At 39.4% G+C, this 119174-nt stretch overlaps 13 protein-coding genes, 1 non-coding gene and 2 pseudogenes across 35 annotated transcripts; 8 read left to right on the top strand and 8 right to left on the bottom strand.

Moving 5' to 3' along the window:
- Positions 1 to 18035: 18035 nt before the first annotated feature.
- On the top strand, positions 18036 to 19558 carry LOC121743331 (WRKY transcription factor 23-like). Its single transcript, XM_042136614.1, has 3 exons — positions 18036 to 18627; positions 18725 to 18868; positions 18973 to 19558. The coding sequence occupies exons 1-3, from the start codon at positions 18308 to 18310 to the stop codon at positions 19325 to 19327; spliced, it is 819 nt and encodes a 272-aa protein (XP_041992548.1). The 5' UTR covers positions 18036 to 18307; the 3' UTR covers positions 19328 to 19558.
- A 5228-nt stretch (positions 19559 to 24786) lies between these two features.
- Positions 24787 to 28009, bottom strand: LOC121745445 (WW domain-containing adapter protein with coiled-coil-like). 6 transcript variants are annotated; one of them, XM_042139360.1, is made up of 4 exons: positions 27743 to 28009; positions 26221 to 26318; positions 25262 to 25435; positions 24787 to 25164 (listed from the first exon to the last, which is right to left on the bottom strand). In XM_042139360.1, the coding sequence occupies exons 2-4, from the start codon at positions 26308 to 26310 to the stop codon at positions 25108 to 25110; spliced, it is 321 nt and encodes a 106-aa protein (XP_041995294.1). In that variant the 5' UTR covers positions 26311 to 26318; positions 27743 to 28009; the 3' UTR covers positions 24787 to 25107. The 6 variants fall into 6 exon arrangements, 2 of the variants coding, with proteins under 2 accessions (XP_041995294.1, XP_041995293.1); XR_006038830.1 differs by having other exon boundaries at positions 24787 to 25422; XM_042139359.1 differs by having other exon boundaries at positions 26221 to 28009.
- A 1735-nt stretch (positions 28010 to 29744) lies between these two features.
- On the top strand, positions 29745 to 31945 carry LOC121744968. Of its 2 annotated transcripts, XM_042138681.1 has the most exons (4): positions 29745 to 29979; positions 30059 to 30860; positions 31410 to 31557; positions 31665 to 31945. In XM_042138681.1, the coding sequence occupies exons 2-4, from the start codon at positions 30260 to 30262 to the stop codon at positions 31672 to 31674; spliced, it is 759 nt and encodes a 252-aa protein (XP_041994615.1). In that variant the 5' UTR covers positions 29745 to 29979; positions 30059 to 30259; the 3' UTR covers positions 31675 to 31945. The 2 variants fall into 2 exon arrangements, with proteins under 2 accessions (XP_041994615.1, XP_041994616.1); XM_042138682.1 differs by having other exon boundaries at positions 29745 to 30860.
- A 9069-nt stretch (positions 31946 to 41014) lies between these two features.
- LOC121745663 lies at positions 41015 to 42433 on the bottom strand. The gene has a single exon (XM_042139644.1). It carries the CDS (start codon positions 42431 to 42433, stop codon positions 41015 to 41017), a length of 1419 nt encoding a protein of 472 aa, XP_041995578.1.
- A 2765-nt stretch (positions 42434 to 45198) lies between these two features.
- LOC121744861 (probable pre-mRNA-splicing factor ATP-dependent RNA helicase DEAH2) lies at positions 45199 to 49203 on the top strand. The gene is made up of 7 exons (XM_042138536.1): positions 45199 to 45601; positions 45880 to 46082; positions 46168 to 47252; positions 47655 to 47780; positions 47871 to 48109; positions 48198 to 48316; positions 48886 to 49203. Exons 1-7 carry the CDS (start codon positions 45314 to 45316, stop codon positions 49010 to 49012), a joined length of 2187 nt encoding a protein of 728 aa, XP_041994470.1. The 5' UTR covers positions 45199 to 45313; the 3' UTR covers positions 49013 to 49203.
- A 1582-nt stretch (positions 49204 to 50785) lies between these two features.
- On the top strand, positions 50786 to 54275 carry LOC121744997 (argininosuccinate synthase, chloroplastic-like). Of its 7 annotated transcripts, none has more exons than XM_042138732.1 (11): positions 50786 to 50835; positions 51151 to 51203; positions 51339 to 51397; positions 51490 to 51571; positions 51674 to 51815; positions 51991 to 52039; positions 52180 to 52362; positions 52680 to 52754; positions 52847 to 53032; positions 53398 to 53486; positions 53594 to 54275. In XM_042138732.1, the coding sequence occupies exons 3-11, from the start codon at positions 51380 to 51382 to the stop codon at positions 54144 to 54146; spliced, it is 1377 nt and encodes a 458-aa protein (XP_041994666.1). In that variant the 5' UTR covers positions 50786 to 50835; positions 51151 to 51203; positions 51339 to 51379; the 3' UTR covers positions 54147 to 54275. The 7 variants fall into 7 exon arrangements, with proteins under 7 accessions (XP_041994666.1, XP_041994664.1, XP_041994660.1 ...); XM_042138730.1 differs by having other exon boundaries at positions 50791 to 50835; positions 51151 to 51249; XM_042138726.1 differs by having other exon boundaries at positions 50801 to 50835; positions 51069 to 51203.
- A 282-nt stretch (positions 54276 to 54557) lies between these two features.
- On the bottom strand, positions 54558 to 56329 carry LOC121743683 (annotated as a pseudogene).
- Positions 56330 to 57314: 985 nt separating this feature from the next.
- On the bottom strand, positions 57315 to 58949 carry LOC121745664 (annotated as a pseudogene).
- A 2074-nt stretch (positions 58950 to 61023) lies between these two features.
- Positions 61024 to 67983, bottom strand: LOC121744425 (DUF724 domain-containing protein 3-like). Of its 8 annotated transcripts, none has more exons than XM_042137951.1 (9): positions 67360 to 67983; positions 66345 to 66758; positions 65222 to 65596; positions 64397 to 64520; positions 64086 to 64312; positions 63233 to 63329; positions 62794 to 63114; positions 62460 to 62615; positions 61024 to 62389 (listed from the first exon to the last, which is right to left on the bottom strand). In XM_042137951.1, the coding sequence occupies exons 1-9, from the start codon at positions 67885 to 67887 to the stop codon at positions 61263 to 61265; spliced, it is 3369 nt and encodes a 1122-aa protein (XP_041993885.1). In that variant the 5' UTR covers positions 67888 to 67983; the 3' UTR covers positions 61024 to 61262. The 8 variants fall into 8 exon arrangements, with proteins under 8 accessions (XP_041993885.1, XP_041993883.1, XP_041993884.1 ...); XM_042137949.1 differs by having other exon boundaries at positions 64086 to 64321; XM_042137950.1 differs by having other exon boundaries at positions 64397 to 64523.
- A 9034-nt stretch (positions 67984 to 77017) lies between these two features.
- On the top strand, positions 77018 to 79888 carry LOC121745527 (nitrogen regulatory protein P-II homolog). The gene is made up of 8 exons (XM_042139473.1): positions 77018 to 77305; positions 77434 to 77485; positions 77579 to 77606; positions 78398 to 78485; positions 78741 to 78808; positions 78908 to 78977; positions 79468 to 79503; positions 79583 to 79888. The coding sequence occupies exons 1-8, from the start codon at positions 77107 to 77109 to the stop codon at positions 79657 to 79659; spliced, it is 618 nt and encodes a 205-aa protein (XP_041995407.1). The 5' UTR covers positions 77018 to 77106; the 3' UTR covers positions 79660 to 79888.
- A 3409-nt stretch (positions 79889 to 83297) lies between these two features.
- Positions 83298 to 86064, top strand: LOC121744473 (ADP-ribosylation factor 1). 3 transcript variants are annotated; one of them, XM_042138017.1, is made up of 7 exons: positions 83298 to 83427; positions 84121 to 84282; positions 84523 to 84593; positions 85154 to 85273; positions 85383 to 85501; positions 85589 to 85670; positions 85768 to 86064. In XM_042138017.1, exons 2-7 carry the CDS (start codon positions 84135 to 84137, stop codon positions 85771 to 85773), a joined length of 546 nt encoding a protein of 181 aa, XP_041993951.1. In that variant the 5' UTR covers positions 83298 to 83427; positions 84121 to 84134; the 3' UTR covers positions 85774 to 86064. The 3 variants fall into 3 exon arrangements, with proteins under 3 accessions (XP_041993951.1, XP_041993950.1, XP_041993952.1); XM_042138016.1 differs by having other exon boundaries at positions 84128 to 84282; XM_042138018.1 differs by having other exon boundaries at positions 83308 to 83427; positions 84106 to 84282.
- Positions 86065 to 86549: 485 nt separating this feature from the next.
- On the bottom strand, positions 86550 to 88908 carry LOC121744472 (galactinol synthase 2-like). Its single transcript, XM_042138015.1, has 3 exons — positions 88482 to 88908; positions 87618 to 87938; positions 86550 to 87162 (listed from the first exon to the last, which is right to left on the bottom strand). The coding sequence occupies exons 1-3, from the start codon at positions 88806 to 88808 to the stop codon at positions 86794 to 86796; spliced, it is 1017 nt and encodes a 338-aa protein (XP_041993949.1). The 5' UTR covers positions 88809 to 88908; the 3' UTR covers positions 86550 to 86793.
- A 6839-nt stretch (positions 88909 to 95747) lies between these two features.
- LOC121745665 lies at positions 95748 to 96230 on the top strand. The gene has a single exon (XM_042139645.1). The coding sequence runs from the start codon at positions 95748 to 95750 to the stop codon at positions 96228 to 96230; it is 483 nt and encodes a 160-aa protein (XP_041995579.1).
- A 4587-nt stretch (positions 96231 to 100817) lies between these two features.
- On the bottom strand, positions 100818 to 101548 carry LOC121743622 (protein SENESCENCE-ASSOCIATED GENE 21, mitochondrial-like). Its single transcript, XM_042136954.1, has 2 exons — positions 101341 to 101548; positions 100818 to 101224 (listed from the first exon to the last, which is right to left on the bottom strand). Exons 1-2 carry the CDS (start codon positions 101412 to 101414, stop codon positions 101017 to 101019), a joined length of 282 nt encoding a protein of 93 aa, XP_041992888.1. The 5' UTR covers positions 101415 to 101548; the 3' UTR covers positions 100818 to 101016.
- Positions 101549 to 107572: 6024 nt separating this feature from the next.
- On the top strand, positions 107573 to 109942 carry LOC121745666. Its single transcript, XM_042139646.1, has one exon. The coding sequence runs from the start codon at positions 107573 to 107575 to the stop codon at positions 109940 to 109942; it is 2370 nt and encodes a 789-aa protein (XP_041995580.1).
- Positions 108134 to 108240, bottom strand: LOC121746313. The gene has a single exon (XR_006039013.1). It is a non-coding gene; the product is annotated as a small nucleolar RNA R71 (small nucleolar RNA).
- Positions 109943 to 119174: the final 9232 nt, after the last annotated feature.

Here is a 119174-nt window from a genome sequence, read left to right on the forward strand (position 1 = left end):
TGAATTAATTAGTAGATTCTTAATTTAAATGCTGGTGTTATGTAATGCTTATTAATTATAATCATTACTGACGCCTTTGTTATTTTCTTTGTAGACTATATTATTATTTTAAATAATTATTTTGTCTGATAAAACAAGTAAGAGAATGGCATATATAGAGTAGCATATAATATATTAGTAATATATATATACTGTATGCGCGCGTTAAGATTCAGCAACAGGATAATATCCACGTAACAAATGATTAATTTTAAACAGAAATAAATGGGGATTTCTAAGAAGTTTCATGCTTCATAATTTGTCCAAATTCAGAGGTACTATCAATTAAGAAATCGCCTAGTAAATAAAGAATTTGAATCTCATCAACATTTTTTAAAATCCAACTTATTAGAAGACTTAAACTGTGTAATTAACGTGCTTTCTTATATGATCTGTGCTTTATTAAAAACAGAAATCGTTTAATTAACGGACCGATAGTTTATAGTTAGCAAACAAACGGAATTGAAATTTAGAACAATGAGAAACAAAATCAATGATATCCCAACACGAAAATCTATTCACCCCTTTTTGCTGAGACAAACACTGACATAAAAATCCATTGACGACATAAATTAATGAAAATGTAATGATAATATGGGATTCATGTTCCTAAACATGGGAGCCCTAACCACCGCCGTCCGCCGCCTTTAAATTAGGGTGACTCACCGTTGCTTTGCCACCCCTTTTGAGCTGGAAATTTCAATTAATCAACCACTTTATGTAACTTCATTCATAAATTGATTATCTAACATTAAAATGTAAAAGTATATGTGGAATTAATTATTTGATCAAATGAAAATGGCAATCTAAACAAAAAAAGGTTACTATCAAGATCATGTTTAAATTACCTTTTACTTGTATTTCTACATCTTATTTGGACAATGAAATGCAAACAAACTTTAAGTTATCAATATTCAAATCAAGTACTATTAAATTAAATATTATTATTTTTATAATTTCCAGCCTCAGAATCCGTTTCTAGCCACTCGTGGCTTCACGCCCACCAATTATGTGGAGAAATGAGTTTGAAGGTGTGCATTGAATTTGGAAAGTTGGAAAAGGAATAATCCAGGGTGTTTTAGAGAGAGGTGTGGAGGAGGTGTGATGAAAGCTAACAAGAAGATGGTGGTTTGATGAAGGCAGTGAAGAGAATCATGTGGTTGCATGTGCATTTTTGGGTTGGAGAACATGCCCACAACCCCATCAAATCATATCATCCCACTCCTTTGGAACCATCATCTCCATCCTATTATTCTGACCCATCCTCACAAAAGCAATTTCAATCGGCGTTTGATTCGCTAGACAAGACAATACAATCGTGAGACACAATATGAGATAAGTCATAATAGGGTTTGTATAGGGTTAAATTGTTCATCGGGGTAAAGGTGAGATTATTAATTAGTAGTATAAGATACAACATAATCTTGGCACTATGGAGCTGAGCGAAGATGCACTTACACATGTCAAATTTTTAAGAAAAAGGCAATCGAACAAGGGATAAGATTAGACATGACAATAGGTCACAAATAAACATAACAATTGACAACTGAACTACCTGCTTAATTAATTATATGATCTTGTTTTTTCAATTGCTCTTAGTCATGTAGCATAGTGAAACCAGATATGCATGTACCTATAATAAGTGAAACTTTTAAATAATGCTATATAAGAAAATTATAAATTGGAAAAGCCCTAAATGATGAGATTAGGGTTATCTAAATAGCAAGGATTTGGGAGGTGGGATAATACTATTGGTCAATAAATTTTCAACTAAAAACAATAGGTGTAAAAGGGGCCCACTCAAACTTGGCACCTTTCAAAATTCTATGATATGTTATCCTCAATGTCTAGTATTAAAGGCTCACAATCTCGACACCTGAATAACAATTTGACAACTGAGTTTTCTGTGTTTACCTCTTCGCTGACATATCTCTCTCTCGCATTATCACAAACACTTTCCGCGCACCCTTTCGTTTGACCCCATGGCCACCGCGAACTCCCTCCTCTCACTCCTCGACGACAGCGTACTCGCGGCCCCGTCGTGGCGGATCCGCTCCTCGCAGAGAAGGAGAGGCGGCAGCGTGGCGGTGGTGAGGATGCGGAGGGCGGAGCGGCGGCGTCGCGGATCTCAGCGAAGCGACGTGAGGAGGAAAGTGAGGACGCTGAAGAAACTGATTCCGAACTGCGAATCGATGGGAGTGGAGAGGCTGTTCCAGGAGACGGCGGAGTATATAGCAGCGCTGCAGAGGAGAGTGAAAGTGATGCAGACGGTGGTGGATGCGTTGGCGACGGGTTCAGATGATGAATAATGAGGTTTTACAATTGTAAAAAAAAAAAAGATGATTATTTATACCAACTATTCTTTTTTACTTACTTATATTTGTGTAATATATCGATTTATATTCTTTTTTTCTTGTTTTTGATTTTTCTTTTCGGGAGTAGAATGGGTAAGAGAGGTGTTTGATTAAAGACATGAAAAAAAATGAATAGGGGCATCTCTGTGCTTCGCGACTAAGTTAAGTATGCCGTTGCAGCGCACTAAACAAAAATAGTCAATGGTAATAATTTTGATTTTCATTAAATTTTTTACTTTACGTACTTTTTCACTTATACACACCAACATACTCATTTCCAATACTCTCCAACTCAAAGTTGTGACGAGCTTATGCAGCTCGTCGTGAGTTGACACGTGATAGAAACCAACATGACAAACTCTAAAAAGTTATAATTGAAGAAATTTGAACACTCTTAGGCCAACTCGAGGATACGCAAAATTTTAATTGGATGCATTGTTTTTCATTTTATGTTTGTTTTTAATTTTAATTTTAATTATGTACTTTTAATTTTTTTTAATGAAATTATTAATTTCAATTTTACTCATTAATGTTAATTGTAATATATAATCAAGAAAAAAGAAAATTAATAAATGTGTAAGGGCTAGAGATTTAAGTGCTTTTTTTATGTATATGAGTGGGTAGTGAAGATGAGAAGATAAGCATGTGAATAATGTGAGGACTTAAGTTTAAATACTTGCCCCCCAGACCCCAGATTACCTATTTGGATGTCCTAGGATATTTTTACTATTAATTGCTCTTCCCATTTTGTGATAACCCTGATTATATTTCATTTGTGGTTGCTCTCATGATTATGCATGGATATGGAACTTGATCAAGATTTGAAACTAGCTAATATCAATTTCTGGTTAATATGTATATATGTGAACTAATTACAACACGTTTTAAATACGGACGGCAGATAATCGCAATAATCAAGAAAAGTGTAGAAGGTTAAAACCAAGTACACACAATAAGGGCATCCACACGGGTGCGGATGTCCTGGCGGACATCCCCGTGGACATCTCAAAAACATCTACTGGCACGTCATAAGGACTTCTCGTTGCACTGCCATGTCATAAGGACATCCCACTGCACAGTGGCGGACATCCCCAAGGACATCCCGACGGACTTCCCACAATAATAAAAATTCACAAATTCACCAAATTAAACAATTTACTAAATTAAATAATTTACGGAATTAAAATTTCGACACAAATACGGAGAAATTACAACCACTTTATTTTAAAAAAAACATATATAATTATTATAAAAAATTACATAGTTAAAAAGAACCGCTGTCTCACTCCTCGGATTCCCCGCCGCCAGTACCCTCGTCGTCCCCGCCGGTAGTCCCCTCGTCGCCACTCTCCGCCATGTCTCCCAACCTCAAATCGCGCCGCATACTGTTGATGATATCCTTCAACGACGACCTGTAATGGCGATCGGTCGATGTTCGCAATTCAACCATTAGACGTAACAGGGTTTTATGTTGCGCGACGCGGGCGAGTGAGGGGAGCTCGGGATCGTTTTGGGTAGGAGCTGCCGATTGGGCCTCGGCGGACCCGCTGGCGCTTCCACTCGCAATCCACGCCGCGGATTTTTGCCCCATCGGGCGACGGCGGCAGGCCGACGATGAAGGTGTCGGGAACTCTGCCTCGGAGGGGGGGGAGTTCGTGGGAACCAGCACTGCTACTGTACTCCCCGGAGGCGCTGATCTTCGTCCGCTTCGGCCAGCCAGATTCAACACCCGCAGTAAACTTGGCCGAAGTCTGCACCACAAGATACACATCCTAATATTTGAATTCCCCGAAACCCGCCGCAGCGTCTTTGAACTGATGGTGAGACAGAAGCTTCACATATTCGGCAGGCATGCCCCTGGTTGCTGAGCGGAGGTTGTTTGTGTAAATGCCGGCAAATCGGCTGAGCTGCCTCTTCAGCCGCTTCCACTGTTTCCGGCATTGCTCTCCGTTGTGAGGCTTCCCCCTGGCGGTTTGAATTGTAAGTAGCTTTGGCTAATGCGCCACCACATCCTATCGATATGCTGGTTAGCCCCGATATAGGGATCCTCCACTATACTGATCCACGTCTTCGCAAGCGCGATGCACTCCTGTGTGCTCTAGACGGTCCTCTTTTTCCCGCTGGATCCCTCCCCCCCTCAGCGGCCCCTGCCTCACCATCGTACCCCGCCGCAGGCGAGGTAGTGCCCAGTCCTATGCCCCTCCCTCTCCCTGTCCTCCCCCTCCTCCCTGTCGCCGTTTGTGCGTCTGTGGGAGAATCCCGGATCGGAGATAGCCCCAACTCCTCCATCGAGAACGTCTCGATGCCAGTGAACTGAGTCTTGAGAGGAGAATTGGAGGGTTGTCCGTCGACGGTAAATCCACATAGGGGCGATAGACATTGTCTACCGGTGATTGGGGGACCCCTGCATACTCCCCCCCGCAGCGACAGGCGAAGCCTGCATCATCCCCGGCATCATCATCCCGGGCATCTGGGGCGGCATCATCCCCGGCATTCCGTGTATCATCCTCGGCATTGGGGTCATTCCGGCACTCACCCCGGGCATTTGGGGCATCATCCCATACCAAGACGGGTACATGTTGTAGTACTCGGGCATCATCCCCGCCGTCATTTGGGGTTGGGGCATCATCGCCGCCATTCCGGACATCGTGGCGGACATTGGGGTACTTCTGCCAACGGGAAAGATCGGTCCCTGTGACTCGCTCGTGGCGGGGGAATCACTATCGTGGTGCTCCATTTATCTTCGAAAGAAAAGTATTTAGAGAGAGAGATACTCGTTAATACAAGTGGGGCGAATGAAATGAAATTCAACAAGCCGTATTTATAGAATTTTCAAAAAAATAATAAAATAATTGGGACGTCCACGCGGACGTCCGTGGGGTCAACGCAATGGCGGACGTCCACAAGTACGTCGCCACGGACGTCCCGAGAACGCCGTGGAACTCCGGTGTCCGCAGCGAACGTCCGGCACGCCGGTCAGACGTCCGCCGGGACGGGCGCAATTTCGGATGCTCTAAAAACACGTCTTTTGAAACTTATCAATTGAAAATTCAATGTACTATAATATGAAAAAAATAGTTGTCTAGTAATACGTCCAAAATTACGACATTGGATTAAAAGTTCTTAGTACTTGATTTGTGGCATTTATATTTACTTCCGTGAATCGGCCCATTTGATAGTCCAATAACTCATTTTTTAAATTTGCACAACTCCCTAAGAAAACTTATTATTGGCCCAGAATAGGCGCAGAATTTTTCAGAAAAAAAAATATTCATGTTAAATATGAAATTGAGGCCAGGCCCAAATATGAAAGTTTTTCTCCAAATAAAGCCCAATACGGCAATAGTAAGATGGGGGAGACTCGGCAGACATCGATACTAGTAATGTAGTAGTAGTAGTAATAAAACCAGTCTTTGTTTTCTGTTATTAAGTGGAGTAGTAATATTTCATTTGTTTTGAGATGATGGTGGAGTTAGAAGGTAGAAAATAATATAGTTTGTGTATAGTATATGATGAGATAGTAGGTTGTACCTTTGAATTTCCTAATTTTCATATTCGAAATGTTTAAAAGAAAATTATTCTATAATTTATTTTGATGGTAGGAGTTTCTGCACAATATTTTATGTAAAATGTCAAATAGTATTCGTCAGTAATAATTCTAGATTTAAAAAATAAAACTTTAGTTTGATATAGGGTTTAAAAAAACTCGTTCCCTATGAAGCATAACTCATTTTCAGATCATGCTAATAAGTATTGTAGTGAAAGATGCTAATATATCCTAGGTAAACAGTCAACAATAGCAGCCCCTTAGATTACACAATATAATAATATGAATCTGATGAATCGCCGACTTGGTTCAATTTAGATCTTCGTTTAAGATATTTTGCTACCAAAAAGGTGAAAGTGGAATAAGGATAGCTAATTGAATTCCTGAGATTCAGCAAATAGTCTACTACTTTCACGTTCACGTGCATTGACAAAAAAAAATGAAAAGATTCCATATAGACGGGGGTTTCGTTTGCAAAATTGTATCCGAGATTAAATTTATAGTATGTTTGGTTCATTAGATTCAATCTCATAACTCAATCCTAGATAGATAATCATGGAACAATTAGTCATAGCTAACCCCCTATGACTAAAATAATTTCACAACTCAATCTTAGATTATATCTAACCCCCTATGACTAAAATAATCTCACAATTCAATCCTAGATTATATCTTGATATTATTTTATCTTGAAAACCGAACACCACCTATATGTATGATCTTATATGGAGTAGATTTTAGGAAAAACACATTCTTAGCAGCTCTTTATACTTCTATCATAATTTAGATTAGGCTTTTATACAATTTTTTTTTTCTTCACTTTCATCATAAATTTCATCAGATCCTCGTATAATTTTTTCATTTTATTAGGCTTTTTTCTTTTATCATATTTTTTATTAGATCCTCAAACAATTTTTTGTTGTTTTAATAGGCCTTTTTATTTTTATCTTCAATAACATAAATATCTATTTAAACTTAATGAATTTTTTAATTTTTATTATTTAACTTAGCCTATGATTATAAATATTCAACAAAAATGATACAGTACTTCAATATAAAATAATGCATTTTAAAATATAAATCATTGATCGAAAATTTGCATAGTTCTCTCTAAAAGCTTCTATTTTAATACCGAAAGCTTTAAGATTTTCTCCAACTTATTGAGATAATTCGGTAACAAAGATTATATTTTTATAGATTATAGTATGCTAAATAAGGAAAAATTAAAAACTCTTTAAGTTTCAAGAAATAGGGATTATATGTTATCCAAAATAAAAGTAAAAGAACCTAATACAACAAAGAAAAATTGTAAAAGGATCTAATGAGATTTATATTAAAGCATAAGGACATCTACAACGTTGCCTCGTATCCGTTATTTATGGGTCCCACTGTTCTTTTTTACTCCATCTCTTAACTAAGGGATGGAACATGCAACCCTCCATCTCTTATCCGTCCCTTAACCGTCTCTTAAATTACTATTCATTCAATTTCATTTTTTATTTTTATTTCCAACAAATTCAATTAATAAAAACACACTTCATTAACTAAAATAAAAATACAACATAAAATCCTAAAAAAAAATACATAATTAAATTCGTGGTAAAATAAATTAAAAAAAGAAATAATTTAAAATATTAGAAATTAAAATGCAAATTATTGACCATAAAAATTCCACGGACGGAAGAAAATCTTAGTCAAACCAAATTTATAATAGATGCGTATGAGAAAAGGCAAACGTCATCGATCGTTGTTTGATGAAGTCCACGTCAGGTCATTCAACTCTGTATATTTTGATGCTCTAAATTCATTTTCATTTTTTATTTTTATTTCCAACAAATTCAATTAATAAAAACACATTTCATTAAATAAAATAAAATTACAACATTACATTCTTAAAACAATAAAACAAAACATAATTAAAAATCCAAAAAATGAAAAATACATAATTTAATTTCTACCGGCGATGATGTGCGTCTACCGGTTGCCAAAGTTTGCCCAAATGTGCTCAATTAGATCATCTTGGAGTTGGGCATGGGCGGTAGAGTCACGTGTCCTTGCCCGAATAGACAACCGTTCTTGTATAGACGGATGCACTCCACTTCGAGGCGGACTACTTGCGGTTGAGCTTCCGGGGGCTTCAGGGTCGAACCAATTTCCCGCCTCTGATCCTTCGTCTTGGACAATCATGTTGTGCAAGATTATGCACGTATACATGATGTCGACATGCTCTCCATGAACCACGTACGAGACGGGGCTTTGATAATGTTGAAGCGCGCTTGGAGAATCCCAAACGCCCGCTCCACATCCTTCCGAGCAGCCTCCTGCTTTTGCGCAAAAAGAGCCAGCTTTGCGTTCATAGGCCTGGTGCACGTCTTCACGAAGGTTGATCACTTCGGGTAGATGCCGTCGGCAAGATAGTACCCCATTTTATAGCGCCGGTTGTTAGCGGTGAAGTTGATGGCCGACGCTTTACCATCCAAAACTTCGGCGAAGAGGTCGGATTGGTGGAGCACGTTTATGTCGTTTTTCGAGCCGGGGACCCCAAAGTACGCATGCCAGATCCATAGCCGGTAGTCGGCAACGGCCTCGAGTATAACGGTGGGGTGGGTGCCTTTGTGGCCGCTCGTGTACGACCCCTTCCACGCCACCAGGCAATTCTTCCATTGCCAATGCATGCAATCGACGCTGCCAAGCATCCCGGGGAATCTGTGCACTTCTTCGTGAAGGCGGAACAGAAATTGGCAATCTGTCGTGCTTGGCTTCCGGAGAAATTCGTCGGTGAAGGCTGTCCGAACGTCTTTACAGAATTGGATCAAGAACATTCTCCCAGTGCTTTCTCCAATGTGGAGGTATTCGTCGAACACATCCGCCGTTTGTCCAGTCGCAAGCTAACGGGTTGCTGCAGTACATTTCTGCAGCGTCGTGTGGTTGGGACGGCCCACGGCGTCAAACCTTTCTTGGAAGAACTCTTCCCGGGCCGCCAATGTGTTTGCGATATGGAGAAATAGCAGTCGCCGCATGCGGAAACGACGACGGAAGTAGGTATTTCCCCATACCGGGTTATCGCAGAAGTAGTCGCATACTAACCTTGCGGCGGCTTCCTCCCGGTTACGATGGATGTAAATCCGGGTGCGTCTTTGGGGCGGGGCGGCTTCCTCCGCCTCCCGGCGTCGATCTTCTTCAAGTGATTCTTCCATTATTCGACGCATTTGCTCAAATGGATCCATTAGATCGATTAACTTTGAGAGAAGAATAAAAGAGATGATTTGAGATGAAAAATGAAGTAGAAAGAGAGATGATTTTAGAGGATTAGATGTGTGTTTGTGTGTGAAATGATGATGAAATAGGAGTATTTATAAAGTAAAAAAATAAAATAAAATAATGGAAAACGGTCAAAAACGGTAATATTACCGTTTTCGAATTTTAATTTTAATTTTTTTATTAAATTCGATTTTATTTTAAAAAAAATGATTTATTGCGTCAACGTGACGAAACCCACTAACTGGCCGGCGAGTGGGCGTCACGCATTGCCCCTGAGCGCGCCACGTCGCGCAAGCGCGTGGCGAGACAGCTCGCACTGCCTCGGCGTGACGGGGGTCTCGGCGGGATGGTGACGGGACTGGACGGGACGCTGCAACGCGTCCCGCGCCCGTCTCGTCACGGAGGGACGGGACTCGAGCCACCCGCGTAACGCGTTGCGGGTGGCGTAAGGACCTACTAAAATGAAAATATTGTATGAAGATATAACGAAAATTATAATAAAAGTATAAGGATGTAAGAATATGTTTTGCCTAGACATAATCGGGTCCTACTATTAAAATAGTATCTCCACTATTTTAGTAGATAACAAATCTAATATCCATAATCGGATTTAGAGAATGCACCACTAAGATTAAAACATACAAATGTTAATGGAGCTTGAATGAGATATTGTGTTTATATTATCTGTTATTTATAATTGGCATCAGATCTAAAAATCTGACAAACTAAAAATAATATCAAAATATAGTTATCATTTGATCATGTCTCAAATTTTATATACTTAATACTTTTATTTAGGCTATTTAAAATTTTATATACTTAATACTTTTATTTAGGCTATTTAAGTGTGCGTAATAGGAATATTGATGATGTGAACGAGTCCTCGCAATGCTCAATTCAATTACTCATATTTATTACCAATTTCGTAAACACCATTGAATAACAAATTACTATTCTGTAGTATCATCCAAATTGCTTATATGAACATTATCTGTGAGGGCTGCTATCAATATAGTCACAATAGCATTATTTTTTATTTTATTCATTTAATTTAATTATAATATCTAAAAAAATTATTATATTTATACATTTGTAAATTGTATAAAAAATAAATTCAGTCTATTTTATATTAATTTATTTAAATTTATATAGAAAATAAATAAATTAAACTTTGATTTTAATATTTACAAATTACTAATAAATTCAATAATATTTTTGAATATATTAGAAACAGCAAATTAATGTTAATGATTTAACAAAGCATAACTCTATCTGATGTATTCGTCGATTCAAATTGCATTATTGAAAGTTGAAACGACATCTGATATACTTATATATGCATTGAATTGCCCTTTGATATGAATAGACGACGATCCTAGTCAATATTGCCCTTTGAATTGCCTCTTTTCATTTTGAGAACTTGAATGGAGTTGAACAAGATAAGCCTCAAAACCTTGGGGTTGGTGAAAGCAATTTAATAAGCAAAAGACTATTATACTAATTATTTTTAGGTGAGAATTAGATAGAGACGCATTTAATAATTGTAGCCAAGATTCTCAATCTTGCAATCCCCTTAATTGAAGGATTTGTCTGGCTTCATTCACGCTATACTTTTAATCTTTAAATAATTCCAAATTTTGATTTCCAATTGTATTAGTAGTACTTGTGCAGTCTGTGGGCGTTTTAACATTAGGTAAATCTTTTTTAATCACAATATAAAATATTGTAATGATTATTTTGATCCTATAATTGATTTCATAACAAAAATTATTTTGTCACGATTCATTTTATATGTATAGCGATTATTGTTACTAAGAGTCAAATTGTTGAGGTGTGAGTCATGAGGCTTGACTCGGATGGTGAGTCGCCACAATAAGACAGGCTCCATTTAATTTTCATGTGCAATAGATTATTTAATTTATTTAGGAACGTATCTCCCTCCAAAACGTATCCAAGAAGCAACATGCAATTTTAAAATATGAAATTCGGATTTATTAATATTCAAATTTGAGGTAACTAATTCGTAATTTGTACATGTACCCACCGATGCTTCGTGGCAGCAGCGTGGTTTAACCCTTAGCCGGTAGTTAAAGATATTTTTTTATAAAATTAAAATTTCAAATCCGCATACCATGTATACATATACACAAATAGTACAAAATATTTTATATAATACGTACATAGCATACTAAATTAAAGGGTCTAAAACATATTTAAAATGTTGAATTTATATATAACTCCTTATTTTCACAAAATATATATTAAATCGATATTAAAAACCTTATGAGAATGCTAAGGAAATTCCAATTGTATATATATTTAATTAAAGATTTTTGCATGGTTATAACACAATATGCTCCAATTATGTGCAAAATATGCTACTCCATACTTGTTTCACACGCATCGGGAAGAACAATGTGTTTATATAGAGTTTTTTATTTCAAAGATTAAACTATGTAGTCCGATTTTGTGCGAAAGACTGGTAATTGTTAAAAATGTGTATTCTTTCAATTATATAATTTGATTATTATACTAATAGACTTAACACTGTGCATATATGCAATAATAGATTAATGAGAAATTTATGCATCCTCATGTCTCAATATCTTCTTAGAAGGATATGTTTGTTAGTGTTGAATAACATTATAAAATGTACAGTATAAAAAACAGTAATGGAGTATCATCTTTCAGTACGAGTTATATTAAACAAACACTATGAAAAAATGGCTAAAAATAGTCGCTAAGTTTGGAATAAATTGTTTTAATCTTTTACTAGTAAAAGAATAAAATAATTAATTTTCAATTTAGGGACTTTTTTTTTCAAATTTTTCGATGCAAGTAATTATGTCTTTTTATATATGTAACTTTTTTGTAGTGTAATAAAACATGACCACTTATCTAATAAATTAGTAGTATGATTGTGAATATTCATTTCATTTTTATTTTATGAATCATGTATACAAGTTAAAGTAAGTACCGAGTAATTAATTATCCAACTGAACTAGGGGTGAGTAAAAAACCGAAAACTGAATATCTGAACCGAACCAAACCGAAATTTTGAAATTTGGTTCGGTTCGGTTTTTAAAATACAAAAATTTCGGTTATTTGATTTGGTTCGGTTCGGACGAAGAAAAAAACCGAAAAAACTGAATTATATATATATATATATATATATTCTATTAGTATAAAATAAAATAAAATAAATTATATATATATATATTAATATTATATGTTTTTCGGTTTTTTAAGTTCGGTTTTCGATTTTTCGGTTTCGGTTTTTCGGGTTCATTTTGAACTAAATTTGATTTTTCGATTTTGATTCGATTTTAGCAAAAAACCGAACTGAAACCCGAATGCACACTCCTAAACTAAACTAAACTAAACTTGACTTCAAAACTTATGAGTGTCCAACGTGCATCACTTAGACACTGCAACTATAATTGTGGCCTTCTTTTGGCCCAAAAGAAATTAAAATACTAGTAGTAATCCCTCCATCCACAAAATATTGTCTATGTTTGATTCGTCACGGATTTTAAGAAATGTAAATAAAAGTTAGTGGAATATTGGCCCACGTTTATATATTAGTTTTATAATAGAATGTGGGAGTAATGAGTTATGAAAAGTAGGGTCCATTTATAAAAAATGGAATAAAAGTAAACTGGACAACATTTCACAGATGGACCGAAATGATAAAACCGAACAATATTTCACGGACGAAGGGAGTATAATTTTTAGTGAATCACTTTAACTTCTGTGCCAAATACTAGAATATGGGAGTATTTGAAAAGTAGTACTCCATTTCTTAAGAATCACAGTTCCTTTACGAATCACTATTTTATTTTTCTATAGGAATATTCATTCCTTCCATTCAGGCAAGGAATTGTCATTCCTTTTCATTTTGAGTGAACTACATAAATGGTACTTGATATTTCAGTTTCACACATAAATAGTACCTGATATTTTTTTATATCACTTTTGGTACCTATAAATCACATTTTTGGTACACGATGTGATTTTAACCCCAAAATTCCTTCTAAACAAATATATTTTCCCATTTTTGTCATAGAAGATAGTTTGGGCATACACAAAATTAGTACCAAAAGTGATATTATAATATCTCTCTCATTCTTCTCACTCTTTATAATATTATTATTAATCAATAATAATATTATTATTTTGAAGTTATAAATTAATAATTAATTTATCTTTTAATATCATTCAAATATACTTAATTATAATTATATTTAATTATTATTGTTATAATACTAAAAAGAGGGAACATCTTTTTTAGTACATCAACTATTCCAAATGAACAAATTTGGTCCGTAACATTTCATAATATCTTTTGAGGTCCATTAACTATAAATTAATATCAATTCAACTACTTTTTGGCTATTTCCAATATTTTCTTGACCAAAATACCCTTAAGACCATAAAGGGCAATTCAATCTATTTATTCATCTACTTTTTTCTTTCTTCTAATTTATTTGGGATTAAGTTTAATAAATCTTATACTATTATTATTAATATATAGTACCATACCTTATTTGAATATTATAATATTACTTTATAGTGCTAGTTAATACTTTTATATGGTTACATTCTCGATTATTTAGATAAAACTAAGATAAATATTTTATTTTAATGAATCTCGTATTTTTATTAAACTGAAAATTTAAGTTAATCATAATATATAGTAATATATGCTACATTGAAATAAAAATTTAATAAAATAGAAAAAATATGATTCACGAATAGTCAAGGGTATAGATATGAGAACTATGAACAGTTTTCATGATGTTGTAAATGACCTAATGATAATATTAAGACACAACATTGTGATATTAAACAATTGATAGCAACTATTAATTTTTTATTTAATCAAACAATCATAGATTTAAACTAATCATATATTCAATTAAGAATGTCATTGTCTTTTTTATTAAATTGATTATTGATAATTTCAACTAATTTTTTAAGACTACAATTACTACATAAGAGTAGATAAAATAAAACTTAGCTCTTTGAATTATTTAAGATTCTATGTATGTTAATAAATTTTAATTTATTTTTAATCATCAATTTTGTATAGCACTTAAAAATAACATATTCAATGTATAGTTTTAATATTGAAAAATTAATATTCCATCTAATAAATTGAACTACTTTTATATACAAATATTGTATAAGTATAGTGTTTACATATATTTATTTCTATGTTATTTCAAGATTAATATTAAATATAGTACAATGATTTAAAATATTACAAATAAGTAAAACTAAACGTAGATAATTAATAGTAATAGAATATTAATATCATTAAGATATTTTTATTTTGAAATTAAAATTAGAGGGAACATCTTTTTTGGTACATCAACTATCCCAAATTACATACTTTAATAAAAATGAGAGGGTAAATAGATTGAATTGCTCTTATAGGCCCTTAAGGGTACTTTGGTTATGAAAATATTGGAAATAATAAAAAAGTAGTTGAATTGATATTAACTTATAGTTGATGGAGCTTAAAAGATATTACGAAATGTTATTGACCAAATTTGTTCATTTTGAATAATTGATGTACTAAAAAAGATGTTCCATCTACTAAAAACTAGTAGTAATTTATCTTTCTTAGAGCATCCACAGCGGATAGCATAATGTTGTCCGTCCGTCCGTGCCAGCGGCACGACACTCTATCCACCGGTGCGCTCTTCTTGCCGCTGGCGCGGCGCTGCTCGATGCATCGAGCACGTCCGTGCCAGCGAGCAGCCGACGTAGCGCGCTCTGATTGGCCAATGACATTTTCATTGGAAATTCAATTTTTTTTAAAAAAATCGAAAATAATACCAAAAAAAAAAATTCACAATCCCAAAAAAATGGCCGTTTTTTCTTTAACCGTTTTTCTGTATTTTTTATTTTTTTTATCCCTAAAATCATCTATAAATACACAAATTCATCATCCATTTTTCACATCAAATCATCTCTCATTCATCACTCATTCATATTTATTCGTACAACTTATCTACACCTTCATCTCTCACTCAAACCCTCAAATGGATTTCACCCATCTCATTGCGGAAGCGGAGCGCGAAGAACAAGAATACTATGAACAACATCGTGCCGCCTATGAAGCCTATGTCGCAGCGAATACCCCCGCCCCTCCTCCTCAACCAACTAGATCAACTCGCCGCTACATCCATCGTGACCGGAGGGAGCCAACGAAAGGCTCGTTGCCGACTATTTTTCCGACCAGCCGCGATTTCTGGGGTCCTTCAAGCCCGACTCAACATTGTGAAGGCCCCGTCTCGGCTGTGGTACGTGAAAAATATCGCTGACATCATGTACACGTGTATTATCTTGCACAACATGATTATAGCCGTCGAAGGACCGATGGTGACTAGCTTTTACGACGAGGATGAAGCCGAAAGCTCAACCGCGAGGTCTCCCCCACCCCGAGGTTTGCATACGACGGTGGGTGAGAGGATAGAAACAAAGCACACAATGCGCAATACCCGAACCCACGTTGAGCTGCAAGAAGACCTAATCAAACACATTTGGGCGAAATTCAGCCACGAGTAGTGGGTTTTTTTTAATTTTATGAATTTAATTATGTAATTTTTAATTTTTAGGATTTTAATTATGTACTTTTTAAATTAATTATGTAATTTTTATTTTTTAAGATTCTAATTATGTAATTTTTTTTAATTTGTAATATTATTTCGGTTATTTTTAATGAATTTTAATATTATAGAAATGTTTTTATTTTAATTGAATAATAGAATGGTGGGACTTTTGAGCTTGTCCTTGCGGAAGAGCACGATGTGGGTGTTATGCTCTTACCTAAGAGCAGAGAGTAAAAGTGGATCCGAGTCCACATCTATGCTCGTTGGGAAGAGCACGGACGGGGATGCTCTTACCATGTACTATTAAACTAGTTGTAGTAATTTATCTTTCTTACTGTGTACTACTGTATTTGTAATGGAAGAACTGTCTAATCTAGAAAAGGAAGTAAAAGGGAGCGTATGGTACAAGCAAATGGCCCACCACGGAATATCGAGGAAAACGCGTTAATACAGTCACGTGCTGCTGAACAGAACCTTCCACCTTCAGATTCGACACATGTTCGCCGACGTTTAAATGGGCTATTTGGGCCACGTGATGCGACAAAAATGGGTTAGGCCCAACGGCCTTCATAGATCAACGAGCTGATGGCGACGTCGAGATTGAGAGCTAAACGTAGCCCACTTCCTCTTAATATATTACAGCTAATTAACTGCATAACTGTACTTAACAATTAAATAATCATGACGCCGATAAATTATCTTTGATCATGTCATAAACTATTGGATCAAAGTGCTACTACATTCGTCCTTATCTCTCCCTCACTATGTGTTACACTTTACTCGATACATATTTTAAGAAAATACTTTTTTTCTGTCCCATTAAAAATGAAACATTTTCTAAAATAGAAATAATACTCTTTTTACTTTTTTATTTCTCTTACTTTTATCTATCTTTATTAACTCACGAAACAACACTATATAAAATATCATGCCGAAATCCTAATGTTTCATATTTATTTGCGAAACATCCTTCTCTTTACTTTTTCTTCTCCATTTACTATATTCTCTTAACTTAATTTCTAAAATAACATTACATAAAATCTTGTATTAAAAAAAATTCCACTTAGAATAAGACAAGAGGAGTACTATGTTTCTATATTAAGAAGGAACCACGCATCTAGATGGTTTGGATAGTGGAGTATGTAAGGGTGTCCACTATAAGGCGGACACGCCCAATAGCCCCGCCCCAATTTTTATCCATAGCCCCAATTTTGTTGTCCACAGCCCCAAAATTCTATTTCCACTACTATAGTGGACACCTCCAATAGCCCCCAAATTGTATAATCAATTTTCGTTTTAAAATATTTTTAGTTTCAATCAAGTGTAATTTAAATAATCACAGTGTAAATAACTAGAAAACGAGGTAATTAGGGCCGAATATTCGTTGTATTGCAAACCTGTAAAATTATAAAACGAATAATTAAAATAAAATACAACTACAAAACTCCGCCACCGTCTACTCGGTGTCGGAGTCGGCTTCTTCGTCTTCCTCTTCTTCTTCTTCTCCTACTCCTCCTCCTCCTCTCCTCTCGTTGCTGCCGGCCGCGGTATCCCCAGGCGCATTATCAACCAACCCCATTCGACTCTCAATCCGAGTGATGAGCCTCTTGTAGACGTTCCTGACGTACGAGTCAGTTTCCCCTGCGAAGCATATCCGCCAGAACCCGATGGCTGCGAAGGATAGGCCGAGGGGTTTGATGGATTGCTGCCATATCCCGATTCTTGAGAGTCGGGTGATTCGTCGTCGCCTCGGTGCATTTTTTAGAGAGTGGTTGTGTAGATAGTGAGTGAATGAATTTTGTGAAATGGTGAAAAATAGGTGGTGGGGAGTGGTATTTATAGAGGAAAAAAAATCGTGACCGCATGCGCCGCGGCGGATGTCCGCACTATATTCGCCGCGCCTATAGGCACGGCTATGTCCCCCCCCGCCGGGTCCTCGCCCCTCACCCGGCGATCACACGTCCGCCCCCGGGGCGGACAACCTCGCCACTATAGTCCGCCCGCCGACCTCCCACCCACGCGGCTATAGCCGCGTCCACTCCATAGTGGACACTCTGAGTACTCCTTCTACATATGTAGTCAATACTTTCTAAATCTAGTCATCTTATTAAATCAAATTTTGATTTGCCACTTATGCTTTCTCACATTAAAGGTGGCCACTGCCGCTAAAACTTGTTCAAGAAATAAATTTGGAGACTGAAACTTGTTCGCTACACACTATATGGTGGGAAAAGGGAAAGTTTATTTCCTTTGTCAGTCTATCGCGTTCACACCATAACCGGCTTACCGGTCAAAACTGCAGTTTGAATGTCCCCATTTATTGCTGCTGCTGCTGCCTTCTCTGCAACCGGCTACTCCCGGTCAACCTTTCTCTCCAAGCCTCCCCTCACATATATCCCTACCTCCACTCTCTCTCCAAAACAAAAAATCCTCTCATTTTCTCTCTCTCTATAAAGTGTTGCAAGAGAAGAAAGGCATAGAAGAAGATGGAAGATCCGTTCCCGTCGTTCTGGGATCACTACGCATCGAGCGGCTGTACGTTTGCGGAGATGCTGGACTGCGCCGATGAGAAGAGCAACTCATTAGGCTTCATGGAGCTGCTCAATATGCATGATTCCGCTGCTTTTCAAGAGGAGGACCATCCCAATCCGAATTCCAAGCTGCAGGAGTCGTTGAATGCGCCGCAAACGCCCAATTGCTCCTCCATTTCGTCCGAATCTAGCGACCGCGGGCTGATTAACAAGGAGGAGGAAGACGCAGACGAAGAAGAAGATGACAATGACCACAAAAAGAAGACTAGCAAACAGTGAGTACTCTCTCTCTCTCTCTATATATATATATATAATTTCTCTCACTAGAAGTGTAGTGCGTGTTAATTTTTTGTAATGACTTTGTTTTTTTAGGTTGAAGGCGAAGAAGACGAACCAGAAGAAGAAGAGAGAGCAGAGATTTGCTTTCATGACTAAAAGCGAGGTCGATCACTTGGAAGACGGATACAGATGGCGAAAATACGGCCAAAAAGCTGTCAAAAACAGCCCTTTTCCTAGGTACTATAATTATTTGCTTTCCTTAAACCTTCAATCTTATTCTTATGTGTTTTTATTGCAGCTTTTTTGATCAAACGATGTCTATCTTGTTGTCGTCTTTGCAGGAGCTACTACAGATGCACGAACCCGACGTGCAATGTGAAGAAGAGGGTGGAGAGATCCTGCACCGACCCCACCATTGTCGTGACCACATACGAGGGCCAGCACACGCATCCCAGCCCCCAGTCGCAGCGCCTTCTCGCTCCGCCTCCCCATCCTGGATTCTCCGCCGCCCAGCCAAACATCCAACACCAATTGATAAACTACTCGCTTCTTGCAAACGGCTACATGGGCGGCGGAGGAGGAGGAGCGAAGCAGCTGAGCTTCAGCTCACAGCCGCCGGCTTTAATGGCGAACAATGGTCTTCTTCAAGACATTGTGCCATGGCCCGCGGCTAAGAGAGAAGAAGAAGAACACTGATCTAACAAAAAAAAAGGTTCTCCTTTTTTGTTGTAGTATTGGTAGATCAAAGTGACATTTTGATGATCCATTGCTTACTAGTTCTATGTGATTTCAGAAAACCCTAATGGTGGAGTCCATTTTCTTATCATCATGATAATGTAGATTATTGTAGCCTATAAGGTATAGTATATACATCTATTTTCTCTTTCATTTTTACATTGGAATAAAATCATATTATTGTGAAAAAAATACGGTGAGGATTTGGTAAAGTGGAGAATATTGGGGAGGGGTGGTGGGAATGGCACAAAAAAGGGAATTGACTAATTAATTGACGGCCGACGTAGGTGTTGGGTGATCAATGCTTTTGAGATTTTGTGGTTGAATTCAATGAATATAGGGAATTATTGAGGCGTGGTAACTTGTAGTGATGAAACACGTTAACATAAAACCCAAGTGAGAAACGGATTTTGGAACAAGACAGCGGTCGGTGCTCGATGCCTCCTTAAATCCCATCCCCATGTAGCTATGACTCTGAGTGGGAGAGGCATTCTTTCCCCACAAATAACACTAATGTCGATGCTAGATATATATGTTTATGTATGTATAAATTACTCGTATTAGAAATTTTTTGGCGGGGACACAACTGCACCCATTAATGGCAAAAACTACTCCCATTTCAAGTACCTAGTTGAAAGTCAGCAACACTCATTTTGACTGAGCAAACGCCTAAATGTAGGGCAAGGATTCCTGTGCTCTACATAGGGGCTGTGCCAATATTTGCACACACGACATATTATTCTATAATAAAATATATTAATATTTAAATTTTATAATTTTCAATTAAAATAATGAGATGTGTAATAGCATTTCCTTGCTATCACAGCAGGGGATCCTAATCTCTAAATGAAAGCATGAGAGAACATTAGAGCATCCACAACCGTCTTCTTGCTAGCGGCACGGTTGTGGGCCCGGGCGGTACTATTCATGTCTGCTCTCTGGCAAGAGCACAACACCCACAACTGTGCTCTTCCGCAAAGACGAGCAAAATTAATTTAAAATTCAATTAAACAATAACATTTCCATAATATTAAAATTCATTTAAAAACCACAATAAATATTACAAATGACAAATAAAATTAAACATTACATAATTAAAATCCTAAAAATGAAAAATTACATAATTAAAATCCTAAAAATTAAAAATTACATAATTAAAATCCTAAAAATTAAAAAAACCACTACTCGTTGCCGAATTTCGCCCACATGTGGTTGATTAGGTCTTCTTGTAGTTGATTGTGGATTCGAGTATCGCGCATTGTGTGTCTTGTCTCGATCCTCTGGCCAACCGTCGTATGCTCTCCTCGGCGTGGGGGAGACCTCGCTGTTGAGCTTCCGGCTTCGTCCTCGTCGTAGAAGCTAGCCGCCCTCGGCCCTTCGTCGGCTATAATCATGTTGTGTAATATAATACACGTGAACATAATGTCGGCGATATTATTCACGTACCACAGCCGAGCCGGGGCCTTCACAATGTTGAATCGAGCTTGAAGGACCCCGAAGGCTCTTTCGACGTCCTTCCGCGCTGACACTTGACGCTGCGCAAAAAGAACTCGTCTCGGGTCGTGCGGGTTGTGGAGCGTCTTCACGAACGTCGACCACCTTGGGTAGATACCATCGGCGAGATAGTAACCCATGCGGTATGTATTTCCGTTGATGGTGAAGTCAATCGCCGGTGCTACACCATTCATCACATCATTGAAGAGTGGTGAAGAATAGAGTACGTTCAAGTCGTTGTTGGATCCGGCAACGCTGAAATATGCATGCCAAATCCATAGGCGATAGTCGGCGACCGCCTCAAGGATAAGTGTTGGGCCGCCGCCTTTGTGACCGCTTAAGTGTTGCCCCCTCCAAGCAGTCGGGCAATTCTTCCACCTCCAATGCACGCAGTCAATGCTGCCAAGCATTCCGGGAAAGCCATGGACTGATTCGTGAAGACGAAGCAACCGTTGGCAATCATCGGTGGTGGGTGCCCGAAGGAATTCATCCTCAAAAGCAGAACGAACGCCCTCGCAAAAATTCTTTAAACAAAGGATTCCAGTGGACTCACCGATATGCAAATATCGTCGAAGATGTCGGCCGTTTGCCCAGTAGCGAGTTGTCGGATGGCACACGTACACTTCTGCAACGCCGTGATACTTTGCCGGCCGACTGCATCTACACCTGTTTGAAAGTATTCAACACGTGCGGACAACGTGTTGACAATTCGCATGAACAAGCGCTTTGACATGCGAAAACGGCGCCTGAAGTAATCTGCCGGAAACCGCGGATGGTCGGCAAAGTAGTCGGCAACGAGCCTTTCGTGGGCTCCCTCCCGGTAACGATGGATGTAGCGGCGATTTGATCTAGTGCGTTGAGGAGGATGAGCGGGGGTATTCGCCGCGACATATGCTTCGTAAGCGGCACGATGTTGTTCGTAGTATTCTTGTTCTTCGCGCTCCGCTTCCGCCATGAGATGAGTGAAATCCATTTGATGTTTTGAGTGAAGGTTGAATGTGTTGATAGTTTGTATAAGAATTATGAATGAGAGATGAATGAGAGATGAATTGATGTGATAAATGAGTGATGAATGTGTGTATTTATAGATGATTTTAAGAAAAAAAATAAAAAAAAATAATAAAAATTCAGAAAAAATGGGAAAAAAACGGCCATATTTTTGGTATTTGGAAAATATTTTTTTTTTATTTTTTAGCATTATTTATAATTAAATACCGATTTTTTAAAAAAAATTAAAAAATGTTTAAACATAACGGTTATGCCGTTGACGAATGGGAGCGCGCCACGTGTGCGTCCGCTGGCACGGACGTGCTCGATACATCGAGCAGCGCCGTGCCAGCGGCGCGAGCGCAGCGGCGGCGGATGGCGTCTGTGCCAGCGGCGCGGACGGCGGTGGCGACGGACGCCACCGCTGCGCATGCTCTTAGGTCATTGCACCAATAATAGCCATAGATTCAAGTCAATTTCTCTCTCTCTCACAGACACACACACATGGATCCAATGAGAATTACTACATTTTTAAGGGCATCCGCAACGCGGCGCGGAACCGTCCGCGATGCGTTGCGGCACGCCGTCCCGCCCCCAAACCGTTCCCATCGCGTCCTGTAACCCGTCCCTGCGAGACGCGGGACGGGCTGTCACGCCACGCGCATGGCCACGTGACGCGCCCCTGCGTCGTGCTTGACGCCCACTCGCCGGCCCGCGAGTGGACGTCGTCACGTGCTGACGCAATAAATCTTTTTTTTAAATTGAATTTTTAAAAAAATTAATAAACGGTAATATTACCGTTTATTATTACCGTTTTTCCTCTTTTTTATTTATTTTTATTTTTTTACTCTATAAATACTCTTAATTCATCCTCATTTCACACACAACTACATATCTATTCTTCCTAAATCAACTATTTCCTCTCCAATTTTAATCTAACATCTCATCAAAAAATGTCCGGCGACGGCAACTCTGGCGGTGACAGCTTCGGCGGATGGGATCTCAACACGTTTAACGATTGGGAGACCATGTATAATACACTGGGTGGTTCCGGTTCGTCGACGTCGGGTGGGTACCAACCATCCACTTTTGACGTGGATGGATACGCTCGTCCCTCCACCCCGCGGTATTCGCAGGGATTATCCCAGATTCGGGAGGATTTTCCCGTTGAACCCACTCTGGGAGTAGGCCGAGGCGGGGGAGGAGGCGGAGGCGGGCGAGGAGGAGGAGGAGGAGGAAGAAGAAGAAGAGGAGGATCTAGGCCGGCATCCGTACAGCAACAACGAAACGATGGCGGTGTACAACGTCTGGATCACCGTCTCGTACGATCTCGTCGTCGGGAATCAACAACCCAACAAGTGCTTATAGGAAAAGGTCACCGAGATCTATCACCGGATTAAGCCGAAAGGGTCCCGGAAGCGCACATATAAGATGCTCCGCTCTCACTTTGGCCGAGCCGACAAACAGGTCAAAAAATTCGGCCGGCTTTGCGCGTCTACAACCAGGACACCGGTAAACAATTCAAATATGTTGATATTTGGCAGGTCGTCAAGGACGAGGAAAGGTGGGTCGGCGGTGTCCCCTCCAGCTCGGGCTCAACCTCAAAGCGCACAAAGCACATGGCGAGTGGCTAATACTCGTCTGTTGACACCGGTGGGGGCAGCGGCGGACAAGAGGGTGCACCGCAGGAGTTTGCGGGCACGACCTGCGATGCCGCGGTATCCAGCCGTGGGCGCCGTCGGCCGCAAGGGACCAAGGAGGCGAAGGCGGCTAGAGCGAGGAAGGGCCGAGGCGAATCAAGCCAGGCGGGCTCGGGATGGGGCTCGGGGGTAGGCTCGAACACCCTTATGGCGGTGTACATGACCACCACAATGGCGGACACTTCCTGCTTCTCGCCCTCCCAATACCAAGCCTGGTAGAATGGAATTGTGCATATGGCAGCACAACTTGGCCTTCCGCCTCCCCCTGCACCTCGAACGCCTTCGGGGGATGATTCGCCGGCGGAGTAGTTTTTTTATTTTCTTTAAATTTGTATTTTAAATTATGCAACGTTTAATTTTTTAGGATTTTAATTGTGTTTTTTATTTTTTAAAATTTTAAGTTGTAAATTTTTTTATGTTGTGTGTTTTTTAATGAAGTGTGTTTGTTTTAATTGAATTGAATTGGAAATAAAAATAAAAAATAAAATTGAATGAATAGTAATTTAAGGAATGGTTAAGAAACGGATAAGGAACGGAGGGTTGCAGGTTCCGTTCCTTAGTTAAGGAATGGAGTAAAAAAGTACATTGGGGTCCGCAAATAGTAGTTTAAAGAACTGTATAGCAACAACGTTGTGGATGGCCTAAAAGAAAATGAGAATGACGAACAGACACGGAAAATCAACGAACAAGCATACAAAATCAACGAACAAAATATAAACGAATAAATATTAAATTTGCGCCTATAATGGATTTCGAAGGCATTTTCATCCGATAAGAAGGTGCATGAGCATCCACCGTTTTGTGAACAAAGATTTAAAAATTAATCTGTACATTTTGTCATTTTCACCCTATCCACTTCTTTCAAGAATTTCACTTTCCATTACCAAATTTCAAAGAACAAGGTAACATGGGTGAAAGAGGCAGGATTCACCATTAGACTGAATAAATTCACTTCAACAAGGAAGTTTCATAACCCAGTCAATGCAACATAATTATCGAAGCTCACGCACTCTACCAACCAAACAAACCCAAACAAATACATCTTGAAGATGGCTGTGCATGGCAAACAATGCCAGCATCATTCTAACAGGCACCATGAATCAAAGTTGTGCTTTTTCCATCCATCCACTGACTTATTGGGATTTTTGGGTAACTAACAAAAGATGAGTTGAAGTGGTAGACACAACATGAGTATACACATTGTACCCGACATTGGCGCTACGAGTTAGCATGTGCAGATTGACAAAATGGAGAAACTAATTCCCTCGGGATTGTGATTTTTTTGCAGCATTAACATACAAAGTCCAGAATACCACTTGAATAAAATGTGTTACAGACAAGATATACCCTCCAACTCACATAAGACACAGTTGTAACATACTTAAATAACTCAACTGAAATACAAGGCAGTCAGCTGAAACTAACCATATGTGATTCCAGCAGCTATGCTTCCTTTTGTATTAACTCTTGTAGTCATGTGAGAGCAGGTACCTTTTGGGCTTCAAACACCTCCTGGGAAAAAAGTGTGTGAATTTGATTCATGCAGGTTTTGCTGTTCTTCTAGGCCATCAAGTTCTTGTTCATAAATTGCATACTGAGCTCCACAGGATTCTCCCACTAATATCATGCTTATAACAGTTGTCCATCAAAATCCAATGATATGTCAATATCTATGGGAAGGGGGGGAAAATGTGAAAATGGAAGAACCTCTAACCCTGCTTTCACATGCCACACAGTTATAATAGTACAAATCTCCATCAGGAGAAACATGCTTCCTCCAGTCACATTCTACAGAGTTCTCTACCTCAGCACTGGAATCAAATGCTCTGGTTACAGGTGCAGAATCCTTGTTTGCCATTGTTACTATCTTGCATCCTGAATGAGAAGACTGCAGATTCAAAATTGGTATCATTGCAGAAGGGAAATAAGACACACCTTTTGTGAACAAATTTGTTTCCATGTCATATTTCCCTTTTTCATCAAGAGGAGGGAAGAAGCAATGATGAAAATGGGCTCCCAACTAATGAGGTGAAATTCAAGCACTCAGGATTAGAAGAAATCAAACATCATGAATGTAACATTGGCATTGCCAATGCTGCTATGCTGCATCAATAGGAAGCTTACATTGTTGTTGGAAAGAGGCGCTTTTCCAAAATCAAGCAAAAGATGGAAGAGAATTTGTTCCCAACATTTGTATTTTATTTTGGTGTAGCAAATAACAATTAAAAAAAGTTTTGGAGATATGAAAAGATCCAGGTTGAAGATATGAAGCCACTTGAACTCCAAACACACAACCAACAAGATATGGAAAGCTTAGAGTAAATAAGAATTATATGATGTCCAGTGGTTATGGATGACTAGAAAGAATATATATCTGCGTATGTGCACACACATTTACATACCATCACTAAGCTATCAACATCAAGAAGAACCTAAGAGTTTTTTTTTCAATAGTCAGAAAATATATATGATTATCGAAGAACTGAAGCACGAGGGGATTGTTCAAGAAAGATCTCTTGTAGTCAACTTCACTTCCACTCATTAAATTTCAACTTTTGTTTCTTGTGACATCTGTTAAAGTTTGTCCATGTACTTATCAACTTTTTCTTTGCCAATCTACTCATTTTTTGGAGGAACGTTTTATATCTATATGCATAATCGGTTGAAATTGACCTGGCATTCTGGCATAGATTCTCCATCTCCCCAGAGAAATGGTTGTCCAGCTATATCATATAACTGGGAAATGGAAGGTACACTGCACATCTCTCCATCTATGAGATAGAGCATACATCTATTATCAGAAAACTATAAATGTAGATAACTAACAGAACGGGTGAAAACTTCAAATCCCATATTTGGGGCTACTTAGGATCTGCAAACCGCACAATCAATGGTTGATCACAAACCTATGAAAAAATATTTTAGCATTCACTTCTAAAACGGAAAGGAATGAGAAACACTGACATGTAAGCATAAAGCTTTACGATCACATATATTCCATTTAATGCATGAGTGGCGGCAAGTGCAATATCTCTAAAAATATATAGGACAAAACCACTTCCTTAAAGCCAGAAATAATGCATATGAGGAAAAACGGTTGAAGTTACAATAATCAACAAGCAAGGAGTTACTTAGCATTTAAGAGATGCAAAGAAAAACAGATCAAGGTGCGAGTGCAGCAAAGAGAAGCTTAAAGATATTTTTCTTAATCACCTATTTAAATTGTTGTTTTCAGGGTGCACAAACTAGGCCAACTAAGAAATTTCAAGAGCATAGTTAGAAACCACTTCACTAGCAATAATTTCTCAGGCTCATGCAATTCAAATGAACTTAGACAAGGGAGAGCTCAGAGAATCAGAAGATGCATACCGTGATTTTGCTTGAATTACAATAAAAATCTCTTTTATTATATAGTATAGAGGGGGAAAAACAGATGATCAGGAATTTAAAGCTCAAAGGTAGTACATGTTTTCAAGGACTTGGCACTAGTTGAACTAATTGACGAGCCTACTTGCAGTTCTTTTTATGCACCTCTTACAGTTAATACAAAAGCAAAGGTGCATGCAATTCAAGTCAGGCTCTAGTACAAGAAAATTTAAAAACAAAAAAGGTCTAGTGCAGGCATCAGTGACCTCGGGCATAGTTCATATGAAACCTCTTTTACAATGGAACAAGGTTATTGTAGGTCTGGAAAGTGTCGAATGCAATTAAAAGGTACTCACTTCTTTGATATCCCTTCTCAAAGCATGTCTATTACTCAAGACAGAGTACTTCATCAAATAGTGATTCCCAATCAAATATCAACTACACTGATACCCCTGAGTTTATTAAATCAGCTACACATTACGATCGAACATAATAAACATGAAAGTGAAAGTAGAAACCACCGATTCATTGAATCATAGCCTGTTGTAATCCAGTCCGCTTATCCTTGGGAATAACAACCTCAATAGTATCTCCCCCGAAACAGCGGTAAACTTAATCGAAGACAGAGATCACATAATTCAAACTCAGAAGCAAATACTATCTTAACATGAAATCAAAATTTGGAGGCAAAATGATGCTTCAAAATTTAAGCAGCACAGCCCCGAACATTTAAGTTATCTACGTTGGCGTATGCGCACAACAATTTAACGTATAGCTTCAAAATTAGAAGCCACAAAATTATTAGAGTAGTGAAACGGTCTCTTGTAACCTGAGAGAGGCAGTGAATGATTGGAGACGATGTTGAAGTGGAAGCCAGTGGACTCGTTCAGCTGGCCGTTGAAATTTTGGTAGTGGCGAGGTGACCGCCATGAAATTGGTCATACTATTGAATAGCCTCCTCTCGCCGGGAAGCGGCACCGGAACGCAGTGATCGACGCGTCTCTCTCCGCCGTGTTTCTCCATAGAGTGAATCTGATTAGTGCTGGAATTACTATTCCAGCCCTAAAATGACTTTTAGCATTGACTTGTTAACGGAAAATTGTTACTCATTTTATGGAAAAACAATTATGATCCTAATCCACCTTGAGTAATTATCTTAATTTTAGAAATCTAGTGATCTAAAATTTGTCAAGTTTAATTTTTATTTTTATTAATTAAATTAAAAAAGATTAAAAAAATTACAAAATTAGGATTTGAGATGAAAATATCAATATAGTGTTTTGAAAATATCAACACAATGCTTTGAGAATGTCAACACATTGCTTTAAGAATGACATTCTACATGTATTATATTGACATATGTTATATATTATGTTGACATTTATTGTTGTACGAAAAAATTGAAATTTTTTGAATTTTTTTTCAAATTTTGACATCAGAACGTATACAAGTGAGATCTCGTTAGAATCCTTATAAAGTTATCTTTAATTTGATATATGTTGTGCGAAAAATAATTTAAATCGAGAAAGTTATATGCGTTTTAAAGTTATATGATATTTTTCAAAAGTTAGTTACAACCAATTTTTTTAAATTAATATTAAAACGATTTTTGTTGATCGTATTGACATTTCGGGACTGATTATCTAGGCCCTTGATTAGAATATTTAATGGCTATTATTTAATTATAGTTAGCAATTAAGTATTGAGCTAGCAATATAACACTCCTCGCTACATGTGCTATACATTTAATAATATTTACCCGATGTTATGACTTATGAGTTATAAGTAAGACCATCTTGAGCTGCAAGTCAAATAGAGTTAGTAATTATTAAGTAGCACTCTTCTGTCCACGAAAAATAATACTACTATCATTCTGTCATTTTAGGATGCACTCATCTGTCCACGAAAAATAATACTACTATCATTTTGTCATTTTAGGATGTCCAATGGTCTAATTTCTAAAATTAAAAAAATGTTCTTTTATACTTTTTTTTTATTTTTTCTTCTTTCTCATACTTTACTTAATTTTTCTCTTCATTCTCTTACTCTACCCACTTTTTTATTATTATTATTATCTTTTTTATTTTATCAAATTTTTATTAAAACACAAGTAGTCCACATATACTAGTCATATAAATATCTAGGACTGTCGAGAAGTCACTGATCATATTATGATCTTATATAAATAGCTCAGCTCAGCTCAGCACATGGATGCTGTGATTCAATGACAAATCAATAATGAACATATACCAAATTAATACTGCAGTTAATGTGTCTTGTAATCAGTTCGTTGGTATATTCGAATATACGGAGTATATCTTTTGACAAACACCAGTAAAAAATAAACGATTTAATAAAATATTTGACAAATTTCATAAAATAAAAGAGAAAAAGTAATCAATTTTTTATACAGTCGAGATGCCATTTTGGCCGTAACGCGTGAGGAGAATGGGCCGCGTTAGACAGCTGTAGGCTTGACCTGATCTGGACTATTCGGTCGTTTTACAACATAATCCATCCAGATTCTATGGCTTTGTTTGTTCTTTTTTCCTAGATTTTGCTCACAGTCAAGCCATAATTCTTTTTGTAAAAAAGGAAATAATAATCCATCAAGAATTATTCTACTAATTGCTAATCTTTGATTAGATATTTTACTTTAATTTCCAAAGAAATTTTGAAACATAAAAAAAGACGTAACAGCTAATTTATTTATTAAACATTGAACATTCAAGTAATTAATAAAAATAATAAAATGATCAGCATTATCCAAAAACATCATCGTACAATTCGGTGCGGCCGGTCATAATCCAACAATTATTGCATTCTCTCTCTGCCAGCTTATTCAGACATGGATTCGCCCCTAGTTTATTCAGCTATGCTGCGGCCCACATGAATTTCTATATATATTTATAATAATGGGAGGAAGGACGCAATGCGGAAAGCTTAATATGGGGGGTGGATAGAAATCTTTCTCGAATCTTCACACCCCCCTTTTTTATTTCCCATTTGTTTTTTTGCTGATCATTTTTTACGAATTCAAGGTTTCTGCGCATTGTTTTCTGACTGGTACGCTTTTGATCTCATGTTACAAATTGCATTATTGTTCGATGAAATGTTTGTTGATTTTTTTTTGTGATTTGATCAGGAGAGATTATATTGATTGATTCGTTTATTGATATTCTGAGATTTTTGGGAAAATTTATTCCCAAAATTTCAGAGCCCTAGCTGCACAATTCTGTGTGGTGTGATAATTGGTTTTTCATTTTCATTGTCGATGCGTTTGAGGGTTTGGTTACAAAGAGAGAATTTGTGATTGATATCATTTTAGTGAGAGGATCGATCATAAATGGATCACAAAGAGAAAGAATATGTGATTGATATTGAAAATGGTGATGCTAATGGGAGTAAGGATTCATCCTCTGATTCCACATGGGGGAAGAAGATTTTGAAAAGGATTGGCAGTGGAATTTTGAATTTAAATGGACTGGTTGATGATGAGGTCGGGGTGAAACCGGATGTTGGTACAGAGGAAGAGCTTGATAAAGAGACGACGAAATTGTTGAGTGATAAGGCTCGGGGAGGGGAGGACGGTGAGGGGGTAGTGCCCCCTGTCGAGAGGGACAATGAGAGGGGAGGAGAGGGGCGAGCGCCCCCTGTTGAGAAGGAGAGACGGAAGGGTGGGAAGGCTAAGAAGGCTGCAAAGCCACCTCGGCCTCCAAAGGGTCCGACCTTGGATGCTGCTGACATGAGGTTGCTCAAGGAGATATCGAGGCTTGCCATTAAGAAGCGTGAGAGGATGGAACGTTTGAAGGCACTGAAGAAGAATAAATCGCCCAAATGGTCATCCCCATCATCTTCTTCGTCGTCATCATCAGTATGTTCATCTGCTGCAACCATCTCAGCCATGTTCGTCACTGTTTTCTTTTTTCTCGTGTTAATCTTACAAGGTATAATCACCATTTTCTCCACACTATCATATTTTACTGACAATTACTGTTTTTATTGTTTCATTTATGTTACGAATTGCATCAAATATATGCGTAGATAATGAAGTCATTCTCATGTTGGTGTTTAATACTATATGCCAAGAATTGCAAGGAAAATGCAGATTTTGTTAGGATTTTCATTTATGGTTTTGAAGTTTACTTAATTTGTTGAAGTTTGATTTGTTATGTGAGGAGAGATGTGTCCTATGATTTCACTCCACCAACTTTCATAGTCTTTCCCATTTTGTTAGGAACTGAATTCATAGCTAGTTTTTTTCTTAACGAAGTAGTATTACTACAAAGAAATTGTTAACTGGAACCGAGTAAATGAAATTGATGCACGTCATCTACTAAATCGATTAGAGACTGTGTTACCGTCTAAAACAAAGATAATCCATATCCATGTTAAAGTGATTCTTCCTTCGAGTTTGCTCATCCATGAAACACAATTCTTCACTACATATCAAGATTAGTACAATCTAGTGAACCTCGGTATTTTTTTGTCTGCAGGTCTAAACGCGAGCACTAGTTCAACTTTGATAATCGCAGGAGCTCCTCAACCTCAGCCACAAGCACATATGAGAGGCTTGTTGCCTATTAAGTTCTATAAAACTTTTAAATCAGATGGTGGTGGTACACCGAGTTTCTTACCTCCCAAGTGCGTATTCTCTTAATCTCATGCTTGTTGTCTGCACCCTCGTCCACGCAAAAACATTGTTTTTGCCCCTCGTAACTCTCCATCGATTGCTAACTTTATCGATGCAGGTCTACATAGTTTCTCCCTGGTACGAGTCTTAGTCTCAGCTGGCTGGAACAGAACAAAGACGAAGATGAAGATGAAAATGAGGACAAGCGAGCGTCTCCGAGAAAATGTCGTTTGGGTTCTTGAAATGGTGGAGATCAGATTCTAACCGAGTGCACATATTTTCTGTCTAACTCTTTGTAAATGAGAAAGTTGTTTGATTCTCTTGCACTAGTTCAAAGTATATCTTTGTATCTAGATAAGCCAATGACTATAAATATAACTTCACTTTTATTTGTTTAAATATTATGACACCTATATGTGTATGCCTGCTGTGCACAACTGCTCGAGCCATGCTTGGCTCACAGTCTGGTTTATGACCAATTTTAATTTTATTTCAAAATATAATTTCTTGTAACTGGGAGTAGTATAAAAATAATTTAATTATGAAAATATAATATATTTGAAACAACTAAAAAGAACAAAGATTCGTTTCGCGGGTCAGTTAATATTTCATTGGCTAATTTAATCATTACTTTTTTCCCTGATTTTATAGCTCATTATTTCTAACAGGAATTAGGAAAACTGAAACAACAACTTCGTCATCTAATAAATAAGTTTTAAATTGGCGCGCATTTTTTTAAAAAAAAAATTGGTACAAATTTTATAATTGCCATCAAGATTAAGTTCGTGTATACTGATATGTTTTAAGCCGTTGGATGAGAAAGGTTTGCTTATGGTGGGACAGAGAGCAATAAAATCAAAGGTTTTTTCAACATTTTTTCTGTATAATATAAACTCAATTTCCTTCATGGAAAATTGCAAATTAGAATCAGAATATTTATTATAGCTGTCATGATGGAGTGTTATTTTCTTATCTTTTGCGATTGTCATCTGGCCATCAATTGTTCATCAACGGAGAGGATAAAAATTGGATCACAGAAGAGAGTAAATTAGTTGCCTTTTAAGGCTAACATTTTTATAAATATTATAAAATGATCTTTAAATTGAGCACCCCAGTATTTATAGTAGAATATTCAACTACTCTTTTGAAATATTCAAATATTAAATAACAAAAGAAATCAATCACAATACCATACAAGAATGTGGATTATTATATGCATTTTTAAGTGCGTATATGATAATTAATAAATACTGTAGAATATTCAACTACTCTTTTGAAATATTCAAATATTAAATAACAAAAGAAATCAATCACAATACCATACAAGAATGTGGATTATTATATGCATTTTTAAGTGCGTATATGATAGTTAATAGAGTAAATGCATCTCACTATTTTATGATTTTGGTCTTAGACATTATGTTTTGAATTTTTGCATCTCAAACATTTCAACTCGAATCACAATCGGTCCAAAACTGACGCCTCCTTTAAAAACTAACGGTTAACGGACAAATAGCAAAATTTTGACTAAATTAGAATATTAATCTATAATTACTAAAAATAAAATAATTTAGAAAATAAAAAAAAATCGTCTTTTCTCTCCTCCCTTATCTCGTGCAGCAATCAATTTCCATGGGCGCCAGTCTAGGGATGTCAATCGGGCCGGTCCGTCGGGTTTCGAGCCAACCCTACTCGGGTTGCGGGTCAATCGGGTTGTGATTTCTTTCGGGTTATAAAACTTCAACCCTAACCCTAAAAGCTCAGATTTTGGACTAGCCCAGCGGGTTAATCGGGTTGCTACCGATAATATTAACATTCGATCAATCCAATAAATAATGATTAAAATTACTAATATTCATGCAATGTAAAACATTTAATTATGATATATTTGAGATATATGCTTAAACGCAATCATGAACATGATCAAATACTAATATTTAAGACATTTCGTGGAATTTTAATCCATGTTTTAGAAATTTAAATATTTTTTTAGTGAATTTGAAGTTTTTAATTTATTCGTTAATTATTATATTAATAAAAATTTACTTTAATATATAATTAGTATATTTAATTATAAAATTGAAAGTTATTTTTTTAGTTAAAATTAATTAATGAAGTGTCGAATTAGGAGTAAAAAAATAGAGTAATAGAAATTTTATCAGGTTTTCGGGCCAGTCCATCGGGTTTTCGGGTTTGGCCCTAACAGGTTGCGGGTTAATCGGGTACGGACTAATCGGGTTTTGATTTTATCGGGCTAGAAATTTCCAGCCCTGACCCTATAAATTTGGCGGGCTATTCGGGTTAGCCCACGGGTTACAGGCTGCATTGACATCCCCAGGCGCCACCCTACATCTTATCCTCTTTCTCTTTCCCCTCATCTTCTCCCTTTTCTCTCTCCACATACACCATTCACATTGACCGCCACGCCGACTCCACCGACGCCTTCCACACTCCCCGACTCTCCGATTGCTTCTACTCCGGCGGCTCCACCTCCGTCGTCTCTGAGCCCCTCCCGCAAGTAGAACTGCTACTCCATCCCCACCTCCTCTCCCCCGACCGCTACCACCTCCACACCTTCACCGTCTACGAAAGCTTCGACAATAACTCATATTCCCTTCCTTCGACATCTCCGTTGAGGGAACTCTCATATTTTCCTTCTGCTCCCCATGGCCTCAATCCGTCTCCCGTTCCAGCGCCTACTCCAACCTCTTCTTCCACCACACTGACTCCACCGCCGACCTCTGCTTCTACAGCGTCACCACCGATTCCCCGCTCGTCTCCTCGATTGACCTCACTCGAATCGACAATGATGTCTACCCTTTCAACTACCACATGAATTCGACCAATCATATTCTTATCAATTACGGGTGCTTCTCCTCCGGCTCCGATCAATGGGCCCCAGATTCACCAACGACACTAACGTATTGGTCGCTCGTGGCTCTCAGACTCCGTTTTCATGTTGAAATCCGTCTCCATCACCAATGGTCGGCGATTAAAGCAATTTCCACAATCAAAGATGTAGTTTGGGCGGAAACAAGCCCCAATAACTTCCCCCGGAAGCTCTACGAGACAGCGATCACCGCGTTCGGAGTTGGCGGTGCCGTGTGCTGGCGAACTCCGGGTGGACATCAAGCTGGATTACTTGTTGTTTCACTTTGCAGAGATTGACACTAGTGATGAGGGCTGGGCAGAGGGTTTTCGATGTGTTGGTGAATGCCAAATGGAGACGCTTAAGGCCATCCACAACGTTGTTGCGATACCGTTCCTTAAACTACTATTTACGGGCCCCTCTGTACTTTTTAACTCCATTTCTTAACTAAGGAACGAAACCTGCAACCCTCCTTTCCTTATTCGTCCCTTAAATTACTATTCATTCAATTTCATTTTCTAAATTTAATTTCCAACCAAATTCAATTAACAAAAAACAAACTTCATTAAATAAAATAAACTTACAACATAAAATTCGTAAAAAAAACATAATTTAATAATTTCCTAAAAAATAAAAGTACACAATTTAATAATTTCATCCGCCAAAGTTTGCTCAAATGTGCTAAATTATATCCTATTGGAGTTGGGTGTGGGCGCTAGAGTCGCGTGTCCTTGCACCAATAGATAATCGTTCTTGTATAGACGGATGCGCTCCACTTCGAGGCGGACTACTTGCGGTTGAGCTTCCGGAGAATTCGGGGTCGAACCAATTTCCCGCCTCGGGTCCTTCGTCTTGGACAATCATGTTGTGCAAGATTATGCACGTATACATGATGTCGACCATGTTCTCCATGAACCACGTACGAGCCGGGGACTTGATGATGTTGAAGCGCGCTTGGAGAACCCCGAACGCCCTCTCCACATCCTTGCGAGCAGCCTCCTGCTTCTGCGCAAAAAGAGTCTGCTTTGGGTTCGCAGGCCTGCTGCACATCTTCACGAAGGTAGGCCACTTCGGCTAGATGCCGTCGGTGAGATAGTACCCCATTTTATAAAGCCGGTTGTTGGCGATGAAGTTGATGGCCGACGCTTTACCATCCAAAACTTCGGTTAAGAGGTCGGATTGGTGGAGCACGTTTACGTCGTTGTTCGACCCGGGGACCCCGAAGTACGCATGCCAGATCCAAAGCCGGTAGTCGGCAACGGCCTCGAGTATAACGGTTGGGTGGGTCCCTTTGTGGCCGCTCGTGTAGGACCCTCTCCACGCCACCGAGCAATTCTTCCATTGCCAGTGCATGCAATCGACGCTGCCGAGCATCCCGGGGAATCCGTGCACTGTTTCGTGAAGGTCGAGCAGGAACTGACAATCGGTCGTGCTTGGCCTCCGGAGAAATTCGTCGGTGAATGCTTCCCGGACACCTTTGCAGAATTTGAGCAAGTACATTCGCCCAGTGGTGTCTCCGATGTGGAGGTATTCGTCGAACATGTCGGTCGTTTGTCCAGTCGCAAGCTGACGGATTGCTGCAATACATTTCTGCAGCGTTGTGTGGCTGGGATGGCCGACCGCGTTGAGCCCTTCCTGGAAGAACTCTTCCCGGGCTGCCAAAGTATTCGCGATGTGGAGAAATAGCGGTTTTCCCATGCGGAAAAGGCGACGGAAGTACGTATCTCCCCAAACCGGGTTATCGCAGAAGTAGTCGCGTACTAACCTTGAGGCGGTTTCCTCCCGGTTACGATGGATGTACGTACGGGAGCGTCGTTGGGGCGGCGCGGCTTCCTCCGCCTCCCGTCATCGATCTTCTTCAAGTGATTGTTCCATTATTTGACGCATTTGTTCAAAATGATCCATTTAAATTTGGGAGAAGAATACAGAGTTGATTTGAGATGAAAATTGGGGTGAAAATATAGAGGATTTGAGAGGAATAAATGTGTGTTTGTGAGTGAAATGAGTATGAAATAGGAGTATTTATAGAGTTTAGGGATTAAAAAAATAAAATAAAAAATTAAAACGGGAAAAAATGGTAACATTACCGTTGCAAAAAAAATTTTATTAAAATTTTTTTTATTTAAATTCGATTTTTTTTAGAAAAATGAATTATTGTGTCACCGTGACGAAACCCACTCGCGGGCCAGCGAGTGGGCGTCACGCATGGCCTAGGAGCTCGCCACGTCGCCTCGTCGCGTGCCGCGTCTCGCGGTCGCGGTCCACGGGACGAGCTGGGAACGGGATGGGGACGGAACAGTCGGCTGCAACGCGTTTATCCGCGGTTTCGTTCCTGAGGAACGAAACGCGGGCCGGCCACGCCACCCGTTGCGGATGCCCTAAGTTAGCACCGATGTTTCCTTCTTTTCCATTCAACCCACCACCACGCAGTCGCCGGCCACCGCAACACTTCCGCCCATACATGTCCTCCTCCCTCACCAACACCACTACCATTCCGACCTATTGTCGCTCTCTTCGCGTCTCCCTCGCCGCCGCCGCCTCCTTCTACACTGTAGCTCAAATTAATTTTGATCAAAATTTGGGCAAAATCGCGTTTAAAGACGTTGACTGCTAGTTTTTAATGGAACTGTCAGTTTTGGACCGATTGTGATATAAGTTGAAATATTTTAGATGCAAAAATTCAACATAATGTCTGGGACCAAAATCGTAAAATTGTCATATGTTCAAGACCAATTTTGACATTTACTCTAATTAATATTCTCTTTGTCTGTCACTAGTTATCCCAAAATGTAAATAAAAGTAAGTTAATATAATTATTAAAATGTGAATTTTATTTTTATAAGTATACTAATCCATTCATTCCTGATTAATTGATATGAGTTGACTTAACTCAAATTTACTAATTAGTTTTATGATAAAATTTGAGTATGCTGGTTTGTGGAATGTAAAATATATTACTTAAAGTAATAAAAGTAAATTAGACAGCTAATTGTATGCGAACGGAAAAGGAAACTCATGCCAATTAATTGTGAATAAACTAAAAAGAAAATTTATGCCAATTAATTGTGAATGAATGAAGTAGTAATAAAATATTAGTGGAAACTCATGCCAATTAATTATGAACAAACTAAAAAGAAAATTTATGTCAATTAATTGTGAATGAATGAAGTAGTAATAAAATATTAGTGGAACGAGTTAATAAAATGTGTGATACATTACTAAAAATAATATTCATTCCAACTATGTTAACTTATAGGAGTATTCGTTTTCATGATATCTTAACTAAATTGGCCTATTTTCTTTTTTTTTTTAAATATTTCAAATCACTTTGATTTTATCTCATTTACTTATTGACTCAACTTTATTTTATCCAAATAATACCCGCAAGTGTACGGGGTTATCGTAGCAAATAGCAAGCAAGAGTATATCGTATCCCACAGAGACAATTATGTGTAAGCCTAAGTACCACGAATAAATTTCAACTACTATCTAGACAACCAGGAAATTTGGCTTTGAAACTAACAACTACTGAAAACATGTAAATGTAGAAATTAAATTAGAACAATTAAACAAGAGAGCGATGAAGCTGTGTAATATGATGAAGAAATATGCAGAATTCAAGGATCCGATGCACAACTCATAGCTTAACCCAATTGAAACCGATTTACCATTTAAAGTCTCTAGAATTGTTGAATCAATCACAATTGTATATTAAACCCCCTCCCGAGGTGAGAAATCTGTAGATTAGGTGTAATAAGTGAAGTCCCCTTCTAAATCTTAGACCTAACTCCCAAAAGTTTGATTAGATTAAAGATCCCACTCATAATCTCAACTCTCCCGAGTTTTATTGAATTAAGGTGTGAATTATTCCTCTTTCAAGATTAAATATTTCATCTCCCGATTACTCTAAGAAATCCTACACTCCCAATTGGTGATCAAGCAATTGATAGGAAAAAGCACAAGAATAATTCAAACAATTACAAGAGCAAGATAAAAACGAAGTCAATTGGATTAAATCTATGAATCAATGCATCTTCACCAAAAATTATACATAAAAGGTTTAGTTACTCATGTTCAAAGTAGAAAATAAACAAAAACAGAGAGAAACAACGGAATTCATGATACGGATTACAATTGACGGAGGAATTGAAGCTTGAATCTTCAATCTTCTTCCAAGAGTGCTTCCTAGAGAGAGATTGTGTTTTTGCGGCTGGGAAAGAATGAATTTTCGTTGCCCTAGCTTCTCTCTCTTATTTTTCCTTCAGAAAAATCGCGTCTGGGCTAAAAAACGTCAGTCAGACGGACCCGGCCGGGTGGAATTATTGCACATAAAATCCACCCGGTCGGGTAGAAGTCTCTGGACTCTTTGTGAACAAAATTGGCCACCCGGCCGGGTGGAATTATTGCACATAAAATTCACCCGGCCGGGTAGTTCCCGGCAGGCCGCGCGGCTTTCGTAGATCGGTCATATCTCTTTCATCCGAACTCCGATTGGGGCGTGTGAGGTACCCACGCGAAGCTCTTTCGATGATGAAGACAATGGTACTCTCAAAATAGGAATTGGACCCCATCTTGATAGGCAGATTAACGTTTGAATCAGACCCCAGTCACGGCTTGGTTCATTTTGACCCTTTTTACCTATTTTAACTTCAAACACTAGATAAACTCATCAAAGCACCTTTATAGTGAAATATGGACCTAAACTCTAAGATAATGCAATGAAAGCACACAAATGATCATGTTTAATGTCCAATAAAACAGTTAAAATCCGAGTTTATCAACTCCCCCAAACTTAATCACGTGTTTGTCCTCAAACAAGAAGCAGACAACAATCAAATATAAACTCGTACACATAAGTTGGATCTCATCATTGCCTCAGTTAATAAACAATAGCATGCATCAATAACTTCACACACATGTAAACCAACTGATCATTGCTTCAAGTTACTAACACGTATGCAACCTTGTCAATTTGCCCTCACAAGATAGATATGTAGTGTAATTCTCTCACTCTCAAAGTGTATAGGTAAAATACAAGCTCTCAAATCAATCAATCATGCATAGTTTACCATAGGCTTGCTCGAAATCTAACCTCTCCTCTACTATTTTGTGACTATAAATCAAGGATCTGAAAGGTCTTATTTGCAGATTGTAATGTAGGCTTTTTGGTTAGGTGAGGAAAATTTGGCCAAAGTGACTTATAATCCCTTTCGAAACTATAATAACTTCGTTCTTTAAAAAACTCAACCCCTCAGTAGTCTTTATAGACTCTTCTCATCTACCAATTCTCCCCCAAACTTGGTTTCTTACGCACTTCTAGACTTCGTCTAGCTTATACCCCCTCTAGGCTTCGCCTAGCTTATACCACCAAATTATCTTTTTTTTACAACTCTTTTTTTTCACAACTAAAAGCATACATCCACTTTCCCAAAGATATTCAAGTCAATACTTCATCTTTAAACTCTTCTTATCATCCAAAAGTGTTCTTTTCCCCCGAACTTATTTTCAAGCATATATACAACCCCAAGTTATCAAATAATAGGCTATTAGGCTCAAACATGGCTAACAAAGGATTATGATTTTTATTTTAGGGTGAAAGTAAAGACAAGGCTAGAACGGATGGCCTAACGTCACTTCCTAAATCTATACTCACTATGCAGACTCAAGGAAGATCGCGAGCAAGTTCTAGAAACATATAACACAATGACGATAATCACACATTTAGAAATATATAGGCTCAAGTCTCACAGGGTTATGGCAAAAGACAATGCAACTAGCAATTCACTTTAGGCAAATCACAATAAGGACATACAAGCATGCTCGGTCATATCAACAAGTTTTCACAAACATTTTAGCATATAGCATCATTAGCAACTCATCCAACAAACATGTTTGAATTCAATTCAAATCGCTCCGACCCCATTCAATATCATCCAAGGGAGTTTATTAATCCTAAACTAAAATCCTAAGCAAATTTTAAAACTACCCAAAAATAACATGAAAACAATAAACATGCTCATAGGTTCACCATCCACCATATCACCCCCCAAACTTATTCAAAGCTACGCAAAGAAATAAGTTTGAAACGTTGGTGGAGAGGTGATGCCTACTAAGCAAACACACTAAAAGAAATACATAAAACAATAAAAGATACCTTCCATGGGTTGCCTCCCATGCAGCGCACCTTTTTATCGTCGTGTGCCCGGCGTATTCAAATATTAACCGAGATCCCCTTTCATCCCAGAGTCGCCTCCAGGTGATTGTTTGGCTCCTCCTCCATGAGGAAATAGATCGTTCCAAGTCTTGGTGAGCCACCACTTTTCAGGCTCTCTCGGGATAGGCTCCTTCAGTGTTGGAGCAGTTATCTTTCTTCCATTGACAGCAGTTGGTATTTTACCCCCCATCCTAGGGGGTTCAGTAGTGATCACCGCGTGCACCGATGAAGGGCGACTATGGTCTGCATCGATCCATGCTATTGGCTCCGAGTCAGTGGAAGACATTATCTCCATGTGAAGCTCATAAAAGTCTTTCTGCTTCACTTTTCTGACTGCACTCGATCCTCCTTCTTCAGTAGTCACTTGGTGCATCAGACGCACCACCTAGCACTCCTCAATTCTTCCATCCATGCTTCTCGGTTTGTGGGAAAACGTTTGACTTTCTTCTCCCATGAAGATTGTCAACTCTCCATTTTTCACGTTTATATTTGCCTCAGCAGTGGCAAGGAAGGGACGTCCTAGCAGTAGGGGGACTCCTTTGTCTTCTTCCATGTCCAAGACCATAAAGTCGACGGGAAAAATAAATTCCCCGACCTTAATCAGTAGGTCTTCCACGATGCCCTCTGGATACGCAACAGATCTGTCCGCCATCTGTAGTGTGGCTGAGGTGGGCTTCAAAGTACCGATGTCCAGTTGCTTGAACACTGATAGTGGCATTAGATTAATGCTCGCGCCTAGATCGCAGAGAGCATTCTCCACCTTATAGCCCCCAATGAGGCAGTCGACAGTGAAACTTCCAGGGTCCTTCAGCTTGGCAGGCAGTTTCCTTTGCAGCAGAGCACTGCAATTTTCAGTTAGATTAATAGTATCAACCTGCCCCCAACTGGTCTTCTGGGCTATCACCTCCTTCAGAAACTTAGCATATTTAGGCATCTGCTGCAGTGCCTCGATCAAAGGAATGTTCACATGCACCTTTCTGAAGATGTCCAGCAATCGAGTGAACTGCTCATCTTTCTTCTTCTTCTGATTCAGTACCTGCGGGAATGACACCTTTACTCCAGAAGTGGTGCCAATATTCTCCTTTTCAGCCTCATTTTCCTTCTCTGCCGCGGCAGCCTTAGGCTCAAGAATAGCGTCCTTCGTGGTCTCAGGCAGAGATGGACCTTCATACGTCTTGCCATTCCTCAGATGGATGGCCATACATCCTTTGGGATTTATGATGGTGTTCGAAGGAAATTTTCCCGGTTGAGTAATAGTACTCACAGTCTGGGAAATCTGGCTGATCTGTGTGTCGATGTTCTTCAGATGAGTGGCCATACATTGCACATCTGTCTCAACCTTCTCCATCCTTTGATTGTTATGCTCCATGAGCTTGTTGGTCTGTAGCATGAAAGACTTGAGTATGTCTTCTGTGGTCATCTTCTTTGGATCATTAATCACTCCATCAGTGACTGTGAACCCTGGGGGTGGTTGCAGAGCATTATTGGGGTTCCCATACGAGAGATTGGGATGCCCCTTGTTCCCGTACTGATTATATCCTCCACCATGAAAGTTGGGGCGTGAATTATTGTAGTACCCGTTGTTGCCCCCTTGATTCACATAGTTCACGTCCTCCATACTTCCTTGGGGATCTCTAGACGGTTTCCCCATTATCATGCAATCAAATTTCATGGTCAACGCATCCAACTTGTCGGACAGGGCACTCATATGATCATGATTTGTAGTAGAAGCCACCCTATGTGCCTTACTCCTTTCGTTGCTCCATCCTTCGTCGTTAGATGCGAGCTCCTCAATCACTTCCATGGCTTCATTCACTCATTTCTTGAGAAAATTGCCGCCTGAGCTCAAGTTCAACTCCCGTTGTGCTTCAGGCACGCATCCCTTGAAAAATGTAATGACTTGAACTGTTGGGGTTAACCCATGGTTGGGACACCGTTTCATCAAAGCTTTAAACCTCCCCCATGCGTCTCTTATGTTCTCTGCAGGAGTCATCTGAAAGGCAATGATCTCGTGTTGCCTCTTTATAGCTTCACTAGGGGGATAGAATTTCTCCAAGAATTTTTCCACCATAGCATCCCATGTTCTAATTGATCCTGGCTCCAAACTCTCCAACCAATCCTTTGCTGAGTCCTCTAAAGAGAAAGGAAACAGCCTTAGTCGAACCTGCTCATCTGTCACTCCATTCATCTTTGTTGTGTTGCAAATCTGAATGAACTTGGTGATATGCTTGTTAGGGTCATCTGTGGATTTGCCCCTAAAAGCAATGTTCTCCGCCATCTGAATCAGTCCTCTTTTCAGCTCAAAAGTATTGGCCGTGATGTTGCTATGGACGGTTGGATTTGCCTGGCCTTGGTATACATATTGATTCTGCACAGGCACAGGTGGTCCACGGTTGACCTGTTGACGCAACTCCTCCAGCTGTCGTAGAAGCTCAGCATAATTGGGAGGAGGAGGTGGTGGACCGTTGTTACCCCCTTCGTACTCCATCAGACTAGGAGAGACAGGATCAAACAGAATATGGTCCTGAACTGGTGATCGTATGGGTGAAACGTCCCTTTGAACTGAGGATGCTCCTATGCGGTTAAGCGAAGAAGCTTGAATTTTCTGTATGAGTCTCCTATAGGCGTTCCTCTTCCGGTTTGTTGCTTCGATCTCAGGATCGAAAGGTTCTAGAGGCAAGCCTTTAGAACGTGTGTGCATACACCTGAACAAGAAACACAAATGCGAGAACTCAAAAAAATTAAAAGAAAAATAAAGCAGTGAAATCTGAAGTAGTAATCTTAATTATTATCACGATATCAAGCTATATAACACAAAATTATCCCCGGCAACGGCGCCAAAAACTTGACTCAACTTTATTTTACCCAAATAATACCCGCAAGTGTACGGGGTTATCGTAGCAAATAGCAAGCAAGAGTATATCGTATCCCACAGAGACAATTATGTGTAAGCCTAAGTACCACGAATAAATTTCAACTACTATCTAGACAATCAGGAAATTTGGCTTTGAAACTAACAACTACTGAAAACATGTAAATGTAGAAATTAAATTAGAACAATTAAACAAGAGAGCGATGAAGCTGTGTAATATGATGAAGAAATATGCAGAATTCAAGGATCCGATGCACAACTCATAGCTTAACCCAATTGAAACCGATTTACCATTTAAAGTCTCTAGAATTGTTGAATCAATCACAATTGTAGATTAAACCCCCTCCCGAGGTGAGAAATCTGTAGATTAGGTGTAATAAGTGAAGTCCCCTTCTAAATCTTAGACCTAACTCCCAAAAGTTTGATTAGATTAAAGATCCCACTCATAATCTCAACTCTCCCGAGTTTTATTGAATTAAGGTGTGAATTATTCCTCTTTCAAGATTAAATATTTCATCTCCCGATTACTCTAAGAAATCCTACACTCCCAATTGGTGATCAAGCAATTGATAGGAAAAAGCACAAGAATAATTCAAACAATTACAAGAGCAAGATAAAAACGAAGTCAATTGGATTAAATCTATGAATCAATGCATCTTCACCAAAAATTCTACATAAAAGGTTTAGTTACTCATGTTCAAAGTAGAAAATAAACAAAAACAGAGAGAAACAACGGAATTCATGATACGGATTACAATTGACGGAGGAATTGAAGCTTGAATCTTCAATCTTCTTCCAAGAGTGCTTCCTAGAGAGAGATTGTGTTTTTGCGGCTGGGAAAGAATGAATTTTCGTTGCCCTAGCTTATCTCTCTTATTTTTCCTTCAGAAAAAATCGCGTCTAGGCTAAAAAACGTCAGTCAGACGGACCCGGCTGGGTGGAATTATTGCACATAAAATCCACCCGGCCGGGTAGCTCCCGGCAGGCCGCGCGGCTTTCGTAGATCGGCCATATCTCTTTCATCCGAACTCCGATTGGGGCGTGTGAGGTATCCACGCGAAGCTCTTTCGATGATGAAGACAATGGTACTCTCAAAATAGGAATTGGACCCCATCTTGATAGGCAGATTAACGTTTGAATCAGACCCCAGTCACGGCTTGGTTCATTTTGACCCTTTTTACCTATTTTAACTTCAAACACTAGATAAACTCATCAAAGCACCTTTATAGTGAAATATGGACATAAACTCTAAGATAATGCAATGAAAGCACACAAATGATCATGTTTAATGTCCAATAAAACAGTTAAAATCCGAGTTTATCGCTTATCTAATGGATTACTTTATTTTCTCTTCTTTTAACTTATTTAACACAATTTATTAATATCTTTATGCTCAAAAAGAAATGTTTAAGTTTAATTGGAACAGAGGAAAATAAAAGTATAATTATAATAAATATTATTTGAACAATAAAAAAATTAGTGACAAGTATTGGACGATAGAGGGAATAAATCATACATCAAGCCCACTATGTGCGCGTGGGTCTGTGTTCCTGGCGTGCATATTTTTAAGCATAATTTGCAGGCCTTAGAGAATTGAGTGATTGGTTAATTTTGGGCTTGGGCCCAATTATTGAAAAAGTCGGTTAGTTTGTTGGCTATCCCTGTTTCAGTATAAGTGCAGATACACACATCCACAAACCCTAATTACACTCACCTTCTCTCTAGGGTTTTCCATCTTTAGGCTCTGGAGATTAGCTTTCGATTTTTCCCAATTCGACCGTCAATCGTGTCGCCGTCGGATTAGAGAGGTAGATGGGCACAGAGAGAAAGAGGAAGGTGAGTCTATTTGACGTAGTGGACGAGACCGCCGTGCCGAGGAAATTTCCCAGGGCCAACGGCAGCGACAGAATGGCCGCGGCGGCGCTGCCCTCCACGATTAATAAATGGAACTCTAAGCCTTATTCGCAGAGATATTATGAGATTTTGGAGAAGAGGAAGACTCTGCCCGTGTGGCACCAGAAGGATGAGTTTTTGCAGGTTCTTAGAGCTAATCAGACGCTTATCCTTGTCGGTGAAACCGGTAGTGGTAAAACGACTCAGGTTGGTGTTCATGCGCTCGACTTAATTAATTTGTTGTGCAGTCGGCACAGCCGTTAAGAACGCATTTCTATGTGTTTTTATTTTTATATATTGACTAGCTAGGCTTAGTTATTGCATTCACCTTTAATGTTGAGCTAACTGGTTTGTATTTCCGTGTTACGAAGTTTTGAATTTTGATTGTAATATTAATTTCTTGATTTAATTCCGTGAATAGAAAAGTTATTTTATTCAATGAAAATCTAGTTAGAAAGCTAAATTTTGATTTTTATCTTTTACAGATTCCTCAGTTTGTGCTGGATGCCATAGAGCTAGAGTCAGCTGATAAGCGCAAAAAGTACATGGTCGGATGTACTCAGCCTCGGAGGGTGGCTGCTATGTCTGTTTCAAGGAGAGTTGCTGAAGAGATGGATGTGGCTATTGGTGAAGAAGTAGGTTATAGTATTCGTTTCGAGGATTGCAGCAGTGCTCGAACTGTTTTGAAGTATGCATACTCTTTCATAATCAATTGGAAATTTCTGGAGTTTGTTTTCTGTGTAATAGATCCATATGTTTTTCGTACACTGCAGGTACTTGACAGATGGTATGCTTTTGAGAGAAGCCATGACCGACCCACTCCTAGAGAGGTACAAAGTGATAATTCTTGATGAGGCCCATGAGAGGACTTTGGCAACAGATGTCTTATTTGGGCTTCTCAAGGAGGTGTTGAAAAATAGGCCTGACCTTAAACTAGTTGTCATGAGTGCTACTCTTGAGGCGGAGAAGTTTCAAGGTTACTTCTTTGGTGCACCACTAATGAAAGTTCCTGGGAGACTGCACCCTGTGGAGATTTTCTATACCCAGGAGCCTGAGAGAGATTACCTTGAAGCAGCTATAAAGACTGTGTGTCAGATACACTTGTGTGAACCTCCTGGTGACATTCTTGTCTTCCTTACCGGTGAAGAAGAAATTGAAGATGCTTGTAAGAAAATTGCGAAGGAAATAGCCAATAATGGGGATCAAGTTGGACCGGTGAAAATAGTCCCTTTGTACTCTACACTTCCTCCAGCAATGCAGCAGAAGATTTTTGAAGCTGCTCCACCACCGGCAAGGGAGGGTGGCCCCGCAGGAAGAAAGATTGTTATTTCTACCAATATTGCTGAAACATCTCTTACAATTGATGGCATAGTTTATGTCATAGACCCTGGGTTTGCAAAACAAAAAGTTTATAATCCTCGAATTCGTGTTGAATCTCTCTTGGTATCTCCTATATCAAAGGCTAGTGCCCATCAACGATCTGGGCGTGCTGGAAGAACACAGCCTGGCAAGTGCTTTAGACTGTACACAGAAAGGAGTTTTCATAACGACCTTGTACCGCAGACATATCCCGAGATATTAAGGTCAAATCTTGCAAATACCGTTTTGACTTTGAAGAAGTTGGGAATAGATGATCTGGTCCATTTTGATTTTATGGACCCACCAGCTCCTGAGACACTTATGAGAGCATTGGAGGTCTTGAATTACTTGGGAGCCCTTGATGATGATGGGAACCTGACCAAGTTGGGTGAGATAATGAGTGAGTTTCCATTGGATCCTCAGATGTCGAAGATGCTGGTTGTTAGTTCAGAATTCAATTGTTCAAATGAGATCCTCTCAGTGTCTGCAATGCTTTCAGGTATGCTTATTTACAGTTTTTTCTTTTTGTCGTCTATGTCGTCGCATATCTACAAGAGTAGATTGTTTGTCTGGCATACTTCACGCTGTGTGAAGTTCATGCTTAAGTGGTCTTGCACACACAGATTGCCTTCTGTCTGTTGCAACTTCAGATATTGATTTCATACACAACTGCTGATGCATTTGTGTATGTTATTGATATCTGGGTGTCTGTTTAGGTTGTCATCAGCATCCCTTGTCTGGGTCTCATGCCTCCTTGGCATGTACCAAGGATTTCTAAGCAAGTGCTGATGCAGATAGTTGCAGTTACTCAGTATTCTCTCATCAAGCAAATGGTGTCGTCTCGCCTCTATACATCTGACCTACCGTGGGCCTCCTCTGTGATAACCAATTTTTTCTCTAGTACCCAACTGCTTCGTCCGGCCTAGGGATGCTCAAAAAGCTGCTGATGAAGCAAAAGCTCGTTTTGGTCACATTGACGGAGATCATCTCACACTGTTGAATGTGTATCACGCTTACAAACAAAATAGTAAGTAATATTCTCAGCATCTCTCATTTTCTCCCTTTATAATTGAGTATATGGATGCTAATCTTTACCCGTAACCTTTAATGATTTCAGAGGAAGATCCACAATGGTGCTACGAGAACTTTGTCAATCATAGGGCTCTAAAATCAGCGGACAATGTTAGACAGCAGCTAGCTAGGATCATGGCCAGATTCAATTTGAAGCTCTGTAGCACAGATTTTAACAGCCGTGACTACTATGTCAATATCAGGAAGGCTATGCTTGCTGGATACTTCATGCAGGTTGCCCATTTAGAGCGCACTGGCCACTATCTTACTGTGAAAGACAACCAAGTATGTAGTTGCTACAATTTGTATGTTTCATCATGTTTCCATTGTCGTATCACTTTATCAATGTGTAATGAATTGTTTGTCTTGGCAGGTTGTTCACCTGCACCCTTCAAATTGCCTGGATCATAAACCGGAGTGGGTTATATATAATGAATATGTTCTCACAAGTAGGAATTTCATTCGTACCGTGACAGATATTCGTGGTGAATGGTTAGTTTTGGGTCCCTCTTAACATGAAACTTGTCTGTTATAGTGTTGTGTAATTCTTCAATATCTCCATGCCTCTTTGTTCTACACCGACTCATGCTGTTGAATCTGTAGATAGCTTACTGTGTGCAAAATATATGCATGTCATTGTCTCCTTTGGTTGCATATTATCATAGTATTTGCTATAAGTTGCTTTCATGTCACTGTCTCAAATTAGATTTGCTATAAGGAAAATATCTGCTTAATTTTATGCTTCCTTTTCCTTGACATATTTTTGTGTGGATGGGTTGTATGTTTCGTGTTTGCTTATCTAAATGGATGCATAGCTTACCTGTTTGACGTTTCTATATGTACGAATCCCCTGATCGGACATGTTCCTGTTGGTGGTTGATTAACAACTTGTTACTACTATCATCATAAAGTATTTGTTGTGGGTGTTAACTGTTCCAATTGTTGTTGTGAACTGCAGATAATCCTGTCGTGCTGTTGTGATGAATTATGCTTCAGTTTTTAGTATCTTGCTGGATTATTTTTATTTTAATTTTTAACCCGTGTCAAATGTAATGTTACAGGTTGGTTGACATTGCACCGCATTACTATGATCTCTCAAACTTCCCCAACTGCGAGGCAAAGCGGCAGCTGGAAAAACTGTATAAGAAGAGGGAGAATGCAAAGGATGAAAGTCGAAGTAAGAAGTGAAGTCCCACTTAACTCTGATGAGAGAGAATGGAGAAGAGCATTATAGATGTGAGAGCTTCAATTGTATTTTAAGATTGAAGAAACCTTAAAATATATCTTGTTTGTATGGATATGCTGGAATTTATACCTCCTTGTGGTAAAAGAGTTGTAATGCTTTATAATTGATAAACTTTGGAGTAGTTTAAAAGTTATTGTCCCCTTGTATCCCTATATGCATGTCTCCTTTGATTGCATGGTAGTATCATGTGAGGTTGTTCATTTAAAAAAAATACTCATTACTAGTGGTACGCAATAGTAAGAGTTGGGAGTGATCATTTTTTAAAGCTAGTTGGAAGAACTAAAATCCAAAATATCACTAAAACATCAACTTGAAAGAGGCATTCTAAGATGACTACTTCGATGTTTCTGAAGAAAAAACAAAGATGTTTCTATACTTCTTTTAGTTTTTTTTTATGATTTCTATACTTTCTATCATACATGTTGGAAGTGAAATGAAAGAGAAATCAAGAATGATCACTACTTCATTCCATATCTAAGTCTATAAATGTGTGGAGGTTGAAAGAGATTTCATATGAACATCACAACTTCTCTTCTCCCTCTCTATGCTAGATCCCTTGTATTCTCACATAGCTACTTTAAGAGCATCATCTCCTCAATTCTCAAAAACCTCAAAAGTTCGCCGGTGCCTATTGGGTTTGACGTACTTCTATCCACTAGGATAAAGTCATTTTATCTTTGGGGAAACTACGCTAATCTATGAGCACTAGTCTGGGCGTAATTTGTCCGTTAGGAAGATCCTCTAACTATTACAGCCGAAGAGCAAAACAAATACAAGTGAAACGAAAATTACAATCAACACATTAACATAACCAAACTAAACTATAGGTCAAGTCAGGGAAAATCCTATTTTCGTAAGTCAAATTACGCTTTGGCTAGTGCTCACAGATTGAAGTAGTGTCCCCAAAGATAAAATGACTTCTTCCTAGTGTATAAAAGCATCTCAGACCCACTAGGCACATGCGAACTTTTAAATTTTTGAGAATTGAGGAAATGATGCTCATAAAATAGCTATACGAGAGTATGAGGTATCTTGTTAGAGGGGGAGAAGTGATGTTCTGACGTTGATGTAATATCTCCAACTTCATAGACTTAGATATGGGAGGAAGCGGTGATCATTATTTAATTTTATATTATCAATACATGTTATGATATGGGATGGGATCCCCTGCTGTGCAAAATGCCACGGGGTGCTGTGGTGAATCTAACCATTGATTTTTTACATGAAAAATAATAATACAAATAGAGGAAATTAATTTGTGGTGTAGATCACCACAGCACCCCCTGCCGTGGCATTTTGCACAGCAGGAGATCCCATTACTTATGGGATAGCCAAATTAATAGGAACTTTAAAGGCCATGTGAAGGTAAAATAAAAAATGTACAAATGTATGGAAATATTTGTCCTTTAATGGTTGAAGTGCATTTGCGCCAGAAAAATTGAACAAGTGAAAAATAATGGCAATAAGATTCTAATGCTAGAGATTTTCCATTATACGATTTTTTCCCCTGGATAACTAATATTCAGTGAAGTCGGTACTATGTACTCCCCTATTTATATATTTTCAATTTCAATTTCAATTTCAATTTTCAATAGTAATTTTTTAAAATAGGAAACTTGCTTGGGCCGAAGATTCTAATGGGCCCAGTTTGAGTAAAAGAATCTTTTAGGCCCAGTTTAAATATCAGTAAAATTATTGTTTAGTCACCACTAAGCTTAGTCATACTCGCTCACTGTCTACTTCAGCCGCCGTTTCTTCAACGCCGGTAATCATCATCCTTTTTTGCAAATTTATTAGGGTTCATGCTTCCAGAATATCATTCATCTATTGCCTCTCAGTTGTTGACTCGGTTTAGTTTTGTGGTTTGTTCTTTTTTACCTTTTGGTATTCCTTTTTCTGGAAATGAACTTTAGTTTACCTGTATCAATCCCTTTCTGATGAACCTTTTTATACTAGTATTTGTTTTTATGCTGATTGGATTCAAATCGCTCGATTCAGTAGCATTTGATGCTGTATTCCTTAATGTGAGCGGCTCTCTCGCATCGTTTATTACTGAAATGCCTAATTCCCAGATTTTCAGAGACAAGATTTCGTCTTGCATTGCACCGGATTGCCATGGCTCAGATTCACGCGGTATCTTCATGTTCTTCCACCAATCTTTTCAGTGGTTTGAAAATAGGTAGTGTTTGATATTGATATGTCTGCGTTTAGAAAACCTGCTAAGCAATAAAAACACTAATAATTGTGGTTGATTTTTTGAAAATGTAGATTCATGTAGAACTTATGACAAAGTTCACTGCAGTCGGCGAATGGCCTCACAAGAGCAGGTGTTTTTGGCAATCCGATTCAGTTAATCCACTTTTGTATGGCAAGATAGGTGGTTATCTAAGGAATTTTTTTTCTTTATTTATGATGGCAGGTAGGAGTAAAAGCCAGCGAGTTTCACGGCCTTTCAATCTCCCAAACCCTAGCTAAATTTGGACCAGTTCGTGAAAATCATGGTACTGGAAATCCTTAAAAATGATTTATGTGCATATTTTATTAGAAAGAAATTGCATGCGTGGTTTATAAGATGTGAAAGCCAACTATGAATGTGGATGCAGCTATCAAAGCAGTTTTGGCTAGTGACAAGGAGTTGTCAACTTCTAGTGGTGCCGATAGTAAGGTTTTGCGTAAAAAGTTGAACAAGGTAGTACTGGCTTACAGTGGTGGTCTAGACACATCTGTAATTGTACCTTGGCTTAGGTATGTCATTGCTCTCTTATCTTGAGTTTGTATCACTGCTTCATTTCCTATTTGTATGTTGCTATAGAGTTTCTTGCCATGTTTCTTTTATTTGCCGTGATTGTTTGAAACTTTAATCTGGTTTGATTTCCAAAACATCCTTATTCTGTCTAAGTCACTATTTTTTTTATTGCAGGGAGAACTATGGTTGTGAGGTTGTGTGCTTCACTGCAGATGTTGGTCAAGTATGTGAAAAACTAATCTCAGTAATCTTAAAAAAGTTGGAATTCCATAAAATATATGTAGAGGAACAAAAAAAGGGCTGGGATGGATGGTTTTGATCTGTGTAATAACCTTTAATTTGATAAAATTCCATCAATGTTAGGGTCTGCAAGAATTGGATGGTTTAGAACAAAAGGCCAGGGCTAGTGGGGCATGCCAACTGATAGTGAAGGATTTAAAGGAGGAATTTGTGAAAGATTTTATCTTTCCTTGCTTACGAGCTGGTGCCATCTATGAGAGGAAATACTTGCTTGGGACTTCAATGGCTCGTCCAGTTATTGCAAAGGTACAGTTTAAAAAATAAATAAATAAAAAGTTGTAATTTCATTTGTTGTTTTTTCTCTTATTACGAAGTTAACGCATTCTATCTTGAAACTTAATCCAGTCTTTTGTTATAACAGAGAATTATACTCTCAGTTTCAAAAGGCCTTATTTCCCGATTTTATGTAACTATAGTATTTTTTAACATGTTGACTGTAGTTGATGGTATTTATATGTGTACTTGTATGTTGTCACGATTAGCATCCCCTTCCCCTACCTCAACTCTCTTTCTTGATGTTACTTTACCCCATTAAGTTACTTAATCAATTGTGATAAATTCAGGCAATGGTTGATGCTGCCAAAGAGGTTGGAGCCGATGCTGTATCTCATGGGTGTACTGGGAAAGGAAATGATCAAGTATGCTTTATAGCTACACTGGCTATGTTGTGATCTTTGTTGAAGCATGACTGTTGATCAGGAACTGTAATGAGCCTTATTATTTACTGTAGGTCCGCTTTGAGCTCACCTTCTTTGCACTGAACCCTGAACTCAATGTTGTTGCGCCTTGGAGGGAATGGGAAATAACAGGAAGAGAAGATGCTATTGAATATGCTAAAAAGCATAATGTGCCTGTTCCAGTGACAAAGAAATCGATCTACAGCAGAGACAGGAATCTGTGGCATCTCAGCCATGAGGTAATCTACTCAAGAAGCATCTGAAGTTTGTCTTTGTTTCATGAGAGTATAATTTCTATACAAACAAGATCATTCTATTTTTTTCTGATCTTTACGCCTTCCGACACTGAACCTGCATCTGACAAGCCTTTACTCATTTGAGAACTCTGATCAAACAACTATGTTGTATGCTTGCCTGTTAAAAGGGATATTCACCTTGAGAAAGATTGCTTACTCATCACACGTATGTGAGTTGTTTTGAAATATTTATTTCAGTTACATAGATCCAGATTCAAATCTGTATGTCTGATCTTGATAAGCAACTTGGTTATATTCAGTATTTTTTACTCAAAAGTTAATGGCTCTTGCTCCTTTGGTGCATGAAGGGGGATATCTTGGAGGACCCAGCTAATGAACCGAAAGAGGACATGTATATGATGTCAGTGGACCCAACAAACGCACCTGATACACCTGAGTAAGTCACAATGATGGTTCTTCTTCATCATCTTCTCTTATATCTTTCTGAACTGCATATAATACACACTTCTATTACTCTATCCCCTCCCCTGCCCCGCGCTGTAGGTACGTGAAAATTGGTATAGTTGAAGGTCTGCCAGTTTCAGTCAATGGGAAGGAACTATCTCCTGCTTCCCTACTTGCAGAGCTCAATGACCTAGGTGGGAAGCATGGAGTCGGACGCATAGACATGGTTGAAAATCGACTTGTTGGCATGAAAAGCCGTGGGGTTTATGAAACTCCTGGCGGGACCATCCTCTTCTCTGCAGTGCGTGAGCTCGAGTCCCTAACACTAGATCGCGAGACCATCCAGATCAAGGACTCTCTTGCCCTCAAGTATGCTGAGTTAGTGTACGCTGGTCGGTGGTTCGATCCTCTTCGCGAATCCATGGATGCTTTCATGAAGGAAATCACTAAGACTACATCTGGTTCAGTGACTCTCAAACTTTACAAAGGATCTGTGAGTGTAGCTGGCAGGGAAAGTCCCAACAGTCTCTACAGGCAAGACATTTCTTCGTTCGAGAGCAGCGATATCTACAATCAAGCCGATGCTGCTGGATTTATCCGCCTCTATGGATTGCCAATGAGGGTCCGAGCTATGCTGGAGAAAAGGTTGTAATGTGTTTAGAAAGTGTGTGACATCTCCGTTTTGCTGCGTTACTAACTAAGGTCGTTTGTTACTTTTTTAGTCTTCACAAACTTGAATTTGAATTACTTGAATTATTTTATAAAACAGAGCTTTTATTTATTGGCTTTTGCTCGTGTTAATTGGTTTGATCATACCTCGCTTTTGTATCCAGTTTGCAATTTCAACGCTACATTTGCAAAGTCCAGTAATAACCTGATCAAGAATGTCAGCGAGGTGTATATATCATATCCAAACTAATTAGTAGTATTCCCTTTGTCTAGTTGAGTTAGTTTCTTTTTTAGCAAATTAATTTTATTCTCAATCATATTTTATTTTCTATATTTTAACCTTTAAACATCAATTTTTAAATATAGTGCCCAAAAAAATGTTTCAACTTTCTTGGTACGAAGGTACCAGACTGAAGACCTATATTAAAACGATCAAAAGCATTCTACCAATTCATGTAACTAGTCCAAGATTGGATTGTATCCAACTACCAGCCTTCTGTTTCTTTCCTTGCCATTTTCTGATCATCTTCTTCAGCTGAAACACACCGCTTCGAGTGCCATTTGCGCCATATATCCTTGACAGGATCGAGTAAACTGCCGGATGATCTTTTTCCACTTCAGATATTCCCATTGCTGCGAACTCACCAACTTCTAGACAAGAATGCAGCCCACAAGCCCCGAGCAGCGCGCCCCAAACAACCACATCCGGCTCAAACGGCATCCTCTTAACCAACTCTTCAGCCTTCTCTAGCTCACCCGCCCTACCATACAAGTCCACCATACACGAATAATGCTCCATATCTGCCTCCAACCCATACTTCGCCTGTATTGAGTAGAAAATCTCTTCAGCTTCTCTTACCTTCCCCCCATGCACACATGCCGATAGAACATTGATAAACGAGATCTGATCAGGGAGCACGCCACTCAAGATCATCCTCTCGAACTCCTCCAACGCCCTATCTGCAAGTCCGTGCCTTGCACAGCCTCCAATGATCAAGTTCCATGACACCAGATTCTTCGTTGGCATGGAATCGAACACAGAATGCAGCGACTATGTCGCCACATTTTGCATACATGTCGAGAAGGGATGACCCCAAGACCACATCAACAGGGATACCAAGCTTCAATAGACACGCGTGAGCCTGGCTCCCCATCACAAGAGAAGAGCAGCCCACACAGGCATCAAAGACACTCGAAAAGGTATAATGATTCGGGCGAACTCCTGAGCTCATCATTGCAGGAAACATGTCTAGAGCCTCCGTAAACTTCTCACACTGTGCACATCCCCTCATCATTGCAGTCCAAGAAACTACATCTTTTTCATGTAAACTGTCAAAAACTTCCTTTGCTTCATCAACCATCTTGTTCTTCATCAATCCATTAATGATGATGCTCCAAGAAAAGGCATTTCTCTTAGGCATTATATCAAATGCCGTCTTAGCTTCATTCATCATCCCAAATTCAATATAGCCTAAGATCAACACATTGCAGGGCACGACGTCGACCACTCTGATCTCATCGAACACCCTGCGAAAACCATCGCGATCAGCTAAACCAACATATCCCCTCATTAAAGCAGATCCCAGATAGATATTTAAATCAAGCCCTTGACGGGTCACGAGCCCGTGCAGCTGCGGAACCAGAACATCGAACTCCGAATTCAAAAACGCGCTCATGAGCACTGCAAACGTGAGCTCATCCGGCCTCCGATCGCTCGCCATCATTCGTAGAAAGTGGTGGAGAGCCTTGTCTGGACTCTGGGCGTCGCGGAAGCCGGAAAGCAGGGTGTTCCAAGAAACGACGTCTCTGTGCGGCATTTCGTCGAACAGCTTGTGGGCTTCTTGGAAATGGCGGGATTTGATGTAGCCACTGATCAAGGAGTTCCAGGAGACGGTGTTTCTCGAGTGGGGATAATCGTCGAACAGTTTGCGTGCGTCGCTGACATTTCCGCTGCGCACGCAATCATTGATCTTGTGATTCAGAGTAACAGTCGGAATTGTGTGGGTATGGTATCGAGCAGCGCTGAAGAGAGGGGCCAATGATTTTGGTGTGCGCATTGAAATCAGGGAGAACCCTCTCGTGCTGATTTGGAGCCAAAATTTTATGAATTTGAATGTTTATATATACTGATTTTTAGGGAAATAAAAAAAGAATAATTGAAAGTGATTTTCTTTTTGTTCACTTGATAACTCTTAATTTCATGTTTATGGTTATTGACTCATCAAAAATTGTAAGTATATTACATTTTATTTTTCGGATATTTATATCTACACTAAGTTTGTGTTAAAATGACAATACCTCTTAAAGTGACACCATATCATCATTTCTAGCCAATCATTTGTACACGTGGACGAATAATCAGCTGCCATGTGGCAATAAAAAAATCGTTCAAGGGCAAATTTTCTCGGGCTGCAATATCCAATACTCTAGACAGCAATCTATAGATTGCAGTGTAGCATTTATAATATTGCAGGATACGTGATGTCACAGTGTCACTAAGGTGTTGTCATTTTAACGCATCCATCTGCACTAATGCATAAATGGTTGAAATTAATTAGTTTAATTTCCTTCCCTTTTTAAGTTGGAATTTCTTAAATTCCTTGAGTTATTTTAGTGTTTATTTACTTTTCTAATTAATTAAATACGTAGATAAAAAGTTGTTGATCAATATTAATTATCTTTGAAGATTAATACAATGAGTTTTATCTCTATGGAGTTCTCTCTTAAATTCTCAATTTATTGAGATTTTTATTTGTCTTATCAAACTATTTTTCACAATCATTTATGGCACCATTAATTCCACAATGTTGTTGGTTGATTCTTTATACAAGCAACGAAAGATCATACGGTGTACAAATGATATATTTGTAGTAAAATAACTCATATTGGTCTTAAGTTATGGATACACAATTACACATCTTTGGTTTGTGCAAATAGTTATGGATGCACATCTCCGATTTGTGTGAAACAATAATATTCGACTCATATTGGAAATATCAAATTAAGTGAGTTAAATATTTTATGCCGTAATTTAACAAAGCTGGCCTCTTTTCAAAAATCACAATGTTTACAATCTTGAAATTCAAATCGATGAGGAATTTAGCGAAGCAAACAATATTTATATAAATAGTAGAGGCTGCGTACTCCAAATTTATGACTTCGGTCCACTTAATTTTTTTTAAAGAGCGTCAATTTCCACCTGCAAATTACAATATTGTAAGTATAATACTAAGATTTCATTTAATAATTCAATTTCAAATTTTTATATGAATGTAGCATTTTTACCTTGAACATCTTGAGCAGTCTGTCTCTCCTTTTCTTCAATGTTGCACTCACCAATTCCTTTTCAGACAATTCGAATAGCTGAGGCTCTATAATTACACCTTTGATATGCTCAAATCCTCTCAACTGTTTCCATCCAACAAAACCAAACCAAATTGTATTAGTAAAATATCGATAAATAATTATAGCGACTTTGAAGAGATCTCAATAAATTATTAGGCTTTTTTTGGGATCTTGTTCCTATGTGGGTACGTCACTGCTAATAAAGTTCTGAAATATCGAGACTAACCTTGTTTCTCTCAGCCGTAGCCTTGAGCTCGAGAAGAATATACTCCTTGAGCTGATCAAGGACGCATAGGTCTAAAAACGACCCTTTGTACCCATTCTTTTGCGCCCATTTCGTCGTGTTTTCTTCATTTGGAACCACCACGGCCACCAGCATCGACTTGAATCTATCTCCGAACACCCATATCTGGATGGAACAACCATTCCACGTTTAGACAATCACAAATTTAACACAAGATAAGATTGAACCCAAGACCTCTCCTCCTTTTTACAAAGTAGAGGTCTTGGGTTCAAGACGAAGTATGAAGGCTTACATCTCAGCAATAGGAGTAATGCCATAAACTTTTTCAAGATGCTCCAAAGCAACATACTCTCCTAGAGAGAGGTTGATCAGATTCTTCTTCCTATCTATGATTTTTACTACTCCATTAGGCATCATCATCTCTCCTATGTCACCTGAATCATCAACAAAGTGTGACATCAGATAACTTTTATAACCATATAATTGACCTATACATATATGTATCCAACACAAAACCTGTGTGGAACCATCCATCTATCACTGCTTCCTGTGTCAATTCCGGGTTCTTGTAGTAGCCGCCAAACATAGACTTGGGCTTAAGGCATATCTCCCCACGAGAAGGCTCCCCGACAGGGTCATACCCCATCTCGGGGACCTCCTCCAGTCGCAGCTCAGTGTAAACGAATGTTGACCCGACCATGGACATCTCATCCGGGTATCCAAGGGTCGACAGCCCACAACTCTCCGTTAAACCTGCACATTACTCGTTCTTGTACTCATTGAAAACGACGAAAAAAAATATAAAGTTCCTACCATATCCTTGTGTCACAAAAGCACAGGAAGTGCCTAGCCTGCTCTTGACCTTCCCGAAAGCTAGGAAATCAGCCAAGGGCGACGCATCCTTCTGTTTGTACCCTTTTTTCATCCAGTGAAGCTTGCTGAACCACAGCATACCATAAATTCAACAAGATTAATGCTATAATAGTTGAAGTCATTACTATCTGTAAAGCAAGTGGAAAATTCCCCTCCTCCTCCAGTTGAGATCTTCAAGTGCTTTCAACACTCCTAAAGAGAATGACAGAGACAGAGGTACGAGACAGGCCGAACCAAGCGAGAGGAAGGTGACGAGACGGGCCAAACTAGACGACCCTCGATTCTTCCACGGCTATTTTGTTTCAAATGTTGTAGCTTACCCGAAAAAATATACTGTTTGCAAACATATGTATATTTCACCTATAAAGTTTTAGTTTATGTAATAATATTAATTACTACATTAAAAACTGGAAGTTTCATTCTCTTACGATATAAAACACATTTATCATAAATCTTTGCCATCGAATAACAAAATGATTTTTGTTCACACTAACAAGATTAATTGTTAATTCGGTTCAAAAGAACAGTTATGATGTAAAACAAACACAGTAGTTACAAATGTACTAGTATTTACTAGTACATTTTTATTAGTATATTAGAATTTATAGTGTATACTACTAGACTAGTACTATATGTTTTAATGTGCGTCATTTTGTAGCAGATGAACCCAACCCTATCTCATCACGGAAGAGTATGGGATGGACCTGCCTTAATGTAGTTACACAAATTTGGATTCACAATTAATAACTATTATTACCAATTAGATGTCACAGAGCCCCCTGCCCTCTTCAAGTATAACGATGGTTCAACTGTTTCTATTGAAAACTAGATACAGTCTAATACGTAATTAAGCTTGACGTTTTACATACAGGAGGGTGAAGAAGACCACAATTCACAACAATCTCATCAACAGTAATACTCATATTAGTAATATTTTTTGTGTTGTGCAATTATTTATCATATATACAAATAAAAAATTAGAAATGGCACCACTTTGAGCTACTCCTACTTAGTTTATGTATGTCAATGAATTAACAAGACAAGACGATGATAAGTAGAACATTAATGGGTCCAATCCAATGCAGTGGTGTCCCAAGTTAGGTGTAGAATTGAATGACCAATTCATCTATATTTAATATAGTACTTCACAAAAGTAAGATGTATGCCAGAAAGTCTACCTATTTTGAGCTACCCAAAATATAGATGGACACCCTTCGATTTCGATCAGTGGTAAAAGTCACAAAATGTGAATCTCTTCATTAGCAGTTATACATTAATCCAACCAAGCATTTAAGGAAGTAGCTGGAAAGCTGTTTACATTTAACATTTGACATTTGTAAGTTGTAACATTTTTCACCTCATCAAAACAAAGGATAAAATATACCATGCCCTTCTAGTTATTTTATTTTAAGGGAGTACCAGATAAGATACATAAACCTTGTGACCTCCATCTCCATGTTGGAATCAAATTAAATGATTCACACGTGTCGAATACGATTGATAAACATAAAATAAAAGTGTACATGGATTTTGATTCATGATCTTCAATGTTTTTGATGAATTCTAATGTGGAAATTAGACTTCCAAGTGTCAATGCTTCCAGAGAGAATCTGTATGTTGTTTTTTGTAACATCATAGGAATGAGAATCTATCGATGTATTTATAGGTTGCACTTGAGGACTATAATAACCCTGTATTTAGAGAACGAGTATCTAACTTTATTATAACTCTAATTTTACCTATAACAAAATTAAAGCTTTCCAAGTAGTATTTGCACAATAGACATCAGATTTTTATAAATGATCGTTGGACCCGATGAATTATACTACACTTAGAAGATAACGTAATCAAGCTATTCAATAATTAGTTAAAAATATATACCCCACAATCTTTAGACTATTATGTTGGACAATATTAAAATGTTCCAACAATCCATGGCAAATAACTATGGAAATACTCCTACAAAACACTTAGCAAATTTATTACTTTTAATTCAGATTGTAAGCGAGTTAGACTATTCCAGAATAGATAGCTCAGCTGAATGAAGGTTCATCTGAGGTGATTCAAGAATATCTGATCAAACTAACAAATCATGCGAACTCCCCATGATTTAGAGGGAATTTGATTTCCAAAGAAGTGTTTATTGAAATAAGCTTTTAATCAATGTATAAATCGTAGAATTAGGCTCCAATAGCTTTATATAAATTCCTCTGACTCCAATATATAAATTTTTCATGATTTTATAAACATTAATCACTGTCCAAAACAATCCTAGTACAATTTGTTGTTTCCAACATACAACCTTCATTTCCTTTTCTTTTCGATTCTCTCTCGTGGGATTTTTCTTGGAATATCACATGGTAGAAATCAGTATGACCACCAAACTAAAACGCATGAATAAGTAAGAAAGTAGTAGTGTTGTAATAAAGTTTTAATCCCATCACTGTGCTACATCATTCCTTTCAGCAACAAAAGACATTTACTACTGTACTACTGCACCTACATAACATTTTTAACCAAACGATGTTAGCACCTTTACAAGTGAGCAAAAATATACAAACCATCAGCTCTGCATTACTACCAATATCACCTACAACTGCCACTTTCTTCACCACCAATTTTTGTCCCTCTCAAATTTCACAAAATAGAAGAAACTTTACCTTCAAAATCACTCTTCACAGTCTTGATGCTGTCTTTGGTTTCCCTCAGCCTAACCTGCAGTAATGCAATCTCTTCATCCTCCCTTTCTTTCAAGGACTCCACTTGCAACCGCTTCCTCTGCAGCTTCTGTATATGCTCGTTGATCTCATCGATGTCTCTTCCAAGTCTGGCTTTCGTGTCACTGTGATCTGTGAGCTGCCCATTGAGAGTATCTGCGTCATTTGCAAGCCTTTCTTGTTTGTCCTTCATAGCAAGCAGCTCGTGTATGCAGTCCTGAATTGGCCTGACTTCAAACCCGTGTGTTTCCAAGTCGGCAAGTGTCTCCTTTATGTCATCCATGATGCTTACAGGATCAGTTAGCTGCAACTTGGAGGCTCTTTCTACTGTGCTGGAAAATGTTACCATATAGCCTATAGCCATGCCTTCTCGTGAACTTTCTTTGAAATTCTCCAAAGGCTGGAAATGTGGATTCTGTGGCAGCCTCTGGAATACTTGCATGGATTCAATAGTTTTCCAAAGAATGGTGTTTTTCACAAAAGGCAGCTTTTCTGTCTCGCTCCGTACTAGGGCCACTTGATTAATCGAAGCAGCAGCAGGTGTTCTGTTTTCCGGCTGCTTTTCATTGTCCTCAAAATGCTCATGAACGATCTTTTCGACGGAACTCTCTGGGCTTTTATCAACCGTGGGAGTAGCTTGTGCTTCACTTTCTGGCCGCTTCTCTATATCCTCATCCAGCACAACAGCTATAGTGTTTTCCACAGAACTTTGAAGGGGTTGATAAGTTATCATGGGACTTCTATTAACCGTCAAAGAAGCTTGTGCTTCGTCTTCTGACCAATGGTCACTGTTCAAATCGAGCAAAACAATAGAAGTCTCTTCCCCAGAAGGCATGCTTTGTCTTCCACTTTCTGATTGTTTTTGAGTGCCTTCATCGGTAACATTAGCAGTGATGTTGCTGTCAGAAGGCAAGCCATCTACCAAACCAGAAGATTGTCTTCCACTTTCTGGCTGCATCTCACTAGCCTCATCGAACCCAACAGGGTCACCTTGAGTGTTACCATTCTCAGTGTATGGCACCATCACTGTGTCCACAGGCGGCAATCCTGCAGAAATTATAGTATCACCAGTCAGAATGAGAAGGCAAGAAACACACTAGTAGACATGTAAGCTTACTTGAGCCATCAATTACAGATGACACGTGCATCTCCTCGATCCATTTTGAAAGCGGCTCATTATCGAACTCATTACTGGGTTGAGGTTCAATAACTTTCTCTACATCCAGTGTGGGGTTAATTACCACCGATTCGCCTCCAGATGCACCAGCAGAGTCTATACAAGCAAGGAGCCATTATAATCAGGCTGCTAAAGTATATCAAAGGGAAGGAAGGAAACAACAGATACAGACATCATCCTTTCTTCTTGATCTTCAGATAAAAACTGAAATATCGTCATATAAGAGTTCTAACAAAGCCAGAGGTCAAGTTTTAAATCCAAAAAAGTATCTCACCTCGAACTTTGACTGCAATTCTACCACTTGAAAACTGCTTCCGCCCTCTCTTGGATGAACGATTATCTGCCAGCCTGACTGGCTCTGCTACACCAGACTCCTCATGCTTACTAGCCAATATTCGTTTTGTCATTCTCACTTTTCTTTTGCCAGGACCGGACTGGCTATTCGATGTCGTTTCCTGGTTTGGCTCTGTCTCCTCCTGATCCGATATCGATGCCTCAATGTCAATCGCCATCATGTCATGGACTCCTTGTGAACCATCATCTAGCCTGTTCAGATTGATGTCACCTGAACTCTGACCTCCATGCTCAGCACTTCCTACAACAAGAAATCATTCTTTAATGAATATGCAATGTATGGAGGCAAAGCAAATAAAATATTTATATTTCATCATGGAGAAAATGAAGAGCTCCATAGAGGATGACATTATTTATACCTGCAGCCTTAGTACCAGTGCTTTCAACCATGTTTCTTTTTGGTCTCCCTCTCTTTCTCTTCTCACTAGCGTCTTCCATTTCTAATTGCTTGCCACCCTATACATGGAATATATGTAGTAATAAGCATAATGAATGGCCCCATAACATCCTCTATGTTCTATATTTTCTCTTCTACATTCCTACATCCCCAACTCAGTGGCATGCCCAATTGCCCATTGAAGAGGGGTAAGGGGTATACTATAGGATATGCCTATAGTATACATAAATCATCTCCACTGAGACCTTAGACCAACCGAGTTCATCATACCACCATAAACAAAGTCTAGCATATTACGTTCTTCTACAGTTTCAGTGGTTGAAGAGCAATCGCTCCCAAAAGATTATTCTTTCTCAAGATATATCGTGCATTCCTATTGCTAAATTTCGTACATGGTTGGTTGAAGTGAAAACTGGAATCGCATGAGCATGTACCTTCAGAGTATTAAGACAACGAACGGCTTTTACTGGGGGTTTACTTCAAACTCGTGGTTAGGTGAAATGAAGTACTTTTTACATCAAAATACTCTTGACTCAACCAGATGTATGAAAACATATTTACAGTTGGTGTTTGAGACCACTATTCTCGTCACAACTTTGCTCATGCTCTGTCCAAATCAATTTCATAGCATTTTGTCAATATAGTTTAAGTTGGCTGTATAATCAAGAGCATACCAAATCACAACCATTAATTATAGAAGAAAAACATTCATCAAATACCTGACAAACGAACAAACATACTTCTTAACAAGAAAATTAAACCAACAAACCAAAATAATATGTAAAGTTACTGTATATTTCTTATTTTTCACCCACCGTGATTTTCCCAGTTGTGAAATCATACATTTGATGTCTCTGATCATCCAAGCTAATTAAAGCCTTATTGCTGGGAGGTCGACTCCTGTCACTTCCTGATTTTTCTGAGCTCCCAGTTTCAGCACATGGCAAGACTATGACTATAGGAATCTCATTTTCATGTCTTGCATGCTCATATTGAGCACCTTCTTCAGTGTTTCCAGTTCGAGCTGTGTCTGGTTCCTTCTCTGGAAGGTCTTTCCCAGCTTTGGTAAGTGAACAAAACTACCGGTGGAAACTTTTGAGGAAAATGGGCATAAAAGAATTTATACCTCCAGAACCAAGTTGTGAACTTTCAAATGGCAACATCTGTGCAGTGCCCTTCCCTAGGGTGGGGGATGTGGATTTAATGTTTCCACTGCCATTTTGTGTTGTAAGAATGTTCCTTTGCTTTCTCTGCTGCGAGATTCAAGGGTAATGGATCAAAACCAAAGATTCAATATAACTTGCAACACATCGAAGCACAGAATCAATATGAACAGTCATATTTCCCAAATACTTTGATGATCTAGAAGTTCTACAGTTTGAACTTGGTTGAATTTAAAGTTTCAGAAAGTGTTGCCAACACATCGATACTAAGCATCTGATAAGTTAAATAGAAGGAAATGCAAAAAGATAAGATACATTCAAGGTGTGCACAAAATCAGTTAGTTCTAGTCTTGTCCTTCATATAGTAAGAAAGAACATAGATGTAAATCGCCATAAAACAGTTTGTAAATTGCATCTTGGCCCAACACAGTCTTATCTGATTACACGTGATAAACTCATAAGAGAAGTCATGTTTTCGCCTATTCATCACTCATTATTATGAACTTGGTCACCATGGATAGCAACTTTATCAAAGAGAAATAATACTCCCTCCATCCCACAAGAGTATGCACTCTTTCCTTTTTAGACTTCCTGCAAGAGTATGCACTTTCTAATTTCGGAAACTTTTTCTCTCTTTTGAGGTGGGACCCATTATCCACTAACAATACTTTAATTACTTTCCTTTCTATCTCTCTTTTACTTTACCAATTGTACATTAAAACTCGCGCCCAACCAAAAGTGCATACTCTTATGGGATGGAGGGAGTATGCAATATCTAAGGACTTTACCATATTATTTAAAGACTTTGGGCTTTCAGGACCGCATGAAATCTCTTTATTTGATCCATCATGCACATCCTTTTTATTTGCCAGCACTAAATTTCCTTCCCTGAGCTTTTTAAAAGGCTGAGAAAGAGCACCCCCAGAACCAGATACATATCTCCTTTTTGCCAAAGCTAAAGACCCATGGGACGGTTTCTGATTATCCAGAACAAATTTCTCAAAGAAATTACTTCTTGGTATCAATGATGAGTGTGTTTTTCCACCACAAGTGTCCTCTCCATTGACTAAATTGCTCAGTAGAGTAGCTTCCATAGAGGAAGTAGAGTTATCAGGTGTGAGATGTTGACATACGCCATCATCTAAGGATGGGACTGAGGGCTCCTGAGACAATTGCCAAGGAATTAGCCTTAGACTTCTTACTAACAAATAATGTGCTATTTACACTAAAGTATGTAAGCGTTTCTGATATCAAAATAATGCACATAGTAATGAAAAAACAAAACCCATCTACAAAATACTCTTGATACTGTCCACACAAAAAATAAACACTTCAAAAATCAATTCACAAGATTCTAACAGTGCGTGGAAACTCAATATTCATGCTTATAACATAACCTAGACTAACATAGACTATCCAATTAGCAAATGACTATGGTACTAAAAATCATATAAGAACGTTTTATACACATAAGTACAACGAGTGAAAGAGTAGGAGAGCAAACAGGCAAGAAAGGAAGGCAATATAATAATCCTCTCCATCTCATCCTCCACCTCTGTTCTATGGTTCAAGGCATAAGAGTGGACTGTCAGCCAGTCAGATTCAAAGAACATAGTTTTGACTTGCAGATAGATAGCATCAACATCTAAAGGTCAACATTAATCAGAAGCACTATTTGCCTTGTGCCACAAGCACAACAAAGAAGAAAAGTGGCAGTCATGCCTCCTTTCTCAGACAAGATTATTAGTTGATGTAACATCAAAACCATAAAGTGACTTCAAACTAGATGCAGTAACAGTGGTGGAAATAAAAGGGTGGTATAATTATATGGAATTCATTCAAAAACAACAAAAAATGAAAATAAATAGTATAGCCAATGAAGGAGAGCTTTTTCAAGAGAGTAGATAAAACCTGGGCAGAAGTGAACCATTTGCCATCTTTCCAATCCATGTGAGGTCTCAATTCTGACTGATTGAATTCCTTCTCGCATTTCATTTGCTTAAAGAAAACAAGGTACCTACTTCTCCCAAGCTCCTTTGTAATTATCCCATTCCACCAGCCAAAGTCAAAGAATGCATCCACTTTTTCCAATAAAATAAAATTATTATCTTTGAGAAGTGGAGGGCAAGGCCTGATGTGCAAAGAATCAACAGTAGCTTTAGTGGAACCATGGCTATCAGGGTTTACACTATTACACTCTACCAAAAATGTCTGATTCCCCAGGTCTTCACGAATTGTGGCTGGGAACCAAGCATCCTGAAAATCTTCTCTGTCAAATGACACTTCCACCTTCCTTCCAACATCAAACATCAATCCTGCTATATTCTTCGCACAATTACAAGACGGAAAAGGAAACAGAACATCAGTAGTGATAATCACAGCAAACATCGCCTTATACCAATTATCACCGAACTCAAGGGTTTTAGCTAAAACCAATTTTCAGGTTGAAACATGAAAATTATCATCGCCCAAACAAACCAAGACAGAGAGCAACCAGCCGTGCAACTTACTACTAGCGCCCATAACTAAAAGTCCAAAAATACAATCTAAAGACAGTAAAAAGGAAGTGCATCCTTTGAGACCAGCAACGTAAGGAAAGATGATAAGAAAAATACACGTCTAATCGACTACATATGTACATGCAACCAAAAAATTGCAAACTAAATATCCACACAATTTAAAAGAAATGTACAATTAAAGAGAAACTGAAAACACGCCCAATCAACCACATGTGTACATGCAACCACAAAATTGCAAACTAAATATCCACGCAATTTAAAAGATGCGTACAATTAAAGAGAAATTGAAAACACGCCCAATCAACCACATATGTACATGCAACCACAAAATTGCAAACAAAATTTCCACACAATTCAAAAGAAATCGAGAATTAAAGACAAAATTGCAATGAATTTTTTCAGAAAACCTGTTTCTGAGGACGGACCCAATTCCCGTTCACCCAATCACAGTGCAACCTCAGCTCTCCAATTCCAAACTCGAGCTCGTCAGGGGGGGTATGAAACGTCACGGTATACCTCTCGCCGTCGGCAACCACCCGGCTGATGATGCCGGTCCACCAGCCGTCCTTGTAGAAGGCGTCGACGACGTCGTCGAGATCAAAACCCTTGACCGGATCGTGCTGCGGCGGGGTAGGCCGGACGCAGGAGGCGTCAATGTGCTCCCTCAGCCGATCCGAGCCGTCCTCGTGAGCGAGCAGGTTGTGGTACTCTACGTAGAGCTTCCTGGATCTCTTGCGGCCGCTCTTCTTCGGTGAATTGGGCGGAGGGAGGACGATTGCGGAGAAGTAGACGCCCTTGAAATCCTCCTCGTCGGTGCGGACCTCGATGATTGAGCCGATGGGGAAGTGGTGGAGGCGGCGGCGGTGGGAGTGGGAGTGGGGCGTGGTGGAGTTGGGAGGGGTTAGTTCGAACAGAGCATCGGCAGCGTCATCCATTGTTGGAGGGAGATTTTAGATGTGTGGACACCAAAATGGAAGAAGTGGAAAGCGCTAGGGTTTTTTGAAATTCCCATTTTCCAGACTGATGACCAAACTTTCCCCTTTCGATTAAGAGCATCTCCAATGGTTCTAGACAAGCTATAGTCTAGCCACAACTTCTCCTGTCACATCATCAGCACTTAAAAATTCCTCCGATTACTTCATCAGGACAAGCAACTGCACAAGTAATAGGCTAGCCACAATAAACAAAATTATAAAAAATAAATAATTATCAAGCACACAAAATACGGAATTAAATTTACGATACATATGCGGAAAAATTCAATAATAACATTTAAATTTTAAAAAAAGTACATTAATTAAAAAAAATTACATTAATTTAAAAAAAACCCTCTTCCACGCACGAGCCCCCGCCTCCGCCTCACTCGTCGTGGCCGTCGCTGTTGTCATCGCCCGCGTCTGAGCCCCCCATCTGTGCCGCGGCGGCATCCAAATCGACCTGCATACTCTCGAGCATTGAGTGAAGAAACCTCTTCTCCACGGGGTAAGTTGCCACCTTCCAGTCAGCTAAAATCTTGTACATCTAAGCCCGCGTTTGTTGACGCGCGAAGAAGGTGAGCTCGGCTGTCGACTTGCCAACAAGGGGGATGCCGACTAGACCTCCTGGGACCCCTGGCGAGCCCGTTGCGCCCGCCTTTGACCAACCGGGCGAGTGCGGCGAGTAAACACGGGAGGGGAAGGGAACTCCTGAACATCCTCGGGGAGGTCGTGGGAACTGCCGCTGCTGCCGCTGTAATCATCGGTATAGTTCAGTCGCTGCTTCTTCGGTCAGTCAGCATCGACATCTGCCCTAAACTTCTCGGAGTCCATCAGCACCTCATAATAGTTCCAGTAGGTGAACTCCTTATAAAGCCCAGGCACGGGGAAGGCATTCTCCGCTATCCTCCTGCAATCCTCATCAGTTTGGCCACTGGTCTGCATGCGGAGGGCGTTGGTGTACAAGCCCGAAAATCGGAAGACCGCAACCCTGATTCGGTCCCACCCCTTCTGGCACTCCTCCCCGCTGTGTGGCCTCCCCTTCCGGGCAAAATGTCTTGTAGGCTGCTGATATTTTAGCCCACAAGTTGACGATCCTTTGATTGTTCGAAACGAGGGGATCATCGCAAATACTCACCCACGCCTTGGACAGCGCGACGTTCTCTGCATTCGTCCACTTCCTCTGTGCCGGGCTGTCGTCATCAGCCGGCTGCGACGACTGGCCGACCACCCTCTTGCCCTTCCCCTTCCCCTTCTTCTTTGGCGCGCCCCGATCCCGCCCTACTCCCCCCGTTTGAACGGGAGTGTCCGCATCCCCGAGATCTATCCCCAACTCCTCTAAGGAGAAAGTATCACACCCAGTGAACTGCGTCTCCGATGTGGTCGATGTGTGCGAATAAGCAGTCAAAAAATCAAAACTTGGACGATAGACGTTGTCCCCCCCGGCGTCCCCTGCATCCCCGGCTGCCACCACGGCATCATCTGCATCTCGGATGCCCACCCCGGCATCATATGCATCCCGGGTTGCATCCCCGGTACTCCCTGCCCGCCCGGCATCGCCGGCCTGTCTTGCATCCCCTGCCATCCCGGCATACTACCCCCGGATGTCATCCCGGGCATCATCTGCTGCCAAGGGTACATGTTGTAGTACCCGGCCATCGGACCCCATCCACTTCCCACGGTACCGTGGGAGTTTGAGACCCACTCGTCACTGGAGTAGACTCGTTGTTGTGCTCCATTTCGCGTTGTGGCTCTTGTACAGAAATTAAGATAGAGAGAAAACTCGTTAAAACAAGTGGTGCGAATGAAAATGATGTACTAATCGTGTATATATAGTGTTTCGAAAATAAAATAAAATAAAAAATAAAAAATCGGTTGGCCGATCGGGAGCCTGCAATAGCGGCCAGCCGATCGGCGAGTGCATCGGCCAGCGCCCGAAAATCGATGTGCGCTCGCCGTTTTTCTCGCCGATTGCCGCTCGCCGGCTGCAATGGTTCGGCGAGCTGACCGGCCAGCGCCGGGAATCGGCTAGCCGGTCCGCTCGCCGCCATTGTGGATGCTCTAAAGCTTTAATAATCGTGTCTTGGAAATTAAATGTTGCTGATCATTTTTTGCTGAGTTTGGCATCATGTGATGCTTGGTGTTGTTTATTGTTAAACTTTTGTAACTTAGTTAATTGTTATATTATGCCATAGGTTAAGATGTGTTGCCCAAAATTTACTGGATCAAACTACATACAAAAATGTCCTCTTTGTGATTTTTTACTTGTGCGGACATGTGGTTGAATAAATGGCAAGTTGCCTATTTACTCATTTTAGGTCCAATGGAGTTTTGAGTTAGGCAAGTCCAGATAGCTTGGCCAATGGGCTAGAGCGACCACTTCGATCAGGAAATTTATTCTTTCTAGATATGATTGGGCCAAATATTTTTAGACACAAAGGTTAACTGTGAGGTAGAGTGGAATAAGCTCAAATGATATGGAATGAAGATAAGAAATATCTCATCTTCTATATAAATACTAGTATATGTTAATTGAGGATGATATGATTTTAATACATACTTCATCCGTCCCAAAAGAATATGCACTTTAGATTCGATATAGGTTTTAATGTAAAATTGGAAAAGTAAGAGAGAGGAAGAAACAAAAAATAATTAAAGTATTGTTAGTGGAGAATGAGCCTCGTGCATATTCTTGTGGGACAGACTAAAAAAGAAAGAGTACATATTCTTGTGGGACGGAGGAAGTAATAGGTAAATAAGAAAGAATGAGAAAATGTAGTTGAAATAGTGTCGGTAGATGGTGGAGCTCGTAAATGAAAAAAATAAGAGATGAGAATAAAATATGTCCATAAATGGATATACACTATTTCTATGTGACGGACGAAAATGAAATATGGCATATTTCTGTAAGACGAAAAGTGTACATAATAAGTAGATAATTGATTATATTCTTAAATTTGATAAGTATAAATGATATCGTATGAATGAAATGAAATATACTAGAAACAAATAAAGTTGGTAGTATTACACAACAAACACTACACTTACAGGTTCACGTGTTACACACACATACTGCATACACTACACATATTCCACTCACAATGTACACTACCCACACTGTACATTGCACGCACACACCACACTGCACACATGCGTACACGGTACACTGCGTATGTCTTAATTTTGTGAAAAGAAATATTTCATGACATAATGTTTTGTCTTTAAATTATATATGGAACAACAAAGTCCAAATATTTTGCATTGTAACGTAAATGATGATTGTGTCATCACTAATTGATATTCAGAATTTACATAGAAAATGGACTAACTATCATAAAAGACTGCAATGTCAAGCTTAAAATCTTATAATTTGGGATGATGAATACACTGGTATTGTATACCAATGGAATGACTACAATAATTGTTGAATGACTACAATAATTGTTGATTGCTGAAAGAAAAGATCTAGCAAATTGTAATTTCTAATTAATGCACGTAACATTGTTCATACGTTATTAAATTTCTATTACTTAACTTGTCAAATGATGAGAGTTTTCCATAAACCTACTCATACAGACACCTAAGGTAATAATAGTAAATATTCATTCATACAAATAATAGTAAATATTGACCATGGCTAGAGATGTTAAGATTGTTATTAAATTAAATAATGTCATGAGAAAAGTCGGTTTGATTATATCACATCGAGGTGTTTAACACTAAGGTCTTGTTATACATGAACTGTGGTCATTTAGATTTATTATGCTACATTAAATATATGCCTTGGAACTAGACAAACCTTGGTAAAATAAAGTTAATTAAATTAAACTAGCAACATGTTTAATTAATTAACGCTATTGAATATGTTAAACACAATAAAATATTTGATAAAGAAGGTAGTTCAAATCATTTGCTAAATTGTAGTTCAAATCATTTGTAATTTAGCATTGAACAAAAAGATCAATATTAATTTCGATAGGGACATAAGTTATTGTTTATTTGAGCTAAAATTAAATTAAAACTTAATTTAATTTAGTAATTAGTTTAATGAGTTAGCCCGAATTTAAAAGAAAAAAATTATATGCAGTAATTCAGATATATTGATGACAAAAGTGATAATTTTTCCCCAACCACATGTGCATCATTACCATTGAATACCTGCAAGTAACCTCCATGTAACATCACTACGCACTAAAATAATATTTGAAAATTGGAATATTGGTTTCTAAAACCATAAACTTTACCGAAAATTTGGTATTTCTAATGAATTTTGAAATTAGTCTATAATATCACAAACTTTGCATTTTGTTTGGTATTTCCTCAAATCACTCAAATAAGATATATTCATCAAAATCTTATTTTAGGTAGGCAACCGTGATATGTTTTATGATATTTTAGATCACTTTTTAAGCTCATAACATATAGGATAAAAAGTCACGTTGAAAACCATGTTGATTTAATTGTGTCAAAGTTAGTCAAACATAGTAATAGACATGCCTTGGGAAATACAAAACAAAGTGTAAAAAGTTTATGATATTATATACCAATTTCAAAATTCGTGGGACATACCAAATTTTAGACAAAGTTTATGGTTTTAGGCCATCCGCAATGGGGCGGACGATGGCACGCCCGATGGCGCGCATCGTCCGCCCCATTGCGGGTGCGTGACATAGGCCGCGGACGATCGTCGCGCCCTATACTAAGGGCGCGGAGTATAGCGCGGACGATCCCCATCGTCCGCCCCATTGCGGCCTACGCGGACGATGGCCGCGGACGATAGGCCATCGTCCGCGCCATCGTCCGGCCCACTGTGGGCTACGCGGACGATGGCACGCGGTTTCATTTTTTAATAAATAGAGTTCATTTGTAATTTCATTTCATCAAATTTCACTTTCGAAACTTATTACATTTACATAATTACTACGAAATGGATTCAAGTCCCAATAGTCCTATGTTTAGCGGAGATGTGAATTGGCCGGGTACAGAACCCGGTGAATATCGTTCGTTCGACGCCGACACCCAGTATGATCCCGATTTCAGTACGGAATCGTACGGGTTGTCTGACATGGAGCCGTCTCCAACCCGACCAAGCGTTCCCTCCCGCCGTGACGCTGCAGCTGCCGATCCCGAACCCGCCGCGACCGCTTCCGCCCCAGCCAAAAAGAAGCGGAACCGGCAGCGGGCGCAGAAGTTGCCGCCTCCCAGAAATTGCGATGAGTACGCCCCCGGCCGTACGAACTACACCGACGACGAAACCCTCATTTTGGCCCGGTGTTGGGTAGATATATCGGAAGACCCGATTTTTGCGAACAATCAGAGACAGGTCGTGTACTGGGAGCGCATCGCCGGCCTCTACAATGAGGCCAAGCCGCCGACCGCGTACAAGCGCAAACGTGAGCAACTCCGCAAGCACTGGGATCAAGTGAATAAGCAAGTGAACTTGTACGGGGCGGAGTTTGAGAAGTTCACGCGGGCACAGGGGAGCGGCGAGAGCTTGAGCGACGTGCGCGCTAAAGCGTTGTTGTCGTACCGGTCGATGTACGGCGACTTCAAGCACGGGGCCATCTGGGCGCTCTTGAGGGACAAGCAGAAGTTCCAAGGTGGAATTCACCCGGTTGACCTCAACCGGACGTACGTGGATGAAGGGAGTTCCGGCACATCGGTGTCCTCCCGGAGTCAAGGCTGCGAAGGCCAAGGGGAATGCGGTCGCGACCTCATCCTCGACCGCTGCAAACCCATCTCCGTTCCCGGAAACGCTCCCGACCCAGACGGCCACCGCGTTTGAGTCGTTGGCAACAACGTCGATGGCGAGGACGTTATTGCAGACGCACAAGGCCCTCAAGAAGTGTACCGACCCCGACGGAGCCGAATATCTCCGGCGTTAATCGATGAGCTGCGTCGGAAGTTGGGAATTGCACCGACTTAGTTGTTTTTTTTATAAGTTGAATGGTGTAACTTTTTTTTTATTAATGCGTCGCCATTTGTTATTTAGACGTTTTTTATTTACTCGTTACTTGTTATTTGAAAACATTTAAATTAATTAAACAAAACAATAAAATGATGATGTGGCGCGCCTTAGGGCGCCCCACTGCAGGTGGGGGGAAGGAGGATAAAACTGATGACGTGGCGCACCTTAGGGCGCCCCACTGCTGATGCCCTTAGGGACCAATTTTCCCTCGAAAATCACTCTTTGCCTAAGAAAGGAGTACTACTTATTGTGTTTTACCAGTCATGAAAGTACACTTGGTTTCCAAAAAAAATTATGCATTTTGTGTTATTCCTTTTCATGCATTTGACACATTTTTGATTGTCATCTTTTCTCCTAGCTTGCTATAACTTGACAAAGTTTTGTCTACATAATAGTCATTAATATCTTTTTGAGTATTAGAGCATCCACAACGGTGGACGGTGGCCCCGCGTCCGTCCGTGCCAGCGGCGAGGACGCATACCGCCGCCGCTGCGCTCGCGCCGCTGGCACGGCGCTGCTCGATGCATCGAGCAGCGCCGTGCCAGCGAGCAGACGACGTGGCGGCTTACGATTGGGCAACGGCATAGCCGTTGCCTTTGAATTATTTTTTTTTTAATTTTAAAATTCGATTTTTAATTATATAAAATGATAAAAAAATAAAAAAAATATTTTCCAAATCCAAAAAATATGGCCGTTTTTTCCCGTTTTTTCTGAATTTTTTTATTATTTTTTTATTTTTTTCCCCAAAATCATCTATAAATACACACATTCATCATCCATTTATCACATCAAATCATCTCTCATTCATAATTCTCATACAAACTATCAACACATTCATCCCTCACTCAAAACCTCAAATGGATTTCACCCATATTATGGCGGAAGCGGAGCGCGAAGAACAAGAATACTACGAACAACATCGTGCCGCTTACGAAGCATACGTCGCGGCGAATACCCCCGCTCCTCCTCCTCAACGAACCAGATCAAATCGCCGCTACATCCATCGTGACCGGGAGGGAGCCCACGAAAGGCTCGTTGCCGACTACTTTGCCGACCAGCCGCGGTTTCTGGCAGATTACTTCAGGCGCCGTTTTCGCATGTCAAAGCGTTTGTTCATGCGAATTGTCAACACATTGTCCGCACGTGTTGAATTCTTCCAAACAGGTCCAGATGCAGCCGACCGGCAAAGTATCACGCCGTTGCAGAAGTGTACGTGTGCCATCCGACAACTCGCTACTGGGCAAACGGCCGACATCTTCGACGAGTATTTGCATATCGGTGAGTCCACTGGAATCCTTTGTCTAAAGAATTTTTGCGAGGGCGTTCATTCAGCTTTCGGGGATGAATTCCTTCGGGCACCCACCACCGATGATTGCCAACGGTTGCTTCGTCTTCACGAATCAGTCCATGGCTTTCCCGGAATGCTTGACAGCATTGACTGCATGCATTGGAGGTGGAAGAATTGCCCGACTGCTTGGAGGGGGCAACACTTGAGCGGTCACAAAGGCGGCGGCCAACGCTTATCCTTGAGGCGGTCGCCGACTACCGCCTATGGATTTGGCATGCATATTTCGGCGTTGCTGGATCCAACAACGACTTGAATGTGCTGTATTCTTCACCACTCTTCAATGATGTGATGAATGGTGTAGCACCGACGATCGACTTCACCATCAACGGAAATAGATACCACATGGGTTACTATCTCGCCGATGGTATCTACCCACGGTGGTCGACTTTCGTGAAGACGTTCAACAACCCTCACGACCCGAGACGGGTTCTTTTTGCGCAGCGTCAAGAGTCCGCACGGAAAGACGTCGAAAGAGCTTTCGGGGTCCTTCAAGCCCGATTCAACATTGTTAAGTCCCTGGCTCGGCTGTGGTACGTGAATAATATCGCTGACATCATGTTCACGTATCTTACACAACATGATTATAGCCGACGAATGGCCGAGGGCGGCTAGCTTCTACGACGAGGACGAAGCCGGAAGCTCAACAGCGAGGTCTCCCCCACGCCGAGGCGAGCATACGACGGTTGGCCAGAGAATCGAGACAAGACACACAATGCGCGATACCCGAATCCACAATCAGCTACAAGAAGACCTAATCAAACACATGTGGACGAAATTCGGCAACGCTTAGTGGTTTTTTTAATTTTTAGTATTTTAATTATGTAATTTTTAATTTTTAGGATGTTAATTATGTCGTTTTTATTTTATTTGTCATTTGTAATATTATTTAGGTTTTTTTAATGAATTTTAGTATTATTGAAATGTTTTTGTTTAATTGAATTTTAAATTAATTGTGCTCGTCCTTGCGGAAGAGCACAGCTGTGGGTGTTGTGCTCTTGCCAGAGAGCAGGCAGAAAAAGTGGGGCCGAGCCCACAACCGTGCCGCTGGCAAGAGCACGGTTGTGGATGCTCTTAGATCATCTCCAAGGGTATACTAAAAACATAAAATGGGATAAGTAATTAATTCCAACAATACTTAAAAACCAATCCTATTTTTGTTTTTTTGAGAAAAACATATCTTTAGGTTCACACAAAATTCAAACCCAAAAAGATTTCAAAATTTATGAGTAAAAAAAGTATAATGTAAAGAATATTCTTTTAGATTTGAGTTTAATGTAAATATTTAGAGTAAAATTATATTTGATGTGACATTTACATTAAAATGAGTTTGAGTTTAATGTAAATGATTGGAGATGCTCTTAGTTAGAAGAGCGAGGATTGAATCAAGGAGAAAACACAGATAATTTGCAAGATAATAAGGATAAAAAGAATCCATGACTTAGTAAACATAATTGTGATTCTTTTAGCCTATGTACATTGTAAAGTGCAGTTGATATTTTATCATCTACTTGACAAATTAATAAAACATGTTAGTACTAGTTTGGAAGTACATAAATTTTCACTATTTTTTGACTTTTTTTCTAGTTTAAATATATGAACTATGAGATTTTATGATTTGTTTTTTTCGAATCAATTTCAATCAAATTAAAATTATTTATAAATCTCCATAATTTAGTAATTTTTTAAATTGTACTACTCACTATTTATTTTTTTTAAAATAAAGTTTTTTCAAATAAATAATAGATTCCAGTTAAGTGTAGTAGTCATAGCTTAGCAGTATGTGAATAGTGAAACGGACCATTAACCGCTTAACATCAATAATTTGTCTCACGCTTCCTTCACCAGCTGCTTTCGAGATCCTCCCATGGCGGCGTCTACGGCGATTGCAAATTCCACCACTGCTCTCTCTTCCGTTAACTCTCGCCACCACCTCTCACCTAAATTTGCCTCCATTTCGCTCATCCATGGCCTTCCGGAATTCCGCCCTCCTCCGCCCGGTCTCGCCCATCACTACACTGCAAATGGCTCTTCCCTACCGATTATTAGAGCTCAGAGTTCTCCAGGTAAGCAGACGGAAACAGATTTTATCCTGCCACTTGGTTAGCATTGCGTACTTAGCAGAAGATGGGGAATATTTTCGTACATTTCGATAGCTGACTAACTGTTTGATGAATTGCCTCTGACATTGTAGCTGTAGGTTACACACCTGAGGCCAATTTCTACAAAGTTGAGGCAATTCTGAGGTTTGCTTAATGTGCTGATCTCGTTTTTACATGTCTCGGTAGCTCGCTGACTTTTTTTTTCCATTTTCTCTTCTGCTAACCTTGTGGATTTAGGCCGTGGAGGATCCAACAGGTTTCTTCGGTAAGGATATGTATTTGTTGGATTGTTGTATTACAGATTGTATTTGGAGTTTGTGACACATTTTTTAATCCGACTAGCATGCAAATTGTTATGAATGTTGTTAAATTGCTTTCAATTTTTGTTTGCACGTAAAGAAATCCACATTATGTTCTTTTATTCATAAAAAATTTCAGCGATAATCCAGGATGTTCTTTCATATGCCTAAAAATAGTCATTTCTGTTACAGTTGTGTGGATGATAGCTGTTGTTCGCACAATTAACTCTTCATAAATGTTGATTGAATCAATATCATTGCACATGGTTAAAGATCTTGGTTTTGAGGGTTTAGTTTTCGTCATTGTCTCTTTACATTTGAAATGATCATGATTTAGGGAAGGTTTTGAGCAAGTTTAGCATGACATTTCTACATCTTATAAAGAATATGCAATGACATTGTACACTTCTAATAATGAAATGGCAGGATCACTATCTCACTAGTCGTATGTTCAAGATCACTAACACTTTGATATGGCAACATTACATTTATCATGATAACATGGCTTATAATGTCCAGTGAGTGCAACACTATCTTTATCCTGGAAAGCAACTAGCACGACTCTTATTAATTTGGAACAATAATCAATATATATCATTCAGCTAAACCACGAGAATTTTTACCTTGAATTTAGAAACCTATTCCCAAACAGGATTGAGCTATTGCTTCTGGAGTTTTCAGCATATCTAATAAGTTTTCTTGTTATAATTTGAAGAAAACTGTGTTACCGAACATTTTTTTTCTGAACAATACCTAGGCATTGTTGAAGATGGGAATTCGTGGAATTACAGTTTCTGATGTACGAGGCTTTGGCGCTCAAGGTGGTTCAGCAGAAAGACAGGCTGGTATACGCACGTACACAATTCTGTGGTTCAGTTTATAAGGATTGTTTTATAAATGCATTTTTTGTCCCTGGCCGGGCTGAAGATGGCTACTAATGCATTTAAAGATATGCATTGCATTCCTGCTGCATGAGAACAGTAGGGAGGTGGATAAATGCTTTCATCCCCAAACACAGTTCCAATGGCGTTCAATTTATTGTTTTTTGCATTCATAACCATTTGTACTCTATTTCATGTAATGTTACATGCTCTCTTCAGGCTCTGAGTTTTCTGAAGACAATTTTGTTGTGAAAGTAAAGATGGAGATTGTTGTGAGCAAAGATCAGGTATAGGAATCTAAGGACCTTTTGTTTTAGCCATTCAGTTATGTTTATGTCCACCTGAAAACTCGTGCAAGGTTCTTGTCTTTACCTTTTGTTGTGTAGGTCGAAGAAGTCATTGCAAAGATAATCGACCAGGCAAGAACTGGAGAAATAGGAGATGGCAAGATTTTCGGTAAGACTACGAAAGTGATATCTCTTGTGGGCTGAGATTTCTCTTAGACCTCATTCTTCCTCCAACTGATTACTTTCTTTCTATAATTCTAGTGATTTCCTAATTAATCTTTTATCCTGCATCTTCGTTCTGTTTAGTGTTTTATATTTCATGCAAAGGAAGCCTTAACTCTTCACTGAGACTAATATTCTGTTCAAATTTTATGCTGCTATTTCCCTCGTGCTATGTTTAACCTGGGATTCTTGATTCTTGTCATAGTTCATAATCAAACTATGAACCTGTGTGGGGTCACAAAGAGAATAGTCTATGTTGATAAAAAAAATTTGGCTCAATTTAGGATTAGAGACAGAAGTTAATTTCCAAGAGAAAAGAAAAGTAAATTGTAACTGTGAAACTAGTTTGTAATATCTCAGAAGAGAATAGAAAAACGGAAACAATAAATTGTAACCGAGAACTAGTCCTGATATTATTTTGTCGGTCATCTGTGCAGTGAGTCCTGTGGCGGACATAATAAGAGTTCGTACAGGTAAGCGACCTATATAACATATTTTGCTTCCTCCTCTATCTTTTCATTTGTGTTATGAAGTATTTATGCTCTAATACAGGCGAGCGAGGAGAGAAGGCTGAAAGGATGACAGGCGGGCGTTCTGATATGTTCTCCGTTGGATCCTCCACTACTTGAGCCCGCCAGAACTGCAACTTTTTTTGTTGTCTGTCACTGTTGGAAATTTTGAATCTTTAGTCATGAGATTTTAATATTTCTACTAGAACAGATCAACAAAAACGCAGTGCATAAATTCAGTATTTCGGACATATTTCTCGTTGATTGGCATTATTGCTGTGTGTTTTGTGAATGAAAACAATGTAAATCAGTTCAAACTTCTAACATTCCCAGTCACATTAGACCTTAATGTTGCATTCATTCCCATTTTTTTTACATATACTACCATTTTTTAACTTTGAAATTTCTTCATAGTGCTATCTGGAATCTAGTTTAATTAATGGAGAATTTGACTTTTAAAAAGTTGCTATTGCAATTTTACAACATGACTTTTATTTTTTTTAAAATTATAATAACGTTATAATTACAACAGCACCATTTTTTTCCTTCATATTTTTTTGCATTATAGTAACATTTTTTTCCATTGTTGTCTAGTATGCATCACTAAAATGGCATCATTCTACCAACATATCAATGCAATTTTATTACTGAAAAAATTGGGGGTGTTCTAATTATAAATAAAAAATAATTTTTTAATAAGGTTGTAGAAATTTTAAATTTGGATAACTATTCGTATAATTGCAACCAATAAATCTTTTTATTTCGACCAAAGAGCATTTTTTAATTGTAAGTTAAATACTAGTGGAGTACTACTGCAACAAAATAAAATAGCTAAAGTAGCTAAGAACATCCATAGTGGCACGGATGTCCTGGCAGATATCCCGACGGACTTCCCAAAAACACCTCATGCCAAGTCATAAGGACATCCCACTGCACAATGGCGGACATCCCGACGGACATCCACAATAAAAAAATTTACAAATTCACCAAATTAAACAATTTAAGGAATTAAAATTTTGACACGAATATGGAGAAAATGCAACCACTTTATTTAAAACAAAAAACATACATACTTATTAAAAAAATACATAGTTAAAAAAACAACCTCAAGCTTCGACAAATGTGGCCACCGTCGCACTCCTCGCCGTCCCCGCCGTCAGTCCTGTCGTCCCCGTCGCCAGTCCCGGCGCCATTCTCGGGCAGGGGTGCCATCCCCAAATCGCGTCTCACAGTGTCGATGGCATCTTTCAACGTGATCTTGTATAAGGGATCAGTCGCTGCATACCACTTGTCCATGGTATCGAGCATGCTCTGCGTTAGCTGCACACGAGCGATATTGTTGAGCTCGGAAGTGACCAGGGACGGAGATTCCGATTGGACCTCGTGGGACTCGCTGGCGCTTCCCCTAGCCATCCGGATCGTGGTCTTTTGCCCGACCGGGCAACGGCGGTGGGAAGACGATTGAGGGGTCAGGAACTTTGCCTCGGCGTCAGGGAGTTCGTGGGAACCGGCACTGCTGTTGTACTCCCCGGAGGCGTTGATCTTCGTCCGCTTTGGCCAGCCCGCTTCAACACCCGTATTAAACTTGGCGAAAGTCTGCACCACAAGATAGACCTCCCAATATTTGAACTCCCCGAAACCCAATTCACTGTCGGGGTACTATTGGTTAGACAGAAGCTTCACATCATCGGCAGACATGCCGCTTGATGTCGTGCGAAGGTTGTTTTGGTAGATGCCGACAAATCGGTTGAGCTGGCTCCTCAGCCGCTCCCACTGTTTCCAGCATTGCTCTCCATCATGAAGCTTCCCACTTTGTGGTTTGAATTGGAGGTAGCTTTGGCTAATGCGCCATCACATTCTGTCGATGTGCTGGTTAGCCCCGACGTAGGGATCCTTGACTAAACCGACCCAGGCCTTCGCTAGCGCGACACACTTCCCTATGCTCCAGATGATCCTTTTTCTCCCGCCGGTTTCCTCCCCACCCCCTTGGCCCCCTCCCCACCCTCGTTCCCCGCACGCGAGGACGAGGTAGTGCCCTTGCCCTTCCCTCTCCCTTGCTTCCGCGTCCTCCCTGCCGCTGGTTGCATCTCAATGGGACACTCCCTGACCGGAGATAGTTCCAACTCCTCAAAAGAGAAAGTCTTGATGCCGATGAACTGAGTCTCCAGAGGAGTACTTTGGGGGGAATCACTCGATAATAAATCCATGTCGAGGCCATAGACATTGTCCCTAGGTGATTGGGGGACCCCCTGCCTGCTCCCCCGCAGCGGCAGGCATGCCCTGCATCATCCCGGGCATTTGGGGCATCATCCCCGTCATCACGGCACTCACCCAGGGCATTTGGGGTATTATCCCACCCATCCCTGCACACCAGGGGGGGGGGGTACAAATTGTATTACCCCTGCATCATCCCCGCCAGTTGGGGTTGGGGCATCATCGGCGTCATTCCGGGCATCATCCCGGACATCGGTTTACTTCCGCCAGCGTTTCCCCCAACTCTAACGGGAAACGTCGGCGTTTGTGACTCGCTCGTGGCTGATGAATCACTATCGTGGTGCTCCATTTATCTTCAAAATAAATGAAATATAGAGAGAGAAACTCGTTAAAACAAGTGGTGTGAATGAAATGAAGTTCAACGAGCCGTATATATAAGATTTTTTTTAAAAAAAATTAAAAATCGGGACGTCCGTCGGGAACTCGCAATGGCAGACGTTACGACGGACGTCGTCGAAAATCTGCGGAACTCCGGTGTCCGCAAGCGACGTCCGCGTCCGCGGGTCGCTCGCCTAATGGCGGACGTCCGGCAAGCCGGTCCGACGTCGGCCGGGACGCCTGCCGCTGCGAATGCTCTAAGCGACATATGCAATAGTACTAGCGAGTACTAGTAGTCATGGATGTCAATGTAGCTCGCAACCCGTGGCTGACCCGAATAACCCGCAAAATTTATAGGGCTAGGGTTGAAATTTTCTAACCCGATAAAATTACAACCCGATTAGCCTGCACTCGATTAACACGCAACCCGTTAGGGTCAGACCCGAAAACCCGATGGGCTGGCCCGAAAACCCGATAAAATTTCTATTATTCTATTTGTTTGATTCCTAATTGGACAATTTCATTGATTATTTTTATAATATAGATAACTAAAAAATAACATTCAAATTTATATTAAATATATAAATTATATATTAAATTTTTATTAATATAATAATAAAAAATAAATTAGAAACTTCTAATTAATTAATAAATATTTAAATTTGTAAAACATGTTTTAAAACATGCTTTAAAATATTTAAATTTATGTTTTATTTTACACAAATCTCAAATATTAGTATTTGATCATGTTTGTGTTTGTGATTAAAACATGTTACATGCTTTAAAATATTTAAATTTATGTTTTATTTTATACAAATCTCAAATATTAGTATTTGACCATGTTTGTGTTTGTGTTTGAGTTTAAGCATATATCTCAAATTTATCATAATTAAATATTTATATTTTATAAATATAACTAATTTTCATCATTATTTATTGGATTGATCGTATGTTAATTTTATTGGTAGCAACTCGATTAACCCGCTGGGACAGCCCGAAACCCGAGCGTTTAGGGTTAGGGTTGAAGTTTTATAATCCGAAAAAATCTCAACCCGATTAGCCCGCACCTGATTGACCCGCAACCCGGCGGGCCGACCTGATTGACATCCCTACTAGTAGTATTCAGTTGTGGAGAAAAAATATTACTCGTAAAAAGAAAAGGAAAAGGAAAAGGAAAAAGAAAAGGAAAAAGAAAAGGGCACCACAATAAAATACGCCCTGCTCAGATATTACGCTCGCACACATCGTTATTTTGGAGAGATCTCTAAACGCCGATCCATCCTCGCTGCTCCTCTTGTAAGAATAAATTCTCCCTCTCTCTCGATACTGAATTTCAACGATTTGTACTGGTCGTCTGGTATGATTTGTGCATATGTGCCTGAAATTTCATTTTGGAACTTTAAAAAATTGGATTCAAGTTATTTTTAGATCCTGGCTATCGATCTCATGAGCTGGTTGTTTAAATTCCTTATTGCGCTTATTTGTCCTCGATTTTTGCGCTTGATGCTCGATCTGATCGTCGTGGTGTTAGATCTCGTGTTTATGCAATCGGCTTGTGTAGGTTAATTTGCTCCATATATAGATTTGATAGTTTCTGCTTGAATTTTTGGACTGATATGTCGCCTTTATAGTTGTCTGATGATTTCATTTTATATTGCGTGATGTAAAAGATGTTAAGGAATGCATATAGAACAGATTCAGTTCTGGTGATCTTGTACCATGGGTAAGAGTGGCTGGATTGAAGTTCACGTGAGACCCTGCATAAATTTGATGTCAATTTGGTTGGAATTGTGGTGTAAGATCACATGGTCATTTTCAGATGATAATGAATATATATGCTGTGGTGTTCCTTTCGTGCAATTTGTAGGTCATTTTGAATAATGAATATATATGCTGTGGTGGTCATTTTGATGTCAATTTGTAGGTTGGTTATTTGCTGGTGGTTGGTTATTTACTGGTTTTGATCTGTTATAGCTTACACGCAATTAGTTGGCAGTTAAAAGATGGGGCTTTCTTTCACGAAGCTTTTCAGCCGGCTGTTTGCCAAGAAAGAGATGCGTATTCTCATGGTAGGTCTCGATGCTGCTGGTAAAACAACCATTCTCTACAAGCTCAAACTTGGAGAAATTGTCACCACAATTCCTACCATTGGTAAGTTACTCAATGATGCATTTTCCGAGTCTTAATAACACCAATAAGCTCTTAAATTTGTTGAGCCTGGTTAGATATCTATATATGTATATGCATTCCTTTTATAATTGCCTAATCCGTGATTTCACAGGATTAAGTGTATGTTCAACTTTGTCCTGCTGCATTACTTAATTGCATCAGAACTGTTTCAACTTAAATTGTGTAATCCTTAATCTCACAAGATTAAGTACTGGTTTTCAGGGTTCAATGTAGAGACTGTTGAGTATAAGAACATTAGCTTCACTGTTTGGGATGTCGGGGGTCAGGACAAGGTATGCATTTCCTCGTTTTGCTCTTCTTCCTGCCTGATGTGAAGAGTGTCTTGTGGGAATCATTCTGTTGCTAAAATCCCTTATTGTATTGAATAAAAAAGGATCAGTGCTACGGTCCTCTATTATTTCGTTTGATCCAATATTGACCGGGGACGAGCCCCGACTTCCCATGAGCCATGGGTAGTTACATGGTCCCAACCGTTACTAGGTTTTGTTCCTGGATCAGAAACCAATTCATTATAACTTAAGAAGTAACTTGGGTTAAGAAAGCTGGTAAGGTATCAATGGGTTTATGTTCTTTTATTTATCTAAAGCTTTAGAAAGGCCTTGCTCTTTTTCTGCTGGAAGTAACTTGGGTTAAGAAAGCTAGTAAGGTATCAATGGGTTAAATGTTTAAGTAGTACTCATACAATTGTGGCTTGATGACCCCACCTCTTCCCTTACTCAGAAATATGCAGTAATTTAACCGTTTTAAAGAATCCTGAATGACTGGGTGCTATAAAAAAATTCTGCTCATGTTAACTTGACCAGCAATTTGATGTGCGCTCTCTGTTATGCAGATCCGTCCTTTATGGAGGCATTATTTCCAGAACACCCAGGGCCTTATCTTTGTTGTTGACAGCAACGATCGCGATCGTGTTGTTGAAGCAAGGGATGAATTGCACAGGATGCTGAATGAGGTACACGTCACTGAACTTCTCTATTCTTGATATGGTTTCGGATGAACGAAAAAGAAACTGCTCTGCAACACCAGACTGAGTGAAACCTTTTGTTTCCCCCTCTTTTCAGGACGAGTTGAGGGATGCTGTCCTGCTTGTTTTTGCCAACAAGCAGGATCTTCCAAATGCAATGAATGCTGCAGAAATAACTGACAAACTGGGCCTTCATTCTCTCCGGCAACGCCATTGGTATAGTCTTTTATCATAACCTTCTCCTACGAGTTAGGCATCTTGAATCTCATGTAACTCATACATCTGTCTACTTCTGAAATGCAGGTACATCCAGAGCACATGTGCAACTTCGGGTGAAGGTCTTTACGAGGGATTGGATTGGCTGTCGAACAATATTGCCAACAAGGTAAGATTGCATCTTACAATTATTTCGCAGTATAATCAAAACCTGTTCTGCGTGCCACCCGATTTTGTAACCATCTCCTCATTGCATTTTTTTTCAGAGTTAAGCTCTTGAGCCCGAAATGACCTTGCACTATGGCCTGTGGGGCTTTCATTCTTTATCACTCGGATCATCTAGCATTATTATGCTGATGGCCTCAGATCCAGTCGAGAACGTTGCCATCTTTCGACCTTTCTATGTAGTTAATAATAATTTTTAGTTTTTCTTGTCAACCTTGTCTTTTCCTACTACTGTTTCTTGGTATACGATCGAGTTCTGTAATAGAAACTACCAACCAGTATCGATTTTCACTTTTGATGAGACAGTCATGTTAATAAAGTACATTCTCAGGGATCTATTTTGCTGAGTATATATAGATAGTCAAATTGGTTACTTGATTTTTTTACCTTCCTAGTTTCATGTTTTCACTTGCTCTTTCGAAAATTTTATTCTGTAAAATTATTGATTTTTTTCAAAAAATATTATAGAGTAGGCGTCCAGTACTAAGATTTTTCCATGTAATGTACTCCAGTATACTTTCTCTATACCGTTATAAGCAAGACGCTTTTTTTATACCATGAGACTTATGAAAATGATGTTGAAATAGTTACATGGATAGAGAATAAAATATGAGAGAATAAAGTAGGGTACGAAGAGAAAAATAATTATGTTATATACTATCAAAAAGAAAAATAACTCGCTATAAAGAAAATCACGATCACGTGGATCTTTACTTTTCCAATTTTGTGGTTGAGATTTGCATGACTGGGATTTTTATTATAGGGATCACGCGTGCAATTTGATTTTGTTGTAAAGAACCAACTCAAAACCTCACATAAACCATACCATTTAAATAAATATTGTATATCAAAATAATCATGGCAAAGTTTCACAGTAGAAACAAAACAGCTTTTGGAATTAACTATCATTAGCCCAATTTGGACGCCAATCTTAGTGAAATATATTGAACATATCTCTAGGGCATACTAAGCGTAATAGTACCAAACATTATATTCACCAGCCTTCCCCAACCATACACACGTGTTCAGACCATAGAAGAAAGCAAAGACAGCCCTCTCTCATGTCCTCAAGCAGCAGAAGGAGCCGCGACGTACATCACTTCAGGCGCAGTAGCCTCATTCATGACCGCAGCAACGAACGGCTGCAGCTCCAAACGGCTGCCTTCAGTAGTCTGGGTGGGAGATATCTTCAAGTCCAAAGAGTGGTCGTTGTAAATGTCCCACCATTTGTTAACCAGCATTTTGATGTCTTCTCTCTGCATGTTCTCTTCCTCGCCTGTGTACCGCCATGGCTTCGACCCTGCAGCGCAGTAGTGAACCACTTTGACTCGGTCGAGGTCCACGTTTTCTGGATGGCGCCAAAGCATGGCTAGGACAAGGTTGTACACGTTTGGTATTGGCTTGTACACATCCCTAAAAAACATGTTCAGAAAATCCTGCCATAAACCAATCAGAAAAAACTTAGGCTCTGTTCGGTATCATGAAATTGGACTCGCGGAATTAGAATTGGAGTATTCAATTCCATATTCATTGTTTGGCAACACAAAAAATTTAGATTTGGAATTGAATTACAATTCTAATTCCTCCTCATTTCTCAATTTGAATCTCATTTCAAAAGTAGATAATTGGAATTCCAAATAATTACAAAATTGAGCAATTTCACTTCACACACTACACACACATTTCACACACACACAAACACCATATAATTTATTTAAATTCAATTTCATATACATCATTTTTACCCGCAAGTGATTTGGTTCTTCAAATTCAATTCCAATTCTATGTATGGACTCTTACTATAAATGGATAAATAGTAATTTTAGTAGACGGTCCAAAATAAAAAGAAAAAAACAAGACTATTTTTCATGGACGAAAGTAATGTATGTACCTGCTCAGCGAAAGAAGTGGGAGGAGTGATCTTGAGGGTAGCAAGGAGGCTCTCATAGGTGGCAAGACAGGGCTCAAAGACGAACATGCCGGCGTTGAAGTAGAGGGCTGGAGGTGGGCCCATCTCTGCCGGCCACGTCACCTTCTCCGGGCACTGCTGGCAGTAGCCAATCTTGTATTGTGGCGTGTGGCTCCATGTTTTCTCGCAGAAACAATCCATCACCGCATAAAAATAATCATCCTCCAAATCAAACAGATGATCAATGTTCTCAAACACTTGAATGTCACCATCCAAGTATATCATCTTGCTATACTCCACAAACTAGACACCCGAAAAGAAACAAAAAAATTATCAGCAAAATCTAAAACTAATCACACCCACAAATCCCATATCAATGAAAAATGCAAAAACATAATGCATGACGTTGATAAAAAAACAAACTCATTCTTATCACACAAAATTGATAATAATTCTATCTCATCTTAATATTCTTAGTTAATTCTTCCCTTATGAGGCCTTGTAAAGATATGAGTGACCTAATTCTATACATAAGTTTCCAGAATCGGACAAGAGAACCCACGTGTTTGGCATGCAAAGATAGGTGTAATAGCGCCACTACCATATCCAGAACATGCTAAACTAGTTGGATCGATCTAGCAAATACTAGAAGAAAAGAATGGCTAAGAATATATTTTAATGAAGTTAAAGACACTAAATGTATTTCTAATAATACCAATTTGAAGAAGCTTCTCTTTATTAGATAATTTATCACCACCTAGTTATTGCGATTGTTTAAAAAAAAGAAAATTTAAACACAATTAATTACATCTCTATTTGGCGTAAATTTATAAAAGTGGTAGGTACCTCCCAGATACGGAGCTTGGAGTAGTTGATGACGTAATACGCCATGGCGAACTGCGTCTGGTTTTCCGGCGGGTAGACGGGCTCGATCTCCCGAACTATGCAGCCTTGCTCCTCCAGTATGCGGCGGTGCTTCGCCGGCACGTCGGGCAGCACCGCCACCACGAGAGGATATGCTGTCTTGACCTTCCGCAGGCCCTTGACCAGCCCCACCACGCCCTTCACGTAGTCTCCATTGCCAGCCAAGAAAGTGACGTAAGCTCTCGACGGCAGCGACGTCGGTTTGGCTAACTCGGTCGCTGTAACTGACGTGACGAGTTCGGGAGCCATGGAAAGGGACAAGTTTTGCAAACTGAGGTGAATTTGAATATTTTTTCTTTGCTGTAAGAGAGAAGATTGATGATATATTTGTTGCTATAGAGTTGAGTTTATATAGTTAGAAAAAAAACGGCAACAGTGTTTAATTATATAAACGATGATAAATCGCCACAAGACACGTGTAACCTCATATGATCGGACGGCTGTTTAGGATTATGGCGGGATGTGGAATCTTCTGGATTGTGAAAGAGTAAACTATGATAAGAAGAAGAAACTAGAACTTCATCATCTTGCACTGGCTAGGTAGGATTACTGGCCACAATTCGTTAACTGTTACAAATATTAATATAGACCACTTATGCTTCTGCTTTATATAATACTATATGTTAAAATTTACTCGCACCGTCCTCCAATTAAAAGTACATTTTGAATTCTTACAAATTTCATAAAATTGTTTTAACTTTATAACTAAAAAAATTAGTGAGGTGTCTGATTTTTATATACTCCCCTCTGAAAAACAATCTTATTTTACCGTTTTGAGATGTTCACAAAACATCATTTAATACCTTTTCCACTTTTAGCCTCCTTCTTACCTTTCTATTTCACTCTTCTACTTTATCTACCTTTTATCTACCTTCTTTTACTTATCATTTTCTCATTAAAATTTGTGTCATCCACAACTGAGACTATTTTTTATGACGCGACGAGTATTAGTTTTATACTCACCCAGTCCCGTAAAAATTGGAACACTTTCTTTTTCCGTATGTCTCATAAAAATAGCTCATTTCCACCTATAGAAAGTTTTCTCTGACTCATTACGCGTATACATTAATTTATTTACAACTTATAACACTAGGCCCACCATTAAACAATAATACTCTACCCGTCTTATGTTACTCAAACTTTTATATTTCGACTCGTCCTAAACTAACACAATTTTTATTTTAAGTATGAATTATGGTATTTAATTAATACTCCACTCTAGATGTCCACATTCATGACTGACACAAGATTTTAGGACGAATTGTTAGGTGAAGTAAATAGAGAGAAGAAGATAGTTGAATATTTTAATAAGGAGAGATGAATTTATCTCTTAATATAGAAAGTGGGCATCTTGAGTGGGACAAACTAAAAAAAGAAAGATTAACATCTTGAGTGCGACGAAGGGAGTACTATGTTAGAGCTAGTTAAGTGTTCTCTCATTTCACTAAAAAATCAATCTCAAATTTACGATCTAAAATGAAAAGTGCGAATAACATGAGACAGATGTAGTAATAATGTAGGTCACAATATCCATTAATACTATTTTAACTATATTTCTATTCTTCCCTCTTATTTTACCAATTATCTCTATCATCCCCACAAGAATATGCACATTCTAATTTTAGAAAAAAAAATTTCTCTAATGAGGCGAGACCCATTCTCCATTAACAATACTTTAAAAAAAGTAATTAAAGTATTTTTAGTGTGGAATGAATCTATCTCATTAGAAAGAAAAGAATTTCTAAATTTGAAAAATGCATATTCTTATGGAACACACTAAAAATAAAATAGTGCATATTCTTATAGAGCTGAGGGAGTAACATTTTATAGAAGACGAGGAATCATTTTAAAACCCAAAGTCCCAAATTATAATTATTTATTTTAATGAGACGAGATTCATTCTCTATTAATAATACTTTAAAAACTTTTTTTCTTTTTATCTCTCTTTTACTTTTTCGATTATGTATTAAAATTTGTGTTCAATCAAGTGTTTATAATCTTTGAGAACGGAGGGAGTAATTCTTTTATGGTTGGACAGGAACATCATTTCTCACAATTATTGTTATCAGTTACACCCGATTCGATAATTTCATTGCACGTGGTAAATTGAAGCTTAGTTAGTGGTGCTATTCAATTTCCACAATACGAATCGCTAATATGGAGTACTAGTTTACTTTCCTTTGACGTCTCAAATCCTTTTTAATTATACATCAAATAATAATTGTGAACTTGTATTGCATTAATTTTTTTGGATAATATACTTAATATTTTGTGTAGCTTGTGAAGAAAGATAAATTATGAGTAGTACTATATGATAAGCACGAAATTTTAAATACTGGCAAGATTATAATTGGACCTAATTTAGCCTATCTATAGTGGATACAAAAGCCCAGCGGTTGAGCGGAGCCTCTAGAGATTCTGTAGATTTTGAATTTAATAGTATTAAATTTTTACTTTCTATACAATTAAGTTGTTTCTATACTAATGGATGTTAATTAATACTGCTTTTCAGATATGTACTCAATTATACGAAATTTTGATTTACTAATATATACTCCACTTAAGAATTCAATTTATGCTATTCTTGAACTTGAAACTTCCATTGCATTACAATTTGTATAGTCGAACTCGAGTTGTTAGAATGGAAAAAATATGAGTTGACAGCAACTGGATCCACATTTTTTTCATGTTGCACTGCTGAAATGATGGAAAGGGAAGGGTAACTCAAGTTGAACCACAAAATTCACATGCCTTTCAATTTTTTTCTCTTCTGCAATAATTGATCGACATCGAGGGTCCATAAACAGCTACACATTTTAGGGATCGCATTTCCTTTTTTTTCCCTTCTAAGTAATTGATGGAGTAGTATAAATATAATATTAATATTCGTGGATTTACCATGGAGTCCCTCAAATCTCAATAATTAACAATATAATGCTATATTCCCAATAATTAACAATATAATGCTTTATTCCCAATAATTAACATCGCGAGCTTTGACTTGTGCACACTACCATATTGAATAGAGGGAACATCATTTTTTATCCTCGAACTTTGTCAAAGTATCATTTTAGGTTCGTGAACATTGAAAATATCATTTTAGGTCCGTGAACTTTGAGTTAGGGCATTAGCAATGGGGCGCCCTATGGCGCGCCACGTCAGCAGTTTTATCCTCCTACCTCCCCACCTGCAGTGGGGCGCCCTAAGGCGCGCCACGTCATCATTTTTTTTAATATTTACAAAATCCATACGAATTTTAAAAAAAATAATACATTAAAATACGAATTTCAAAAACTTCATTTCATTTAATAAAAATTAATACATTACAATGCGAATAAAAAAAAACGCAAACTCAGCGACGGCGGTTACGAGCCCACACTTCTTCAATCATGTCGCTCATGAGCTGCGCATGCTCCTGTTGGTTGCGGATTGAGGCCTGTCTAGATAGAACCTCTTCGAAACCTAACGGTAACCCTCTATCGGGTGTGTCGGTCGATGTGCCGGAAGAGCTAGATGCACGGTCGTCTTCATTCCAGTCGGTGATGCTTCCGCCTTCACTCTCGACTATCATGTTGTGCATGATTATGCACGCATATATGACATCGACGATGGCTTCCTTGTACCAGAAACGAGCCGGCCCTTTCACAATTGCCCACCGTGGTTGGAGCACCCCAAATGCCCGCTCGACATCCTTCCGTGTCGCGTGCCATCGTCCGCGTCGATCGTCCACGACCTCCACAATGGGGAGGACGATGGCGCGAACGATGACCATCGTCCGCGCTATCCTCCGCGACCGAAGTATAGGGCGCGACTATCGTCCGCGCCCTGTGGCACGCACCCGCAATGGGTGTGGACGATGGATGGCGCGGACGATGCGCGCCATCGGGCGTGCCATCGTCCGCCCATTGCGGATGCTCTTAGTATCATTTGAGATACGTTTTACTAATTCCAAGTTTTTTTGGACGAAAATACCCTCAATACCTTAAAGTGTATATATTTTTAATAAATTTATCATATACTCATATTTTTTTATAAATATCTTTACAATATATTTTTGACAAATTTTCTAAATATAATTTGACCTTAAATATTATCACTTAATTTTGTGGCATGCAAGTAAAATTGCTTCTTCAATTTTTTATATTAATTTTTTTTAAAATTTAATAAAGAACTTTTTTTAATAATAAAAAATTGAATAAAGATCTTTTTATAAATATCTTTACAATATATTTTTGACAAATTTTCTAAATATAATTTGACCTTCAATATTATCATTTAATTTTGTGACATGCAAGAAAAGATCTTTATTCAATTTTTTATTATTAAAGAAAAGTTCTTTATTCAATTTTAAAAAAATTAATATAAAAAATTGAAGAAGCAATTTTACTTGCATGTCACAAAATTAAGTGATAATATTTAAGGTTAAATTATACTTAGAAAATTTGTCAAAAATATATTATAAAAATATTTATAAAAAATTATGAGTATATTATAAATTTATTAAAAATATATAGACTTTAAGGTATTGAGGGTATTTTCGTCCAAAAAAACTTGAAAATAGTAAAAAATACCTCAAATGATACTAACTCAAAGTTCACGGACCTAAAATGATATTTTCAAAGTTCACGGACCTAAAATGATACTTTGGCAAAGTTCGTGGACCAAAAATGATGTTCCCTCTATTGAATATTAATTCAGTTTATAATCAAATAATGATAATGCCAAGTGGGGACGGCGATATCGGTAAAGGACAAAACGTCAAAACCACAAAGACAAACGCCGTCGTTAATGTGGCAAACAAAAATGAAAAAGAGTTTTATTAAACACGTGCTACGGAAGATTAAGAGTTTTAATAAATTCTCTATTGTTCATTAATTAAGAAATGTAAAAAAAAAATTGGAGTGTGAGTTTTTCAGTCTTGGACTGATAAACAAGCTATACTTATTTAACACATTTAATTACTCCCTCCGTCCACCAATATCGGTCTCTTTTTGTTATTTTCGTTCGTCCATTAATAAATGTTTCATTTACTTTTTCATTACTTTTGGTAATTGATTCCACGTTCTACTAACTTTATTTCATTCACATTTCACTATAAAACTAATATATATATATAAGTAGTGGATTCCACATTCTATTGACCTTATTACATTCACAATTTCACTATAAAACTAATATACACAGAGGTAGGACTCACTTTCTACTGACATTTTTCACTCACTTTCTAGTAGGGGTGTGCATTCGGGTTTCGGTTCGGTTTTTTGTCAAAACCGAACCAAAACCGAAAAACCGAAAACCGAACTTAAAAAACCGAAAAATCCAAAAAGATAAATATAATATTAATATATATAAATATATATAATATAAAATTAATAATACATACATTATATATTATATAGTACTATATATTATATATAATATATTAAATTAATAGAATATATATATAATTCGGCTTTTCGATTTTTCAGTTTTTTTCTTCGCCCGAACCGAACCGAACCGAAAAATCAAAATTTTTGTATTTTCAAAATCGAACCGAACCGAAAAATCGAAAAAACCAAATTTCAAAATTTCGGTTTGGTTTGGTTCGGATATTCGGTTTCCGATTTTTTTGCTCACCCCTACTTTCTAGTACATTTATTAAAATTCGTACCTAATCAAATTGGTCTTGTATTAGTGGACAGAGGGAGTAAAATATACGTAGTAGACCAAATTTAACGAAGAGAGGTTGGGATAGTCTTTTTTATCCCTCTCGTCCTAAGGAAGGTACTCGGTACTCCATACCGGGACGACATATGATTTTATGCATTTATATTTTAATATGCATATATATTTTAACAGATAATTTCGAACTATAATGATACTACTATAATCTAACATATTATGATTAGGATTAATGTTGGGTGATATTAATAGAGTAATGAGAAGCAAGTGATATAAAATGAGTGGGGTAACTATTTGGTTGTCTCTATTCGTGTCTGGTGGAAATTGGAAGCCTTTATCCCCCAAATTATATGTAGCCCACACTTTCAGTTTGAAAATTATGTGTTCCCTGCTTTATTGAATATAGTATGTTGATTTGTGACCACACACACCCCACATAATTTATTGGTAAATCAAATGCGTATGAAATGCATTATTAATGCAAACAGTGTTTTATTTTATTTTTGACAAACTAAAATTTGAAAGTTATTTATTTTAGTAGAGTATTATTATTAATTCCAACGTCATTAACTCTGATCAATTTGTTGTTTATATAATAACATATATTTATAGGTATTCAATCTAATACAAGTTCGAGCGATTGATCTTTCTTTTAAAAACTTGTGCAAATTAAAGCATAATACTCTGAAGTGATATATGCGTTTTTAATCATATGCCATATTCTATTTATATGAGCATTAGTATTATATACGACGATGCAAATTAGGGCCCAACTTTATATATGGGCCTTTCAGTTGTAGCCTAAAATCGAAGCTTAATTGTACTCCATATATGGGCCTATAGTTTTAAAAATGCCAAATTTTGGGTCAAGTATTTTTCATAAATTCTAAATAGTAGGAGTAATAATTTATAAAATTATAAATTTAATGGATTATAATATTTTCAACCGGATCCGAATATAATCTTTTTAGCAGAAATTGCACATTTTAGTTAAAAAACATAGTAATAAATAATTTAGGAGTTGTGTTGGGGCATTCCATCTAACTCAACAAATTCTTGTGAGTTTTCTTGGGTTGAAATTGACATCTTTAATTTAAACTTCTTATGTTTTGGTATGCTTTCAAGATTATTTATTAATTAGAGCACACTAATTAGGCTTTATAATTAGCATTCTTCTCGTTAATAGTTGATTGTTTGAGTTTATAATTTTTAAGATCAATATCTCTATTTTATAGTAGCAGGAGTATATATGATTGTTTAATAACTAAACTAACGAAAACAAATGTTAAATTGATTTATAATGCTAGTAGTATTTAAAAATGCATATTACTACTATTAAAATAGTAAAACTAATAGTGTGACATCGTGAAATCCATAAAATTGTGATATTAAGCATTCCATCTGGTAAAAAATTGAATTCATGGCAAATTTTTGGCTTTATCGCATTTTGAGTAACAATATGTGATTAAAGAAAAAAAAACCTTGGATATTTTGGAATCAATTCTCATCAATCTCGAAATTAGCAGAATGCAGTGGAATATCCCAACGTCGATCGCCGTTCTCTCGCTCCTCTTCCTATCAGGCGGCGCCGCTCCCACGGCGTACGATGCAATCCAATCCTACGGTTTCCCTATCGGTATCCTCCCTAAGGGGGTAACACACTACGATCTCGACGATTCAACCGGAAAATTCAACGCCTATATCAACGGTTCCTGCAGTTTCTCTTTGGAAGGCTCGTATCAGCTCAACTACAACTCTGTCATCAGCGGCTATATACGTAAAGATAAGCTCACCAATTTATCTGGTGTTCAAGTCAAAGTGCTGTTTGTATGGTTGAGCATTGTCGAGGTCAGGAGAAACGGTGATAAGCTCGAATTTTCCGTTGGAATTGCATCTGCAGGCTTTGCGATTGATAATTTCGTTGTCTGTCCCCAATGTGGCTGTGGATTGGATTGCAATGGCTTCGACGGGGAGGATCTTACGAGTGATTCTCTTGTTTCTTCGATTTAAAATCGAGGTATAATTGATTTAGGATTTTTGCTCACTTTGTGTTTAACTGGTGATAAAATTGATAGTGTGTGATAGCATGAAGATTGTTGTGCTCAATTTCACCTTTCTTATTCATTGTGTCCATGCATTGTTTGAGGCTATTTGAGTGGCATTGAGTTAGGGTTATTGAGTAATGTACTCTGCTGATCATCTTCACTATCAGTTGCTAATAAACAATGGGATCATTGATATGTAGATATGTTCCTGTATGCTCATAGGTGTGCAAATAGTAGTGGTTTGGTTAGTTCTGGATGAGAGCAGAAAGTACGAGTAATTCTGGATAGAACAGAGAGCTAGAAACATTAATTTCAATGAACTGTAGAAAGTTAAACCAATCACGGAAGTTTCTGGATTTATTTGAAATGGCAGTTTTCCCAACCCGCTAGGTGTTCCGTGAGGATTGCTCTCCGAGCAAGCTTCAATGAATTGTACAACAACAAGAGTATTCAGTGAAACAGAAAGAGCAAAATGTTGTGCCTTATGATTTGGATGCTTAGGGGGTCAGGTGATAATTCTAGTTGGAAAGAATTGGGAGAGTGCAATTGTGCTTCGTGAACTTGACAAAAATTTTGGGAAGAGCCCTAGTTTAAGGCAAAACAGCCTTGTTTTAGTGAAAAGCCATCCACAGCTACTGCAGGTTCTGATGGATTTCACACTTTCAACCTTTGTTAGCCTCAAATTTAGACAGTTTTTGCATTTGCCGATTATATGAGAGAGTTATGGGCCACTTCTACTCAGTTGTGGTTGTGGCGATCCATCATACAACATCAAATAGCTATCTAAACCGAGAGAGTGACAAATTTCTGTGTTTATGGAAATAATGAACCGTTGAATATAGTAGTACGTATAACTTTGATAACTGTTCTTCTAGTTGTTATTTTGCAAAAATAGCTTGATTGTGCCTTATCGCACTATTATTATCTGCTGGCTGGCTATATTATGGATAATAATCTAACCATAGCTCCTTACTGTGATTATCTGCAGTTGTGCGCTTTATTATTTATACTTTTCTAAAATTGTATACTTAGGTGAATAAATGAATGTGCAGTGTAGTGATTTTCATTTAGTATCAGAACATGTCATTGTGTCACTTCATCAGTTCTATCAGTATGAATAGAAACTTGCAACAGATTTTATCACTCTTTTATATGTTAAGTGTTAACAACTCTAATGAGCAGCAAATCTCTTCTCAAGTGACCTTTGCTTGAGGAAAAAAAAAAAGTGACCTTTGCTTGAGGCGCGATATAGTTCATGATCTAGCTGCAGTAGTATTTTGGAAGAAACCAGTTGTTATGTTTTCCCTGTTCTATCTTTTAAGCAATTTAAGTCATCTGAGCATGATTTTCGATGGAATTGTGACTCAACTACATAGTTTGGTCTCTATGGTCACCATTTTTATTAACTTCATCCTCGTTTTCTGTATATTCTGTGATGATTTGCAGGATTAGCTTTGATTGAGATGCTTATAAATCTATGATCACAGCTTCTCCGCGAAAAAATATACTCCGATTCGACTTTGATGGACGGGGGAGTGTTGTTTTTGAAAAGATGTAACCAAACACAGGAAGAAGAGGAATAAAGCAGACATTGTATCTAATGTTCCATTGAAACTCAAATCGTATTTTTTCTGCAATTCAAATGCAACCGGGTGCGATACATATATTCAGCATTCCAGTGATCTAAAGCATTATACTAATCTACTTTAACAAACTCTGAACATTTTACTAATCTACTTTAACAAACTCTGAACATTGTACTAATCTACTTTAACAAACTCTACAAAGCATGTTTCCTCTTTAAACCGCGCAACACCACGTCGCGCCAAGTACCTATGTAGTCCTCCACCTTAGCTGGCTTGTCCGCGGTTTCAACACGTGCGAGGTTGATCATTGGCTCCTTTTGTGCCGCACACTCCTTACTCTTTTTTGTCTCATTCTCAGCCTCAGCTGTCGTGGAGTTCGTGATTGTTTGGGCTCTCCCACAATGCATTGCAGCTTGGTCAGCTTGACGGTCTAGTGACTTGAGACAATGTATTGCAGCTTGATCATCTTGGCATGTGGCGGCTTGATCAACTTGGTTAGCAGCGGCTTGAACAAGCTGCGACACGCAATGTGAGCGTCGCCATGCAGCGGCTTGATCAAGTTGATTAGCAGTGGCTTGATCCAGCCTAGGCGTTTGATCATCTCTTCCTTGATCAACAGCTTGATCAACTTGGCATGCAGCGGCTCGATCTACTTTGTTATCACTTCCAACAATTTTAACCTAAGGAATCATCTTCTCCGTCATGCTTCAGAAAATGAAATACTACGAGATTGGAGCATGTAAACGTGAAAAAAAAATCCAGACACTTTTGTATCATCGGTTTGGTCAGAAACTTGAATTTCTCTTACCCCTATTCATTTTATTGCCAAATCACACCCTTATCATATTTAGCAGGCGAAAGGCCAGTCAATGGGGGTCAAATAGTGTATCGATTAATATGTAAAATTCAATGAAATTTTGATGCTGGGATCTAACTTATTAGTACAAAGCAATTCATTTGTAGGAACAACGATAACTTCGTGCGCAGCTTGAACAGTTGTTTCAATGAATACAAAATACCGCGGCTGTTTCCAATTCAAGTTTTACCATTTGCTAATATCAAATCATAGTTTAATTTGTATATTCATATATAGTGTCAAGAGACACAATGATGTTCTTGTGCAACATTGTGTAGGAAAATTATTGGATGGAGTGGACTTTATATGTCTACTAAATGTTGAGTGCTATGAATTGCCAATTCTGATCGTATTTAAATATTTTTTTTTCATACATCTCTATCAAATTACCCCACACTCTCTTGGTTTGTGATATGAGAAGTCCTATATTGCAACACGTGTATTTAGGGAAATATAATTAAGAATCATAATAACATTGAATAGCGAGAGTTGTTTGCTTTATAATTGTTATTCAATGAAAATTAGGTTTAGCTTCGTTGAATTAAGAAATGACACCTCAATAATAAGTCGAAAGCATTGTCACTCTTTAATTTGTCCTAACTGCATGATGAGATGTCCTAATTTTATATACTTTGGGAGAAAAGCAGAATATTATCATATTCTTAGTAGTGCTTAAACTAAATTCAATGTAATGAAATATTGTGGATTGGTTAATGTTAATAACTGCGGGATATCCTTGGGCGGCGCGTTTCAGTGTTGGTGGTAGGGAGGGGCAACACGAGAGAAATAAAGGATGAGTGAGAGCGGATAAAAACAAAACATACTACAATTACCGGTCGGCATTGAAAGAATCCGGCAAGTGACATTGCTGCGTCAGCAATAAGCAGTGAGCGAGTAACGTATGGTACGTAACATAATAATTGTGGTACAAATGGTTCACTAATTAGTAATATACTATCTTTCAAATGAATGTGAATCAATCTTTGGTTAACATTGAAAAATCAAGAAATTATACTAGAGCAGTTATCAGATTAATTAGTCATAAAAACAACAGAAACCAAAAGGCGTTTAAAAAGCAGCTCACTTTACATATACGTTTCACACGAAACAATATAAAAACCCACCATGTACAAAACTACAATACTACTCCGTAAATGTAAAACAGAAGCTTCTAGATCATTAAAAAGTAAAACTGATAAAATATTAATATTAAAATTATATTACTACCTCTGTCTCTGTCCTACCTTGTTTCACTAGTCTGAGTGCATAAGTACTACTTATATATATTAGTTTTATAATAAAATTCGAGTATAATTAATTGGTGGATCTACTTATCATAAAAGTCTCTACTTATCATAAAAGTGAAATAAAAGTAAAATATAACTTTTATTGAGGGATGGATTGAAATAGCAAAATGTGACACTTAATTTGAGACGACGGATAGCGGTAGTATATTTTGATAATACTTAGACCATCCACAATAGGAATAGCCCAGCAATAGCCCAGCCATAGCCTAGCCACAAACTCCTCCTACCACATTATCAATACTAAAAATCCTCCTGCCACATCATAAATAGCCCAGCCATAGCCTAGCCACATCATAAATAACCCAGCCACATCCATAGCCACACTCAAAATTATATAAAACAAATAGTTAACAATCACACAAAATACGCAATTTAATTTACGATACATATACGAGAAAATTCAATAATATTATTAAAATTTAAAAAGTACATTAATTAAAAAAAAATACATAATTAACAAAAAAAACTACTGCCGTGCAGTCCTCCACGCCTATAACTCTTCAATTAAATCCTTTTGGAGTCGAATATGAGCCTCCGTTTGACGCATGTCGGGCAAGTCGCGTATATATAGTGTTTCGAAAACAAAAAAAAAATAAAAATTCGCGCTAGGCGGTACGCTAGGCGATCCGGACGCTACAATAGCGCCTAGCGTCACGGAACCGCCGAGCGCTAGGCGGTTTTTTTTCCGCGAAAATCGCTGGGCGCCTGCAATAGACCGCCTAGCGCCGGCGCTCGGGTAGGCGGTGTGCTAGGCGCTATTGTGGATGCTCTTAATAACATAGCAACGAAATATACAGATCTCCTGAGCATTTAAAGCACAGTAATAATAATAGCAAGAAACGATGAACAATATGAGCAGACCAATTCTGCTTAAATTTAGTCAACTAGAAGTTTGCAAAAAAAATTCCACTATTCTTCATGTATCATGTTCCTAGCGGGCGAAACGGTCCGGGTTGAGCAACTGGCCGAACGAGATGACGCCGTTTCCATGGCCGGCGTAGTTCATTTAGCTTTGTTGTTGCTCCTGATGAGCATCTTCCTCAGCTCCGCCGGGTCATGCTCCTTCGCATTAGATTCGGGTCTGTAGTATCCGGTAACCGGGTCGGGCACCCATGCACTCTCCGATCCCTTCTTCAGCATCACATTCGGAGCCCCGACAACCCGCCCGCCGCTGCTCCCCACCCCCTGCGACGCAGCAGAGTATCCCCTCCTGTTTCAATTAATCAATAACTTAATTTAATCAATAATGTTCCGATTCAAATGTTTTTTTTTCATAGAATGAGTTACATATTAAATTTTATTTTATTTCCGTATTTGACAACGAACCTGGCAAGAGAGGCGGAGATTTGGTTGCCGATGAAGGAAGAGACGGTTTTGACGTTGGAGAAGGAACCAGCCATTTTTTGAAAAATTGGAAATAGAGCTGATTTTTTTTTTCCAAATAAAGTTCCTGTGAGAACTATGGAAATATTTGTGGGAGGTGCCCTAGGCTAGGGTTATGAATTGATGGTGCAGTGAGGGAGAGAGAGCCGCCATATTTATAGAGAAAGAAATGGGCGGTTTGGGAAGGGAAAATTAAAGAGAAAGAAAAGGCAAAATTGGAGAGTGCATGATTGGATTTGGGCAGCGTCAATTGGAATTATTCAAGTGGACGCAATTTGCTTCTTGCCTTCATTCACACGTTTACCACTTTTCCTCCTAAGAGCATCTGCAGCGGTTCGGTGTCCGTCCGTTCGTGCAGCGGCACGGCACCCGCTGTCCATGTCAGTGAGCAGCTGACGCGTCCTCCTCTGATTGGTCAACGGCAATACCGTTGGCACTTTTTTTAATTAAAAAATTCGATTAAAAAAAATTATTTTCCTACTTCCCAAACAATTATATCCGTTTTTTCCTCCACTTTTAATTTATTTTTCCCTCAAAAATTCACATTTTCATCTGTAAATACTCCCACTTCCACACTACATAATTTTCATCTAAATTCTCTCATTTCCATTCTTACAATTCTCAATCTTTTTTTCACTCTTACAACAAAAAAATGTCCGACTCCGGCGATCACCCCTCCGACTCCCGCGGTTGGAACCACGAATGGTTCGGCTCACAACCATTTCCTAGTCCGGAAACGGAATTTTCAGCCCCTCCTCAAACCCAAAGTTCGCAAGCTCCGGGTGGTTATCGGCCTTACCAGGTGGACGACCAAGATGCCCCCTCGGGTGGGAACCCGAACCACCCGTACCTAGAGCGGGAGGGAGCGGCGGCTCTCAAACTCCTCCTGTTCCTACTCGTGGTGTCCGCACCCCGTACACTCTGGGGGAGATGGATCAATTATTCAAAGCATTTTTGTCTATCTCCGAAGATCCGGAGATTGGCACGAACCAATCCGAGGACCATTTTTGGTGGCGCATCTGTCGTCGGTACAATAAAAACCGGCTGGCTGGAACAATCGAGCGCAACGAGAGTATGGTGCGTAATGCCATATACATAGCCAACGAAGAAATCCAAAAGTTCTAGGGGTATTACCTCCAGGAAGAGCGGTCGGCGGGGAGCGGTAGAAGCGAGGTCAACATCATCAGTGCCGCGTTGGCGACCTACCAATCCCAACACTACAAACCGTTCAAGTACCCCAATGTTTGGTAGGAGCTGCGTGTGAATCCGAAGTATAGGGGAGGCGTATCATCCTCCTCTAGCTCCTCCGGAAAAAGGTCGAGGTCGGTATCCCTATCCGACGCCGGCTCCGATGAGGTGTCCACCCAGCTCGCCGGAGCTAACTTGGGTACCCCCGACGCCAGCCCGAGTAGTTCCCAACGCCGGACGCAAGGAAGGAGAAGTCGACGGCCAACCGCCATCGCGCCACGTCTCCATGCGCCCCCGATCCCGCTCCCTTTGTGCCACCTCAACCCCCCCCACCAACTCTTTGTGGGGGGTTTTGGCCCAACTCAATTTGGCCGATAGGTCAACTATGACCCCCGAGCAACTTCGATCGCATGTGGCAATGATATGGGGTCTCCAAAAAACATTGGGGGTAGAGCCGGATGAATAGTCTTCCACGGGGTATTTTTAGCCTTTAATTATGTAATTTTTATTTTTTAGGATTTTAATTATGTAATTTTTAATTTTTAGAATTTTAATTATGCAATTTTTATTTTTTATAATTTGTAATAATATTCCGGATAATTTTAATGCATTTTAATATTGTGAAAATGTTTTTATTTAAATTGAATAATAGAATGGTGAGACCCTTGAGCTTGTCCTTGCGGAAGAGCACGGATGTGAGTGTTGTACTCTTGCCTAATGACAAGGAGTAAAAGTTAATCCGGGCCCACATTCATGCTCGTTGGCAAGAGCACGGATGGGGATGCTCTAACGTCGTTTCTGTGGAATTAATTTGTCAAAAATAATACTAGTACTAATGAAATGACTTATTATTGGACAAATGAGATATTTAATAATGGTCGGAGAGAGTGTAAATAACTGCTAACAAAATTATAAGATAGTGAATAGTAGTCGATTAATCGATTAGGAAATTAGTCCAAATCCATAATTGTAATTGAACTAATCAGTTGGCCGATTAACCGAAAATAATTTGCAATAACCCATACTATTTCAACTGAAATATTTGGAATATGATTCTTGTTGTTATTAACAATTGATGGTCCACCAAATTAAAATCAATGAACTTTGATTGAGGAAGCTATAAATCAATATTTTTTTGTGTGTGTTTATATTAGAATCAATTTGGGGGATGATGGTTGGGCGAATTTTTGATGGTAGTAAATGCAGGTAAAAGAAAATATAGATCACGACACAAGGAATTACGTGGTTCGATTTACTGAGGTAAATCTACGTCCACGGGAAGAAAGGAGGGCAAGATTGTATTGCTTGATCTGGTTTACAGCTTACAAATACAGACTTGCTATATGATCTTTGATGTCTAGAGAGCTCTTTTTCTTCCTCGCTTTTAGTCTATCTGATCTAAGTTCTATTTATACATTGAACTAAGATCGTGGCTTGCATCACCACTAACTAGGTCGTGGATGTCGTGGAGGTCATGAGATCCTGCATGGGTCCACTATCTCTTTGTTTGGTCCGCTATCCTGCATGAGATCCTGCATGAGTTGACACCACTAAATAGATCGTGGGTAGTGGAGGTGGAAATCCTGCATGAGTCCACTATCTCCTAGTTCGGTCGAATACTGAGACCGAACTGCTGAATTATTGCCGAGCAGCTTTTGCCGATCTGAGAGTAGAGCTTGATTGGTCGGCTTTTACCGAGCTGTAGGCTGGGGCCGAACTCTTTGGTAATGCCGAACTGATACTCTTCCTTGGGCTTTGGGCTGATGGGCCGTCACTGCTATTGGGCTTGTTTAGTACGTACCCCATCACTACCCCCCCGAAAAGCGAAGTGAATCACTTCGGCGAAGCGAGTCACTTCGGCATTCTGGATAAAGGTATGGGGGAGGCTGACGTCAGGGGACGTGCCTTGCGCGTGACTGCATTAAATGCGACAGTAAAATCCGGCCGTTGAATCCTGAAAAGGTGGGATTCGAAACGGTGCGATGATTTTGAAATCTTCTCCGAATCTGATAAATACGTCCCTTCTTCATCATTTGAACACTTTTGCTATTGCTTCTTCTGCATTCTCTCTCTTTTGCGTAAAAATTTCCTTCCGCTTTCAAGAATTTCTTCAGAATTTCTTCAGACTTTCAAAGAGTAAGAACTATGTCTTCTTCTTCTTCTTCTGAGTCAGGTAGCGGTAGGAAAGGGGGTAAGGGGTCTTCTAGCCGGAAAGAATCCGGGGAGAAGACCGTAGAGTATTTTCACAGCATCTTGAGTAAGGATACTGTGATATCCCTACACGAAAAATATTTTTTTCCTGGGGGGAAGGTTGCGATTCCCGACGACCTTCATAGGGCTGACTCGCCGCCGGAGGGTTACGCCACCGTTTATGAAGCCGGCTTGGAATGCGGGCTTCGTTTCCCTCTTCCCCCTGCCTTTGTAGAGCTGCTTGATTTTTTTCAACTCCCTTTAGGTCAGGTGACTCCGAACTCTTGGAGGCACTTATCGGCCTTTGCTACCGAACTGCGTAGGCTAGATAAGGATCTGTCTCTGAGGGCAATCCTTAATTTTTTCCAGTTTAAGAGAAAAGGATCTTGGTTTTACTTGATCCCTTTACAGCCTTTTAGGGCCTTCTGCAAAACCAAGTGGCCAAAGTGGCAACATCGCTTCTTTTTTTATTATAGGACAGCGGCTCCGGGCTTTCCCTGGAGAGGGCCGAAGTCCGTGATTCCTCATCCTCGGTTAGAACCGTTGGACGAGCTCGAGGGCGAGCTCAATAAGATTCCTATGATTAGGAAGCAGTACCTGGAGTCTGAGCTCGTCAAGGGCGACTTCGTGTTCGACTCCTCGTCTTCGGACGAAGAGACTGAGGGTGAGGAATTCTTTTTTGTGCCTTACTGCTTTTGTGGCGAAAACTAACCTTGCTTTCTTGCTTTTTGGCAGTGAACTTGCTAAATAAGATTAGCCGCAAATCCTCCGAGCTTAAGGAGCCGGAGAAACAGAAGGCTACCAGCTCGGCGCCTGATGCCGAGAAGAATCCGAAGAGGCAGAAGACCTCTTCTTCGGATCCAAAAAAGCCGGAGTCCACTTCGGCAAAGGGGAAGGGGAAGACCCAGAAGCCCCCAAGAGCGCCGGAGAGAGACATCGTCTTGGCGCCCCCTTCGGAGCATGTCTGTGAGCCTTTTGCATGGCCAACGGACTTTGCCGAGGTAACTTCTCTTCTTGATTCTTTGGCTTTGCTTCTTTCCTATGTTTTTTTGGTGGCCCCTCTGTTGACTCTTTCCTTTTTCCATTTTCAGAGGAATAGCATGCTCAGCAAGCTCGTCGCAGTCGAACTCTCTAAAGCGTCCAGCGACTATGCTGAGATGCTGATGCGAAGCATATTTCTTATATTTTTCCCCCTAAACTACACACTTTCCATGTACTTGTCACTCATCAAAGTGTATTTGTAGGGAAGTTTAGGAGAGTGAAAGCTGGAAGTTCGCAGGTGAAATGGGCAAAGCATGAGAACGCCCGGTCGGGCGATTCTGAGCTTCAAAACGCCCGGTCGGGCGTTACGCATAAGGATTCCAGAAAGTTCGCCCGGTCGGGCGGTTAGTGACGACACAAAACGCCCGGTCGGGCGTTTCACCGCGATACCCCTAGAAGCCTTTCGCCCGGTCGGGCGTTTCGTTCGTTAAATTCGCCCGGTCGGGCGTATTTGCCGAGTAACTTCTAAATGGCAGTTATTTCAGAAAAGGAGGGGATAAGTTAGAGGAAAGAAGAGGAGAAAGGGGACGAATTTTTACAGAGAAAAAAAGACAGAACGGAGAAGAAGGAAGAAGAGAAGAGAAGGAGGAAAATCTACCCGACACTCCGACGATTCGACTCCACCATCCAATTCTACTCCGAAAGAGCATGCCTTCTACGGTTTTAATCAGTGAATTTATCATGTATCAAGGCTAGGCTCATTTGTTGCTCCAAGTTGTGAATTAGACTCGTTAGAATGCTTCTACACTTTTGAACTCATGTTTGATGTCATTGATTGTGTTTAATGCGTAATTCTATTACTTTAGAGGCATCTTTTGTGATAGATATCTAATCCTTGTTTATTGTCTCTTTAACATAGACATGGATGGATTAATCAATTGTTATGCTTTCAAATTAAAATTGTTCAGAGGATAATTTGATAGTGGATTAGGTAAGCTCGTATAGTAGATGATGTTAGATTCCCGCGCTTCCGCAGGAGTTGAATGCCTTCGAAAATTAATTCATGGAACAAGTGTTCAGCTGACTGTGAATTATACGTCGCAAACATGTTCAGTGCAAGCGATTAGGTTGATAAGTTAATCCCAAATTTGTGTGTGATAAATGTGTAGAATGATTCGAGTCTAAGGAGCAACTTGGAGTGACCTGTTTTTCTCGTGTTTAAAATCCTTGCGTAGTTAGTTTGTTAACTTAGTGTCATTAATCATCAAAACCAAAAATCGAACCTTTTTATGCTTTGTTTAGTGTTAAGTTTTAATAATCATTCCCTTCCCTGTGGATCGACACCTAAAATACTACACACGAAGCTGTATTCTTGCAGTTAGTGATAATATTTGGGTAATTAATTTGAACTTGCGTGCGAAATTGATCTGTTTTACAAACCAGTATTATCCACATCAAGTTTTGGCGCCGTTGCCGGGGAAGGCAATCGATTATTTAGCTTATAGTTTTTGTTTGTTTTTATTTTGTTTGATTTTTCTTTTTGAGTTTTATAGGTACTTTGTTCGTGTTCTACGGTGTGATAGCCATCTACCACGTCCGGACTTGAAGACGAAGGAGTGTATTATTTTAGGTAATTTTTAGCTAACTCTTAGTTTAGTTTTTAGGTAGTTTAGTTTTTCACTTAAGCACACACTTTTTATAGTACTTACCCCGAAGTTGTCGAGAGGTCTCGCTTTCGGTAATTAGGAAATATATTGTGCTTGTGCTTGGTGTATTTTCTGTTGTGTAGATAAAAAAAAAAAAAAGAAAGTCGTGAATGCACACGAGATCTCAGGGTACACCGCCTTTCGGATTACTCTGTTATCAAAGAAGGAAAGGGTCAGGAAGTTCAGCCGGGTTTGAAATTCAACAGGATTCGCCGAGTCCAATCAGAGATAACCCATTGTTTGAGAATAGTGACAGTGATCTGGAAGCTGAGTCGATGGCCGACAATAATAACAACAACGCTGTCCCACCACCCGTTGTGAGGTTTGGCGACACTCTTAGATCGGGAATTGAGTACCCCGGAGAGTTTGCTTATGCGAACAACAACATCAACATTCCACCTCACTATATTAGTTTGGTGAATGGGGGGAATCTTTTCCATGGACGGGATGATGAGGACCCGGTGAGCCACCTCAATGCCTTCTACGAGTTGACGAACTCTCACAGACCCCCGAATGTGGACCATCATCAGATTAAGAGGGCCTTATTCCCTTTCTCACTGAGGGATAAAGCACGGGCGTGGTATGATTCTATTCCGGGATACAACATAGCCACATTCCAAGAGTTGAAGATGTTGTTCCTCTTGGAATATAACTCTCCGATGAAGATCGAGAAGTTAAGAGAGGAGATCACTACCTTCCGACAGAAATATGATGAGTCTTTTGCGGAAGCGTGGAAGAGGTTCACTGAATTGCTTAGGAAATGCCCGAGCCATGGTCTTGCTCCAGGGCATGAGCTACTCAAGTTCTACAAGGGACTCAACAGTGAAGGCACGGGGTTGGTGACTGCAGGCTCGAATGGAAATCTGGACGACTTAACTCACGATGAAGTGAGAGCTCTGTTCCAAAGGTTGGCAAACAACCAAAGGAATTGGCATAATCCGAGAAGAGCGGCAGATAAGATGGGAGACACGTTCGGTGCTACCAAGGAGACGGAGAAAATCACTGCAATTGAGGCTCAGTTGGCGGAGATAAGCACTCAGATGTGCACGATGACGAAGGCGATAAAATCCTTCCAACTGACTCCTCAACCCATGGCTGTTTTGAAGTGTGGGTTGTGCCAAGGCGGACATCACATGGATCAATGTCCGAATCTTGAAGGTCAGCCAATAGAGGATGTGAACTATATTGGTAACAATCAGCAAGGGTTCAACCAAGGAAACCAGTACGGTAATCAGCAGAACTGGAGGCCTCAACAAGTGAACTGGAATCAGTCCGGTACTAGCAACCCTTCGGGTTCACAATGGCGTACCAATACTCCACCTCCGGGTTTTGAGAAGAAGCCTTCTATGGATGAACAACTGGGACAAATCCTATCTCTTATGACTAAGACTCAAAAGGAGAATGACTACTTCAAAGAAAAGACCGTGGAAAAGTTTGGGCAGTTAGAAGCTACAATGAGGAATCTTGAGACTCAAATTGGGCAGATTGCTACAGCATCTCACACAAGAATTCCTAATGTTATCCCGAGTGATACAGTGCCCAATCCTAAAGGTGTTGAACAGTGCAAGGCAGTTAAGTTAAGAAGTGGAAAGGATCTTGAGTCTCCAATCATGCTAGATGCACAAAATGGCTCGAACATCTTGCACGCAGGGGCGGACGAGAGGATTGAGTGGGCTACTACCGAAGCTAGGGAAGGTCAACAAGAAAAAGAAGAGTCAACCATGAGTGATATCCACAAGAAGAATCCACTAAGTCCGACAATGGACCCGAAGTGTCCATTTAATTTTCCAGATTTTATCCCGCCACCACCTTTCCCAGTCGAGAATAAGAAGAAGGGTAGGAAAATAATTCAAGAGAAAGGACTCGATTGGATGATGAACATTATCAGGAAAGTTAATGTAGATGTGTCCCTGGTGGATTTGTTCCTACACTTTCCTAAATTCTCCAAGTTTTTTAAAGATCTTATTGCGAAAAAGGAGAAGATACAAGACGATGGCGTGGTGATATTGAGCGCATTTTGCTCACAATTTGTGAAGGGAAAGATGCCGGCAAAGAGAAGAGACCCGGGAAGCTGTGTGATCCCATGTGAGATGGGAGATAAAAAGTTCCCAAAGTGCCTACTTGATCAAGGCTCGGGAATATCATTGATGGCTCTGAAAACCGCACGGTCAATCGGTCTAGAAGCGAGGATTGAACCAATCGACATTGACCTACAATTGGCGGATCATTCAATTGTGAAACCGAAAGGTATCATCGAGGATGTCTTGGTGAAGGTTGATAGATTTGTACTCCCGGTTGACTTCATTGTCCTAGAGATGGAAGAGGACAAGGATATGCCTATCCTCTTTGGTAGGCCATTTTTAGCAACCGGTGATGTTGTGATAGAGACCAAGACAAATACGGTCATGTTTCGAGTAGATGGAGAGAATGTGGTGATCAAGCAAGAGAAGGCGGGGAAGCGCCTATTGGAGCCTGGATAGAAGGGAAAAGGATGAAGAAGGTCGAGCCAACGACTATAAACAAAGGCGCTGATTGGGAGGCAACCCAAGTTTTTATCTTTCTTTTATCTTTTGGTTTCATATGTTGGAGGTTTTGTTTGCTCAATTCTTTCCTCCAACATTTATTTTGAATTGAGTGTTTTTTTTGTAGTTTTTGTTCTTTTTGTAGGAGCAACTGGGAGTTAGGATTGGAGCTTAGGAGGAAGCACACCTGCAAAGGATTTTTACACCCACCCTCCCACCCGAACGCACTATGGACGTCATGCCAAGTTTGGGGGAGTTTCCTTTCCCTTTACTTTATTTGTCTTTTTTGCATGCATTGAGGACAATGACGCATTCAAGTTTGGGGGGGTTATGAATGATTTGTGATGTTTGTTTTTGGGTGTTTTGCTTCATAAAGATGTTTTGAATCTATGTAGTTGACGGATGCATGCTTTATCTTCGGCTTTCTGGTTAGGAAATCTTGCTTGATCTTACTTGATCTTTGAAGCTTAGGATGAATGGAATGGGTGCATGAATTTATTTGAAAGAGCATGTTGTGATTACATCCGATTTCTTAAGTTGAGGAGAGTATGAAAATCGCATGACTTGTGGAAATTATTTTGGATTGATTTGCTTTATCGAGTGAAGTGCTTGCGTTCGTTTGTGTCAACGATTTGGGAGGATAAGGCACTAGGATGAACTCTATGGCCAAATGATCACATGCCTAGTCCATCAAATGATCCCCTAGAAGCCACCTTGAGCTTAATTTCTTATTCTTTGTGTAAACACTTAGCCAAACACTTAGCCACTGAAATAAGCCTAATTTTAGCCTCATCGATAGACCTTGCTACTATTTGGGTGCTAAATACAAGTTGAGCTTTGTGGTTTGAGTTTGAGTGTGGGTGGTGAATTGTAAAGAGTAGACATTTCTAGACTTGATAGAAGGTGAAAAGAATGAAGTTCTAAGAAAAAAAAAAAAAAACAAGAAAAAGAAAAAGACGACCTCCAAATTCACAAAAGTCGAGGTCTTTACAAAAACAAAAAAAAAGGAATAAGTTGATGAAATAAAGATAGAGCTTCTATGTTTGTTTGTGTAATCTCGTCTGGAATAAATCTCAAGTTTGGGGGAGTGTGGGTTTGGTTGTAATTTTTCGTTGGTTAATCTTTGGAAGGAAGTTGTAGGAGGGAAGATTTTGGCACTCAAATGTGTAGCCTTTGAGCTCACTATCCATACTTATCCTACCTCGTCTCTAGCCCCATTACAACCTTGAAATAAGACCTTGGACCTTATCGTTGATGCTTGTGGATGTTGTGTAAAGAACTTGGTAGAGTTAAAGAGGTTCGATTTGAAATCTGTGAGTCTATGTGGTTAGTAGTGCTTGATGAGTCGATGATGACGGTTTGAGTTGTTTGATCGTATGCTCGGACTTACTTTGAAGTGCACCTTAACTTGACGTTCTAGGGGGATGAGTGATTGTTCTTGAGAGTGGGAAATCTTGATTGGAAATGTTGGGGGTTTAGATTTTGTCACTCACGTCCCTACATGATTCTTTGTGATGAAAATCTTTGCGGGTTAGATTTGGTTGAGTCTTGGTGCTGAAAATGTATCTTGCTCGGGGCGAGCAAGAGCTTAAGTTTGGGGGTATTTGATGCGAAGCATATTTCTTATATTTTTCCCCCTAAACTACACACTTTCCATGTACTTGTCACTCATCAAAGTGTATTTGTAGGGAAGTTTAGGAGAGTGAAAGCTGGAAGTTCGCAGGTGAAATGGGCAAAGCATGAGAACGCCCGGTCGGGCGATTCTGAGCTTCAAAACGCCCGGTCGGGCGTTACGCATAAGGATTCCAGAAAGTTCGCCCGGTCGGGCGGTTAGTGACGACACAAAACGCCCGGTCGGGCGTTTCACCGCGATACCCCTAGAAGCCTTTCGCCCGGTCGGGCGTTTCGTTCGTTAAATTCGCCCGGTCGGGCGTATTTGCCGAGTAACTTCTAAATGGCAGTTATTTCAGAAAAGGAGGGGATAAGTTAGAGGAAAGAAGAGGAGAAAGGGGACGAATTTTTACAGAGAAAAAAAGACAGAACAGAGAAGAAGGAAGAAGAGAAGAGAAGGAGGAAAATCTACCCGACACTCCGACGATTCGACTCCACCATCCAATTCTACTCCGAAAGAGCATGCCTTCTACGGTTTTAATCAGTGAATTTATCATGTATCAAGGCTAGGCTCATTTGTTGCTCCAAGTTGTGAATTAGACTCGTTAGAATGCTTCTACACTTTTGAACTCATGTTTGATGTCATTGATTGTGTTTAATGCGTAATTCTATTACTTTAGAGGCATCTTTTGTGATAGATATCTAATCCTTGTTTATTGTCTCTTTAACATAGACATGGATGGATTAATCAATTGTTATGCTTTCAAATTAAAATTGTTCAGAGGATAATTTGATAGTGGATTAGGTAAGCTCGTATAGTAGATGATGTTAGATTCCCGCGCTTCCGCAGGAGTTGAATGCCTTCGAAAATTAATTCATGGAACAAGTGTTCAGCTGACTGTGAATTATACGTCGCAAACATGTTCAGTGCAAGCGATTAGGTTGATAAGTTAATCCCAAATTTGTGTGTGATAAATGTGTAGAATGATTCGAGTCTAAGGAGCAACTTGGAGTGACCTGTTTTTCTCGTGTTTAAAATCCTTGCGTAGTTAGTTTGTTAACTTAGTGTCATTAATCATCAAAACCAAAAATCGAACCTTTTTATGCTTTGTTTAGTGTTAAGTTTTAATAATCATTCCCTTCCCTGTGGATCGACACCTAAAATACTACACACGAAGCTGTATTCTTGCAGTTAGTGATAATATTTGGGTAATTAATTTGAACTTGCGTGCGAAATTGATCTGTTTTACAAACCAGTATTATCCACATCAGATGCAGAGGAAGTTGGCGGCTGCTCGTCACCAGGCCGAACAGGCTAAGGCAGACTTTGAGAAGGCCAGAGCTGCTAGGATCTCGGCCCAGGATGAAGCCCAGTTTGCCAAAAACCAGCTCATCATCCAGCGAGAGCAGACGAAACGGAGGGATGCTGCCGCCGTGGTTGCCCAAGGGGAGGTTCTCCGTGCTTTCGCGGAGAAACTCTTTCTGAGCAATCAATTTTCGGCCTTTGTCGGTGATCTGCTGAAACTGATGACCGATAATGCCGAGCAGGGGCCCGAAGTCGTCCTGTCGCTGTACGGCCGAGAGATAGCAGCTCGTCTCCAGAGTCTGCCGCTCCTTGAGGAGCTTGCTTCGTCCTCGGTCCTGCTTTCTGCTGACCGAGTTCGTAGTTGCCGAGCTGACCGGGACGAGAATATGGAGGCTATCTTTGCCTCCTTAGGGCCAGTTTCACCCGCTCCAATTTTCCATGGAGAGGGTGAGACCGAGCAGCTTGATCAGCAGACCGGAGACGGGCAGGCCGAGCAAGATGTGCTGCTGATCGGTGATGGGGGGCACCGAGCAGGCTGGGGGGAGCAGGGAGGCCGAGGCTGAAGCTGAGGAAGACAATGAGAAGGAAGCTGAACCTCACCGAGGAGCCGGAGACGAAGCTGGCGGAGTATGATTTCGTCTCCCTTCTCTTAGTTTAGTTTCTTCCTTCTTGTAAAATGGCCTTGAAGCCCTCCTTGTGTAAAAAAATTTTTTTCTTATGAATGAAAAAATTCTTCTTTCTACACTTGTGTCTTCGTATAGCTTTTCGTACTCTCTTTTACTCCTGTTGTGGTTTACTACCTGCTCAGTAAAATGAAATGCCGAACTGACATAGCTGCTTTGTATTCTTAACTCTTAAGGAGCTGGAGGTACTTCACTGGAAGCGGCTGTACTCTTCCGCTTTAGACGAAGCTGAGAAAAAAGCCATAGCTGACCAGATGAAGAATGACGAACTCTTGGCTTGTTTAGTGAAGCTGGAGGCCGACAATAAGGACTTAGAGTCCGAAAAGAAAGATCTGGAGGCCGAGCTGAATACTGCCGTCGCTGAGAGGACTGCGTATGAGGATTTCATCTGCAGGCGCGGGGGAAAGACCATCTCTGAAGTTCAGGAACGAGTTGACGAACTGTGGGAGGAATATCATGTACTCCGGAGGAACAATGCGCTGGAGAGCTCGGCTTGCCAACAAGTCGTGAAATCATTGCGGCACTGGGCTTCTCGGTACGACATCATTCTTTCCCGGCGTCCCTCAATCGAGAGATTCCTTAGGCATTTCCCGCCAACAGATGGTCGCACTCCAGCTCAAACCTCTGATTCACTTGCTCAAAACCCTACTCCAAGTCAGCAACGAACTCAGGAACAACCGGAGACGTCAAGACGAGGACGGACTGAAGTTCGCAGAGGAGCGGTGACTATGAGTGAGCAAGATCGGCAAATGATTCGTGAAGAGACTCTTCGCCGCCGAGGTGCTAGAGCTTCCCGGGCTCAGGGAAGAGGCGGTAGGTCGATTAGAGCATCTCGTCGACCTGCTTATTCTTCAGCTGCCCGGAATGGCCGAACTCGGCTTCACGAGGATTTTGTGAATAGATGGCTCAACTTTAGCAACCATGGACAGTAGAATAGTCCTTTGTAATGGCGTAACGCCTTCTCGTAGGGCAGCAGAATTATATGCCGAACAAGATTTAATAAATGAAATTTTCATTTCGCTTCTATCACTGCGTATTTACAGCTCAGCGAAAAAATTTCATCGTGCTCGTCCTCGGTCTTATGAAGTAAACTTCTTTGACCGGACTCGTCCTCGGTCTTATGAAGTAAGCTTCTTTGACCGGACTCGTCTTTGGTCTTATGAAGTAAACTTCTTTGACCGGACTTGGTCCTCGGTCTTATGAAATAAACTTCTTTGACCGGACTCGTCTTTGGTCTTATGAAGTAAACTTCTTTGACCGGACTCGTCTTTGGTCTTATGAAGTAAATTTCTTTGACCGGACTAAGCTTGTGTCCTAATTTGGCGAGTTTTATCGCTCGGATCGGACTTTCCCTTGTCCTAATTTGGGGATCGGACTTTCCCTTGTCCTAATTCGGCGAGTTTTATCGCGTGGATCGGACTTTCCCTTTGTTGCAGTTCGTTTCAGACGAACTGCTTGTTTCTTAAGCTGAATTGTGGTCTTGTATCCTCCTTAGAAGCTTGGACTCACAATCGTTGGCTTATATATGTTCTAAAAAGGGGATCAGCCTTCGAAGAACAAGATACCTCAGTAACATTTGTAAGAGACGACACGCACATAGACAGACAAAACGCACATAGACAAATAAAAAGGACGAACAAGATTTTAAACTTTTATAAAACAAGCACAAAGAACAAGTAAAAAACAAAGAAAGCACATACCTCAAGGACCGAACTAGACACAAGACTGACTGACCGGACTCTCTCTTACAAATGGAACTTCTTGAGGTTGGAAATGTGCCATGTTCGGGGTACTTGTTCTCCTGACACGTGAGTCAATTTGTAAGACCCTTTGCCGAGGACTTCTGACACCCGATATGGACCTTCCCATGTGGGTTCGAGTTTGCCCAGCTTTTCTGCTCGGCTTACTTCGTTGTTTCTCAAGACGAGATCTCCCACTTGAAATTGCAGCTTTTTCACCCTTTGGTTATAATACCGGGCTACTTGCTCCTTGTACTTGGCTGCTTTTATGCAGGCCAATTCTCTTCTTTCTTTGGCCAGATCTAGTTCGGCTCTCAGTCCGTCAATGGTACGAACTGAGCGGGCGGCTTCTCAGGATTGAGACGTGGCCCCAATCGGTCTTGCACCGGAGTCCTTTGAATCCTTTCAAAAGGAGTTCGGCGAGGATGTCCCTGATCGCCAAAAGGAGTTCGGCGAGGATGTCCCTGATCGCTATGATCGGGCTTCCTCCTGTCTCCTCGGGATGAGCTGTCTAAAGACCGTTTGCGACGGTCTGCCTCATCGGCACGGGAGAACTGGTCCGCAATGTCCCACATCTCTTGAGCTGTTTGCGGACTGCATTCCACGAGCTTTCTGTAGAGAGCTCCGGGCAGGATTCCATTTTGGAATGCCGAAATGACAAGTAGATCATTGAGATCATCTACTTGTAGGCATTCCTTGTGGAATCTCGTCATAAAGTCGCTGATCTTTTCGTCGTGACCTTGACGTATAGAAAGCAGCTGAGCCGAAGTGATTCGGGCTTCCGCTTTCTGAAAGAACCTCCTGTGGAAAGCATCCATTAGATCTCGGTAAGATCTGATGCTGCCTTGGGGGAGGCTATCGAACCACCTTCTTGCGTTCCCGATAAGCAGCTCGGGAAACAGCTTGCACATACGGACCTCATTGAGACCCTGGTTCGCCATGTTATACTGATAGCGTCCCAGGAAGTCATGAGGATTCACTAACCCGTCATAAGTCATCGACGGAGTTCGGTAGTTCTGTGGCAAGGGAGTTCGGGTGATATCGTCCGAGAACGGAGTCTTCAATGCTCCGTACATGGCGAACCCGACATCTCTTCGGTATGGAGGAGATGGAGTTCTCCTGTGATTCCGGTACCGAGGAGGAACAGGAACATGTCGGGGTTGAGGATTCTTCTTCCTGGAAGACACGGCACTACTGCGGTAGTGACTTTCATGTCTGGATGAGGAGGGAGAATCCACCGTTTTCGTCTCCGGCTTTTGGCCCTTTTGCAGGAAAATTAAGAACTCTTCCTGCTTCTCGGCCAAAAACAACTTGACAGCCTCGTTCAAATCGGGCTGCTGGGAAGACTCGGTGCGATGAGTCTTTGAGCGGCTTGTTCCTTCTCCGTGAGAACTGGAAGTAGATTTCTCCCGAGGCTGTTTTCCAGACCTGCGGGCTGGACTAGCTTCCTCATGGTTATCACGAACGGTATTATGGGTGTTACGTGATCTGGTATGCATTTTTTTTTTTTTGGGTGGAAAAAGGGTCAAAAATTCGCTTTATCACAAATTTGGTTCTCTGTTTCCCACAGACGGCGCCAGTGATGGTTGGGCGAATTTTTGATGGTAATAAATGCAGGTAAAAAATATAGATCACGACACAAGGAATTACGTGGTTCGATTTACTGAGGTAAATCTACGTCCACGGGAAGAAAGGAGGGCAAGATTGTATTGCTTGATCTGGTTTACAGCTTACAAATACAGACTTGCTATATGTTATTTGATGTCTACAGAGCTTTCTTTTTCTTCTGTCTATCTGATCTAAGTTCTATTTATACATTGAACTAAGATCGTGGCTTGCATCACCACTAACTAGGTCGTGGATGTCGTGGAGGTCATGAGATCCTGCATGGGTCCACTACCTCTTTGTTTGGTCCACTATCCCGCATGAGATCCTGCATGAGTTGACACCACTAAATAGATCGTGTAGTGGAGGTCGTGGAGGTTCTGCATGAGTCCACTATCTCCCAGTTCGGTCGAATACTGAGACCGAACTGCTGAACTATTGCCGAGCAGCTTTTGCCGATCTGAGAGTAGGGCTTGATTGGTCGGCTTTTACCGAGCTGTCGGCTGGGGCCGAACTCTTTGGTAATGCCGAACTGATACTCTTCCTTGGGCTTTGGGCTGATGGGCCGTCACTGCTATTGGGCTTGTTTAGTACGTACCCCATCACTGTTTTGATCATCCAATCCAAGTACTAGCTAGCTAGTTCCACAAAAAGAGTTAGTCAATCAGCAATAACAAACATAGTAGCTATTTCATTGGAGTACATCCAACACGAAGGTAACGGACTTCTACATAGCAAGAAGCAATGCAGTTCACATTTTAGAAACGCGTTATTGATTTTGTTTCTATTTTTTGGTTTCCTTCTAGAATCGCTAGTCTAGCGCGGTCAAGGTATGATTCACGCTCCTCCATTTTAGACTTTTCTAATTTCCTTATCACCACAAAACAATATACTAGTATCTAATATTTATAATTTTATACACAACACAACTACCATCACATGTCTTTTTTTCTTTTCTATTTTTTGGGGGACAGAGGGGGTATATTATGAATTTAACCGGTGTCAAATTACTTATTTATGTTGAATATGAAGGTAAAGGTATATAATTTTTTTTAATATAACATTTAAAACAATAAAAGGAATTACATATGCTATTCACTTGGATCTACAATAAATAAATAACGTTCTCATAATAATGAACACAAATCAAATGGCAGTAACATTTTTACCACGCATATTCCGAAAAACGCATACACGTTTAACTCACTTTATGAGAACATGCATATTGCATAAGATTATACACCATTTGAATTGAAGCAACGCATTAACTCAATTTATTAGTAGTATTTAATTAATTACATCGCTTTCAAATTATAAGTGTCTCTCCCAAAAAAAATGTATGAGAGACAGAGCTAGGTACCTAACATCACGTTATGCACGCAAAAAAGTTTAAATAAAAAAGATGAAATCTTAACCTCGGGTTTATCATGTTGTAAATAAAAGTTTATCATGTTGTGTGACCACAAATTAAGCCTAATCATACTCTCCACAAATGTGTCTCATCACTTTTAAAAAAAGTGTATAGTAGACTGTTAAGGACCTAAATCCTTAACGTCGATTTCCACACAAAATCAAGAAACGAGATGTCGTCGTTGTCGAGCGCCCAACGTTGGGTCGTGACTTGGACGGCAAAAAGGGGCAGCTGAGCGCGAGATTTATTCGTCGGCAGCCTTAGGAGATGTTTCTTGTTGCTGCTCAGTTGAGCCAATTGAATAAATTCATATATTGATCGACTGAATATTATGGAAGACTCCACACATATTTATAATATGTGTGGATACAAAAAGATATGCTAAATCCCTATAATATCTAAACAAAATAATAATAATAATAATAATAATAATAATAGAAGATATGGAAGATATGCTAAATAATAGTGATAGAAGACTCGTATCAACTTCCCCACGGTTAAAATCCACCTTATCCTCAAGGTGGGAACCACGAAGCAAAAATGAGAGTTGAAATCAGAAGCTTCAGCGAGGCAACTCCTCCTGGATCAAACGCACGAGACTGCCCTCTCTTTTTCAATATTTTCTTTGTGTTGCTGATTGCGGTCTTCTTCGTAACCAATTTTACAGTCTTGACTCTAATATCATCCTCAAATAACATTCTCTTCTCTTCCCTTTCCTCTTCAAGTTTGTACTTTTGTATCTCAAAAGCAGCCTTGTCCATCCTCGCGATTTTGCTCTGCTTTTCAGGATGCATACTTAAATCATTTTCTTTCTACTCCAAACTAGAATCAAGAG

Source organism: Salvia splendens, chromosome 8 (assembly GCF_004379255.2).
Source record: "Salvia splendens isolate huo1 chromosome 8, SspV2, whole genome shotgun sequence".
Lineage (NCBI taxonomy): Eukaryota > Viridiplantae > Streptophyta > Magnoliopsida > Lamiales > Lamiaceae > Salvia > Salvia splendens.

Coding starts and splice junctions, on each gene's coding strand:
- LOC121743331 (XM_042136614.1), top strand. CDS start 18,308: ATGGAAGATCCGTTCCCGTCGTTCTGGGATCACTACGCATCGAGCGGC. Junction 18,628..18,724: donor AAAAAGAAGACTAGCAAACA/GTGAGTACTCTC, acceptor TTGTTTTTTTAG/GTTGAAGGCGAAGAAGACGA. Junction 18,869..18,972: donor AAAAACAGCCCTTTTCCTAG/GTACTATAATTA, acceptor TCGTCTTTGCAG/GAGCTACTACAGATGCACGA.
- LOC121745445 (XM_042139359.1), bottom strand. CDS start 26,334: ATGCTCTATCTCATAGATGGAGAGATGTGCAGTGTACCTTCCATTTCC. Junction 25,436..26,220: donor AATCTATGCCAGAATGCCAG/GTCAATTTCAAC, acceptor TTGAATCTGCAG/TCTTCTCATTCAGGATGCAA. Junction 25,165..25,261: donor GTGTGGCATGTGAAAGCAGG/GTTAGAGGTTCT, acceptor GCATGATATTAG/TGGGAGAATCCTGTGGAGCT.
- LOC121744968 (XM_042138682.1), top strand. CDS start 30,260: ATGGATCACAAAGAGAAAGAATATGTGATTGATATTGAAAATGGTGAT. Junction 30,861..31,409: donor TCTCGTGTTAATCTTACAAG/GTATAATCACCA, acceptor TTTTGTCTGCAG/GTCTAAACGCGAGCACTAGT.
- LOC121745663 (XM_042139644.1), bottom strand. CDS start 42,433: ATGGAAGTGATTGAGGAGCTCGCATCTAACGACGAAGGATGGAGCAAC.
- LOC121744861 (XM_042138536.1), top strand. CDS start 45,314: ATGGGCACAGAGAGAAAGAGGAAGGTGAGTCTATTTGACGTAGTGGAC. Junction 48,110..48,197: donor TTACTGTGAAAGACAACCAA/GTATGTAGTTGC, acceptor TTGTCTTGGCAG/GTTGTTCACCTGCACCCTTC. Junction 48,317..48,885: donor ACAGATATTCGTGGTGAATG/GTTAGTTTTGGG, acceptor GTAATGTTACAG/GTTGGTTGACATTGCACCGC.
- LOC121744997 (XM_042138725.1), top strand. CDS start 50,873: ATGCTTCCAGAATATCATTCATCTATTGCCTCTCAGTTGTTGACTCGG. Junction 51,816..51,990: donor GTAATTGTACCTTGGCTTAG/GTATGTCATTGC, acceptor TTTTTATTGCAG/GGAGAACTATGGTTGTGAGG. Junction 53,487..53,593: donor AACGCACCTGATACACCTGA/GTAAGTCACAAT, acceptor CCCGCGCTGTAG/GTACGTGAAAATTGGTATAG.
- LOC121744425 (XM_042137948.1), bottom strand. CDS start 67,887: ATGGATGACGCTGCCGATGCTCTGTTCGAACTAACCCCTCCCAACTCC. Junction 64,524..65,221: donor CAAAGTCTTTAAATAATATG/GTAAAGTCCTTA, acceptor TGAATCTCGCAG/CAGAGAAAGCAAAGGAACAT. Junction 62,616..62,793: donor AATTGCAGTCAAAGTTCGAG/GTGAGATACTTT, acceptor TTGCTTGTATAG/ACTCTGCTGGTGCATCTGGA.
- LOC121745527 (XM_042139473.1), top strand. CDS start 77,107: ATGGCGGCGTCTACGGCGATTGCAAATTCCACCACTGCTCTCTCTTCC. Junction 77,607..78,397: donor GGATCCAACAGGTTTCTTCG/GTAAGGATATGT, acceptor AACAATACCTAG/GCATTGTTGAAGATGGGAAT. Junction 78,809..78,907: donor TTGTTGTGAGCAAAGATCAG/GTATAGGAATCT, acceptor TTTGTTGTGTAG/GTCGAAGAAGTCATTGCAAA.
- LOC121744473 (XM_042138017.1), top strand. CDS start 84,135: ATGGGGCTTTCTTTCACGAAGCTTTTCAGCCGGCTGTTTGCCAAGAAA. Junction 84,594..85,153: donor ATGTCGGGGGTCAGGACAAG/GTATGCATTTCC, acceptor TCTGTTATGCAG/ATCCGTCCTTTATGGAGGCA. Junction 85,274..85,382: donor TGCACAGGATGCTGAATGAG/GTACACGTCACT, acceptor CCCTCTTTTCAG/GACGAGTTGAGGGATGCTGT.
- LOC121744472 (XM_042138015.1), bottom strand. CDS start 88,808: ATGGCTCCCGAACTCGTCACGTCAGTTACAGCGACCGAGTTAGCCAAA. Junction 87,939..88,481: donor CCAAGCTCCGTATCTGGGAG/GTACCTACCACT, acceptor TCGGGTGTCTAG/TTTGTGGAGTATAGCAAGAT. Junction 87,163..87,617: donor CCACTTCTTTCGCTGAGCAG/GTACATACATTA, acceptor GGTTTATGGCAG/GATTTTCTGAACATGTTTTT.
- LOC121745665 (XM_042139645.1), top strand. CDS start 95,748: ATGCAGTGGAATATCCCAACGTCGATCGCCGTTCTCTCGCTCCTCTTC.
- LOC121743622 (XM_042136954.1), bottom strand. CDS start 101,414: ATGGCTGGTTCCTTCTCCAACGTCAAAACCGTCTCTTCCTTCATCGGC. Junction 101,225..101,340: donor ATCTCCGCCTCTCTTGCCAG/GTTCGTTGTCAA, acceptor TAATTGAAACAG/GAGGGGATACTCTGCTGCGT.
- LOC121745666 (XM_042139646.1), top strand. CDS start 107,573: ATGCACACGAGATCTCAGGGTACACCGCCTTTCGGATTACTCTGTTAT.